Source organism: Panthera tigris, chromosome A1 (genome assembly GCF_018350195.1).
Source record: "Panthera tigris isolate Pti1 chromosome A1, P.tigris_Pti1_mat1.1, whole genome shotgun sequence".
Taxonomy (NCBI): domain Eukaryota; kingdom Metazoa; phylum Chordata; class Mammalia; order Carnivora; family Felidae; genus Panthera; species Panthera tigris.
Window position 1 is genome coordinate 20,245,813 of NC_056660.1, and position 144,179 is coordinate 20,389,991.

The window sequence follows — 144,179 nt, forward strand, 5'->3', positions numbered from 1 at the left end:
CCAGGAGCAGGAGGAAAACCTCCCTGAACCTCTGAAGCAAAGTGGAGGAGGAAGTGGATTCGTTCTGACAGGAGCTAATCTCTAGCTGCTCCGGGGGGCTTGCCAAGGAAAATCTCGAAACCCAGGGGTTTCTGGTTGCTAACACGTGCGGGAGGTCTCTTTGGGACACACGGGTTAACGTTACTATTTTTTAAAGTGGGGCTATCCTGACAAAGAGATGGGTATTTGAAGAGCTTGAAATACTGTTTTCATAGCACGTTCACCTCGCATTGGTCTCCCTGTGAGCTGGGACGGGTTGGGGCCACATTTGACTGATGCAGACACTGAGACAGAGAGATCTAAGTTAAAAACTAGGAATAACTTTGGCTGGTATAGACCAGAGGGCACCCTTAACAGAGTTTTTGGCCTGAATTTCTAGGCTCAAGGTGCCTCGCCCATGACATCACCTTCTCTTTCCCACCAGCATGCCCTCCCCACAGGGAGGATTGCCAGAAAGGGAGAAGGAAGGTTTTTCCCCCTTTTTTTTTTTGCTTTGTTGTCAGAACTAGACAAAGTAAATGGGGAGAGGCGTTGTGCCACCTGATTGTGCGAGAGGAGAGACAGAGCTGGAGGCTTTACACCAGGACCAAACACAATCCAGCCCAAATGCACCCAGCTGAAACTCGATACTGCCTTCTCCCTTGTTGCCCCTGCAGGGGTTCTCAGATGGGAAAGTTTGAGAAGCAGGATTCTAGAACATGGCGTGGGTCAGTAGACTCTAAACCACTTTCAGTTCTGAGCTGGAAAAACAATACTAACCAACAGTAGAATATGAGTAAGGTGCCTCAGTTAAAGATTTCACTGTGGAGCCTGAGAAAGAGAAAGGGTGTGAAAGAGAGGGAGGGCTAGCCCCTTCTGGACCCTAAACAGCATCTCTGTGCAATTTGGGGAAAAGCACACTTTGGGGGGGGGGTAGATATCTCCCCAGGTATGGTTGATGGCAAAGGAAAGTCACCTGTTCCTCTGGGCTGACGTCAGCCTCACTCCTGACCTCCTTGGCCAGGTATCTCCATGCAGAGAAATGGCAGAAAGATCTCAGCCTTTTTTCTTTCCATGCTTCTCTCCATTTCCTCCTCCCCATCAGCCTAGGATCTCCTGCCAGGAGCGGAGGTTCGAGCCCTGGGGAAGGGAGTGCCTGCCCCTCCCATCCCCACTGCAGCGCAGTGCTGGAGATGGCCCCCAAACATGATCCTATTAGCCTTCAGGGGCCAAGGGACTTTGCCCCACACAGCAAGACCCAGCCTCTCAAAGCCAGTGATGGAGGAGGGGGATACGGAAACACTAATATGCACGCTAATGTTCTTCCCGAATTGGCCTCTTTCCTCAGATTATCTCCCATAGGACACACACACTGGTGTTTTGGGTGATTTGGGGGAGGCGCGGGAAGAAGTCCAAGGAGATGAAAGTGAGCAGAGTGGCACTGAGGCCCACGCTAAGAACTATGGGTAACTGCAGTGGGGCAGGGTGAGGGGGCCTCAGCAGTGACCTTCCGGTGCCCTTATGGGTCCGAGCTCCTCCCCCACCTGGCAGGAGGGGACACCCGGGAGGTAACAGGAGCAAGAAAGGATGGCACCCCGGAGCGCTCTTGCTCAAACCATTCTCCTTTCTCCTTTTTGTTCTCTAAAGCAAGTGCGTTTACTGATTCATCTTCTAGCTGGTGAATGCGTTAAACGTATTAAATGTCACATAATCTCCCCAGCAGTGACATTTAACAGGTGGAACCACTGTCCAGCAAGTCCTTCACATGACGGGCACCTGAGGAAATACCCACGGGGCTGCTGATGTTCAGAGGCACCAAAGAAAGGCCCCCACTTCTGCAGCTCATGAGGTTGGCTTGCCACCCTCACTTTCCCTTCCCCACCTGCTTGTTTGCAGAAGCAAGTACTCAAGGACGTCAAGACAGAGCAGCTGTTGCCATCATGCAGTACAAGGACAGTAGGCAGCTGTCCCTGAAGAGTGACACAGCAGATGGTGAGTTCACTGACCACTACAGACACCCCCAGCACCGCGCGGCAGGAGAATCGGTGGGTTCAGAAGTGTGGCTCGTGGGGGGGCGGGGCAGCTCAGGTGGAGTCCCTGCCTTCATACAGCCTGCGTTTTAGTTGTGGAAGACACACAACATAGAGCAAATAAATAAGATCACTTTAGGTAGCGACCGATGTTAGGAAGAAAATGAAAAACTGGGCAATGGAGAAGAGGGCAATGGGGGCTTCTTTGGGGCAGCAGCATTTAAGCTGAAATGTGCAGGGTAAGAGCCAGCCATGCGGCTGTCATGGGGACTTTCAGACAGAGCCATGGTCTAAGCAAACATGAGCAGATCAATTCAAAGAAGAAGAAGAAGAAGGCCAGTGTAGACGTCTAAAGAGGAGTAGAAGAGGAAGGGGGCAGTAGGGAATGAGAGGTAAGCAGATGCCCTGGCCAGTGTGGTCTCGAGCTTTCCTATCCACACACAGAAAGTCTGAGTGTAAGTAAGGGGCAAGGCAGGGAGCGATGGGAGCTCCATGGAAATGTTCCATGGGCGAAGGTCTCTACCACTTGAGTTCCTAAGTGACTGCTCCATAAACAGCTCGGAATAGGAAGTCTAAGAACGCTTCGTGCTCTAGGAAGGGGAACAAATTCATTCTTCAAACTTGCGCTACATGGGGATCCCTCCACAGGAGAGATGAACAGGACTCGGCAGGGGCTGGGCTTCTTGCTTAACATGAGACAGAAGTTTCTCAGCTGGGCCCCTGATTCGGTATCTCCTCCAACTGCTGCTTTCCTGGACATACACCAATACCAACAACTAAAGAAAGAGAAACTGAGGTCACTTCAGTTTGGGGGTGAAAACTGGATGGGTAGAGAACTGGCATTTGTTGGGCAACAAGTTCGTCCTGGGCATTTTGCCCGCTTTATCTCATTTGACACAAGAGTCCTGTGACTGTTCCCGTAACAGAGGTAAGAAAGTTGAAGTTCATATAGGTGATGTAATTTCGATGAGGTCCCACAGCTAGTAATTGGAAGAAGTAGGACTTGATCTTTATGCTTGTTTGTCTCAGCAGCCTGTATTCACGTGAGCGATGGACCCAAACGATTTCGGTTTCCGCAGGTGGTAGGCCCGGGGGCCTCCAGGCTTCACGGTGCCCCGCCATGTTTCTCTCAGATCCTCTGGGCCCCGACCGAACAGCGTTTTGGTTGTTTCTGAGTGTGATTAGCAGGCGTATTAGTGAGGACCAGCTCACACAGTGTGGGTGAATGATAACACGTGTGGTATGAGCCAGAGGCTTGGAAATGAGGACAGAGGGCAGCTGAGCCGCCGGGCCTCACTCTGGCTGTCCAGACTCAGACCTACCAGATCAGAAATCGCTTTGCACAACTTCCCCAGGGAATCGGAGTTTGAGTTTAGCGCGACACACAGGCTTCTTCCTCATCTCTGATGGTGGGCAGCGGACGGAGAATTTCCCCTTGAAGGATTCACGTCACCTGCTCCCAGGGCCTGCCTTGTCATTGTGATTTAGGTCTCAGTTCTGGTGGGTTTGGGGCTACATGTGATAATGTCACGCTTAGCACTGAGGGTGCCAGAAGGTCACTGCAGGAGCCCCCACTCTCACCTCCAGCCTCGGGGCCATTCCGGTTGGCCCCTATGTGGGCGTCATTACAGGAAAGTGCTTCTATTAGCAACCAAAACCTGTCAGGACCCTGAAGATTAGGCTGTTGGCTCTTGTTACCTCAGGGTTCTGCCCGCCTCCCGACCTCTAGGCAGTTGGAAGGCCACTGAAGACTCAGCTCATCGATCACGTCCGCCATCAACCTCACCAGGTCGTCACCTGGTTGCCACACTTCCGATCACTTTCCAGGGGCATCCATTCCCATCTGACTTGGCTCCCAGATGTGGGAAGCAGGTGCTTCCCTGCCTCCCTCTCCCCCTCTGGGCACAGAGCTGCAGAGGCGGGGAGCAAACCACACAGACCCCTCTCTGAGGGCCGGCTGAGATGTGATGCTCACCCCTTCCCTTGGCCCTCTTTCAAAGGGGGGGGCCTCCCTGAATCTCTGTGAGGCCCAGCCCAAGTGTCTGCCTGCCCTGGCAATAGGAAACACTCCAGCAGGACCCAGGCCTGCAGGCTGCACCCAGGACCTGATTTGCACTTGAATAACACTCTTTTCTTCTACTCCACTATGGTTTTGGGTGTTAGATGTGTCGGTGGAGAGACTCCCCAGTGCAATTAAACGGGAGTATTGAGCCGGAGAGAAATCAGTGTGTGTTGACTCAGATATTTAAGCAACCACCTTTCAGTATTGACTAAAAAATTGGCCTTCCAGCTGTCCCTGCTGGCAGGCTCTTCTGGCATCTCGTCAGACTGCTGTTGCTGTGTTTTTCAAATTTCGACTTGCTTCGACTTGTCTCCTGATTCTCCCAGCAATTATAATAATGGGTTCCAGGCTGACCTGTATACAGCACTTAGGCATGCAGCCCAGGCTCCTCTCTGGAGGTGACCCCTTCTTATAAATCAGCCCAAGGTCTTATAAACCAGACCACTTGCTGGGTTCATGGCAGGTTAAGTCAGTTTGAAGGACTTACACAACTCCTACCTGCTCCGCTGGAGGGTGGTGGCGACAGGGGTCCCTCTCTGAGTTGAGCCGTCTACCTGCTGGGGGCTCCGCCGATTCCCCCCAAGTCTGACTCAGTCTTCCTGATAGGAGGAACTTCCCCACCCTGGGCCATCCTCCTCGTGGGTGATTCTTGGAGGCAGGAGTCTGTGGTCACTTAATTGGCAGGTCCTCGCCCCTCACTTTGCAGAGTCTTGACAATACAAGTCAAGTGCCTTTCCCAGACGTGTCCAGTGAGCTGGGTCCCCGCTGGTTGGGAGCCAGGCGAAGGAGCCTGGGCCTGTATTCCTGGCCCTCAGACCTTTCAGCGGCCCATCTGAGGCCTTTCTAAGCATGGCTGTCAGATCTTCCTGATCTCCTCTCTTTGGGGCTGATGAATGGCATAGCTGGGTGTTTTTTGTTGTTGTTGTTGTTGTTGTTGTTTGTTTTTGTTTTGCTTTGTTTTTTGCTAGAGGACTGGTCATCATATGTATTTATTTGTTAATATTGAAGTATTGTTGACACACGATGTCACATTAGTTTCAGGTGTGTGACACAGTGATTCAACGAGAATGTGTACATTACGCCGTGCTCACCGCGGTGTCACCACCGTCTGTCACCATGCAGTGCTGTTACAATACCATTGACTATATTCCCCGTGTTGTGTCTTTTATCCCTGAGGCATAGCTGTGTTTAACCTCAGGCTTTCTAGAAGTTGCGCTGTCAACCCAACAATGTTCTGTAGAAGGAAGATCCTGGGAAGTATAAATGAACTTTTTATAAGCGGGGAGTTTCCTAATGGAAGAACACTGTCAGTGTTAGGACTGGCCTCGAGAGTCATTTGTCAGCCTTGACATCATCGGCTGGGATGTGACATCAGGCGCTGATCGGCATGGGAAGGCATCAGACTCGGATGGCTGGGCCTCACCCCAAGAGCCTACCTCAGTGGGCTCAGAGGGGGCCTTTCAACTCTGGTTTGTTAACCATCTTCACAGGCCATTCTGACAAGCTGCCAGGCTAGGGAACCACCATCATGGTAGAATGAGCACTAGCTTGAAATCAGAACTCATGGGCCCGTGTCCACATCCTGGTGCCCAGTAACCAGCTGTATCAGTTTGGGCAAGTCTGCTTTGTTTCATCTTTCTCAGCCTGAAAGCAGAGTGCCTGCTTTATCTGGTCACTTTGAGGGACAGGTGAGAGGCTATGTATGATCTGGAAACTGTAAAGTGCTGAAGACATGTCACATATGCCAGCTGCTTAGTCAATTAGGGACCCTATTGTTGGGAATTCACTCACTTGACAAATATGTGATGGCAGGGATAGGCAGATCAAGGATGCGGCCTCTGCTCTGATCTCTGGAGAATGCAGGGGCTTCTGGAAGCTGGAGATCTCATTCCTTCAGGTCATGACCTCTTTTGCCTGTGGACAGAAATAGGAGACAAGGGGGAGAGGAATTCTAGAATGGAAACCACCCCCATGAAACCTGGTGACCCCACTGCACCATTTTTATCACTAGAGTAAAATTCTATCACTGGTGGAGTTTCCCCCCAAAGAATATCACTTCTAGAATTCATGGCTCCTTTTTCTGTTCACACTTATGAACGGCATGGTGTGGTCAGACTGACCGTCCCCCAGATCAGGTGGATTCATTGGAAAATGAACTCAGATGGAACCAAGTAGGAGGAGATAAATTGTTCTGCACACATGGAGACCATTCAGGGTAAAAGCCAGGATGGGTGCAGGGTGAGACGTACAGGTGGGAGGGGATGCCTAACTGCAGGCTCCATGTGGGGAGCACTCCAACGGGGTGAAGTCATGGGGACAACTGAGAAGATTCAACTGAGAGTCAGACTTCAGGCTCAGGCCAAAGCCCCCACCCCAGTCACGGAAACTCAGTACTGAAACCAAGATATGGTTTCCCACATCTTATTCTATCTAGGAGGTTAAATACAGATGCAGAATGCAGACAAGGAATTATTTCAATCGCAAATGTAAGAATTCCTTCTTATAACCCCATGTCATATCCTTTATGACTCATGGAGTCCTGTCTGTAATGATCAGCCACGGACCCAAATTCCACGTATATATCCCAAGGCAACAATATTTCCCAGAACTCACCTTTGCTGCCACTACTGAACTGCAGCATCCCCTACGTTCACATTTGACAATGATACACAGCGATGGTTGTTCCCCAAGCCAGGGAAGGTTCTTTCTACAACCATTCTTTTTTACTTAATTCATGTTTAATAGACATCGAAGTGGGTTTTGGTGTTGCTTTTAATTCTTTCCTGGGTTGTGTTGGTTTGTTCAACTGAAGATTATTTGCTTATTCATTTATATTATAGAAGTAATATTTAATTATTACCATTACGTTAAAACCAGAAAGTGCAGATAAACCAAAAGAAGAAAGCAAAAGCACCTGTAATTCCACCACCCAGAGAGGCTACTACTAATGTTTTGTGCCCGTCTTCCACACTTGTGCGTGTTAGGGTACTCGTGCGTGTGTGTGCATGGATGCTTCTCCGCACAGAATGGGGACTGTCACACATACATTGCTCTGTAACTTGGGAGGTGATGGATTTCTTTCCTTTGAATATTTAAACACAGTTCAAAACAAAAGAGGGATATTTGGAAAAGACATAACGAGCTTGACATGTTATGGTATAGTTGTTTCCCATGCGACTTGTGCTGTGGTACACCAAAAGCCAATTTACATCACATCAAGTGGAAACTCCAATTATTGTGTACTTCTGCACATTCGGAATACATCTGTGAGGTAGCTGATATTCTGTGAGTCCTCAAGTTGCCTTTGAAGTTTCCAAGAAAGTCTAACCTAGTTCAACTTAGTTTTGATGTCTAGAATATTTCAGGTACCTAGATATCAGTCATCCATGGGAGACGCACATTGTAATACTCAATCAGGACACAACCACAGCACTACCTTTCCCAATGATGCGCAATAATGAACTTAACTTGTAGCAAAATGACAGTACCAGTAGGCAGTCCTCAGGGATTGTGAGCAATAGTATTGTAAGAGCGAAAGATGATGAATGAGAATTCATCCCAAATAAACAAGGAAAGTCTTTCACCATCTGGAGTGTGGAATGGGATTGGGGTAAAATGTCAAATACATATGTGTAGAAATTCCAGGAAAGTCTTACAATTCCATGCCAATCAAGGCTTGTTTGAATCGTCAGGTGGCATTGACTCAAATGAAGCTGTGTTTGGCCCGGTAGCTTTCAATATGCTGTCTCAGTTCTCCCAACACAATGCTACTTGGTCATTTTTCTCCCCTTGTCCATCAGGGACTTTTTCTCCAGGGGCAGAAAAGGGAAAGAGGAAGATGAGTGAGTTTAATAAGAGCGCAAGGGAAACATGGGTAGGAATGGAGGAGAAAGAGGACCACAGTTGCACACAAGAGAGAAAGTAAAAAAAACAAAAACAAAAACAAAACAAACAAAAAAAACCGACCCAGTTAGAAGAGAGAAAAATGTGCCATGGGAGCAAGAGAAATGAAACTGTGAGGAAAGGTAGGCTGAAAACTTTCTAAGAAGAGAAATTAGAAGGAAGAAAAAACATGAGAAAGTGTCAAAGAATGGGGAGACTAAAGGGTCTGTGAAATATTATTTCCTGGTGTTGAGTTTACTTCCAAAATTCTTTGTGAGAGGTAAGCCAGAAAATAGATTATTCACCTTGGCTACCAAGAAATGATGGTGCTGCCAGGATGCAGGGGCACATCATAAATAGAGCCTCCCTGTGGATAGGTAAACAAAAAGGTTTCCTTTGCTGGATACTCCTATTTTAGCAACTCCAGCCCCGTATTGTTTGGTTTGTGTCTTCGTCAGGGTGACCCCCACGTTTGGTACCAATTCCGAAGGCACGAAACAAATTTCTGCACTCACAATGTTATCTTGTGGAGATTTTCTCTTGCAGGTCTCATAACATTTCCTATGAGTTGAGTGGGAGGCAGATGTGTTGTGTAGTGATCCTTTCACAGCTGGAGAAACTGAGGCACGGGGAGACATTAGCTGGGGAGTTCAGTTGCCCCTTTTAGTGCTGATGGTTAGAGACAGACCTGGCTGCCGTCATGTCCTCTCAATAGTAATCAACTACTTTCCTCTCTGTTTGCCATAATACCACAGCAAAACTGATCTCAAACTTTTCTTTTTCATTTTTTAAAGTTTTTAAATGGATATTTATTTTTGACAGAGAGAGAGAGAGAGAGAGAGAGAGAGAGAGAGAGAGAGAGAGAAAGAGCACAAATGGGGGAGGAGCAGAGAGAGAGGGAGACACAGAATCTGAAACAGGCTCCAGGCTCTGAGCAGTCAGCACAGAGCCCGACGCGGGGCTCGAACTCACGGACCGTGAGATCGTGACCTGAGCCGAAGTCGGCCGCTCAACCAACTGAGCCACCCTGGCGCCCCTAAATGTTTATTTATTTTTGAGAGAAAGAGACAGCGCGAGTGGGGGAGGGGCAGAGAGAGAGGGAGACACAGAATCTGAAACAGGCTCCAGGCTCTGAGCAGTCAGCACAGAGCCCGACGCGGGGCTCGAACTCACGGACCGTGAGATCATGACCTGAGCCGAAGTCGGCCGCTCAACCAACTGAGCCACCCTGGCGCCCCTAAATGTTTGTTTATTTTTGAGAGAAAGAGACAGCGCGAGTGGGGGAGGGGCAGAGAGAGAGGGAGACACAGAATCTGAAACAGGCTCCAGGCTCTGAGCAGTCAGCACAGAGCCCGACGCGGGGCTCGAACTCACGAACCGTGAGATCATGACCTGAGCTGAAGTCAGACGCTTAACCAACTGAGCCACCCAGGCGCCCCTCAAACTTTTCAAACACATTATGCTTATAATTAATCTTGCATATTCCGTTTTTGAGAAATTTGCTTTCTTTTAAAAATTATAATAGTGCTGGGGTATTTTTGACCCAGCGTCAGGCTCTGTGTTAACAGCTCAGAGCCTGGAGCCTGCTTCGGATTCTGTGTCTCCCTCTCTCTCTGCCCTTCCCCTGCTCACACTCCGTCTCTCCCTCTCTCTCAAAAATAAACATTATTTTTTTTAAAAAAAAATATAATAGTGCTTATATTTCAAAGAAAAGCTCTACTGCCATAAATTCTGTGATTCAAAGTGAAAGGGATAATAAAAACTTGTAGAGAATTAGCAAAACACAAAAACAAAACAAAACAAAAAACCCCATATCTGAATAATTAACAGTTTCCAAAGAGCATAAAATATTGCTGAGGGTGATTCAGTGTTTTGCAAGGCAGGGTGGAAGGGGGAGGGCGTACTATGGAGCTCAATGAACGTATAGCTAATGACATCTCCACTTAAGTAACTCCTGTTTGGCCATACCCTATAAAAATGTCACATCTGAGGGTGTTACAAACCTTGATTCCTTGTCAGATTAGCCCCACCTTAGGCATGAGCCGAATACTCCAATATGAGCCATCACCAGGAGTTGCCCCAGTGACATGGTTCTAGAATCATGGAACTCCCACCTTGTTTGCTCCAGGGTCCTTTCCCAAGTTCTCACCTCATCTGGGGCTAGAGACAGGGGAGAAACTGGGGACAGACCCAGTAAGTCCAAATTTTTTTTGGACTAATGTTCTTTAATGAACTAATGTTCTTTAATGACCAGTACATTAGCAAATTGTTTGTGCTGAAAACTACCCATCGCTTTTAAGATCTTAAAGCAAGGTTAATCACTGAACCGGGTTCAGGAAGAGGTCTGAAATGCTAACAGTCCCTAATGGGAAAAGAAGTCATTCATTAATTTGGGAGCAGAAGGCTGAAGATAGAAACCCGTCCTGCATTTCCTAATTTCTAGAACACTAGAGCCGCAAATCTAATATGTGAACCTCTCTGAACTCGGCTGTCTCTGGAGCAATGATTAGTGTAAAAAAAAAAAAAAAAAAAAGAAGAAGAAGAAGAAAGGGAAAGAAAGAGAGAAGCAGGAATGATATATGACTTTAAAATCTTAGATGCTAACTTTTCCAAATGAAACCACAGGGAAAGCAGGAAGAGATCGAGACAAGGCTTTCCATCTGCCTTCTTGCTTCCATTCCTTCTCTGAGTCCTGCTCCCCACCCTCCCTCCTTGCGTGCCTCATTCCCCGAGGTAGTTCTTTTCCAGTGCCTTCTCTCCCTGGGCTCTTTTCCATACTTAGAGTAAGAACTGGCATTTTGAGTTCACACTCTGCGTTATCATTGTGTTAATCACCTTATATCAATCATCTGATTTAGTTAATACCACAATCTTGGGAGATAAGTGTAATCATTATTTCCCCGCTCTTCGGATGAGGACAAACGAGGCCCAGGGAGGTTAACAATGAACTGTGGCCATACCGGGTGTGACCCTTGGCCCGTGTCCTGCTGATGCTCAGACCTCATAGACAGTCCCAAGGCCAGCAAGTCTGGAGGTGCGATTATGTGAGCTACGCACAAGTAAAGATTCGGTATGTGACCAACAAGATGACACAATGTGGGACGAAAGAAATACAACAGCAACAAGGCCGCGGTCTGCCTGGGCTTCCTCAGCCTCGGCTACAAAGGTGTTCTCCGGCTGGGGAGGTGGGAAAGGGAGCCCAGAGCCTGGCTCAGACAGAAGCCCCCTGACCACTGAGGCCAGTCTGAAGCTTGACTGATTTGCTCACCTCATTGTCTTGTTTCAGCTTCTGATGAAATGACACCTGAAGGGAGTTCAGAGGCAGGACAGGACTCCGTGGAGGCAGCTGACAGACAGCGGTCTTCAGATCAGACAGAGACACCTCACTTTCCTAATGACGTTCTGCCGTCTGGTTTCTGTGCTCTGTTGTAACAGAGGGGAAACGAACGCCTGGGCTTAATTTTTCCCCAACTTAGTTTTATGGAGACAAAGGAAAGTAACTTCTTTTCATTTCTCAGTTCAGAACATCTTAAGCTGCGTCTCTTCCTCATTGTCCCTTTGAGAATAGAAGTCTAGAAACGAAACCCAATCCTGACAGGTTTGGAAAGTGTCTTTTACATTCTCAGTTTGAAGCCAACCCCCCCCCCTCCCCCGGCAACTTTGAGGCTGCGTCTTGTTTGCTCCCACAGATGAGAAGTTCGGCTGAGGGGCCCCTTTCTGTTTTCTTCTAACAGGGGTGAATGGCTTCCATGCTCTCATTGCTAGGGTTCCACTGAATCTTCGCCTCTGAGCAAAAGCCCCAGTGGCCAGCTTCAGAGGACACCCTGACCTCTGAGCGTGTTGTGTGCAATGTCTTGCTTTAAATGATGGTGGGAGGGAAGGGGGAGGAAGAGGCGGAGGAAAGAGACCCAGACCCCGCAGTTTATAAATCACCCCATAACACAGCCGGGACGTGAAAGGCACTCGGCCAGGGGTTGTGAAAGGAAATAATTTTCATTCCCAGCCCTGGGAATTATGTGAAGCAATAGAACGAAAGCTGCATTCCCCAGAGACTTTCTGAAAGTAGGATGGAGGGGAAAATGTGAAAATCACAGGAAGGGCAGACTTAGGAAAGATAGGGAAGCAGAGCAGAATGAAGCCAGACACCCAGGCCCCTTGGCCAGCCACCTTCACGACACAGAAGGCCCCTCTACTACTGGTCGCTGTGGGCATGGAAACACCTTCTGCCGCAGAGAGCGCCGGAGATGTTCTCAGAGGCATGGGCCCGGGCAGGGGGGGAGGCAGAGATGTGGTCTTCGGACTATGCATCTGCGTTTGGGGATGGCCAGAAACTTAGCACGTATGTTTTACCTAGATAATAAAATCTGAGGGCATGCATGGTTCTGTGAGTCATCCTTGCCAGGACCTGACTTGTCCCAAGAGGCATTAACTGTCTCCGACAATTCCCAGGAGGGCACGGGCAGGACCCGACTCCGTCCCCCAGCCAATCCCAGGGGCAGAAGGGAAGGGGAAGGCAACAAGAGCTGAATTCCTTGCTCTATCCTTCCGGGAGGCAACCGTGTCTTGTGTCTAGAAACGGGCAGGTGCAGGGCTACAGCAAGCCAGGATTCGAATGAGCACAAAGTGCTCAGTCAAAAGATGTGTGTTCTTGGGGCGCCTGGGTGGCTCAGTCGGTTGGGCGTCCGACTTCGGCTCAGGTCACGATCTCACAGTCTGTGAGTTCGAGCTTCACATCGGGCTCTGGGCTGATGGCCCAGAGCCTGGAGCCTGCTTCAGATTCTGTGTCTCCCTCTCTCTCTGCCCCTCCCCCATTCATGCTCTGTCTCTCTCTGTCTCAAAAATAAATAAACGTTAAAAAAAAAATTAAAAAAAAAAAAAAAAAAGATGTGTGTTCTTGTCCTGACTCTACCGCTTGACCTCTTGGTACCTCAATCTCTCCAGCTATAAAATAGGGTTAGTGACAGCTGCCCCACCTACCTCACAGGGTTTTTGTTTTGTTTTCTGGTGAGTGTTTGGGGAAATACAAGAGCACAAATATGCCCGTGATGCTCCCAATAATAGTAGCTACTGACGTTTGTTGACCACCAAACACACGCTAGGCACTGGCCGCACATGTACGTTACACGTTACTTCCGTTCCCGGCAACAATCCTATAATAAGTCAGGTCTTGCCCTCCCCACTCAACCGATGAGGAACCAGCTCACACAGATTCAGCAGCCGGAGATCACACTGACGGTGCTGGCAAATAGCCCAGGCCAGACACACCCTGCTCAACATTCTTAGGTCAAATAAAGGCAGGACAGCCTGGAGGTATGGACCCTGGAGCTGGGGGGGGGGGGGCAGGTCTGAATCCTGCTTCAGGATTCAACGTTCCCGGCTGTGTGAGTTTGGGAAAGTTGCTTAACATCTCTGTGCCTCAGTGTTCCTTGTGTAAAATGGGGATAATTAGAGGACCTGCCTCATAGGAATGTCACGAACTACACGCAAAGCATTCAGAAGAGGTAGCCACGCTTTGCAAGCCCTCTTCAGAGGCGAGGAATTTTTATGTTCTTGAAACGCGCCTCTGAAACGAGCAAAAGTGATCCGGCTCACAATTCTTGTTACTTTCCGCACACACTTTCCTTTGAAGTCCTTTAGCTCAGCTTTGAGCCACAAGAACCCAGCCCAAGACTATGAACACGGTTAGGTGGCAGCATGGCTGGAGACAGGAGAGCAAACAGCTGTTTGGGAGAGTGGCGGCTTTTTGTTTTGGTTTTGGAGGGCGCAGAGCGGGAGCCTGCAGCCAGGGCTCCCCGCCCGCAGCTCGCTTTGCTTCCTTGGCCCCAGCAGAATGTGCCCCTTGAACGCTCAGTTATACCTAAGACCGCCAGAGACTGGGAAGCAGGTGCCCTCGCCTTGCGTGAAAATGGAGAGGATTTTGTTCAGTGTTTATTATGATTGAAATAATTATTTCCAGCTGTAAATGAATGACTACATCTTGCATTTGGTATCCCTCCGGAGCCTGCTGTTTACTCGGGAGTAAACACTGGTGGAGACGAACTTCGGCGCCCAGAGAAACCCGGCCGGGCTGCCGACATGCTCTGTGAGCCCCTGGCACTCTCAAGGGAGCGTTCTTTCTTGGATGCCCTCCTCGCCGCTGGAGCCCTCAGGGGCCCCCTTGCCAAGCTGGGCGTGTGCCCGTCCACTAAGAGGGCAGGTCGGCTTGGGGGACGCCTGTACCTCTGCACACCTCTGCAAGTGCTATGCTCTCCCGACAACATCTGGTGGTCCGCCTGATGCCCATCCGCTGAACATCTGGCTGTCACTCCAGAAACAGACTTTTGTTTATGAGCCGTGAATGCTTTGCTCAGCAGGGAAGGCACAACGAGTCCACACGGAGCCCCCTCCAGGCCTTAGGACCTTGGTGGGGAGAGGGACCCTCCCACACCTACCACCTGTTAGGTTCATTTCATCCTGTCACCCTGTCTGGCACCAGCCCCTCGGCTCCCTGCACCGCAGGCCACAGTCCTGGGCACGGCCGACTTAGATCCAAGCAGATGGCTTCTGACCCGGTCTAGCTAGCCAAGGGCTATTACGGACTCGCTGGCCTCCAGCCCATGGACAGAGGTGGACGTTTTCATTAGTAAGAACTTGAAAACACCATCTACCGTCCTTCCCCACGGGAGCCCAGAGCTTAATCCTGTGGCTTCTACAGCCAGCCCGACCTCCCAACCCTTACACACCAGCCTCTGGAGGTGGGGTTCATGGGCACGGGTGGAGGGGACGACAATATGCCGGGATGCCCCTCCTGCCACCCTTTTGCCCGTCCACCTGGCTTTCTCCAGGGCCATCTGAGCCTGGTTTTCGAACGCCGGGGCCTGGCAGGGGCTGGGGTCTCACCCCTCCTCTAGGTACCAGCGCTCATTCTTTACAACAGCCCGAACTCCCCCACCTTTTCTTTCTCACCCTGTCTTCTTTTCCAGCTTTCCCTCAGCCTGAGAAAGAAGGCGAATCACGCGCCTGGCTGAGGAATGAGATCATTTCTCTCCCCTCTTAGCAGGCTTGCTGTCTGCTAGTCGGGGTTACTGGAAGAAAGCGGGAAAGCTCGATTTCCACAGAGAGCCATCTGGCTGCACCAGACCCACGCTGATGCTAATCCGTTGGTTTCTTTTTCTTTAGTCTTTTTTTTTTTTTATTTTGTTATTATTATTTTTTCATTTTTTTGTTCCCGAGGAACACTTCGTCTGCAGCTGTAAACTGAGACCTGGTCCCTCCGAAGGCGAGCCCGCGTTTGGTGCGCACGTTTGTTACAGCATTATGCACTCCCCGCCCCCTTGTAGGTGTCAGGGCATCATTGTTATCACTGGTGGGTCTATGTACTTGTAACGTCAGGGCCGTACTTTCAAATGGAAATCAGGCAATTATGCTCCACATGGAGACATCTGACAGATGCAGAAGTTTTACACCACTGGCTGTGTCACGGGGACAAAGGCGACCAGCGCTCCCAGGAGATGGTGAAATAAATAGAATATGTTGCAGGGGGGGCAGAAAAATCGAGGAATAATGAGCCGTGTGATGCGAGTTCATAGCTCCTGTGGCTGTTTAACTTCAAAAGGTGATAATGATATGTCAACGAACTGCTTAACTCATCCCTGTGAAGGCAGCATTAGAAAACCGACCACAATGTGCATTCAAACACGGGCAGACGCCCTTCTCTGCATGTTTCTCAGTTTACCAGTGCACGGCTTCAGAGTGTTTCCCCTTGTTTTGCCTCCTTCTCGCGGGGGGCTCCAGTCGGCCTAAAGACAAGAGGGGCTGGTTGTAGCCTGAGGTATACGTGACCAGCAGCTTCCTGTCGACGTTCAGCGTTAGACATGGAGTGCTCATGCTGGCTGGGAACCGTGGTGGCAATACTCTCGCGGCCACCAGGGGTTGCGTCCGTGTTAGGCACCAAGCCCCAGCCGGGTGCCCCGGTCCTGTGAGTGTGAGGTGAGTACTGTTACCATCCGACGTTACAGCTGGGGAAAGAGGTATAGAGCTGAGTGCGAGAACGGGGCTTCGGCTCTGGCCCCCCGACTCCCACCCCAACTCTGGTCTTGGCTCAGGCCCCTCGCAGCCTCTCTGATGCTTCCACAGACGTAGGGGGAAAGGTGCATGCTCGCGCCTGCTCCCTCGACAAAGCCCCCGAGGTCAGACACATATAGTTGGAGTTAACTAAATAGGAGAGACCTACATGAAAGTTAAGACTGAATTGTCCCCCCATAGAATATCCAGCAGTTTAAACGAACGGTTAGTTGGAGCCTGAAGCATGCCGTAAGATTCATCGCTCGATGTGTCTAAAACTGAGTTCAAATTCATTTATATTACCAAGAAGTAAAGTGTCCCCCAATCCTGCTCATTGCTCTCTCCTGTCGGGGAAGAAACAACTCGGAGCAGGCTTTGGCCCATCGCTTTGGACTCGAGCAGTCCCTGAAGATCCCCCGTTACTCGGTTGCCTTGGATTAACAGGAAATTAACATGAAAGCGGATGCCAAATAACACTGAGAAAAAAGGGAAGACGTTTTATCTTCCAGAAACCGTATTTTTAAACTAAGCATATGATGAAAGAAATAAAACAGCTTTACATAGGAATCGCTGACGCGTTCTCAGATCAGCAAACGCCACTTTGAAAGTGCCCGAAGCACCGTGACAGGGAGAAAACATTAATCCAACAAAACCAGAGGCGGCGGGCGGGAGGCAAAAGGTTTACTAATGTGCTAGTGATCAGTAAACACCAGTCACACGCACGTCGCCCTCTGATCGTGACTTGTTCTACCCTGTCCGAGGGTGGAAGAACATTTAAGGAGACTGACAACTCTTTGCACTGTTAGCTTTGTCGTAGGCTAGGAAATAAATTACATTTCTGCTTATGGAAAATTAGTCTTACTTTTCTCATTTCTGCTGAACACATTTGTTTGAAGATATTAGATTAGAATGGTAAGCTTGCATTGCAGAAGTGAAAAAATACCATTAAAGTATTCTGTTACATAAAGACCTCAATTAAAAAGGATTGAAAACACCAGTGACAAGCACAAGAGACTGAAGTTACAAATCACTCGCAAATGGGCCACTCAGGAGCTCAGCAAAGCAGCAGGAACCTCATCCCTTGGGTGGGGCCCGCCGTCCTGAGGAACCCATGAGCCCAGCAAGGACTTGTGTCATAGAGACCAAGCACTAAGGACCGAAGGGAGGAAAAATAGGAGCAAAGAAAATGGGAATACTAATTAAAAATCAGGAACTAAAAAATCTAAAAAATCGGGGCACCTGGGTGGCTCAGTCAGTTAAGCGTCCGACTTTGGCTCAGGTCAGGATCTCACGGCTCGTGGGTTCCAGCCCCACGTCGGGCTCTGTGCGGACAGCTTGGAGCCTGGAGCCTGCTTCAGATGCTGTGTCTCTCTCTCTCAGACCCTCCTGGCCTCTCGCTCTGTCTCTCTGTCTCTGTCTCTCGAAAACAAATAAACATTAAAATTTTTTAAATTAAAAATCAAGAAAAGCTGGGGCACTGGGGTAGCTGTTGGTTAAGCATCTGACTCTTAATATTGGCTCAGGTCATGATCTCATGGTTCATGAGACCGAGCTCCATGTCAGGCTCTGCACTGGTAGCACAGAGCTTGCTTGGGATTCTCTCTCTCCCTCTCCCTCTGCCCACCCCCCCCAAAATAAATAAATAAACATTAATTTTCTTTTAAATCAAAAAGAGCTAAAACAGAGGTTAAGAGCCTCAAAATATATGCCATAGCTAACCAGCTGGACACTGGCTAGTGTCCATGATTAGTTCGCCTATAGTATCTTTCCGCAAAGAACTTTAACATCTTCATTATATGTTCTTTACTTATCAAAAGTATTTTTTAATGTTTATTTATTTTTGAGAGAGAGAGAGAGAGAGAGAGAAAGCTTGAACAGGGGAGGGGTAGAGAGAGAGGGAGACACAGAATCCAAAGCAGGCTCCAGGCTCTGAGCTGTTAGCACAGAGCCCAATGCGAGGCTCGAACTCACAAGCCATGAGATCATAATCTGAGGCAAAGTTGGACGCTGAATCGACTGAGCCACCCAGGCACCCCCATATCAAAAGTATTTTTAATTAAACATTTGACAAAAAATAAATCAGTTCACAGAGAAATCTCTAAAAATTTTTCAGGTTCAACCATTTACCATTTTGAAAGTTTTTTTTAAAAAACCACCTCTGACTAAAAAAGTTGTTTTATGTTTTGGTTTTGCTTTTTTCTTGTCTCTAACACATTTGTTTGTAAATATTATGGTCATCTTGTGATTGTGAGTTTTTTCAAAGTGAGTATGATTGGCAAAATCAAAATTGATTTTGACCCATCTCTTCCAAAAAATTGTGTGTGTGTGTGTGTGTGTGTGTGTGTGTGTGTGTGTGTGTGTGTGTTTGAATATGAACCTGGCTCTCAGGTCATCTAGGTATCGTAACTCTGTATGTGACTGTGTGCATATCACCACAGTACTTAGCATCTTAAGAAAAGTAAAGCAGATTGCTGTATAATGAGGGTACAGTGGGAATGCAACAGTGCAGGAAAGCTTTCCATTAATCATTCTAGTAAAAACATATCAACTTTCTTTATACGTGATTATGGACAATGTGAACTTTGAAAAACCGTGCCGTTTATTGGAAGAAGAAATAAAATGAGACAGCAAGCAGACCATATAAAAAAACACATGTGGGATTTTTCAGATTACACCCTTCACACCCTTGAGAAAATCTTTTCAAAGGGAGCCACAGTCACTCACAGAAGTGAGTCACAGTTCTCAGATGGATCGAATTGAAGGAACAGTTGAAAGCCACTGATTTAGATCAACATGTTAATAGCAGTCATCTTTAGAAGCTAGAATTATGGCTGACTTTCTTTTTCTTCATCATGAGTTTCTGAGTTTTCCAAGGAATAATGTAAAGGGCTTATAGCACGTTGCTTAAATGAATGGGCACTGGAGCCAAGCCTCCCAGGTTTGGAGTCTGGTTTTGTGGCTCATTGGCTTATGCAAATCACTTTCCACCTTTGGGCTCTCCATGTCATCTGTAGCATGGCAACCATCACAGTCCCTATGTCAGAAAGTTGTTAGGATGGCTAGTGGGATAATGCTTGCAAAGCACATAGCGTCTTGGGCACGGAACTGTGCAATAAATGTTAACCATTTAAGCAAAATCCTTTAACGGCCCATGTCTGTACGGTTTCTTACAGAAATAGAAAAAGCGGAAACCCCAAGTCTCACTGATGAAGCCAAATATAATTTCCATTTGCCACATTGCCTGATCCCTGGTGTAAGTGAGCATTCCTCCGGTTCCTGTTCTTCCACATCCCCTGTGTTTTTCATTCATACGCCCATTGCAGCCTGACCCTAGCTGATTTGTTTATATGTGCTGGAAGTAGTCACCGTGGTTGATTTTAAGCTACCAGTGGTTTCGCAAACGGCTTGGGAAACTCCTGAATGTTTAACAATTCGCTCTCATGAACCAGCATGCCACTGGCGAACTTCTCTTTTGACGATTCCTACATTTGAAAATTGCATGTTATGTATGCATGGATGGATTTATTTTCAAAGTCGATTGATTTATTTATTTATTTATTTATTTATTTATTTATTTAGAAAGAGCACAAGTGGGGAAGGGACAGAAAGAGAGGGAGAGAGAGAATCCCAAGCAGGCTCTGTGTTGTCAGCACGGAGGCCTACGCAGGGTTTGATCTCACCAACCGTGAGATCAGGATCTCAGCCCAAATCAAGAGTCAGACGCTTACCCAAATGAGCCACCTAGGCACCTCTAACATTGCATTTTAAATGGCAGGTTGGGATTGACAGGGAAGAAAAAATAACTCCCCTCTCCATACCCCCGGGCCAGCACAAATATGGCACTGAATTTGGGGACAATATTACCAGTAGGGGCCATTAGCCATAACTAAACATGTGGCCAAATGGACTGTTTTCTGGGTTGATCTTTATTATTGCAATGGTGAGATGAAGATTTCTTGGAAACCAATGGGATTGTCAAAGCAGAGTCCATTCCACGGGTCCCCAGATAGCTCTGGCACCCTGAGGAAAGGAGCAAGGTGGAGCATCTTCGGATTTCTTTAAGTATTTTTTTTCCAGTTTATTTCAAAAGTCAAGATAAGTAATACCATAAAATAATAATAATAATAATACCATAAAGTGGCATAATTTTTCCGATGTCTTTTTCCGATCTCTGAACCTATCCACCCACTGCTGTCATTATAGATCAGCATTTGAAATTAACTTCTCACTAATATTTTCTTTATGAAACTACAGGCACACGCACATAGGTGTTTTCATTCCCCACACCTACCTACCTTCCCCAAGAGATATTATCTACATGGTTCTACACTTACTTTTTTCACTTCACACTAGAACCTGACATTTTTTCACGTCAGTATCTAGAGAACATCCTCATTCTTCTTCTTGCAACTGTGTAGGTTTTCATGAGGTGACACACTGAAGACAGCGCCACATTCTTCGCTCCTCTTCCCACCGAGAGGTAGATTCTACTTCCTTCCCCTCGAAGACGTGCCGGTCGTAGTGATTTGCTCGGTTAACAGAACACAGTGCGAGTGAGGCCGTGCATGTAGGTCAGGAGCGAAGAGGTTGGCTGCTTCCCCCTCCTGCCTCTTGGGACACTCCCCTGGGGGGGAAAGACGCTTGGGGAGAAATCTGACTACCCTGCGGCCATCATGCTGTGTGGCAGCCAAGCCGGCCATGTGGAGAGACCGTGTGCAGAGAGATCTCAGCCAGTCCCAGCTATTTTAGCCATGTTGGCCTGTGCACCGGACATGGCAATGAAGACCGTGGAGGCTTCAGATGATTTCAGCCCAGCCAACATCTGACTGCAACCCCACGAGAATTCCGAAGCGAGACCCGCCCAGCTGAGTCCGGTCAACCCACAGAACACTGAGAGATGATAATGTGTTTTTGTTCTAACTATTGTATTTTGGGGTCATTTGGCTATAGCAACTGATAACCGGAACACATTGTGCAGATACGCATAATTTATTTAGTTAGCCCCTTATAAACACACATTAGGGTCGTTTCCAATCTTCTGTTGTGTCAACCTATGAGGTCATGAATAATCTTACCTATATATGTTTTGCACAGTCGCAGGTTTATAAATTCTCAGAACCGGATAGTGAGTCAAAGGACAGATGCATTTGCAATTTGGTGAATTTCCATTCATTTAACGTGCCAATTCCTTGTGCATTTTTCTATTGGCTTGTTCTTTTACTTCTCAGTTTCTAGAAACTTGGGTCTTTGTGAAATGAGATACAAATAGTTTTTCCCATTTATTTTGTATTTGGACTTTGCTTATATTGATTTTTGCCAGGAAGAATTCTATTTTTAAGTCTCCCATATTTCTTTCATTTCTTTGATCTTTTATCACTTAACCTTTGATCCATTTAGAATTCATCCTGATGCACACATCTAACTTTGTTTTTTCTAAATTGCTACTTGTCTTAAAATCATGTATGAAATAGATCCATATTTTTGCTACTGATTTGAAATTTTACCTTTAGCATATACTAAGTTTTAGTACGCATTTAGGTCTACCCGTAGTATGTTTATTCTGATTCTTTATCATCTATTCATTTCCTACTGCACTCTTAATTTTTGCAACATAGAACTATAGTTTAATACGTGAGACGGCTAGTGTGTGTCTTGGTCTTTTTTTATTAAAAAATTTTTTTTTAATGTTTATTATTTTTGAGAGAGACAGAGCGCAAACAGGAGAGGGGCAGAGAGAGAGGGAGACACAGAATCCGAAGCAGGCTCCAGGCTCTGAGCTGTCGGCACAGAGCCCGACACAGGGCTCGAACCCATGAGATCTCAGAAGATCGTGACCTGAGCCGAAGTCAGACAGACGTTCAACCGACTGAGCCACCCAGGCGCCCCGTGTCTTGTTATTCTTCTTTCAAAGGATTGTCCTGAATGTTCTTAACTTATTTTCTTACGTGAGCTTTAGAGTCAACTTGTTAAGTTACACACATAATCTGGCAGTCTATGGGTTGGAATTACAACACAGGGAGATTTCATTGAGGGAGATTTGCCATCTTGAAGATAGTCACTCCTTTTATCCAAGCATATGGTATGCCTGCATTTGTTTAAAACTGCTTTTGTGTCTTTCGGGATCAGTTTAAAGTTTTTGTTTCATAAAGATGTGGAACATTTCTTAGGCTTATTCTTGGTTATTTTAGCTTTTTTGTTGTTATGCTAAGTGTAAAAAGGCCTTCCATTACATCTCCTAATCGGCTGCATAAATGAAGGAAAGCTTTTGAAAGTTATATATTGATTTTATATTAAGCCACCTTACTCAAGTTTTATTTTCAGAATCTTTTTCACATAATCCTCTTGGGACATCCAAAAATACAAATATATGATTTGCAAATAATGATAATTTTATATCTTTTCAATTTTTCTGTGTCTAATTTCTCTTTCCTGTTTGTAACATTTTTAGCTTATTCTTGACATTAGTAGGGATGATATTGGTATTTCCACTTTATTTTTTAGAGAGAGAGAGAAAGCGTGAGTGTGAAGGGGGCAGAGGGGGAAAGAGAGAGAGAGAGAGAGAGAGAGAGAGAGAGAGAGAGAGAGAGAATTCCCAAGCAGGCTCTATGTTCAGCATGGACCCCAAAGTGGGGCTCAATCCTAAGACCCTGGGATCATAACCTGGGCTGAAATCAAGAAATGCTCAACTGACTGAGCCCCGGTATTTCTCCTTTAAACATATGTTGACTTTCAAGTTGGCTTATCCTAGCAGGTGCACATCTATTCTTATTTCACTGAATTTTTTAGATCAAGAATGGAAATTTAATTTTACTACATATCTTCAAAGCACCTAAAGAGATAAATACATAGTTCTTTTCTTTGATCATTTATATGGTGAATTCATATAAGTAGACTTCCTGAAATTGAACCATCTTTGCATGGAATAAATGCCACTTTTTCATGCTATACTATTCTCTTAAGGAGTTGCTTGAGTCTACTCGGTAGAACTTTGCTTTGTGTTTTTGCATCGGTATTTTAAAATTATTTCATTTAAAAAAATTACAGTTATTATCAGGTTTTTAAATTCAATATTATGCTCACTTTTGTGTCCTTCTTAATACGTCTTTTCTACACCCATATCCATTTCATTTTGTTTGCTTTTCTCATTTTGACCCTCTAAGCTCCTTGCTATGTTTTATTATTATCCATTTTCTCTCCCAATTCATCCTTCTTTCTTTGATGGTTCATTTTTTTCTTCCATTTCTACCCTGGATGTCGCCAGCTCACTCTCGGTCTCTTGTCTTGCCGTCACTGCTAACGGAGGGCTGTGCCTCTGCGTTGTGCCCCAACTTTGTAGAGGTGACTTCATCACTAAATATTTCACATCTGTAGTACAATACTTTATACTATTTTCATCTGCTCTTTGGCAACATTTTATCTGCCATTTGCTTTTCCTGATCTTGTTTTATGTCTTGAGTCTCTGGAATAATTTGGGTGGGTTCTTTTTGATGTCTCACTTTTGGAGCCAGTGAGTTTTTCTTGTACCAAATATCTGCAGGGTCCCATCCAAGCCTAGTAGGAATTTTTTTTATGAATCAAGAGTTTGTACATGAGTTTTAAATTTTTTTTTAATGTTTATTTATTCTTGAGACAGAGACAGAGCATGAAAAGGGGAGGGGCAGAGAGAGGGAGACACAGCATTGGAAACAGTTTCCAGGCTCTGAGCTGTCAGCACAGAGCCCGACACGGGGCTTGAACCTATGAACTGTGAGATCATGACCTGAGCCGAAGTCGGACACTTAACCGACGGAGCCACCCAAGTGCCCCTGTGCATGAGTTTTAGATCTAGTCTCCCCAGCCAATAAAGACAGGCAGCAGTAGGGTTTTCAAAAAGCTCCTCTCTTTCCTGCTGCTGGCAGATAGGGCTTTCCCTGCAAGTGTGTGTGTGTGTGTGTGTGTGTGTGTGTGTGTGTGTGTTAACCCCATCATTTCTACTTATCACAACCAAATTGGGTCCAGAAAGTTCTTGCCACCCTTATTTGTACATTGTTCCCTCTGTAGGAAAACACGAGCCCCAGATTCTGTTCCTCACCTCATTGTGCCCTTTTAACAAACGTATTTTACTGATTCATCCTGGTATTTGAAGCCACGTGCTCTTCTCTCCCCTTCCCTGCTCTCCAGGATTTGCAGGCCTTCCCTCTATTTTGCTGTTCTTAGTCTTAACTCCCTCCTCCTTTTGCTGAAAATGGGTATTTTATTTTCATTTCTTATTTTACTTTTGCGTTCCACAACTTCAGAGAAGGGAGAGAGACAGATAGACCTTTCATCTTTACACTCCTATAAGAAAAGTTCATGGACATTCATATTTCAGATTCAATGCCAACAGTCTGAAGGATTAAAGCAGCTAATTTCGAAAATCTTTTAAGGACAAACAATACGGGATTCACTTTCCAGAGCATGTGATGTTTTGAAGTCTCAAGATGGGTTTAAAGTATTCAGGACATTTCCTTAGCTTATCATTTGGGCAAGTTATCTCTCTGGACCTCATTTCTCCAATGAAGGGAAAGGATCTCTAAAGCCTTAAGACAGAGTGGACAACCCAAGGCTTCACTCCGAGAAATTAATGACTAGCGGTGAAACTTGGGCATGAGGAAACTTGGATGGGGGAGAAGTTTGGGGCCCTGAAGTAGAGGAGAATTAAGTTGTACAGGGAAGTTACCATCTGCCTGGCTCTGTGCGAGGAACTTAACATACGTTAATGTTCACGGGGGCAGGTATTATTATCGGCTCCATTTTAGAGTATGGAATATGAGGTTCTAAGAGGTTGGATAACTTATTCAAGATGACAGAACCAAGACAGAAATCCTGACCTTCTTGGTTTTGGAGCTCAGTGCTCTTTCTAGAGCAATTCTCTTTGGTGTGCAGGCCTGTCCTGCCTGAAATGCATGGGCCGTGGTAACATTCCCAGTCACTAAGGCCTTCTGCTTCCCTGCCTTCCGTCCCGTCTCCATGGTAATTATTTAAAAGACCAGATGTTTTAATACACATCATATTGATATAATCATGGATGCAACCAAGCTAATTGGACCCACTCTGCTATTAATCCCCCAATGGCCACATCTAGGCTGTGTTAAGGTAACTACATTATGCCTGTTCAGGCTAATGCTCTGGAAACTATATTCTAAACAACACGGTATTCATTTACTAAAACTTTAATTAATTCTAAGCCAAATCAGCCATTTTTAAACGAGACAAACTACATATATTAGAAGACCCAAGGCACCTTTCACGGAGCTCATCTCTTAAAACAAGACAAAGCAAACAAAAAACCCATCGGTACTTTGGTTCACATTTAAAAACTATTACATACCTCATTTTGACCGTTTTTGATTGTTCACTAATGAAATCAATGCAAATAACCTTCATGTTTATTACAAGAATAAAAAGGCGAAAAATTCATTTCCTCAAAATACATTTGCTTAGAAATTCTTTTTACCTTATGAACTTCCTTGGCCTTATAAACCTGTCAGCAGAGGAAACTGGGAGCCAGTTTCCTGCAGCCATAACCTCCACTACCCTTTTTACAAGTCTTTATTCTTTGGAAATATAAACACTTGTGTTGAAAAACATTGCCTGGGAAGATAAATGAGCAGTAAAATGATGAGTGCCCATTTAGTGATTACTTACCTCTGGGCTTAACAACGGAGAGCTGACTTGAGGGGCTTTGAAAGCAGACTCCTCCTCCGCACCTGGGTAGATGGGGTCTCCTGGGGCCCTGCCTGGGCCTGCCCGACTCCAGGGCCCCTGGACAGGTCTCCTCACAGACCTGTTAGCCTTTGTGGTGTCTCCTTGGAGCACGGGTTCGAACCACCACTCAACTTGGAATTATCGCTGCCACCTTTAGGCCATGGCACCAGGCAGAGAAAAGTGAAATCAGATCCCAAAGAGGTTCTCCAAACCCTGAGGTGCTGAGACTGTTTCCTCCTGAGTTCTCATCTGCTTCTCAATCTTAAGGAAGGGCTGGGGCGCACGCAGTCTCTGCGCACGCGCACGGACAGTTCACTCTCCCTGGGGCCTCGCCTCAGGCCGCACCTGCCTAGATCCCAATCATCCCAGCTCAGGTGCACCTTCGCCATGGAACCTTCCAGTCTGTATCCCACAGTTCGTATCTCTTTTTTGTGGCTCTTCTGTTCTGTTTGAGAACCTACGTTTCCATCCATTTCCAAGCCAAACTCCTCTGCCTGGCTTTCAAGAGCTGGATAACCTGACCTCACCCAATTTACTACACGTTGCTCCCAGATTCCCTGAGCAGCCATGCTGGGTCCTGCAAGGAGAGCTCACAGCTTTGCCAATCAACAGCTGCTGCGCCTCGTAGTCTGCGGTCTTCCCTAGAGAAAAGTTTAAAAATAGCAAATGCATGGGTTTACATTTACTGGAGGAGAGAGCTTCCCCAAGACAGTATGTAACATACGCATCCTTATTACTGATATTGAGCTCTTGCCAAATACTCACAACCAATATTAAAATTAATTGGCCTCAGCTTATACGTAAAGTGAGGTAGTATGATGGGCATGGCACTAAGTGGTGGTGTAGACCGCTCACTGTTGAACACAACGTTCTCACGAAGGATGTTCAGCCCCACAGGGATGTTCTTAGGAGTGACCCACTCTGAAATCGTCCTGATTTTTATGGTTTTGAGTTCTTCCAACTGCGTGTCCTAACTGTTGCCCTCTTCTTGCCCTGCTGAGATCACGAGGTGTTGTGTCTTCCTCTTATCAGTGTGCCTGCCTATTGGTTGTGAGCGAAGACGCCAGAAAACAGAAGTTTTAAGAAGTCTTTCAAAAATAAGGATAAATTGGCCTTGACTGGAAGCCTGGGCCTTGTGAAATATGATTGTCAAAAACACATGGCCTGGGGGGCGGGGGGAGAAGGGCAGTGCGGGTGTCGGGAGGGGCTGCACGTTGAAATCCTGGTGCCCAGACTACACTTCAGACCAATTCTATCAGAATTCCTAGAGCAGAGGCCCCAGCGTCATTGTGTTTTAAAACTTCCAGATGAGGGGCGCCTGGGTGGCGCAGTCGGTTAAGCGTCCGACTTCAGGTCACGATCTCGCGGTCCGTGAGTTCGAGCCCCGCGTCAGGCTCTGGGCTGATGGCTCGGAGCCTGGAGCCTGTTTCCGATTCTGTGTCTCCCTCTCTCTCTGCCCCTCCCCTGTTCATGCTCTGTCTCTCTGTGTCCCAAAAATAAATAAAAAACGTTGAAAAAAAAAAATTAAAAAAAAAAAAAAAAAACTTCCAGATGATTCCCAATGCACAGTCGAAGTTGGGACGCACTCACTGCTCCCCACGCTGAGTGTCACTCTATGTGATAGCCAATGGGTGGTGGGGCAGCAGGGAGACAGGAAAGCCAGGGAAGACGCATCTGGGCCAGAGTGAAGGTTCTAGCCCATTGCTCCCCGTGCCTCCCCCGACTTTAGACACAGAAAATTCATTGTCTTGAGAAAACATTCTGACTGGCTTTGACTGTATTAAATTTCCGGAATCATTTCTTATTCCGCTTTTTTGGGAGGTTTGTGCATTCTTTATTTGGGTCATGGGGATATAGTTAATAAATTACAATATTTCTCAGTTCTTTTGAGAATTTCCACAGGATAGATTAAGCCCCAGCCCTCTGAAGTCATGTTCACTTTCATTTAAAAAATAGATAATAAAGCACTTAATAAATGTCAAATACTGTGCAAGTTTCTGGGGACACAATGGTGCTGGGAGAGTCCTCAAGACCACTCCCGTGTTTGGAGGTCTGCTATAAGGACTCACGGGAGTTGGCAAATAGCCGTATTCCCAGCTAAGATTCATTACAGCGGCATATGAAGGGAATACAGCCAGATCATAAGGGACAAAGACACAGGTGGTCGGGAGAAATCCTGTGCAGGCTTCTCATGCTTCTCTCTCTCTCTCTCTCTCTCTCTCCAGTGAGGGGGTCACACAGTGTGGCTGAATCTTTGTACCCATTCGTGATTATTTCTTCTGTGGCTCACGGTGGGCACAGCTGAGGCAAAGGGAATGCAGCATTTGAAGGCCTTTGATATTATTTTCCCACTCGGCCTCCCGAAGTTGTCCTTTTTTATATTCTTCCCAGCAGTGTTCACTTCCAGCACCCTCTCTGGCTCTACGCGGGACTGTTTTTTAAAAGTCCTTGACAATTTGACGAAGAAGGAGGATCTCCTTGTATTTGTGCATCGGCGACTCCTGTACTGAGCGGGGAACACGTGAGACACGCTCAGCTCTGTGGGGACTAGAGACACGGGCCACATGGTCTCTACCCTCAAGACTGCCGACAATCCAGGTGGGCAACAGCCTTAAACCTGGGGGCAGCGGGCGTGTGGAGGAATGGGCTTTTTTTTTTTTTGAAAGTGCTGGGGTTTTAGTGCCATTGATCTACTTTAGTTTTAGTTTTCCTGTGAACTATTTCTGAAGAAGGAACCAATAAGACAACATAGTAACATACAATATATACGGCATTGATGAGTATATGACATGAAAACCACGTAGATGAAACAATGAAAGAGACTGCATGAAAAGTGAGTGTGGGGTTGCCAGCTGGAAAAGGCTAGAAACTCGATATTGGAAATTGAACAGCTAAGAAAAGGAGCTGGTTCAGGGCCAATGAAACAGTCACCTAGAGGAGCCTGAGCAGTGGTGAGGGTGGGGATTGTTTTCACCTTCTCTTGTCTTTTAAACTTTTGGGGAATGTCTCATGAATTGCTGCGTAAAGATTAAAAAGGTGACGAATGTTTAGAATTTTAGGTGTGTTGAATTTAAAGTGATGGTAGTTCTTCACAGTTCCGAGGTCAATGAAATATGAGGTCGGGACACAGGTAAGAGAGTGGGGCTTCCGGTGACAAGTTAGGTGTCACCCGTGTTCATGACTTTGGCCACCAAGGAGTGGGTTATATTTGAGGTAGTGTGTGTGTGTGTGTGTGTGTGTATTTGTATGTGTACATATGTGTGTGTATGTATTTGTATGTGTACGTGTGTGTGTGTGTGTGTGTGTGTGTGTAGCGAGAGACAGAGAGGGCGAGGGAGAGGAGAAGAGGAGAAAAGAAAGCAGAGGAGCAAGGACACAATTGATAAGTGGATCCAGTGGAAGACTCAGAACTGTTCCAACAAGACTTTCTCAAGCTGGGGAAGCCTCGTCCATGTGGGAGCCTGGTGCCCACCCAAGGTTTCCCAGCAGTGTCTTTCTGGAGGAGAAAGAGAGAAGGGGCAGCTGTCACATCCTCTGGCTCTCCTGCCCTGGTACGAGGTCCTGAGAGGCTAACCGAGTTGCTCCCGGATACATAGCACACTTTGCAATAAAACTCCAGGGCTGGCAGTTGCTCTGGGCCAAAATATACACTGGCCTCCAAGGACAGTGCTTGAGATTATGCAAGGAGAGGACGGCAAAGGCCAGGTTTTAATTCTACAACCGTATGTTGAACTACGTGTCAGGCTCTTGGTTCTTACCCAAATGGCCTGGATTCCAAACAGGTGATTTCTGCCAAGTGCTCCCTCTTGGAAGCCTGTAGTACACCCTCGTTCCACAGCTGACTCTCTAGAGTTGGGTTTCTGAAGAGGACGGTTCACGTACCAACTACAGAGCACGGGAATATTAAAAGTCCTTCAAGGCTAATGCAAATTTCTCTGTGTGGAAGGAGATGTGTAAAAAAATTACAAAGTACTTTCCAGAACCAGGTTCTACTTACCTGCTGGAGTTAGAGAATCAGAAACAAAGCTATTTCAAGAAGAAGAGGTTCGGGGTCCTGTCTGAATGCAGGAAGATCACCGAGTGGCTTCTACTCTGCTCCCCTTGTGTGTCCGGTGGACGAGCCCGCTCAAATCCCTGGATGTCTTTGCACAAATCCCTCCACTGCCCCCTACAACATACTCACTGTGCATCGATTTCCCCATGAAATTTTCTGGCAGGTACTTGCCACTTTCCCCCATGTCTTAGGTCCTTACTTTTAAAAATAGTAATAACACACATACTAGGCTTCTTTTAAAAATGTCAATGTTTATAACTCCAGCAGGTCGTAAGATACCCATGTTCAGCTACCACGTTGAATTAGAAGAAGCTGACAAATTAATAAAGAGTAAAGAAAAGTCAGGCTTTCCCTCCCCTCCCCTCCCCTTCTTTCTTTTTTAAGTAAGGGTAGAAACTTGGTTCAACAGAGCTTTTAGTGCGTGGAAATCAAGTACTTATGGTCGGCACACACATCCCTATAACACATTCACCTGGCCCCAGGGAGGCATTACTTCTAGGCCAGCATGGTCAGGTTTTCGAAAGGACCCCAATCTCACAAAGAGCCTTCTCCTCCCAGTGCTTTGAAATCAGAAGCACGAGGCTGTGGAAGAGAAGACAGGCTGCGGGCAGAGGGGCGGAGCTCCTCAGACCCCAGGCGGATTCACACCCAGAGGCTGCTCTCAAGTTCCAGGGACGGAATTGCCTCCAGGGTGGCATGCCCTTAACCAATGGACGGGCGGTAGCAGTCAAAGAAGAAATGAATCATCAGTGGGTAGTTCTTTAAAATGTACCTTTTGGCATTTGGAGAATTTCCAGGAGGCGCAGAAGAAACAGTCTTAGCCCTTTGAGAGTATCTGAAGTTCTAGAAGAAGCAGCCAAGCTTTGAGTGGAACGGCTGTCACTTGTCCCTTCTCTGTCTTTGTGCTGCCACCTAGAGAGAAAAGGAAAACATATGTTGTATTCCGCCGAGGAGAAGCAGTCACCTGACACCCCCAGCACTATCTGCACCTTCTAGAACAGAAAAGCGAGGCGGGCTGTTCTAGTTCTGAGAAACAGCAGCGGTTAAACTTCTGCTTCTGAGGGAAGACCTCAGGTAAGGGCCAGGGCTCCCGTCGTGGCCAGCTTCCATCCCCAAGCTCCTTCTGGAGCTAGTATTAGTCTCCTCCAGGAGCAGGGGTGGGGAGGAAGCATATTTTCTTTCCACTGTTCAAATGGAGTGAAAGACGAGATCTTCAGTTCACCCGAATTTATGGAATGGACACCATCATTTTAGCAAAAAAAAATATAAGAAACCTATGAAAACAAGGTTCTACGATGAATGATTCTTAAATCCTTTCTACTCTTTGCCTTTTCCTTTCTTTTTTGTTAAACGCAGATCCTTTTATGAGACAGTGGGAGGCCTTATGTGGACTCCAGTGTATAAAAAATAGGTACCTACAGACTTGTTGGCGGAAGTTGTCGTCCCTAAAGAAGACTTGACTCTGAACATGTGTAATTACGATCCGCTGTTTTCCGTGTCCAAGTTCAAACATCATTTATTCTGGAGCTGTGTTCTCAAAGATTTTTTTTAAGTTAATGGAAATCAGATTTCCGTGCCATAATGGGGGATGACCTTCCCTAAGCACCTGCCTCCCCAGGACTATCACCCTCCCTTCCCCTTCTGCCATAGCCCTGGCACCACATGACACGCCCACCTCTCTGCTCACAGACCAGAAACTTCTTGAAGGCAGGTGTTTTTTGTTGGCCACGTTGACAACAGCATTTCCAGCGCCCAGGACATTTGGCGTGTAGCAGGTGCTCGGTAGATGTTTTTAAAGGAATAAATGGATCTGCGCTTGTCCCTTGGCTTTTTTCTCTTTTCAAAGAGCAAATACCATGACTAACTTTAACTTTACACATCTTCTGATTCAAACACACGTGTAAGGTAACACCTCTTTTAACATGTGTGAAGAAGTCGATTCCTCTATAAATCACATATGGTGTTTTTCCTCCCTCTCACACGGGCTTGACTAACGTGAGGCCATCAAAATAACATTTATTAACCAAAGTACAGTAAAGGCTAAAATGCTGAGGCTGAATTGAAGATCTGACGTGCAAAGGCACCAGCTAAGTAGAGGCTTTCCTTAAATTCTGGCTCACCACTGCTGAGGATGCATGGACATGCAGAACCCGTTTTGAATACGGCAAGAAGATGAAGCCCAGGAAATCTGAGTGTCCCTTCCTTAAGATAAAACTCACGATTAAAACAGACTAGCGAAGGAGAAACGGCCATAAAGCTACACACACAACGGTATGAATAAGGTACCTTTGAGGTAGGCTGAAAGGAAAGAGGCCTGGGCCGGAGGGTAAAAGGGCAGCGGTGGGCTCAGCCACTTTCAGTCTGTGCCACCCACCGTGACCGACATGGAACAGGGACACCCTCCCTTTCTGGTCTACGTCAGAGGGTTGTTGTAAGGATCAGTGCAGCTACTGATAAGTGGTGGCTACGGAAACCATAAAGGGCTATTCAAACACAAGGCAGGAAACCGCTCTGTCAGTCTAATGAGCCTGAGCAGTGTGTATAAACACCAGTGTATGAAAGGTGTATAAGCCTGATCGCTTCTTCCCATCATTCAGATGAGTCAAAGCCTGTGGCCATCCTCTAAGGACACTAAGAAAATACCAGTACACCTCCCTTCCTGGACCAGGAGCTCTTTGTCTTCTACAGAGAGGTTTGACTCTTCAATGCAGCTGACTCTGGAGTTCTCCAAAGCTTGCATTAGTCCTGGAGAGAGGGCTTGTGGGAGGACGTATGTGATACACGGCGTCTAGCAAGTTCCATCACCTTTAATAACGGAGGAAGTCCGTCCTAACCATGTGAGGAGACTATCTTTCAAATCTAGTGATGGCATGACTTCCTAGAGTGTGACGGAAGTCCGTTCCTCCGGAGAGAGGGAGTTTGGTCTGGGAGTCAGGGTCCTGAGGTGAGCTTCTGGCTCAGCTCTTTATCAGCCGAGTGACCTCAGGCACATAAGGTGACCTTCGCTTTTCCAACTGTAAAACGGGGGAAATAATACCAATTGTGCCCTACGGTTTCTGGAAGGATCAATCACATAAATCCACGTGAAAAGTGCTTAACATCTGCTGAGCGCTTGGTGAGCCTTTGTTATTACTTCCCCCAAACGGTGTTCTTCACGGGTTTTTTTCGCTGCAAGGTAATGTAATCTAAGGAAAATGAAGAAAAGAGACAAGTCTATACCAGGCACACCGCACGAGCCAGAACGAGCATGTCGGCAGGTTTCCTTCAGACTTTCTTCCAGTCAAACAGGTAAGATAATCCACTTAAAGAACTCAGAGGAGTGCCTGATGCATGCTAAGTACTGGATGGATACTAACTCTGAAGCGTTTTTCTCCTGGGTATAAAGGAGCTGAGGCTCCCCACACAGCAGCAACTGCAGGGAAGGACATAAAAGGACTCACTGATCGAGACTCATTTCACAGGGAAGACACGGCTGTGGGCCAGCAAAGCTAGTGATTTGCTCCCGGGCCCACAGAGTTAAGGCAGGTTCCAGGGACAGTATAATCCAGCTACTGTAAATTAACCGGTCTTTTTAGACCAATTATTCTCACTTTTTAAAACTTTTTAGTTCAGTTGGAAACACGGTGGTTGTTGGTCACTTTTCACTTACTACATTTTTACAGATTCAGATATCTGTTTCCTGTTAGTGTCATAAGTTCGCATATGACAAAAGCAACACTGTACATTGGGTAAGTAAATGGATGCTTTTTAGTTTCTCACTTCCAAATTGCCTTCGTGTCTTGCTAAGTCTCCTCACGAGAGAAACATGATCCTGGGCATGGGCACAGCACACGAGCAACACACCCGAACTAACACAACACAATCCACTTGACATCCACATTAAAGCGGATGGAGGAGAATCTCCTCGGGAACGCAGGACCAGAGAAGTATAAGCCTCGAAAGACGAGAGAGCCTGAGAGCCGGGGTACAGGGAACATTTAAATGGAAGATAAACCAGACATAAAAAAGAAAAGAACGCTGGTAATCTGAGATCCGCTTCAGAATTATGTATGGTTTGGTGAAAACGGGGGCTCTTGTGTAAGTACCTAAGTGGTTTTATAGTGTGCAGAAGTTTTTGAAGCTTACCTGAACTCAGCACATGAATCAAAAAAGATAAATAACGTTAAGTAACAGAAGCAAAGGACCAAGAGATTTAAGTAAGCTCTTTCGGTTAGACGTCACTATCCTGGCTCCTATGTCACCCTGCCCTACGACTGTAGCTGTCGTGGGGATTCAAGGAGTTATTATATGTAAAGTGCTCAGAACAGCAGAAATACGTAAATGCTATACAGTGTGTGTGGTTATTAGAATCATCAGGTCTTAGTATTATGACATGATCACATGAAAAACAGGATATTAGCATAGTTTCAAAACCTGAGGGGCATTTTTACAAAATAACTGACCAGTATTCTCAGAATTGTCAAAGTCATTGAAAGACAAAGGAAGATCGAGAGACTCACATGTTAGAAAAATCAGAGGAGACAGGGCAACTAAATGCAACGTGTGATGGTGGATTAGATTCTGGAGTAGAGGGGCGCCTAGGGAGCCGTGGAGTGTCAGTCGGTTAAGCGTCTGACTCTTGGTTTTGGCTCAGGTCATGGTCTTGCAGCTCATGAGTTCAAGCCCTGCGTCAGGCTCTATGCTGAAAGCACAGAGCCTGCTGGGGATTCTCTTTGTCCCTCTCTCTCTGCCCCTCCCCTGCTCACTCTGTCTCTCTCTCAAAATAAATAAACTTAAAAATTTTTTTCAAAAGATTCTGGAATAGAAAAACGTTAATGTAAAAATAGGTGAAACTCAAATAAGGTGGTAAATCAGTTAATACTATTGCATTATTGTAAATTTCCTGGGGTTGATCATTATACTATGTTTACATAAGGTGTTGACATTAGAGGAAACTGGGTGACAAGTATATGTAAACTCTATTGTTTTTGCAACTTTTCTATATATTTAAAATCATTCCAAAATTAAAAAGTAAAGAAAAAAAGAAAGAGAAAGAGACCCTGAAGTGACAGAGATGATGCAACCCGTAGACAGGGACATTTAAGCAACTACTGTAACTATAATGAAGGATTTGAGAAGAGAAATGGAAAGACATAAAAAAGAACCAAATGGAGAATCCAGAACTGAAAATTACCATATTTGAAATAAAAATTTACTAGCTGAGGTTAATGGAAGATGGCACAGAATAAGATAAAGTAAACTTGAAAACACAGTGGGAGAACTGTCTAAAATGGAACATAAAACAAAATCCAGAAACTCAGTGAGAGGACTGGTGGGCTAACATACGTGTAGATAGAAGTCCTAGAAGCTGAGGGGGTGAGAAGAAAAAAAAAAAAAGCAGAAAAATATTTAAAGAAACACCGACCAGAAATTTTCCAAATTTGATAAAAAATTACAAATTCAAAGATTCAAGAAGCTCGATAGGCCCACAAACAAGTTATCACAAAGAAACCCACATCAACACATCATAATCAACTTGCTGAAAACTAACAATAAAGAAAAATCTTAAAAGAGGCCAGGGAGGAAAGGGAACACACTTTATATAAGCTAGAGGAAATACAAAAATTATCACAGATGTCTCGTCAGAAATCACACAAGCCACGAGACAATGATTCTTTGAAGGGATCAAAGAAGTTAAAAAGTTTTTAGTTGGATCAACCAAAAACAAAACAAAACAAAACAAAAACAGAAACAAAAAAAGACACGACCAATCAGGCATGAAAAGAGAAAATCACTACAGATCCACAGATATAAAAGAGATAATAAAAATATGAGAAACAACTTATGTCAATAAACTTGACAACACAGATGAAACACATATTTCTTTGAAAGACAGGAATTACTTAAACTGGTGCACACACACAGAAGAAAATTAGGATAGCTCTCTATCTATTACAGAAATTGAATTAGTAATTAAAAATTTCCCCAGAAAGAAAATTCCAGGCCCAAATGGCTTCATTTGGTGAATTCTGTCCAACATAAAAGGAAGCAACAATTACTAATCTCATATAAACTCTTTCAGAAAATAGGTGATGAGAGGATATTTCTCAATTTATTTTCTTAGGTCAGTTTTACTCTGACACTAAAACTAGACAGAATTATTACAAGTAAGGAAAACCACAGACCAACATCCTTCATGAACAGAGATACAAAAATCCTTGACAAAATACTAGGAAGTAAAACACAATACTGTATGTGAAAAGAATAATACACAATAAGCCAAGTAGGGTTTTTCCCAGGAATTTAACGATATTTTAATTTTCCAAAATCAATCATTATACTTCACATATAAGAGATACTCCTCTATTAAAGGAAAACTACATGATCATCTCAATAAATTAGGAAAAAAATATGTGGCAAAATTCAATACCCATTCCTGATCAAAACTCTTGGTGAACTGGGGGTAGGAGAGAAATCCACAAAAACCATGCATATCGACTGATAGAAGCAATGAGCACATTTTGTGCCTAGATTTTGGTTTCTAAATACCATTCTCCATGATAAGGAACCCTGGATTTTTAGGAAAAAGGCCGATTCACGGCTTGGGCAGAAGGAGTACCAGAGCCTGGAATACACTGTCACAGAAGAAGAAAGGAAGTATTAAAGAATAATAGAAACACACCAAGAAGATACAGAGGCCAGCTAGAAGGGGCTCCCACTGGCCCTTCTGGGACAATATGAACAACAAAATAATTTAATATAACAGTGGGCAAAGTAAAAAATCTACAAGTCCATACTGATATAAATTCATAGATGAAAAATAAGTAGAGAAGGGAAAGCTATTCCTTATTTTAAAAATGCCAGCTAAATAAAAAAAATAAATATAGAAGAAATGAAGGAGTTAGAAACATCACCAGTCAATTCTAAACCTTGTGGGCGAATGTTTGATGAGGAATAGTATAGTTAAAAATCCCAGAGTATTTATCTGTAAATTATCTATTAATTATAAAGAAAAAAACAGTAACTCTACAGTGGATAAACCTGTATCAAAGGTTACCACCACCTTAATCTAGGTGAACATCATTGGTATTGGGTCACACTGTGACTCCTGATATGGTGCAATGAGAACGACACATCATCACCTCCGTGGGTGCCCATTAGGTATCATTCAAATCTAATCAAGAGGAAACATTAGGCAAACATTCTATCTAAAGTACAGAACATTCTACCAAGTAATGGCCTGTATTCAATAATGTCAAGATCAAGTAAGACAAAGAAAAGGTGGGAAGTTCTTCCAGATTAAAGACTGTAACAACAATGAAAAAGAAGTCTCAGTGCTAGGTGGTTTTATCAAACGTTTTCTTTAATATGTTTCAATACTAGAATATTCCTATGCAAAATTATTCCTTCCAGAACATTGGTCAATATGGAAAGGTGGCATAATTCTAACGCTAAACATAACAGCAATATTACTTTTGAATACAGATGCAAAAATTCTAAGTAAAAGCCCAGAAAAACAAACTGACATGGCTAAACCACATAGAAAGCATACACTATGGTATTCTTTATCTAATGTCAGGTGGAATTTATGGTAGGAACTCAAGTACAGTTCAATAGTGATAAAAACTCTCTTGTCATCTCAAGAGATGCCAGAAAGATATGATAACAGCCAACACCAATTACTAATTAAAACTTTAAGGAAACTAAGTATGAAAGGAAATTTCAAAAATAGACATTCCTTATATTAACTACAGCTAGTGTCAGAATTAATGGAAACGTACATTAATCAAATCACAAATTAGAATGACTACCATTATTATACTTTAACTGTTCTAGGTATTAACCCATGTAAAAGGACATAAAAGATATAAGAGATATAATAATTAGAGTTACACACAATTTTTTGAAGATATGTATCTTATGCATCAAAACCCCAATATGAATATAATAAAAATATTTAAATTAATAGTTTAGTAAATTGGTCATTTAAAAGATAAATATGTAAAAATGTAAAACTTTGCCACAAAATAGCCAGTTAGAAGATCTAACTAAAGGAAAAAAAAAAAGATTTCATTAATAGCAACAAAAATACCTTAGAGATATGCCTTAAGAGAAATATCTAGAACCTATATGGAGATGGAGAACCAAATGTTAGTGAAAGGTATGATTAGGATTTTAGGAAATATGCAAAACTACTACATGCCTGAATAACAACAATGAATTTTATAAACACATCTGTTTGTCTCCAAATATTACTGATTTAACAACATCTCAATAGAAATCTCATTGGAGCTTATTCTTAGAACCTGACAAAATAATCCAACAGATCCAATGGAAAAATAAACAGGTGAGAAAACAATTAAATTAGAACTTTATCTCACAGCACATTTAAACACAAATTCTATAGATGATTTAAGTAATTAAATATAAAACAAAAAATTAATTATTGAAAAATTAGAGGAAAATAAGTGGTTAACCTTCCTGCAAAGGGAAACATCCTTCTAAGTATAACATCAATATAAAGGAAAAGTTTATACACACACACACACACACACACACACACACGTCTACTTAAAAACCAAAACCATCTGCATGACAAAAAAGTCACACACAAAATTAAAGACAATTTACAGGCCAAGAAAAAAATTAACAATGAATATAGTGGACAAACAAGAATGCCTTTAAGTTATAGAATATCTTTAGGGTCCATAAGAAAAATACTGACACTCCAACAATTTTTTTTAACTTTTTTTTTTTTAACGTTTATTTATTTTTGAGACAGGGAGAGACAGAGCATGAACAGGGGAGGGTCAGAGAGAGGGAGACACAGAATCCGAAACAGGCTCCAGGCTCTGAGCCGTCAGCACAGAGCCCGACGCGGGGCTCGAACTCACGGACCGCGAGATCATGACCTGAGCCGAAGTCGGCCGCTTAACCGACGGAGCCACCCAGGCGCCCCTAAAATGACCATCATTTAAAAAGCATATTTATGAAAAATACTTTGGCAGCCTGGGAAAATGCTCACGAAATGATGTTGTCAAGAAAAAAGATTATAAAATTACTACTATGATTCCTTAAAAAATTATTCTTATAGAAACACATGCCATATTATCTCCAGCCAGTGTTAAGGTGGGAGATTCGAATTTTAATTTTATACTTTTCTCTATTTTCTGCAAAGAACAGGTACTCATAAAACAGACAGTGTTAAACAAAAGATTTACCAAAAACTAAAGGCTTTTAGCAAACTAGTAGTTTCTGACAGCTGTTATCTGAATTCTCTTGCTACCCTGAAAACCAGATTGCTACAGCTACCATGTGGGAAAGTTGTGCAAAATTATAGGCATACACTCAAATATGGTCACATGTTCGTTTATTGAGGAAACTGTGAGGCTAGCTACAGATCAGCTCTGTTCACTTGATGACTTTTCATGATGTCAGACAAGACTCTGAAGGCCACAGGCCATGAAGTTACCCAATTACTTTCCCATATTTTGTTCAGAAACACAAAAATCAAATGCCAAGAAATGTTCGACTCTGAAAATTGCCCTCATTTTAAAAAAGCTTTTTTTTTTTTTTTTATTTTTTCAAAAGGTGGTAATTACGGGTCAGGAGGTAGAGTGGCATGGAGGAAGGACAAAAACGGAACGTGGAAAAGGCAAATATTTTTTGCCAGATTTCATTTTGAAAGTTTCAAGTCTTTTCAAGTTTTTTTTTTATTTTTTGCAGCGAAAAAGGAATCAATACTTTTCATTCCACTCTTGTCAACTTTAGCCAAAGCCTTCTGAGCTGCGGTCATTTTGTTATTTTTCTGTGAAGGAAAATAAGAGAACAATTGTTACAAATGTAACGTTTATGAATCATACATGCAAATCAAACAAGACCACGCATGTCTCAAGGTTCATTAAGAGAAGTATTTGCTGGTAACGTGCTTCATAAGGGAATGATTATTTTTTTTTTTTAAAGTTCTGATTTCTATTCAGAATTCAGACCTAAGACACAAAATACGTTAAAAGAAGCAGGATGCAAAACGGCTGCCTTCTAAGGAGGGGAATGTTGCAACCAATGGTTTACTTTAGGGGAATAATTCTGGAGGGTGTTTTAAGTGCAATAACACCAACAAAGGAACTGACATAGGCTGCGGTTGTCAGAGGAGGAATTACAGCCTGGTATTACAGCACGATGAATAATTCACAACAATTTACCGTTGGAGTTTATTCATAGGCTCTCCGGGAAACCAAGGCCAACACTGTAATATTCAAAAGATAACCTGTACTGCAGAGCATCCCGGACCAGCAGGACCACTGCCCTGGGATTCCTCCAACTAAGAACTTTTCAAAAAGCTGACTTCAAGTGACTCTGCCTTTTAAATTTCTATCTCTTTATGGTCACTGTTTGTTTTGTTTTGGTTTGTTGCCACATCCTGGAACGAGCACTAACAGGAGGTAAATAGTAGCCGAGTTTCCTTCAGTGCATCATAACTTCTCAGCAGAAGCATACGCGATGGGAAGCAGCGAAGGAAAAAAATTCCTGTGTCTCCCTGTGAACTGTGAGATAGTCATTGACAGAGAACCTTTTAAGGGCACGGTGTCTGATCCCTGAAACCTTGCTTTTCACATTCTGTACTTATATTTTAGAAGGCTTATTTCCTCACGGGATGGTGAAAAGTGGCAGTCTCTTCGAGACAAGTTATCCCCTGTCTTTAACAGATAGCAGGGTCCAGCCCCTCATTTCCCTGGGGCGGTGCCCAAACAGATACAACAGAAAGCAGCAGTTGCAAGGGTGGGGCAGAAGCAGTTCTCACAGAGAATGCCAAAGCCTGCCCTGCTTACAGAAGCCATTGAGGTGACCAGCTATCTTGCCAGATCTCAACCTGGATTTTCCCCTGACGTCACATGCCCAGATGAATTACGTATAGATCAAAGAAAAAAATTATAAAAAAAACATTAAGTGCTAAGGTGGGGGGGGGGTTAAATGTTAAAGTCCAATTGGAAGTTAATTTATCTTGGATTGGGCAAGGTCTTTTTAAGCATAAAAATAATGAGAAAATCACAAGAAGAAACAATTCCTATTATTTAATCCTCAGAAAAACTTAAAGCTGTTAAAAAAATCAAATGAAAAGGATAAACACAGATTAGAAAATTATTTGTACCCTATTTAATATTAGTAATTATGGTCCTCATCATAAGTTCCGGGAAGCTTCCAGGCAGTAGAGTTGACAAAAAATGACCTGTGGAGGCCCCCTCTCTTTGTGCCCCCCTACTCTTAATATAGAGCAAAGGGTAGGCACACTCTTGCTAAGCATATTGCCTTCGTGCCTCACAAGTCTTCTTGACTTGACATATCCATTGCCATTCACAATTTTGAATTACTGAGTCGCAGAAATGCAAGTTAACAATTCTTCATGGTTAAAACTGTAAAATCACAATCAAGCATGTAATTGTTCCTACGTGTCCTCATGCAGGATCACCTACGGGATCCAAGAATATGCCACTACAGCTGGACACACATACCTTTTCAGTCTTCCAATCTTTCCTGTTAAACTTAGTGTAATCTTCTTTTGCTTCTACAGGCTCATCAGATAACTTTACTTTCTGCAATGTTAGAGCAGTAAAGTGGTATAAAATGTCACCTCGACACATCACTCCATTTTTAAGAAAACAACAGGGCCAATCTGGACCCACATCAAGGCCAAATGGAACAACAGACCCGGCAAAGGGCTTTACTTTGCATTTTGCCAATTGTCTGGGGAATGAAGCCACACGTCCCTTCTGAAAAGCAGCCTTGGTGATGGGGGGGGATATGATCAGGTGAGCCCACGACCCAGCCCCTTGGGCAGTCTAGTGGTACTGATCACATATTTTGTATGTACCAGGACCAGGAGGCATCTAGGTGACTGCTGACTTCCAGGACAGTCTAACGGGGTGAAGGCAGGCACAGGGGTCAAAGACAAGAATTTCCTTTAAGGGGGCCAGGTGTCCAGCCAGAACCCCCACTGCATTCACCATCTGGGCTGGTGTAACGTCCACTGAGGAAGAAGGCACACCATGATTCTGTTGTTACCATTTTTGTATAGCTTCATGTTCTTACCTCCTTTCAACTGAACTATCTCAGTTTGTCCACACAAGGACAACCTTGCAAAGCATGAAGCCAGCAGAAGGAAGCACAGAGAGACTAAACAAATGATCAAGGCCACCTAGCAGAGGACAAGGGCTAGGATCTCCATTTCTTAACAAGTGCTCTTTCCATGAGGCCCGGTGCAACCAAGCCCACCTCTACCTCATATTTTCACCATCCACATGAGCCTCGTGCACCAAGGAATGGGAGAATCTTGTCAAGAGCTAGACTGTGGCCTTAATGGTCCCATTATAGAAGGAATCGTGACACATTTACTATGTAAAAGGCACACAACAGGGCAGGGAAGTCTTGATGATTAACACAGAGAACTAACTGCACAGTGACCACAACCTGGTCTTCTATAGATCTTTGGGTTCTTTGTGGAGACACTGGGTTGACAAGATCTAACGTGACTCTTCCCTGGGAAATGCAGATTTGTTCCCGGCTTCCCTCTTCATATCCCAGCTTTTGCTAAACAAAGAACTGCAGGGCTAGGGCTAAAAGATACCCTGGCACATGAATGAAACCCAAGGGGATAAAACAACAGGTCTTGAAATACTTCATTCTAAACAAGGGCGGGGAGGGGGGGGCGCGCTCCTGGGAATCTATAACATTATGTGACACTCAAAAAAAAAAACAAAACAGGGGCATCCTGGAAATCTATAAGGCAAAACCTTCTCTTGGGCACACCACAATCTAAGAAGGGAACCTTCAAAAGAAAAAGACTAGCTTATCACGAATGAACTACCTACCAGCAAAGTATGTATACAAGGAACTTAAGAATACATGTTTCTACTTAAATTAAGATCAGGGGTATTTAGGTGATGCATATTTTTACTAGAAAAGTCTCTTCAGCCAGGAGAGTGGAACTCGCAGGTAATAACGATGAAGGCTCTGATGCAAACTGCAAAAAGCTTAACGTTATAAGGTGGTTTGCTTTCCTTCTCTGTGGCAAAATGTTCTACAGATGTCATTATAAACCCTTGGGCGTATTTACTTTTCACGGAAAAGGAAGTCAAATGAAAAATGTTCAAGGTAAAGGTTAAGATGAAAAGTGCTTCTTTACAAATATAAAATGTTTCATAAGATGACTGACTTGTCCAGGTGTTTTAATGGCTCACTGCTAAGCAAGACACCAGTTATCAGTGCTTACAATAACAGAAATTGATTGTGGAAGGCTCTGCCTGGAATTTTCTTGAGTGTTATTCACAGCTCACGTTGAATATGCTTGAAAGAGTCATAGTTGTTACACTCACTTGAATTTTTGTTATTTAAAAAACCAAATCACTATAGGTTTGGAGGGATGTTTCAGAAGAAATAGAAAAGGGCTCAGAAAGACGGTAACAAAGGGTATGACTAAGCGGGTACAGTTCTGGAAAGAGAGGGGGGCAAACAGAAGAGTACCACAGGGATTCATGCTAGGATGGTCTGATTCTTACAAATGAGCTGCAAGAAGGAGCTCAGGAGCGTCTCCAACCTACTGACTGCATTCGGCTCTGCCAGCTGCCAGCGATAAATTCAAAGCATGGAAGGGGGCGACGGGTGGAAGCAGGGCTTCAATACAGGCAACCATGTGATAGTAAGAAAATAATGTGAAACATATTAAGGATGACAGGCTTCGTGCCATCATTACAAACAGATACAAAGATACCTAATAGCCACTGGAACGTATTTCCTGAAAACGGTCAACTCTATTACTGTAAAAATCAATCAAATCCTGGACGCAGACAAGAAAGCTAGCAGAAGACATTACCCTAAGCCTGTTTAAGCCGTGGTACATCATCCAGTGCAGTTCGCACTTTGCACGCCGGAGCCCCAGGAAGACACAATAGACCGGGAGACCTCAAAAAGCAACTAAACAATCCAGGAGATGAGGGTGAGATTTAGGGGAAACAGGACTGGGAGATCTAAATCAGGGCTTGGCAAACCGCCCACAGGCCAAGCCCTGCCGGCCGCCTGTTTTTATAAATGAAGTTTGGCTGGAACACGGCCGCCCGCCTTCGTTTATGAATCGTCTGTGGCTGTCTCTGTGCTACCACAGCAGGGCTGAGCAGTTGTGACAGAAACCAGCTGCTTCGCGAAGCCTCAAGTATTCACTCTCTGGCCTTTGCAGAGTAAGTCTGCTGACCTCCGATCTAAATCATAAATGATGAATGACATCACAAATGATTTACATTTTGGAAATTAAAATAGGAAAACAGAAAACCGGATTAAAAGCAAACGTATGAAATGCATTACCCCGGATGCTATCAGAGGCCAAAAGGCTTCGATCTGTTCACGAATGATCTCTAAGTTACTATGGAAGACGGATATTTGGGAGAAAGAAAGATGCTTAGGTTTTGGAAGGAGAAATATGAGAGAGAAACGGATATGCCCATCTCCTTACTTACAGCAAGGCAATCATGTCTCTGTCCCCTAGAGCTACTTACTGTCAGAGATTAACTACCAGACTGGAAGAAGTGTGGGTCTGACCTAGAATGACCTTAGCAACTGACCTCTGCCCAGTGCTATTCCTCCAGAGAAAAGGATGCCCCTCCTCGGACGATCTGCTGAAAATGGCCCATAGCTACTACTGATGCACTTTAACAGGACATGATACAAAACAAACAAACAAAAACAAACAAACAAAAACGACCCCGAGTATGTTGGCCATCGTGAAGGCCGGGAAGACAGAAAGTGCTTTAACATCCATGACGTGTCCACTGTACATTCTCAGGGCATCCATTATTCTGTTGGCAGGAGAATGGCCTCACTGACAAGCTGATGCATGTGTTTATTTCCCTGTCTCTGAGCAGCGCTCGCTTGTCTGAGATCAGGCCTGGACTGAGGGACGTCACAGTGTGCCATCAGGTGTGGTTCATGGCTGCCTTCTCTACTCTCTGTATCTGGGAGACAAAAACAAGCTGCGGCCCACGGAGCAGGGGAGCGGTGGGTGGCGGTCGGAGAACAGCTGGAAGAGGAAGGGTTTTGTGCAACACAAAAGTTGCGTTGATCATTTCAAGCGGAGGAAAAAAAAAAGTTTGGCTATCTTTGTTCAAAGGATTCTCTGTGTTATAAAAATCATGCTCTGCTCACCTTTGTGCCAGTAACAATTAGATCTGGCAAAGTGAGTTTAAGTTATACATGGAGTCTTCCTGATGATTAATAAAGTTAATTGCAGGATCTGGCTGACTCAAGAAGAGTTCGTCACGTATCTATAAGACTTTTACGTAGGTATCTGGCTAAAACCAACTCTTATCTGGTTTTCACAGCACTTTATCATTCAGGTAAACTCTACAAAAATAAAAAATACCGATGGACAGCTCACTACAATCTTTAATCCATACGACATCAGTCCGTGCAAGGTGGATTTAGAAAGCTTTAAAATGGGGGTGCCTGGGTGGCTTAGTCGGTTAAGCGTCCGACTCTTATCTCGGCTCAGGTCACCATCTCACAGTTTGTGAGTTTGAGCCCCATGTCGGGGTCTGCACTGATGGCTCAGAGCCTGCTTAGGATTCTCTCTCTCCCTCTCTCTCTCTCTGCCCCTCCCTGCTTGTGCTCTCTCCCTCTCAAAATAAATAAACTTAAAAAAAAAAAAAAAGCTTTCAAATGTACCAGAACAAACGAAACTTATGTGGTAAAAATGAAATATTTTTCCAAGTGCCCCAAAGATAGCTTAGTCACAGCTCCTTACCTTTGATGGAGGGTTTGGCAATGAAGCTGAAGGTTCTGGAAGCCTAATGAGTGAAAAATAAGAATCATAGTCATTGTTTTTCATAGACAAGCAAACAGAGAGTCTGGGCCAGCTTAGGACTTACAAGTCCCACTTTTGGGGAATAGCTTCACCTCCATGTATCTGACTGTACGACTGCCTCAGTGAAAGGAATGAAATTTCTCTAAATGAAGAAATCTTCATTTTCCTTGTAGTGAAACTGTCTGAACTAAAAAACAAAATTAGAACTCATTGTTGAAATGGAATTGCTTTACTTTAGCCTCCAGAAATTTGCATTCTGGCATTGTAGGATTTTTTTCCTTCAAAAACGACGAATGCAGCACATATATGAAATTGAAAATTATTTTAATTGTTGACAAAAAGTCACACAAACTTTACTTTTCTTCAATTAAAGAGAAGTTGAATTGACCTATCTTTCTCCCCAAATCTTTAAACACTTCAGAGTAAAGAAAAGAATCTAAAAAATAATGGGAGTACAGAGACATAGGTCTCTAATGAGACAAACAGGCACTGAGAAACACAGGGAAATATTAAACAGAAAGATAGGGTTATTGATTGAAAGCAGGCTTTGCAAGCACTTTAACTACACTAGAAACCAGTTCCCACTGTTGTTTTTTTTTTTTTTAAGTTTATTTTTGAGAGAGATGGCGACAGCGTGAGTTGGGGAGGGGCAGAGAGCGAGGGAGAGACAGAGAGAATCCCAAGCAGACTCTGTGCCACAGCACAGAGCCCCGATGCATGAGATCATGACCAGAGCTGAAACCAAGAGTTGGGTGGATGCCTAACCGACTGAGCCACCCAGGTGCCCCACTGATTGTTTTTTAAAGTAGGACCTAAGTCATTTGCTAAAAACAGCAACTATGCATCTGTTAAGAAGTCGCTTTATGTTTATGCATCAGAGGAGAAAGCTACTAGAAGAATCAGGGAGAGCTATTATCACACCCATAAAATCTTAACAATAGTTGCTAAAATCTAGAAAATAAACACATTCTTTTCAGCCTAAGGTGAAGTCTTTATAGTATATTAAATATCTTTATGAAGGACATAACACAAATCAGGTCCTTCTTAAACCCGTTTTCTGCCCTCTGACACAGATTGTGTTTCATTCTTTCCGCTTCAAGTGCTGGGCAAAATGAAGGTATTTGGTGAGTATCCAATGACGGTAAATATGGTACAAAGCCTTTACATGTAGCTTTCAAGAATATTCCACATGCCATCTTTTCTTTCCTTCTAACCTTTATTTCTCTTAAAATCATCACAAAGAACCAAATTAGTTAAGTGTAACTGGGGATCAATTTTAATACTGTTTACCCTCTAAAATCATACCAATCCAAAAATCCAGTCCTAACATTCACAAGTTTCCGCAATCAGTATCCACCAAATCAATTTGTTCCAATCCACCAGTGTCCACTAAAAATTACCTTCAAACCACACAGTCCAGGAGGTAAGTCGAGAATACTCTCTTATCAAAAATAGTGATGTGATGGGGCACCTGGGTGGCTTGGTCGGTTAAGCGTCCGACTTCGGCTCAGGTCATGATCTCACGGTCCGTGAGTTCGAGCCCCACGTCAGGCTCTGTGCTGACCGCTCAGAGCCTGGAGCCTGTTTCGGATTCTGTGTCTCCCTCTCTCTCTGCCCCTCCCCTGTTCATGCTCTGTCTCTCTCTGTCTCAAAAATAAAAACGTTAAAAAAAAAAAAAATAGTGATGTGATGTGATGAGCCATAAAGGACCTATTGCTGGGAGACCAGGAAGCACCGAGGTACTTCCTAATTACGACTGAAGAGGAATGATACTTACTTTAAATATTTACACAGGTCGTCACTGAGTTCTCTAGGGATGTAATCAGATACCAGACCATGGGCATAACAAATATAATCCTCTGAAAGAAACAGAATGGAGAGTGAAAGAAAAAAAAATTAGTAACAATTATGATAGTTTTACAACCAAATGGACCAGAGTTAAAATTCTGGCTCTAGCTGGCCTTAGAGACTCATTTAAGCTCACAGCCTCAGTTTCGTCATTTGTTCTTTTTTTATTTAAAAAACAAAAATTTTTTTTTTCTTAACGTTTATTTATTTTTGAGACAGAGACAGAGCACGAGCGGGGAAGGGTCAGAGAGAGAGACACGCAGAATCCGAAGCAGGCTCCAGGCTCCGAGCTGTCAGCACAGAGCCCGGCACAGGGCTCGAACTCACGGACTGCGAGATCATGACCTGAGCCGACGTCGGACACTCAACCGACTGAGCCACCCAGGCGCCCCTGTTTTTATATATTTTAATAGTCGCTATGGTATGTGGTATGTGAATGCTGTGACTTCAAGGTAGAAAAATTAGGCATAACAAAGAGGGGCCGATCTTTTTCATCATCTTTTTCTTTTTATTACTTTTTAAATGTTTATTTTACTTTTGAAAGAGAGACAGAGATAGAGCACAAGTGGGGAGGGACAGAGAGAGAGAGAGAGAGAGAGAGAGAGAGAGGGAGACACAGAATCCGAAACAGGCTCCAGGTTCCGAGCTGTCAGCACAGAGCCCGACGCGGGGCTCGAACTCACGGACCGCGAGATCGTGACCCAAGCCGAAGTCGGAGGCCCAACCGACTGAGCCACCCAGGTGCCCCGTCAGTTTCGTCATTTGTAAACTGGGGATGCTAACATCCAGCTGTTAGGGTAGTGAGGGACTTCATGGATGAGGTGTGACAGGATGATAGCAAAGATATGAGGAGATCAAGTAACACAGCAGTTGCCCAATGAGAGTTGAAACAAATTCAGGGTTGTTGTCTTAGTTGGGGCCTTTGAAAGCAAATAAAGCTCCAAGTCAGCTGTAATATGATGACATATTCACGTCTTTTAAAGAGTAATCTTTTCTAGGTCTGCTTCAATATCGGGTAAATCTAATTAATGAACAGTAACAAATATGTTCATGTAAGAGATGTAAGACATGACGTGTCTCTCTCTGTCAAGCACTTGCTTTGTAAGGGTCCTGAACATTATACGTACTCTCAAACTTAGAAAAACGCCTTCAAAAATGTAAAAAACTAACCTCGGTAGAATGTATAATCATGAATTCTAAAGCACCTGGACAGTCAGTACTAAAATGAAGCTATGGTATCAATGAAATACATAAGACAAAATCTTTTTTAAAACACTGTTTTTCAGTTCGGTATTTTAGGTAGAATACTAGAGGATAATGAAACACGATATATGGGATCAACGTATGGGGATATAAACTACCAAAAGCACTATCTCAGGTTTGTTGCTGTGATAGTCATTTGCTTCTTCTTTTCTTCCTCTTCTGCCTTAAAACTAAGATAATAATTTGCCTAAGTATTAAAGTGCTGCCTAGACCACAGGATCTCAAAGAGTCTTCAGTGAGGGACCCTCACCCCCAAGACAGAACTGAAAGTTATCATGGGACGCTTCTTTAAATGTGCTCTTGGTTCTAGGTTAGTAATTATCCAATAAGTCATGAAGAGACAAAGGGAACTAAGAGAGCCAACACATGATTGGTTTGCCTCTTCTGGTAGCATACTGAACTAAAGATATAAAAAAAGGAAATGGTGTGAAACACTGTAAAGCTTACTTTATGGCTAGGACCCCAAGTGGTGAGATAGCCACACCCAGACTCTTATCTTTAGAGATTGGTTCAAACACTGGATTCAGAGACAGAAGTCTACTAGCTATGACGGGTAACCCTGGATAAGTCATCCCCTTCTCTGATATCATGAGTCTTCACTTTTAAAATGAGGTCTATCTAAATAATGTCTAACATCCCTTCTCCTACTGAAAAAAAAATCTGGGGTCCATCCATCCATTTGACTCAATCCCTTCTCTTTTGTTAAAGCCAGTCAAAACCAGTGATAGCTGGTAAACTCAGTAAACTCAGCTCAGCAGAGCTGTCCACCGTTTCCTGAATGCCTGGAGCCTGCTAACATCTACATGTGTAAGGTGTTTTAAGGTAGATTTCTGCAAATCAAGGACCGCCTGAATCGCCTTCAATCACAAACAGATCCCTGGTCCTAGTTTTAATTTTTTTAATGATGAAATTCTGATGCTTTGGAGTCGTATGCCTGTCTAGAACAGGGGAACATTGAATTGGAGTTTAAACTCAGAATAAGTTTTTTTCTTTTTTAATGTTTATTTATTTATTTTGAGAGAGAGTGAGTGCAGGGGAGGGGCAAAACCAAGCAGGTTTTGCGTTGTCAGCACGGAGCCTGACACGGGGCTCCGTCTCATGAACCGTGAGATCATGACCTGAGCTGAAATCAAGAACGGGACGCTTAACCGACTGAGCCACCCGGGCGCCCCCAGAATAATTTCTGTCCCACGGTTGAGAATGTTAATTGTATTATACAGCTGTTTTTATTCAACTGTACATACAAAAATAAGGGGACACTACACTGGAAAAAGCAAAAGAATGTACCTTAAGAATCTAAAAGAAAAAAATTGCCAAGGGCATCAATTTCCATCGAAAATCAAAATATTAAGATCCATGGTAGGACATACACTTCTGGAGACCAAGATGCAAACAGAAGCAGCCCGTTGGAAGCCTAGGGACACACAGCAGTATGACAGAAAGGGGAAGCGTGTGGGCCCCAGAGTCAGGCAGGCTCGGCTTCACCACTTACTGGCTGTGTGGCTTTGGGTGCAGCCTCCAGACTCTCATTGTAAAGTGAGACTTAAGGGGAGTGTTAGCTGGGATACTGTGTGTATACTGGCAAATTAGCCAAGGGCTTGGCACACAACATGATCTCAACGAATGACGGCCAGAGTTGTTAGGGTGGCCATTACTGTTTTTGCAAAATAAGTACTTGTCGAAGGAATTATTTAAGCATCGATTAGTGACAGCAGCGATCTATGGTAGAAATACCACTTGGTTCTGAAACGAAATGCACACTGCCACAAGATCTATGAGAACACATGGACACGAATGCGAAGCTTCTGGGACATTAAGATTTTAAAATCATGAGGCAGGCATCTGTAAATCAGCAACTTACTCCAGGCAAAAGTAATTTCTGATAAAGTGATTTACTGGGGTGCCTGGGCGGCTCAGTTGGTTGAGCGTCAGACTCTTGATTTTGGTTCAGATCATGATCTCATAATTCTTGAGATCGAGCCTGCTTAAGATTCTCTCTCTCTCTCCTTCTGCCCCCTCTCCCACTCATGCTCATTTTCTCTCTCTCTCTCTCTCTCAAATTAAAAATAAATAAATAAATACATAATATTAAAAAAACTGATTTCCTTACCTTCCTTGTCACTGGAAGCCTGGTCACCAGAGAAAAATGCAGTTGCCTGTACCCGGGCACTGACATTTACATTATTGGTTTTTAAGGCTGCCACAGTCTGATTAACCTATAAAGTAACCAAAAGGGAAACATCAGGGTATTTCCAAGGAACTTTAGAGATCCACAGCCTTCCAGATGATCCTCAATCCATTTAAGATCCAGGAAGAAGTAATTGAGGACCTAGAAATGTCTTAACCAGATACCAGAAGATGAGAGAGAGATGCACATTTGGACAGGAGTTGAGCAACAGCGGCAGCATTTGGGGATGATGTCAAAACATGGACCTCTAAATGCCTACGCAGTATGAGAGCACTGCCTCCGGAGTCAGGCTACTTGGCTGTGCTCTGTGACCATGGACTACTTACTTAACCTCTCTGTGCCTCTATCTAATGGGGACAAAAATAGTACCTAATGCACAGTATTGTGGTGAGGCTTAAAAGAGTTCATATATGTAAAGCCTTTAGAAAAGAGCCTGGCACAAAGTTTACATGCAATAATTTTTTTTCTAAATGGAATAAATCATATTAATATCCCACTTCCTAGGAATTTAAGAAAAGAAACACAATTGATAAATATACATGTGAATTTGCGATTCACGTCATCATCACTTGCTAAGAACAAAACCTAAATGCCGAGACCCTGCTCAGCACTCACCCTTATTTTTCACCTACTACTAATGCAAATGAAAACTGAACCATGGGGGGGCACTTGTAAAATCTTTCCACTATTTTGTATAGTAGGAACCTGATTAATTCCGCAAGGTTCGCTTCCATGTTTCCGGGTTCCCCGTGTGCCCAGTAACATGGTACGTCAAGTGTGTTTTCCACATACAAGACAGAAGAGAATCTTCAGAATCCGTACTATACTGAACTTGAAAAACTCTGTCATCAGTAGACCTAGACTGGTGAGATTCTTAATCAGTATGAAAGTCCACAATATTCTTAGACCAGTGGCTTTCAAAGGAGTTTGTTTCTACTACACCTGCAGTAAGCAATACCCAGCAACCCAGTACTTCAACACATATATATGCTTCATAGAACCACACTTAATACTTGCCCTTACTCTGTGCTACATTTTAATACATCCTATCCTACCCTATCCCATCCCATCCCACCCCAATCCCATCCCATTCAAGAGAAATACTGGTTGTGACCCACAGAATCTATTTGAAAACCATTGCCCCAGACCTGAGATTAGTTCTGGGATGTTAGGACCACTAAGTTCGCTCCAGCATCCGGATGCTGAAGGTGAAACACACTTCCCCTAGGCCTGAATCCCGTCTGCCTCAGCCCCCTGCCTCGCTGTGTGAGCAAAAGCAACCTCTGAGACAGGGACCGAAAGCAGTTAGTGCGTGTCACGCCTGGTATTATCTGGCTTGTAAGACTCAAATATCCATCACCAGATGGTGGGAACTTCTTTCATTCAGGGGTGAGGATCATGGGAAATGGGGATGCAGGTCAAAGGAAAACATGGAGCTAAACCCAGAGATACATGAGTTAGGGAGGATGAAGAGTATTTGGGTATCTCTATACAGTTTCTGTATTTTAGCTGGATAAACAACATGGCCCTTTAGATTCACACTTACCTCCTTCTGTAAATATTTTTTTAAAAGGAGCATTAAAACTTTTTCTGCCGTAAGGTACTGGAGGCGTACTCTACCTTTTTTTCCAGCCACTTTATTGTCTTCTCCTTGCTGTACTTGTAATATTTCTTTTTGTCTATTTCTGGATTAAAGAGAAAAACAAAAGAAAACAGAAGCGTGGATTAAGCAAAAAAAAAAAATAGACTCATAAGGTTATATCGTATATAAGATATGTATGTAACATCCACAATCATTTAAAAATGTTTTGTAACAGTTTATATTCTTAAAAAAGTCAATCTCTAAGCCTGAGAACATACTTGAGAAGTTAAAAAATCATCCCAAGCCAGAACTTGGGTGACTCAGGTTTCATCCAACCGTTAAATGAATGGGAATTTAAGAAAATCATCAAATTATACTAATAGTTCTCATCCCAGAGAGAAATTTCTTTCTTGTCTTTTTATTGCACCTATAGGAGATGATAGATGTTAACTAAACGTATTGTGGGGATCATTTCATAATATATGTAAGTCAAGCCATTATGCTGTACATCTTAAACTTATAAGGTGATGTGTGTCAACTATTTCTCAGTAAAACTGGAAAAAAGGTTACCAACAAATCTGTAGAAAATCTGCAATTTTTAAAACTCAGCAAATGAACATGCCAAGCAACCTTCATTTGTCGACATAAGTTTAAGCTTACCTCAGTGTTTTCAATGAAAGACTTCTTTTCTTCCTTTTTTAAAAAATATTTTTTAATGTTTATTTATTTTTTTAATGTTCATTTATCTTTGAGAGACAGAGAGAGACAGAGACAGAGTGTCAGAGGGGTAGGAACAGAGACAGGGGTAGACACAGAATCTGAAGCAGGCTCCAGGCTCTGAGCTGTCAGCACAGAGCCCAACACAGGGCTTGAACTCACAAACCGTGAGATGACAATCTGAGCCAAAGTCAGATGCTTAATCAACTGAGCCACCCAGGCGCCCCGAAAGACTTCTTTTCTAAAATAAAAATGGAAATCCCAAGAAAGAAAACAAAAACTAAAAGGAGATGCATATGAAGTGTGTTGCAAACATTCAGGAAAAAAAAAAATCTCGTTAACTACTTAGTACTGTCCTGGTGGGATTAGTGAGAAGGAAGAAAAGATATGCCTATCTTTGAACACATCACCAGTCTAACCATAGCTATTCAGGGGAATTTAGATTTATGATAGGCTTGACTTGGCCCGTAATGGGGGATAAAAGGTTCCCCTCTTGTAAGTTATACTGTCCCCCCCTTACAATCCACCCAGCTTTGCATACTGTGACCTGAGCTGTTAGTTCCTTGGTAACATTTCATTCATGGAGTTTCTTGCTTTCTGTTCAGTCAGCAGAGGCGGGGCTTGCACTCCCAGCCTCCTGCCCAGTGCAGGAGTTATCTTGGGGACGCTTCAATATCCTAAAGCCAGATGCAGACTTGCGCCATGTATTGTTGCTAGCCATGCAGAATGACAATTTCTCTTTCTTCCATAATCATCGTGGGAAGGGGAAATGCTTAGGGAGGGATCGTTTCCTGCAGTCTGTTAAATTGCTTGCATTCCGTGGGACGGCTTAGGTGGGAGAGGGGCTGGCCTCAGCACCTGTAGTCTTCCTCCCCATTGCAGCCTTCGGTTGTTCACGTTGTGGGCAACAGGAGGCATGATGGAGCACGGGCGGGGCCTTTGCATCCATCCCCTCGGCGTGTGTCACTGGCGTAATGAAAAGGAGACCGCCGCAAGTGGCACTGACAGGAGTCCGAGAATTCCAAGGTGCAAAGTCTGTCATGCTGGAGCCAGGACCACCGGGGCCAACAGTCTGCTGTGGAACCAGGCGAGGCTGGACTCAACTTCCCTGGAGACAGTGTCCTACCCATGTGCAAGAGTAAGGGGCATTCTGAGAGCATACAGCAATCACTTAATAAATGTATGCTGCTGCATGGGTTAAAACTTCTAAAGAAGCTCTGGTCACTGCCCGAGACAAATCTCCAGAGAAGCTCAGCGTGCAGGTCTCGCCTAAGAAATCCCACCTTGACTCGGCTGCTCACTTCTCTCTGGCCTCCACCTCCGCATTTCCTGCAAGAACATTCCACAATCTGCCACAGTTTCCTTCCTCTCTCCCACTCCCTGAGCCCCTTGTAGGCCCTTCATTAATACTCTACCAGAAGAAGCAGAGACCACAGGCTCTGAGCCATACTGCCTGGGTTCTGACCCACCCAGTGCACAGTGTCACCTATTATGTGACACGATCCACACAAAGCCAATAGCACAGCACCTGGCATCTAACAAATACTTAATATTACTTAAAAAAAAGATTAAATGACAGCTTGTTAATGACAACAGCATCAGAAACAAATATACAGTCAAGCCTTTGTAAGTTCTTTATATACATTTCTCATTGAATGTTCAGAATGGATCTCAGGTCAAAACCATTGTTTGTCCCTACCTTCCTAGACTGGGTTAGAGTGCAGTTAACTAGATTGTCCAAAGTCACTGAGCTAGTAAGCAGAGGCACCAGATTCCTACTCCAGATGACTTCAGAGCTGTGGATCTGATACTCGTTTTATTGAGATCAATTAGGTCTTCACCCTTCTCAGTATTTCTGACCTTGTTCTTTGTGGGAAAAACTCCTCCATGGTTCTAGGTTCTACAAAAATTTTCCTCTTGATTCTTCTGTCTTTGATGACTTTTCCTCTGATTCTTTCCTGGCTCTGCTTCCCCCTGCTCCAAGGCTAACTATACCTTTCTCTGCAGGGGGGTCGGGGGGGAGGAGTTCATTTTGTTTCAGACTAAACGAACCCAATCAGGAAGTCCAAAGGCTTGAGCTGAGGCTCTGTATCTAAAGACAGACAGTTCAGCTTTCTCCCAAACCATCCTCCTGGTCAACCAGGCTTGAATCTCAAAGCCATTACTCACTCCTGCCTTGCTTCCCACATTCTATCACTGGATTCCAGCATTACCTTGTGGGAGCTGTGGGGTAGGATAAACAAAACAAAACAAAACAAAACAAAACAAAACACAAAACACACTGTATCAGAAATGAGGAGGCTTAGCTTCTTGTGCTGGATCAGTAACTACTTTAGTTTTTTAAAAATCACCTTTATTTAGGAATGATGTGCATATGGTTGATACACCCGTTTTAAGTGTACAAGTTGAGGAGTTTGGCCAAATGCATACATATGGTCACGTAACTGTCACCCCAAAATGTTCTCTTGAGCCCTTCCGTAGTCAATTCTTTCACACCTACCCAGACTTCAGGTAACCACTGATGTGCCGTCATTAGAGCTGAGTTTTTGCTTGATTCTAGAATTTCATGGAAATGGAATCATACAGTAAGTATATTTTTGTGATCATCTTCTTTTGCTCCACATAGTTTCTGTGAGATTCACCCATCGTGTTGCAGCTAGGAATAGTTCCTTCCTTTGTATTATGGAGTAGTATCCTGTGTATGGATATCCTACATTTTGTTTACGCACTCACCTACCGAAGGGCATTCGATTTTTTCCAGTTTGGGGCTATTTTGAAAAAGTTGCTATAAAAACAAAAAAGCTGCTCTGAACATCCTTGCACAAGTCTTTTTACATGGAGATATGTTTTTGTAAGGCTTGGGTAAATCTCTAGGATTAGAATTACTGAGTCATAAGAAATTGTTAAGTAGTTATATTATTTTATGCTTCCATCAGCCAGGTAGGTGAGTTCCAGTTGTTCCTCAATTTATAGTTTTTCTTTTTATTTCACACCACTCTGGTGAATGCTAATGACATTTCCTTGTGGTTTTAGTTTACATTTCCCTGGTGACTAATGATATTGAACATCTTTTCATGTGCCTATGGGCTATTTATAAATCTTCTTTTGCCAAGTGTCTGTTCAAACTTTTTGCTGAATTTTTACTAGGCTGTATATGTATATTATTACTGTGTTAAGAGTTTATATATTTGAGATTCAAAATATATATATATATTTTGAAATATATATATTTATATCTTTTATCAGATGTGCCATGTAAACATTTTCTTTCAACTATGACTTTTTTCTTTTTTCTTAATGGTATCTTTCAGAAAACAGGAGACATTAATTTTGATGAAATGTAATTTATGGTTACATTTACAATTTTTTTTTATGGTTAGTGGGTTTGTGTCCTAAGAAATCCTCGCCTATCCCCAAGGTCACAAAGTTTCCTCTTAGAAGTTCAATAATTTTGATTTTTGCATTTAAGTTAGTGATCCATATTGAGTTAATTTTTCTGTATGACTGTGAGGTGAGGGTTAACATTGTTTTTTGTATGAATATCCAGTTTTTCCAGATCATTTGTTGAAAAGACTGTCTTTTCTCCCATTATCTTGACACCACTGAAAAAATTCAATTGACTATATAAGTGTGGGTCCACTTCTACATTCTCTATTCTGTTCCATTATCTATATATTTACTCTTAAACCAATACCACACTTTGGTTATTTTTTTTTTAATTTTTATTTTTTAATTTTTTTTAACGTTTATTTATTTTTGAGACAGAGACAGAGCATGAACGGGGGAGGGTCAGAGAGAGAGGGAGACACAGAATCTGAAACAGGCTCCAGGCTCTGAGCATTCAGCACAGAGCCCGACATGGGGCTCGAACTCACAGACCGCGAGATCATGACCTGAGCCGAAGTCGGACGCTTAACCGACTGAGCCACCCAGGCGCCCCACACTCTTTGGTTATTATAACTTTAGAGTAAGTCTTGACATCAGATTGTGTAGGTTCTACAACTTTGTTCTTCTTTTTTCAAAATTGTTCTGGATATTGCAGGTTTTTGCAAATTCATATAAATTCTAGAATCAGCTCATCAATTTCTACTCCCCGTCAAAAAAAGCCTCATAGGCATTACATTAAATGTATAGATCAATTTGGAGAGAATGAACATCTTAACGATATTGAGTCTTCAAATTCATGAAGATGGTATATCTCTCTATTTAATTCTTTAATTTCTCAGCAATATTTTATAATATCTAGTGTACTGGTCTTACACATACTGCGCTATATTTATTTCTAAGACTGCATGATCTTTGATAATATTATGAATGGTATGTTTTTATTCCATTGTATTATTTCTTCTTAAAGTATGGCAGAACTCGCCAATGAAGCTAGTTGGGCCTGGAGGAGTTTTTCTAGGAAGGTTTTAATTATAAATTTGTTTCTAATTAAACATTCCCAGGACAAGATGGTCACTAAAAAACATCCAGCTCGGATATCCCAGAATGCTACAAAAGGATCAAGTGCTAAACTACTGCTTAATTTTGAAATTATCAAATTTTGATAAGCAAGGGAGTTCAAAATATCCACGAAGGCTCACAATTATGAATTACCCACACTTATGAAAAATACCATAACATGTCTGCTCATGTCTTAAATTTAATATTTGCAAGAGTTGGTGAGTTAGATAATACGTGCACATGCTGGAAAGGTTTCTTTCCCTAATGTGTCTGGTGCCGATAAAACTGGTCTCAAACATCTGGAAAGAGTGGGTTTACAAAATAAAGATGGAATAAAAGTGAGTCCACAATTAAATAACATGTTCAGCAATTGGGTAATCGGCTCACAATCTTGAATTTCCCTGATGCATTGTTGAACAAACTGCCTAGAGCACATTCTCACATCTACTTTCTCAATGTTTTCCATAACGGAGAAACTCATATGGTCTCTTTTTTTTTCCTGCCTCTTGGGGATAGAAACTTGGCAACTGTACTTGGGGTATTTTAATCAGGTAAGTTTTCCTGGCTCTTCCTGTTAATCACATCGGACAGCCCAGCGCAGCTCTGGCTTGCAATATGAAACAGTGTTACACTCAAGATGAAGTTCATAAGCCTTTATTAGGCCTTTCCTCTGTCATCCCTCCACTGAATGTGAGCTTCTTTGGCAAAAAATATACTGGGCCCCAGAGCTAGCAAACAGAGACACATCATTTCCTTCACTAACAAAGCAGGCGATGTTAACTAAGGTCACCACCATCATCATTTGGGATGCAAACGACCATGGCTGGGTTTACTCGGTAGGGACACAGGGACGGCAGGGACGACGCGAGCAGGGGGAGGTTCTCATAAACCTAGCAGGCTTAACCAGGTCTTTAATGCCATAGACTTTTGAGACAGCATCTGGAGTCTAATATCAAAACATCTGGCTGGGGAATGTGAGTGCTTCAGGTTTTGCTCTGTCTGCACAGTGCCTGGGGAAAGAAGGACATTAAAGATAATCAGCTCTCTTCTTTATCTTTGCTCCTTCTCATGGATATCACCTGACCACTCCCTAGCAGTCCTCTTTTGTTACTTATTTTGAAAATCCTAGCAGTAAAACACAGAACAGAACCAAACACTAACTTATAAATGGACAGTAAGCCAAATTCAAACAAGCAACCAGTAGCCGAGGCAATGACTAAAAAAGAGGGGAATGGGTACCTGAGAACGGAAGAAAGCTCATTGTTGGGATGAGAAACTTAGACGTCTTTTCCTTAAGTTATTGAAGTTCTCTGTCTTCTTTCCTATCTCTTTTTGCCTTTTAAGACGGGGTATACAAGATTTTTCGGATGTTTCTATTTTTATAGGAGACACCAACTGACAATTCTAATGGAGTGTTCTGGAAGTGTTTTGCAGTTGCAAGAAGGAAAGGAAAGAGTTGCTGTCAGACACGGGTTCAAGTCCCGATTCTACCACTTCTACCTCTGTGACTCTAGTCCAGTAACTTCAACTCTTTGAGCCTCTGTTCCTCATTTGTAAAAATGCAGGTTGTAATAATAGTGAAAGGAAATTACGGTAAGGATACCATAACATATGTAAAGCAGTAGGCACAGAAATGATACATAATAATTTCTCATTATAGGGTAGATAGATATTTTTTTATTGTTATCTGATTATCCCCATTCTACTTAAACCATTTGAATATAATTTAGCAATGGACCTTCAAAAACACATGGTATCAGTGTATATAGTACTTAAACATCAGCAAAGAATTTAAAATTTCTAATTTAGCAGCCTTAACAGTATGAACACTTATTGAGCACTTACTATATATCCAGTACTCTCTTGGCACTCAGTTACTTGTAGGACATGGCACATCTCTTTAAGGTAGATACCAGACACTATTAACTGCAATATTTAAATCATCACATTCTGGTCATTCCTGGTCATTCAGTAATCTCAATGCTATAAAGCTAAGAGCAAAAAGCTTTATTTTGTGATTTAGAACAACTTTGCAAAGTAGTAAATACAATGTATGAGGGATACTCTCAACCCTTCAAACTCTTCATCTTACAAACCAAAGATGATGAAAAATTTGAATGATTTCTTCAAAACTATATAGTAAATACACTTCTAATTTTTCTTGCAAGCCATCAGATCCTGAGATCAGATTACCAGACTGTTCTTAAAAAATTCTTTCCTCAAAAATATCTGAAGCAACTGTATCAAAATATTAACATTTGTTGATTATTGGGGTTGGGTACAAATAATATTTGCAGTTTTTTTTCTTGAGTTTTTCCTGTATCTTTGATTTTTTTAATTAAAATAATTATTTTACCTGCCCATGTACTTTCATTTTCAAAGCAGATATAGTATCAGCCTATACATAAACCAGGTTTCTAAACATTCCAGGCCTCAAATTTTTCTTTCTGTCTCAGTGATATTAAGGCAAAACATAAAGTAATTCAGATTACATTTCATATACTAAAAGATGTATGAAATTCTCTAAAAGCCTTGACAGTTTCTTCATAATCAAATTCTTCCCCTAAAGAACTGCATTCTGTAAATCTTAAAATAATGGAAGGCTTAAAAGCAACACCAAAAATTTTAAGAACAAATACAAAAAAAGGAAATAGTAGGATCTCTTATTTTTCACCCTCAAAAAGGCCTCTTCATCAAAATACACATAAGCAATCTCACATTACTTATTTCACCCCTAATCCAGAACACAAATACGTGAAATATTTTCTTTACATCAGTTCTGAATACAAGGACAGCATACTGAGTCAGACATCTTTTTCCAGGAAGATCCAAAGGGAAAGGCATCGTATTTTGAAGTTTATTTAGAGCTGGTCAAACAAGAGAAGTGTAGGGCATGTACTTTCTATTGCAGTAGAACTTCCAATGATCAGGTGATGTCGAGGAGAGAAAGAGATGACAACAGGAGTTCAGATAATGATTCAGTAAATGGTCACAAGTTCAGCACACAAGAAGGAAGGAATGAGAGAGAGAAGATCTTGCTTTGAAATGTAGGCTGTAAGCTAACAAATGCCAGTGTGTTAACGTTGCTTCTGAATTTGGGTTTCTGGGTTTGGGTTTAAGGTAATTGTTCTTTATTCAGCTAGTGTAAGGATCTGGGATAATGAATTAATTGCATTTTCAATTTCCGGTAACTTGGCAAAATTAAAATGACTTGTAATTATTCGCCACTACTTAAGCTTTCAGAAATGGCTATTTGTCATCCACAAAACGATGGACATCTTCTCCGAGCTCAGCATCAGGGAATGTCTTTAACGGGCCTGTTTTAATAAAACCTTGGTGCCACACACCATATCCAGAATGGAACCCTGGGCCTGGCCAAATGTGAATTTAGCAGAACCTAAAATGTGAAATGCAGTCAGTAAGGTTCTCCCCTCTCCCACAGTAAGCTTACACTTCTTGGAAGCACGGCTACTTTGGTCTCAGATCCGTCATAGTTGCCAAACCGACCGTGACCCTGAACAACCACAGCTCATCAGCCTGTTGTTTTGGTTCCCACGCTATATTCCCATGTTAACCCTGAAGCTACCTGGATGACTTTTTTGAGACACTGACACTAAGGTTGTAGTGTTTCTAACTTATCAACTTATCGACTCACTTCCCCCTCTCAGAATTCAAATGAAGAGTATCTGCTACTCATCTCTTCTTTACCCCCAGCCTGCTCCTCTCACCTGTGTCTCCAGGACGCCAACCTCACTGCGGGTCAGGCCACAACTCTACAGTCATCCTTGACTCCTCCTTCTCCTTGACTACCACCCAACACTAGATGAGGCCGGTTTTCCCTTTCGCGCTGCTTTCCGCAGGTGCTAAGCTCAGGCCACCACCATTCCTGCCGAGACTGCTGCGGCAGCCTCCATGGACCTGGGCTTGGCTTCTCTAGCACGTTTTCCACGTTACAGCTCTGCCCTGCTCCAACTCTGCCGACACTCCACTACCACGAGGTAGAGTCAGACACATACAAGACCCTTCACCATGTGAGCCCTTGCCCTACATCCTACCCCATTCCTTCCTTACCAACCTAAATGCATCCCAGGCATCCTATACGCTGGCTACCCTGAACCCCTTGGAGCTTCCTAAACATGACACTTTCCCATAAATTGATGCCCCTGTCATGCTGCTACTCTTTGAGCTCCACTTAGAGCTCTAAGAGCACTTCAGGGATCCATTTAGAGGTCATTTCCCCCAGGAGAGCAACACAATACCCAACTTTCTGCACTCCCTACCTGCCAGGGTATGAATCTGTCCTGTGCATCCCCAGAAAACCGAGAGTTCACTCCTGTGACTCCTTGCTGTCATTGCCCTACTTGCATTTGTCCCCAGCAGACTCAAAGCTTAGTGAGGGAAAGGACGATGTCTTATTTATAACTAGCTTAGAGTCTAACCCTAGTGCTCAACATATGCTTCTTAGTTGGCCCTCAATAAACACGTCTTGATTTGGTGAAGGTATAGATTTTATGTAATTTTACAAGTGAGAAATCCAAGGCAGAAAGTAGGCAAGAAACTTAACTCAAGTCACAGACTAGTTAAAAGAAGAACTGAGACCAAAGCCCAAGCTTCACGATTCCTGGCCCTGTAGGAGACAGGCCACGTATTCCACTGGTTGGAATTTCACAGGCTGAACAATCCAGTAGAATAGAGGACCAGTACTGACAAGGGGAAGCAAGTCTGAGTGTCGGCCTCTCCTATGATCAAACTAGAACAAGTATTACATTCGGTGGGATGGACGCCCAGCCTTTCCAGCAGCCAAAGCCTCATTTCAAAGGCCATGTACTATACCTTTCTCTTCTGTCACATGTTGAAGTAACTTCTCAAGTTCAGGAAGTTTCAGCAACAAGATGCAGTTTGGGAACATGTCATCCACCACGACTTGGTCCAGGGGCTGGAACTTGCCCTGAAAAAAGACTTTATTCGGTCAGAATGTAGGCACTCCAGTCAGCAAACTCACACATAAAAAAGAGGAAAAGATGCATCGTCTTGTAACTGAACCTTTAAACTAAGTTCAAAGCCACTGGTTCCACCTACGGAACCCCTACACTGGGACTGGTGCCAGAACTGACTCTCAGCTCCCCTCAGCAAGCTCTTGAAAGCACCGGGGTTCCAAGCAGCATACAAGCCACATCAAAGGCATAGCCACTGGATAAAAGAGGGGAACAAAATTCTGAAAAAAATGCGAGAAGCCACGGAAGCTTGCGAAGATGGCAGATATTACCTGGGGCCGTTCCGACCCATTCAACATGAAGAAGAACCAGCCGAGTGAACAGAGCAGGAGTCCTGACCACCACTCGGGAATAAGCCCAGATCGTGCCCGGAGCAAATTGCTTCGCTCCCTATCCTTACTCCAGGTTGAAGAAAGAAATCCCACAGCAAGAAGAAAATTATCAAAATGAACCCACTCCTGCCAGAGCTGTCTGAAGTACTTCCAAATGCAGACCGTAATAAAAGAAAAGATAGCCTGATGGATGAGTACAGTGAAGGTGCATGCATATTAAATCAGGCTCATCTATATACGTGTGTAAGGCCTGGTAGCCAATGGGCCAGAAGGCAGAACATAGGAATTCAGAACATTCTTCTTCTCAGTCAGGTTTATTTTTACTTAACTGTACAGGGGCATGGAGGGGTGAAGTCTGTCTAAATGATTAGTTCCCTGACTTAACGATACCAGACTTTATAAAAAATGTATTCTTTTGCCCATGTCCCACTTTTAGCTCACTATGCTTTTCTGTTTTAGTGACAACTCCATTTGAAGACAGAAAAACTGATCATTTTTCTTTCTGCAAATGCAGCTTTCTTTGGTTTTGAGATGAAATCTCATTCATTCAGCAGCACATGTGAAAGCTTGTCATACTTTCTCTTAGGTCAACAAGTGGCAAGAAGTGCCTCAATTTAAATGCTATCTTTTTCCTTCAGATAGTAAGAATAATCCAGGGATTTTCCAAGTCTTACTTTCACTTACTTACTTAATTTTACTTTCATTCTGTGCCTTCTGAACCAGCCACAGCACACTCAGGACTTCCCAACGGCCAGGGTGAGGGTTAATTCCGCACCCCCTGCCCGTGGTCTTAAGGGGACATAGGGAAACATCACCACTACATAGGAGGGAGACACTTTAAATGTGCATCATTATAGGTACTAAGGCTGGTTAGTGGCTTTCTCTTAGACTTCTACCTTAATCTATATCCCATGATCACCCAATACCTTAAATATTTAGCAATTTAAAAAAATATTCTAATTATATACAATGGACTGCCACACAGTTATGATACAATAATTTCATAATTAACTAACGTTTTATTCTCATTTTCTTTACCATACATGCCCCAAAGGGAAATGTAATAGCAACTTGCTTTGAATATAAAGTTAACAACAGTTGCGACAGCTAGAAAAAAGAATTTTCCTGATGTTAAATCTCAGGATTAAAAAAGACTAGGTCTGGGGTGCCTGGGTGGCTCAGTCGGTTAAGCGTCTGACTCTTGATTTTGGCTCAAGTCTTGATCTCATAGTCTATGTGCTGACAGCACAGAGCCTACTTAGAATTATCTTTCTGCCCCACTCCCCAAAAGAAAGAAATAAACTTAAAAAAAAAAGACTAGGTCAACATTTTAATTTTATTTCTTTTAAGTTTATTTATTTATTTTGAAAGAGAGAGAGAGAGTACAAGCAGGGGAGGTGCAGAGAGAGGGAGACAGAGAATCCCAAACAGCTCTGTACTGTCAGCACGGAGCCCCATGCAGGGCTTGAACTCATGAACTGCAATATCACGACCTGAGCTGAAATCAAGAGCTGGACGCTCAACCAACTGAGCCACCCAGGCGCCATGGTCAACATTTTAAAAGTGCATACCGATATTTTTTAACTAAACAGGAAAAGACCATGTCTAAAATGCAGGGAAGGAAATACCTAAATGTCTCATGAGTTATTTTATAGGGCATTTCAAGTATTTCAGAAGAGGAAGTAAGATGGCTTACAATGAAAGCCAACCACCACTTTGAGCAGGATTTCTGCTTCATTCTGTGCCATTCTGAACCAGCCACAGCACACTCAGGACTCACAGATGGCCAAGGTGAGAGTTAATTCACCCCAGTCATGGTCTTAGGGAAACATCACTACAACACGGTGGGGAGGCACTTTAAATGTGCATCATTACAGGTACTGGTTCACGGCCTTCTCTCTGTTAATGTATCTTAGAAAGCAAATGGGAGCCAATGGAAGTTTTCAGCTTCCTCCCTGAATACTACTAGGGCCTTCGTGGTGGTGACCAGAACCATTTCTGTTTGTTAGAGATATAAGACTTACTTGCCTCACTGCTTACATGCCTTAAATAGACTGGCTCCATGATAATGAGCACCATGAATAAAGTAAGGAATACAACTTAACTAATCCACACTGAAGGACAGAGGATGTAGGAAAGGAGGAGAACAAAAGAAGTTAAGCTGCATCAGGAGAAAGCAGGACTTGAAAAGTTTGAAATCAGTTTTATTACTTTCAGTTTTTACGGCAAATTAAACTGACACACCTACGATATGGAAGTTTTGGAAATTTGGTCTAAGGACTAAATAAGATGAGCTATAAACATTTAAACTGTAAGTAAACACCAGGGTACGAAAATCCAGATTCTTCTAAGCAGTTTAAATAACAACTTACTCCTTAAAGTTGTTAATTCACAGATTTTCAAACTGTGGTTGATAGATCCCTGGGAGTCTCCAGCATCCTTTCAGGGGGTCCGCAAACTCAAAACAATCTTCACAATAATGCTAAGAAGATGCTATCTGCATTTTCACTGTGTTGACACTTGCACTGAAGATTCAAGTGCAAAGGTGGGTAAAACTGCAGGCTCCTTAGCACCAGTCACGGCCATGCCAACAAACTGTCCTAGGAGTCCCTGTTCTCCTCATGGCCATGCAGGGCAGTTAAAAAATTTTTTTTAAAAAGTCAGTTTCACTTTAAGGATATCCTTGATCAAGGAGTAAAAGCAACTACTTTTAGTTAAACCTTGAACCTGAGTACAAATCTTTTAAATACTCTGTGTGTTAGGGGCACCTGGGTGGCTCAGCTGGTTGAGTGTCCCACTCTTGATCTGGGCTCAGGTCATGATCTCGCTGTTCGCGAGTTCAAGCCCCATGGCGGGCTTTGCACTGACAGTGCAGAGCCTGCTGGGGATTCCCTCTCCCTCTCCCTCTCTTTCTCTCTCTGCCCCCACTCAGAATAAATAAATAAACTTAAATACTCTGTGTGTTAAGACAGATGCTAAAGTCCTTCTGCCACTACCCAGGCACAGTGATCACCTCAAGGAAAAGTGCTTGCGTCACTGAGTCACGAGCAAAAATAATCATTTTTTGTAGGATACCATTTTTAACTGGAAAAAAAAGGAAACGTTACAGACAATGGCTATTTAGACTTAGGAATTTGATAGAACATAAAAGAAGTGAACCTGTCATTTCAAGGAAAAGACTGACAGTGCTTATAATCAATGATACAACTTTGACTTCTAAGCAAAAATTAGAACTGTAGAAAAGTTATATCTGCCACTATGACAGCTTCCTAATAAATAATAATAATAGTTTTCTGATGAGACCAGTGGTAATATTAACAAATGTGAGAGAGAGAGGGAGAATCTATGTGCGTGTAATGAGATGTGTCAACATTTGTAAGATCTGCATAATTCAGTGAAACAATATTTTCTAAGTGATCGATGCATGACATTACAAAGTCATACATGGGGAAAAAAAATCCATTCTCAGTGCAAGACAGGCCAATCGATTTTCATGTGAACAGAGCATGAGAAGTTCATTAACAGGGTTTCAGATTCCACATTGCAACTAACTTCTCAGAAACCTCTACTCCTTGTTGATTTTTGGAGTAGTATCAAAGGGTAGTTAATGATAAAATTTTCACTGTCAGGCGGAGTCAAACAAGTAAGGTAGCATGGAGGGCTAGGCGATTCTCAGAAGACACAGGAAAACTAGTCTGAGATTAGTGCTGCTTCTCAGATCTGAGTCAGTGATCGAGTCCATACCAGCACATGTGATACAGGTGTTCTATACCAACCTGAATTAAATTGAATCAAATGTGAATTGTGGGGAATCTACATTTGGATCATTAAAAGGAGAGAGAGAAGATCAAGCCAAAACAGTGCATTCTGTTCCCTCACTGTTAATATCCCAAACTGGGAACTCACCTCTTTATCAGCCTTTCTGAGGTAGTGGAGAAGCAGAAATAGAGGGTCTATAGGTGTGGCAAAGTGGAGAAGACCTCCTATAGATTAAAAAGAGAACAAAGGGAATTAAATGTCTTGGAAAGACAACTTAGTTATTTCATCTTAATCCCAGTGTGGAAACCATTTACTGAAAAATATACCTGGGTGGCTCAGTCAGTTAAGCTACCGACTTTGGCTCAGGTCATGATTTCATGGCTCACGAGTTCGAGCCCCACGTTGGGCTCTCTGCTGCCAGCACAGAACCTGCTTCAGATCCTCTGTCCCCTTCTCTCTCTGCCCCTCCCTTGCTTGTGCCTTCTCTCAAAACTAAATAAACATCTAAAAAAAAAAGAAGAGGGGCGTCTGGGTGGCTCAGTCGGTTGAGCGACCGACTTTGGCTCAGGTCAGGATCTCACAGTTTGTGAGTTCGAGCCCCGTGTCAGGCTCTGTGCTGACAGCTCAGATTCTGTGTCTTCTGCTTCAGATTCTGTGTCTCCCTCTCTCTCTGCCCTCCCCCACTCATGCTCTGTCTCTGTCTCAGAAAGAAATAAACATTAAAAAAATTTTTTTTAAAAAGAAGAAAAATATATGTGAAACTCCAAATTCAGAAGTTTTTCCTCCACAAGCCCAAGATTCTACACGACTCTTTCAAAAGGCAGGATGCGGTCCATGAGATTCTACTCCAAAAAGCTTCAAATCCGTACGTGGAGAGGACAGCCAAGACAATGAAACTGATCTTTAAATTCCTTTTGTCTTTAGACATCTTTTTGTTGTTGTTGTTTACTGAAGTATAATTCACATACAATGTTATCAGTTTCAGGTGTACAACATAATTCAACAATTCTATGCATTAGTGCTCATATGTTATACTCAGTGCTCACCATCTGTCACCAAATGACGTTACTGCACTCTTACTGATTATATTTCCTATGCTGTACTTTCCATCTCTGTGACTTCTTTATTTCACAACTGGAAGTGTGTGCCTCTTAGTCCCCTTTATCTATTTCACCCATCTTCCCAGCCCATCTTCCCTCTGGTGACCACCAGTTTTCATTCTGTATTTAAGAGTCTGTTATTTTGGTCTCTTTTATTTGTCGGTTGGTTCTGTTTCTTAAATTCCATTCATGACTGAAATCATATGATATTTATTTTTCTCTGACTTATTTCATTTAACATTGTGCCCTCTAGGTCCATCCATGTTGTTGCAAATGGCCAGATCCCATTCTTTTTTATGGCTGATTAATATCCATTGTATATAGGGGCATCTGGATGGCTCAGCTGGTTGAGCGTCTGACTCTAGATTTTGGCTCAGGTCATAATCTCATGTTCGTGAGCTCGAGCCCCACATTGGACTCTGTGCTGACAGCATGAAGCCTGGTTGGGATTCTCTCTCTCTCTCTCTCTCTCTGCCTCTCCCTTGCTTGTGCTCTCTCTCCCCAAACAAATCAAGTTAAAAAAATATTCCATTGTATTTAAATATTTCTCCTCAGGCAAGGGGAACAAAAGCAAAAATAAACCATTGGGGGGTTCCCGGGTGGCTCAATTGGTTAATCGTCCGACTTCAGCTCAGGTCATGATCTCAGAGTCCGTGAGTTCAAGACCCATGTCATCATCTGTGCTGACAGCTCAGAGCCTGGAGCCTGCTTCGGATTCTGTGCCTCCCTCTCTCTCTGCCCCTCCCCTGCTCATGCTCTGTCTCTCTCTGTCTCAAAAATAAATAAAAACATTAAAAAAAAACTACTGGGACTATACCAAAATAAAAAGATTTGTACAGTGAAGGAAACCATCAACCAAACAAAAAGGAAATCTCTGAATGGAAAAACATATTTGCAAATGATATATCCAATTGAGGGTTAATATCCAAAATACATAAAGAACTTACACAACTCAACACCAGAAAAACAATTTGATTTAAAAATGGGCAAAGACCTGAACAGACATTTTTCCAGAGAAGACATCCAGATGGTCAACAGACACATGAAAAGATGCTCAACATCACTCATCATCAGGGAAATGCAAATCAAAACCACAATGAGATATCACCTTACACCTGTCAGAACGGCTAGAATCAAAAATATGAGAAATAATAAGTGTTGACAAGGATGCAGAGAAAAAGGAGCCATTGTGCACTACTGACAGGAATGCAAATTGGTGCAGCCATTGTGGAAAACATTATGGAGATGCTTCAAAAAAGTAAAAATAGAAGTGCCATATAACCCAGTAATTCCACTACTAGGTGTTTACTCAAAGAAAATGAAAACACTAATTTGAAAAGATACGTGCACTCTGATGTTTACTGCAGCATCATTTACAACAGCCAAGGTATGGAAACAACCTAAGTGTCCACTGAAGGATGAATGAATAAAGAAGATAGGGTGTGTGTGTGTGTGTGTGTGTGTGTGTGGAATATTTAGAAATCATTTTTTAGCAGAGGTCCTCCCACCACCCCGAAAAAGGCAAGAATTGGGGGAAATATGGACAGAACGTGAACCAGCAAAACATTACGAAACCTGTAGAAGTCTATCTATAAAGCTGCAGTAAAATGTAATTTCCTACGCTTTTGAGGATGAGGTCATGGGCAAGCAATAGTATTCTCTCCATACATAGCTCCTTCTATGGTCTGTGGGTTCACAGCTCGGAACTTCCAATGATCGAAGGCTCAGAAGGTGGTTCCCCACCCCAGACCCTATCCTATCCACATCCTACCCTATCCTCCTACTCCTGAAGAAAAGGCAAGAGGAAAGGAATCTAACAAGACTGAGCATAAGAAACAGGAAACTCTGCAGTAAGAGTCTAACTCTACCATCCAGGCTGAAGGGAAAAAAGGCGAATCAAACAAACTAGCCTACCTATTCCCCACTTTTCTTTCCTCTGTCACAGCCCCCTCCAAGCATCCAAGACTCCTTCTCCCATGGGAGTAAGCCAGAAGAGGTATTTCATCAAATGGAACAATAAACAATTCCTTTATCTCCAATCCTTATTTTGGTTTCAGAAACACATGTGCTTACTTTTATTCCCTAGCAGAACAACCTATCTATACAGCCAAGAAATTCTAACCCTAAATTATATATGTGAATCCATTTCATAGCAAGTAAAAGAAAAATTAAGAAAGTAATTTCGTATTATATTAGTTGATTATTTTATTAAAAGTAGAAGAGAAACTTATGAAAACAAACTGTAAGCTCATTTTATAGGAGGCATCCATGATAGTCAGAAATTAGGAACAGGTTTCTAATATCCTGGTGGCTATTCTTAAAAACAGCTCTTTCTTCAAGGCTAAGTTTAAAAGAAGACAATGATGAAAAAAGCAGACATCTTTGCTGTGAACCTAAAACCACTCAAATAAATAAGATCTATTAAAAAAAAAAGCAGGTACCAGCTCAGAGGGAGAGATGATCAATCACTGCCTCCCAATGTATCCCAATTTCATCTGGATATTACTGTGTCTATCGAGCTAAACCCAACTGCAAGTGTATTACGTTAGAAGTTAGAACTCTCATATATTGCCAAATGAATAAGCATAGCAGTGACAATAAAAGGGAATATATACTTTCCACCTGCCAGACTATACACAGACTGCCATTGCATTTTGGCAACTGAAAGCCATTTCAGATATTCTCATGCACACAAGCATGTGAAATTTATCACCAGCAATAAACCCTTGTTCTGGAATGTCTGAGAAGAAGAAAGACAAAGTGGCTTTTCTACCTTGGCACTAAGTGGAGACATACACAGTCAACAGAAAGCAGAGGGCTTAGAAAGAAACAGAAAGCACTCTCTGGAAACAATGAGAAAATAGGCAGAGAGAATACAGAATGCCTCAACTATCTTTGACTCCCCCCCAACTGCCAGAACCATCAGAACAACATGCGGTTTACTTTTTCCTTCTGAGTCAATACTACCCCCAAATTAGAACATTAAAAGAAACAGAACTTTCTTCGGTGTTGAGTATATGTGTGTGTTGGGGGTATGTTGGGGTGGGGGCAGCAGTGATTTATGTGACAAAGCATTAAAAAATCTGTTACATTCTATCTTATTTTAGAAGCAATATCGGTATCCATTTGCAAAGAAATAAGATGTTAAAACTTGAAAATCTTCAAAAGTGTCTAACAGAAGAGCAAAGAGTTCCCAGTCTGTGCAATGTGCAGTGAAAATGAAAGATTTGTACTTTCCGTGGTAGGAAGATCCTCTAATTTCTGACTAAGGACATGTCAATGTTTTAGGAGACAAAGCAGAGGCATTCGTTTAAATTTTCCTACTATCTAAGACATGTAGGTATTGATTTAAGCTTGCTCAAATTATCTTTCCTTTCCCCTTGATTAAGCCCTGCTCTGGTGCCAAGGAAGGCTAAGGCATGGACCAGACTCCAAACTGGGCAGACAGGCCTGTACCAACCCCCACACCCCCACCATGCATGAAGGTTGGAAAAGTTAGAGTATGTGTTTAGTTAATGGAAACGTATACGCTAGTCACTTACCTGATTGAACTGACTGATTTATAAACCAAGAATGGTGTTTTTCCTTGAAAACTTTTATTTCAAACAGCTGCTGTAGACACATATTGAACAAGTAAATGGTTCCTTCCCCTGTTAAGACAAATCTGTTTTTTATTTGTAAGTTTTCACACACACACAAAAAATCAAAAGACTGTCCAATAGTTCTGAGGAATGTTCCTAATATGAACATAAACATACATAGATATATTCTACACAAACTGACTCCAAGGAAAGCTTATAGCTATTATATACAGATGCTTGTTTTCCAGCTCTATAATCCTCACTGAACTTAAACCAATAAATACAAAAGTACAAGCCATTCATCTTAACTGCTACAAAGCCTCTCACTGAATCCTCCGTTAGATCATGAGGGGAAGCCCATTATTAAACTACCCAAACCTAATGGTTCAGCCAGATGAACTGAGCTGGCATGTGGGTCCTTGTCAACAGTGCAGCGTGTGGCTCCGCACACAGAAGGCCCAAGAAAGCGACGGATCCTACACACCCCAGGGCCAGCTCGAAGTGAGAAAAGGCGAGGGCCCTTCAATGCATGAAGTCTTTTTCTAACCACAGCACTGTCAAGGACCCTGAGTTTGAATCCGTGGGTACCACATGCTTGGCGTGTGCCGTTGGGGAAGTTATGGAAACCTTTCTGTGCCTCTGTTTCCATTCCTGTAAAACGGAAGCAATACTGAAGCTACCTCACAGGTTTTTGTAAGGGGTAGAAAGACAGAATATATGTAAAGTTCCTAAAACAGTACTCGGCACATAGTAAACGCTCAGCAAATGTTAGCCTTTATTTTTCCACAGCCAACGTAGAAGATGCAAACATTTGTTCTTCTGTTGTTTACAGACAATTTAGACAAAATGGAAATTTTACAAGAAGCTTAGCTTTTTTTTTTATACCTTTATTTTCGTTTGATTCTGTACAACCTTTACCACTACCTAAGACTTCTCTTGAACAAAATTGCCCACCTCAGCTTAGTCTCACATCCAGGGAGGAGTGCCACATAACGTAGCTGACTGATTTCATTTTCAATTCAAATTCAATTTCATCTTGAGGAAAGAAAACTGGAGGAAGCCAGGAAATTCTGCCTCACTTGTGGCTTCTATTTGTATGTCTTTCCATCAACAATAATAACAAGGCACTACCCATTGGCTTTCCCTTGCTTTCACTATTCAATATTGTACCCGCCAGCACAATGCTCTAATTTGCTAAGTATTAGGTGTCTACTCAAAGCCTTATAAAATAACTTTATAACATAAACCTTGTAAAATAAATGAATGAAAAAACAATCCCACATAAAGACAAATATCAATATTACAGTATATTTACGGTACACTTTAACATTTTTGCCTAAAAATTAGAAAACAAAATGCACTGAATATAAAGTTAAACTGAAACGGGTTGCAATAAAATAGGTATCTCCGTATGCAATGCTTTTAATATAAAAAATTCGCCCCTTGACTGGGAACGAATATACTGCCTTTTGGTCAGAACAAAATAAGGAAAGTACCGCTAAAAATGAAACCACTCACAATCTTGGCATGTCAAGTAAAAACTTTTTTTTTTTCACTCTGGTTGTTTATTTTACTTTACAACATAAAATGAACATAAGTGGAGGCTAATGTTGGATAACTACTCTAAGAAGAGTTGGCTTAAGAAAGCTAAAGAAAATTAGTCCGTTTTCCGAGAGAAACCAAACATGCCACTTTTTTGTCCTGCGTGCATTTCTGACGAGTGAATGGTCTACAGATTTAAATTACAACAACAACAAAAATGTTTAGGTCAAGCTTGTTTTGATCATCCAGTAATGCCAGCTTACCTTTCAAAGCTATTAAGGAAGGACAAACATACACGGTAATAAGTATGTACACTTTGGGGCAGCAGTGTTTAAAAAACATTAAAGTTACAGTTCTCGGAGGCGGTGAGGAAGAGAGAGGAGGAAAGCTTACCTGAACACGGGTTCACCAGTTTGACAAACATAAGCCCACTTTTCATCTTCTTTGAAGCATCTTTGAAATATTCTGAAAAGAAACAATGAGTCTGTAAGATTAAAGGGCATTTGCTTTGTTGCTCACCTTATTTAGTTTACTTGGTTTTTCTTCCCTCTGTTTATATGGTTTTCTTTGTAAAACCTTTAACTTCATTAGAGTTGGACCTTCTGGGTCATACTTAGAGAGGCTTCTCTTCCTCAAGCTTATGTGAATCACCTGTATTTTCTCCAAACACCTTAACATTGTATCTTCAATCTATCTGAAATATATCTGGGTGTAAGATATGGAGAGGAGATCCAGTTTTTTCTTTTTTTTTTTCAGTGAATTGTCCAGTTGTCCCAACACTATCTTCTGAAGGACTCATTACTGAAACAAGTCCTTTATGCTGAATGTTTAAAATACATTTATAAGTCTGTCTATGGAAATTCTATTTTGGTCCACTAATCTGTGTCTGCTTTAGCATTATTACTTCAATATTTCAATTATTATGGCTTTAAAATGCACTTTATTACCTGTTGAAGTAAGTTCTCGCGGTATGTTTCCTCTACAATATTTTCCTGTCCAAGTTTTAATTGTGTAGATTGAAACACAAAAGATCATGACAATTTTATTTATAACATTTCTTCCAGACGTTTTAAATGCACGTTCATAGAAGCCATTTGGAGAATCTCTCTCCAAAAGGAACAAAGGGGCTCTACTAATCGAGCAGAGCAACAACCTACCAAAGAGCAAATGGGAGAGCTTTGGGGTAAGGACTGGCACTTCGGTGTGTTTTCTTTCTGTGGCCCACATTCCCTTCACCCCATTTCGGATCTTCGTAAACTTAAATACAGCAAGCATGATTAGAAATCGGCTTACTCGTACATGGTTAAAATACAACTTTCTTCTTAAAATAATAGTAACACCAAATATATAAAGGTTTAAAAACCCTAATTTTGAGATTTCTACTTGCAACTAAATGGAGTAACAGGAAGCTGATTTATCCTCCCACCTGAAACAACCAAAACAGTAACAACCATGACAACAACAATAAAATACATGAAACAACTGTTTTCAAGACGCTGGGCATTGAACCCTGCAGGACAGTGACCCCGGAGAGATGGGAGACAACCGAGGTGTGCCCTGTGAATGCCCCAGCTTATTGCTTTGAGAGAGTTTCCGGTCCACAGAGCAGAATGGAAGGCCCCCGGTGAAGCCTGGCAGACTCCCTTTTAGAGGTGGAGCGGAGAGTTCTAGAGACACCACGGCTACAGTTCACAGGGCAGTTTACGGGAAAGGAGAGTGCTACAAAGAAAGAAAACGCCATAGATGTGCAAAGGTACTGCTTGAGTACTCAACGGAGTACTGATCAGTGCATGCATATGATGACACTACCTGAGGGCCAGGAGACGAGCCACCCGCATTGGATTAGAGGGAGCAGGACCTCACGCTCACTCAGGGCTCCAAATTCCAGATGGACTGGAAAACCTCACAATTCAGAGCACTCAAAAGGGCCTTGCCTCAACAGTGGGGAGCAGATAGCCCTAGACTAAATGCTGCTGTGGTTCCAGCAAACTAATTTTAAAAGCAAGACCTAAAGGGATCAAACTGTTTCTAAGTACCTCCTCTGTGCTCCAGAATGAAGCTCAAGATTATTTATAAGAATACAAAAGTATTCATCAGCCACAAAGGTAAAATTCACAATGTCTGGCATCTAATCGAATGTTACTGGGCATTCAAAGAAGCGGGAAAATATGGCCTGTAATGAGAAAAATAAAGAAATCAATATTGAGGGAAGGGTACTGATATTAGACACAGATGTTAGAATGAACAGGCAAGGGCATAAGAACCGTATTCCTCATGCACAAAAAATTAAATACAGAGACATAGTTTTTTTTTTTTTTTAAAGACCCAAATTAAAATGAAAAATACACTATATGGGATTAACGGTGGGAGAAAAGATTAATGAACTGAAGACATAGCAATAGAAACTATGTAAAATGAAAACACAGAGAAAAAAGAATGAAAAATAAATAGAGTATCAGTGAACTGTGGGACAGCTTCAAGCATCCTAATAATATACATGTCACTGGAGTTCTGAAAGGGGATGTGGGGAACAGAAAAAATATTTGAAGAAATTATGGCTAAATATTTTCAAATCTGATGAAAACAATAAACCCACACATCCATGAGGTTCAATAAACCCAAAGGACAGAAAGAGGAATAAACTATACATCATAATCAATAGCTCAAAGCCAGCAATAAAGAGACAAATCTTAAAAACAGACAGAAGAAAAGAGGACACATTTATGTACAGAGGAACAAAACTAAAAATGGCAGCAAATTTCTTGTTGGAAATAATGCAAGCCAGAAGACAACAGAAACATCTTTAGAGCACTGAAAGAAAACATGATGATCCTCGAGAGAAATACCCTTGAAAAATGAGGGTGATTAAAATAGACTTTTTCGGACAGCAAGAGCTGAAAGCAATAACCACCAACAGACCCATACTACCAAGGAATGCTAAAAGAAGTCCCGGAAAAAGGGAATACGATACCAGATGAAAATATGAATCTAAACAAAGAAATGAAGAGTGCCGTTAATGGTGACTACAGGGGCAAATCACTAAGAATTTTTTTATTACTTGAATCTCTTTAGATCACTGACTAAACAAAAATAACAAGTTAGTGTGGGGCTTACCACCTACATATAAATGAAATACATGACGACAATAGCACGAAGGCCAGGATGGGGGAAATGAAAGCATACTGTTGTGAGTTTCTTATGCCGTCTCAGTCTTAAAAAAAGCAGAAAGAGAGTAAAAGCAGTTACAAAGGGCAGATGAGATACAGAGAAAACAAACAGAGGCTGACAGACGCAAACCTAACCCTATTAATCGTCACATGTGACATAAATCTCTGCGCACCCCAATTCAAAGGCAGAAGTTTTCAGATTGGTTAAAAACGTTAGGTAATACCATATGCTGCCTGTAAGAGACATACTTGAAAGCACTAGCAGATTACAATGAAGGAAGAAGATACATCACCCTTATCATGCTACTTATAAAAACAAAGATGAAATAGCTCTGCTAATAACAGACACAGAATATTACCAGGAACGAAGAAGGTCATCTCACTGACTGACTGGTTTCACTTAGCATTATACCCTTTAGCTCCATCCACGTTGCTGAAAATGGTGATTTCATTCTTTTGTTATGGCTGAGTAATATTCCGTCATATATTTATCATCTCTTCTTTATCCACTCATCAGTCGACGGACACTAGGGTTGCTGCCGTATCTTGGCTACTGTAAATAACGCTGCAATAACCATACAGGGGCACGTATCTTTTCAAATTAGTGTTTTCATTTCTTTGAGTAAATTTCCAGTAGTGAAATTACTGGATCATACGGTGATTCTATTTTTAATTTTTTTGAGGAAACTCCATACCGTTTTCCATATGATTTCACTCATATTTAGAATTTAAAAAAACGAAAAAAGATAAAAAGAGACAAACAAAAAAACGGACTCTGAACTACAGATAACTGACGGCTACCAGAGGGGAGGTGGGCTGGGGGATAGGTGAAATAGGTGATGGGGACAAAGAATACACGTACTATGATGAGCACTGCGTAATGTATAGAATTGTAGAATCACTGTATTGTACCCCGGAAACTAACGTATGTATGTGCCAATAAAACTCTACTGGAATTTAAAAAAATAATTTTTTTAAAGCCGGTCATGTCATTTCACAATGAGAAAAAGACCAAGAGGAAATCATCTTAAATGTTTACGCTCACAAATACAGAGCCGCGGGATGTGCCAACCCTCAGAGAACCCTCTGCCCCATCTTCAACCCTTGGCAAGCACTAAATCTGTTCTCCGTCTCTACAGTTTTGTGCTTTGGGAGAATGTGATACAAATGGAACCATACCGATTTAATTTTAAGAATCTTTTAAGACTTTCCTTTCTGCAACTTGTAAAAATGTAAAGGATAAAGTTTAGCACTGTTAAAAACGTTTCCACAAAACGAAAACAGGTTTTGGTTTCTCTCCTTGCCCCTGCCGTTTCTCACTTGTCCAGCCTTGCTTATCTCCATTGTGTCTCCAGGCACAGAAAAGGCGACCTCTCTCTTTCGGCAATACACCCTTTATTTTATATCAATACCACAGTAAATCTTTCACCGTTAACTCGGTGAATCATTATTGATTTTTTCTGTTTCCTTTTTTTTTTTTTTAATAGAAAGTGCCAGTTGTGGTGATTCTTGCCAGGTCTCCTTCAGCCTTCCCATTCCTGCAGAGCTTAAAATAATTAAAATTTACAAACACCAAAGGGCCAAAAAATATATTTTTAACAACTAGACAAGGGAAGCACTGTTTCCATTTTTCTCAGGAAGAGCGCTAAGTCCGAGGATTAGGTATGGCCTAAAATGTCAAACTGTAAGAACTTTGGATTTACTAAGCACAAATAAATACTGACAATGTGTTCTGCTGCAAATGCCAGGGTTCTCTGGAATATACTTTGAGAGGTATTAGTGTAGATAATGCTGAAATGTCTATTTGGTAGGGAAGAAAAGTCATCTTTTCTCAGTCGTGCCAATAAAATGAACTGCTGTTGGACTCAATCTTTCAACACAGAATTTCAAGTGAGATGCTATACTCAGGTTGTTTTTCCTCTTCAACGACACAATGGATTTTAAAACTAATCTCTCCTCCCTACTTCAGTCATTCATTTATTAACTATTGATTAGCAAAGCCGACCCAGCCTCTACCCATGAGACGCTTTTGGACTTTCCATGGAAGAACAAGATATTGGGTGAAATTATCACACAAATGTGGACTCCAAATATAACAGCTGCTAAGATGAAAAAAAACATGGAACTTGAGACCTTAAGACAGAGGATAACAACAGAGACGAGGAGGTCTAAGGCCTCCGGTGCCTAGCAATGGTTAAGTACTTTCCTTTGATGGCTAAGAAGTCAAAGGAATTATGCATTCACTTCACCAGCTAAATCTCCCCTTGTCTCCTGGGCCCAACCCAAGCCACAGAAGGGTTTTGTTTGATGTGTGCCTTTAAAAAAAATCTGAATTTAGGTGCCAATATTCGGAAATCAGGTGATTTTACATAAAGTGCAGACTGCAAATTAAGTATATTTTCCCTAAACGTGAAAAAAAAAATTACTAGGCAAAGATTTTGCCTTGTGCAATCAAAGAAACCTGGCAACAACAAGCTAACTTTGTGAAACCCCAACTACCACTCTCTAGTTCCCGTATTCCCCTAGGGCAGCTCGTACATCCATCCCATGGTCAGACCATTGACAGATGCCACATATGTCCTCACTGAACTGCATTCTTGTCTGCTAGATTCTGTGTACCCACAGCAGGACCTAACAAGTATCAAGTGCTGAATAAATAACCATTTAGTAATAGACACCACCCTCTTACCGAATCTTTTTTATTTTATTGCCAATCTTTATTTTATTTTATAACCAGTTTTCTGTTACCAGCCCAGGTATTAACCTAGGCACTGAGGATACAGCTGTGAATAAAACAAGGCCCCGGTTCTCAGAGCAAGACTGCATTCATTACACCCCTTTATCTCCGACTACTTCTTCTCCACCCATTTTCATCAATCCCTATGCTCTACCCTTAACCTCTCAATCATCCAGTGCTACAGGACAGGGGATAGGGCCCACATGTACCAGAACCTGGAGGCCCTGGGTCCAGAACAGAAATAACATGCATTCCACAAATGTGAGTCACTTAGAAAATTTTAAATCGGTAAAATAAAAATTAAAAATAGGTAAAATGAGTGTCAATGATATATTTTACTTAACCCAATATACCTAAAGTATTTTCATAACATCAGATTCTGTGTCTCCCTCTCTCTCTGACCCTTCCCCATTCATGCTCTCTCTCTGTCTCAAAAGTAAATAAACGTTAAAAAATTTTGAAAAAAAAAACATTAAAAAAAAAAACTTTCGTGTGAAATGTGTTAGCATGTTACCTGTTTTTTATAGATGTGCTCTATCAGACTAAGAAAGTTCCCTATTCCTAATTTTTTAACTTTTTTTTTTTAATCATGAAAAGTACTGTATTTTTTCGAATGCTGTTTCTGTGGCTATTGAGATGGTTATGTGGTTTGGGGCTTTTATTTTATTAAAATGGTATATTGATTGATTTCAGTATGTTGAACTAACCGTGCATTCCTAGGATAAATCCCACTTGGTCATGGTTTATAATCCTTTTCTACATACTCCTGGATTTAGTTTGCTAGTTGTTGAGCACTTTTGCATCTATGTTTGCTAGGGATATTGATCTATACTTTTCCTATGCCTTTGTCTGGTTTTGGTATGAAAGTAATACCGGCCTTACAGAATGAGTTGGGAAACGTTCTTTTTCCTTTTGAAAAGTTTAAAAAGGATTAATATTAATATGTTAAATGTTTTTTTAATTTTTTTTTAACGTTTATTTATTTTTGAGACAGAGAGAGACAGAGCATGAGCAGGGGAGGGTCAGAGAGAGAGGGAGACACAGAATCCGAAACAGGCTCCAGGCTCTGAGCTGTCAGCACAGAGCCCGACGCGGGGCTCGAACTCACAGACCGTGAGATCATGACCTGAGCCGAAGTCGGACGCTTAACCGACTGAGCCACCCAGGCGCCCCAATATGTTAAATGTTTCGTGGACTTTATCAGTTAAGCTATGTAGGATTGGGCTTTTTTTTTTTCCCTATGGGAAACTTAATTTACTAACTTCTTTACTTGCTATAGGTCCATTTAGATTGTCTATTTCTTCCTGAGTTGGCTTTGGTAATTTATGCCACTCTAGGAATTTGTGCATTTTATCTAAGTTATCTATTTTATGGGAATACAGTTGTTCACAGCGTTCCCCAGGGTCCTTTTTAATTTCTGTAAGATCATTAGTGATGTCCCCTCTTGCATTCCTGATTTTAGTAATTTGAATCTTCTCTCTCTTTCTCTCCCCTCCCCTCTCTTTTTGTGGTCATTCGAACTAAAGATTAGGCAATTTCATTGATCTCTTCAAAAGGACCAACTTTGGCTTCATTGATTTTTCTCTATGTTGTTTTTCTATTCTCTCCTTTGTTTATTTCTGCTCTGATCTTCATTTCTTTCCTTCTATTTGCTTTGGGTTTGGTTTGTTCTCCTTTTTCTAGTTTCTTGAACTGGAAGTTTAGATTATTTGAGATCTTTCTCCTTTTTAGATATAGCCATATACAACTACATATTTTGCTCTAAACACTCATATGTCTGCATCTCTTCTGTTTTTGATATATAATGTATCATTTTCATTCGATTCATTTGATCCATTGGTTATTTTAAGAGTGTGTTGTTTAATTTCCACGTATTTGTGAATTTCCAAAATTTCTTTCTGTTATTGCTTTCTATTTTCACTTCAGTGTTTTTGGAGAGCATATTCTGTATAATATCAATCCTTTTAAATTTACTGAGGTTTGTTTTATGGCCTGTGATATGGTCATTTCTGGAGAATGTTTCATGTTCACTTAAGGAGAATGTGTATTCCACAATTATTGAGTGTTCTATGGATGTCTCTTTAGTCGTTTTACAGTGTTGGTCAAGTCTTCTATTCCCTTGATGATCTTCCTCTTAGTTGTATTAGCCATATTGGAAATGGATTATTTAGATCTCCCACTAATATTATTCAATTGTGTATATATACCTTCAATTTGATCAGTTTTTGGTTTGTCTATTTTGGGGCTCTGTTGTTAGGTGTATATATGTTATATAATAGACTAACATTATTATCATTATAAAGTATCTACTCTTGTGTCTAGCAACAATTTCTGTCTTAAAGTCTATTTCATTTGATTAGTAGAGCCATTCAACTCTCCTTTGGTTACTGTTTGCATTATACCTTTTCCCATCTGTTTATTTTCAACCTATGTGTGTCTTTTAATTTAAAGTGTGCACCTGGTAGATAACATATAGTTGCATCATGCCTCCCCATTGTGCCAATCTCTGCCTTTTAATAGGAATGTTTAATGCATTTACCTTTAATGTAATTACAGATAAGGTAGGATTTATATCTGCCATTTAACTTTATTTTCTATATGTCATATGGTTTTGATCCTGTATTCCTCTATTATTGCCTTCTTTTGTGTTTAATAGATATCTTCTAGGGCATTATTTTAATTCCCTTGTCATTTCTTTTACCATACTTTTGGGGGAGCAATTTTCTCAGTTGTTGTCTTGAGAGTTATAATTAGCAACCTAACTTACAACAATGTAGCTCAAATTAATATTAACTTGAAAATTTCAATAGTATCTAGAAATTTTCCCACAATATATTCCTTTTCCCCTCCTTCCTTTGTGCTATTACTATGTGCCATATATCTATGTGTGTGTGTACATATATACATATACACACAAATTATCTTTATCTATGATAAGCCCATCAACCATTTTATATTTTTTGCTTATGAAGTTATATTTTAAATCAGATAGAAAAGAGTTACAAACAAAAGTACATTTTTACTGTCTTTTGTAGTTATCTATATTTATCTTTACCAGTGCTCTGCATTCTTTGTGTGGATTCAAGTTACCATCTAGTCTCTTTTCCTTTCAGTTGGAAGGACTAACTTCATGATTTTTGAGGGTCAAGTTTACTAGTGATGAATTCTCTCAGTTCTTCTGTATCTGAGAATCCTTCAGTTATGAAGGGTAGTTTTGCCAGATACAGAATTCTTGGTTGAGTATCTTTTTCTCTCAGCATCTTGAATATGCCATCCAACTAACTTCTGGGCTCTTTGATTTCTAATGAGAAGTCAGCTATTCATCTTACTGAGGATCTCTGTACTTGATAAATCACTTGCTCTTGATGCGTTCAAGATTCTTTCTTCGTCATTTGACAGTTTGACTATGCTGTGTGTAGGCATGGATCTCTTTCTGTTTATCCTACTTAGAGTTTGTTGAGATTCTTAGATATGTAATGTTTTTCATCAAATTTGGGTCTGGCCATTCTTCAAATATTCTTTTTACCTCTTTCTCTCTTCTCTTGCTGGGACTCCCACTATACATTTGTCAGCTATGCTTGGTGGTATGCTATAGGTCTCTGAGACTATGTTCAGTTTTCTTAATATTTTTATCTCTCTGTTCCTTAGGCTAGATAATCTTAATTGGCTTATCTTCAAGTTTTGCTAATTCTTTCCTCTGTCAGCTCAAATCTGCTATTGAACCTGCTCATGAATTTTTCATTTCAGTTATTATACTTTTCAACTCTGGAATTTATATATTCTTTTATAATTTCTATCTCTTTTTATTGATATACTTTATTTTGTGAGACTTCATTATCATACTTTAATTTTTTAGATATAATTGGTTGTAGTTCTTTGAATGTATTTATAAGAGCTGATTAAAATCTTCACAGAATAAGTCCAACAACTGGGCCCCCTCAGGGACAGTTTCTATTGACTACTTTTTTCTTCTCCTGTGTACAAACCTACTTTCCTATTTCTTCAGGTGTCCCACACCCTTAAAAAAAAAAAAAAAAAAAAGCTAGACATTTTAGATAATATAATGATTGATGTGACAATTCTGAAAATCAGAACCCCCTGCACCAAGTCCCTAGGATTTATTGTTGTTGCTGCTTTTTGTCATCATTGTAGTTGTTGCTGTTTTTTAGTGACCTTCCTGGACTAATCCTATAAAGTCTGTTACGCTTGTAACCACTGATGTCTCAGTTAGTTTAGTGGTTAGCTAATGAGTAGTCAGAGATTCCCTTAAATGTTTTGAACAAATAAGCCTTCCAACATTTGCTAAGGAGTTCTGCATGTGTTTTGGGACATGCCCTCAACACTCAACCAATTTAAACTTCTACCTTACCTTTTATTTACTGCTTACCTAAATGTGAGAGATTAGGGCCCTCTCAGGTCTCTCCTGGGCATGCATACCGTCCTGAATATGTGCTCGGCCTTTTAATTTCCTAGGAATATGTCAGAGCTTTTCAAAGTCCCTTATGGATATCTTCTCCTCGTACCTTCCTTTTAAGTTTTTGGCCAGGTTCTTATTTGCCCAACTGCGATTGCTCCCTCAGGAGCTGATATATTAACAATTGCCACTGATTATTTTTGACAAAGGCCCTGGGGACAGGGTATTTCCTGCAGAGCAAGTTCTGAGCTCCAATCTAGCTTTTCTAGGGAACTGCAAGACAGGTCAAATAGGGACAATGCTCTGGGAATGGAACATTTGGAGAAGCTCCAACAAGGCCTGTCCCGTCCAGGGGTTGCAATGCTGCTGGTTTTTACAAGCACCATGTTTGCAAGACTGTTGGTTTTCAAGGTTCCTGTAGACCTGGAGAGAGGGAGATGTGAGCAGTTCAAGTTACAATGCCACAAACCCTGCTTAATGAGATTCAGCAGTTTTTCTTGAATAAACACTTCTCAGATTGTTGGAAGACTTTGGCTAATTTCAAGAGTTTTGAAAAAGTTGATTTTGGCCATCTTTGCCAATGTTTTCATTGCTTTTATGGAGGGGTGGATTTACCCCCACCGAATCTTGAAGGCTTAGCATGAGTAAAGAACTCATATTGCTATAAGACTTCTGATAAATTCTTTAGTCTATACCTGGCCTTAGGCACACAAAGTTACTTGCGACTATAAATTAAAGGCTCTATAAAAGTCACAGTGTTTTTATTTTCATTTAAATCTGGAAAATTCTGGGTCATCCTATGGACTATTTCCTTACCCACAAGCTTAAAAGTTCTATCTTTTTTCTAACTTTTACCTGCATTTAGCACAGCTGAAGGATAGCAAAATTAATTAAGGAAGGAAAAAAAAATCTGCGTTTAGAAAGAATAAGAAGTGTATGAGAGTGGGAGTTGGAAAAGGGTTGTCCTCTATTAACCTAGTTGTAACTAAGGCCTATTTCTTTGATAATGTCAGCACAAAAAAAGAGTACAAGATCCAGAGACAAAGAGGTCCGCATAACCCACTCTCAGTTCCTTTTCTTGCTCAGCAGTATGAACTTCGGCACAGTATGAACTGTGTGCCTCAGTTGTTTCATTTATAAAATAATTTTATAGGTTTTTTTAAAGAAAAAAAATTTTTTAATGTTTTATTTATTTTTGAAACAGAGAGAGACAGAGCATGAGCAGGGGAGGGGCAGAGAGAGAGGGAGACACAGAATCCGAAGCAGGCTCCAGGCTCCAAGCTGTCAGCACAGAGCCTGACGCGGGGCTCGAACTCACAAACCGCGAGATCATGACCTGAGCCGAAGTCGGACGCTTAACTGACTGAGTCACCCAGGCGCCCCCAAATTTTATAACTTTTTCTTAAACTTAAGTATATGTCAAAGTGCCTAGAACATGTAATAAACAATTAAAAATCAGTTCCCTTTCTCTCAGTGACATGGAAACATTAAGAATATGCAGGGAAGGGGCGCCTGGGTGGCGCAGTCGGTTAAGCGTCCGACTTCAGCCAGGTCACGATCTCGCGGTCCGTGAGTTCGAGCCCCGCGTCAGGCTCTGGGCTGATGGCTCAGAGCCTGGAGCCTGTTTCCGATTCTGTGTCTCCCTCTCTCTCTGCCCCTCCCCCGTTCATGCTCTGTCTCTCTCTGTCCCAAAAATAAATAAAAAAAAAACGTTGAAAAAAAAAATAAATAAAAAAAAAAAAATAAAAAAAAAGAATATGCAGGGAATAATAAGATCAAAATATAAAGGTTAAAAATTCTAAACACAGAATTACCTAAGGGCTTAATGATTAGCTTTTTAAGAAGAGACTAAGTTAGGACCAGGATATCCTTTTCTAAAAGCCAAAACACAATATTCATTTTAGGGGCGAAAATGAAGATAATCCAACATACAGTAAAGTACCCAGCAGTTTTTGGCACATGGAATGTGCTCAATAAACGTTACATGAATGCGTTGTTTGACTTTAGAAAAAGCTCAGTAAGAAACAGTAAAACAAGTTTTGATAACCAACAAGTTGAACTTCATTTATCTAGAAAATTGACTCATATGAAACACCTAAAGCTACGCTGAATGAAATAAGATTCAAATTACATTTTTTAAAGAGTAAGCTTCCCACCCTTCTTTTTCTGACTGTTTTCTCTTATGTAAGAGATGACTTAAGCCATGCTGGCCAAAAGTGTTTTCAGAAAAATAAAAAAATTCAGACATAGGTACTTGGTATTTTGGGCCATTTTGGACTCAGTGATATCTCAAACTTGCTAATTGCCAATTGTCTCAAGCCCTGCTAGCTTTTGTCTAACCAATTCCACGGCAGTTTTCTTATGGCCTTTGTGTTTTCTACAAAGACCCAATTTTATGTCCCACTGGTCACCATTAACTCTAGCAGCAAATTCTCCATCTGTTTACCATCCCGATCTAAACACCTCAACAGAAAGGAAAGTCTCATTGCTACCTTCCTGACATTTGAACTTTAAAGAAAACATACCAGTGATCAAGAGACAACTGTGTGCGATGAATGTAAAACAGCAAATAATAGCTAATACGTACTGGGCATCTACCACACCAGGCAACGTCCTTGACACAAGTTACATGATGTCATCCTTCTACTATTTCTATGAGGTAGGTGCTATTTTGATTCCCACTCTTTTGGGTGGAAAACTTGCCCAAAGTTAAGAAACCTGTTCAAGGTCACAGAGCTATGTAGCTGGACAGAGAGCCAAGATTTAAGAGACACTTGAGAGAAACTCTTCATCTCAAATCCCATCCGCATTAACTCAGAAAACACAAACTGCAGCTCTGAGGCGCAGTGACTATCTTGCACGCCTGTTCTCTTACAACGAAGACGTCGCAGACCCATTTGTCTTCTCTTGTTGTGTCCTGTTCAGCTTTGAGGACCAGAGGGTCGTCTAATCAGCTGCCCCCACTCCAATCCAGCCGGCTTCCCACACTGCCAGGGGTGCGGCAGAAGGAAAAGAGGGGCGGGGGTGCCGGGGAAAGCGAGAGAGACAAAAAGGGCTGGATCAAAAAATATACGAACAAACGATGAGAGAAATCTGTCGTGGGAAACAAGAAACATCAGGCGATAAAAACAGATAAAGAAGTTTGACCAAAGGTAAGAAAAGGAAACTGCTCTTCCCATTAGAGAGTACAACATCCTCTACACAGTTACATACACCCCCAAGTTTTCACAGAAAACTTGCCTGTGCACAGCGTGTATCACTGCACAGACTTAACCATTATGTAATATTGCAAAGTTGGTCAGGAAGTCTTGTAGAAGCCAAAATGCAGCATTATTTTTCATCTTCAGACTACATGGTATGGGCCGTGCCGTTGATACGAAGTTACTTATCAACCAGTTTTTAAACTTGGCAGCTCTTTCTTATCCCTCTCTTGGTTAAGACAAGTTGCTTCGTATCATTTAAAGTTCAAAGACATGAGACAGGAGAAAGAGCCACCTTTTTGCCAAGTGTTCTTATGACTTGGAAGCAATGGACATTTGTCCGTGACCCTGTCTGATTTTTGGCACACAGCAGATAAGCTCTGAGAAACACAAACCCGCTGTTACATGGAGAAGAAAGGACAGACATCAAAGCACCATTTACTCTATTTTTAGATACTATATCAAGGCTATTCAGTTTTCTTAAGAAGATCTAATAGGAAAAAAAAAAAAAAAAGATGCGAGCATCACTCTCATGCTCATGCAATACCTTGTCCTAAATAGGTTCTGGTTCATTTTTTTGCAGTCATCAGCCATTAGAACATATTCACCTCCCCCCCCCCCTTGGTTCTTTTTGGTTTGATCGCCAGGGACAGCTCCTTGGGAACACTTGGCTAGGAAACTTGCAATGCACGCAAGACAAATCAGCATAATTTTTAAGTTACTTGCCACTTCCAGGAATGTTAATTTAAGCAATGACTGTATGTCTTCCCTTCCCAAGATGTTAACCACTGCCATCAAAGAGATCTGGGTCACTTTCCCGGCTTTGGGGCACTCTGTTTCCTTCAATGCCACAGGAGGCAAACCAAGAAAGCTAGACAGAGGCACACCCCAGAAAAATAATTCTCAAGTAATGGGTTCCTCTAAGAATGTCTTTTTAATTTTAAAGCTTTGAAGAAAAAAGAAAAAACCAAAAACCGGCCTTCACCAAGGCCATAGAAGATAAACTTTCCATTTTCTCAAGGCTGCCCCTATCAATAGCCATGTTTCTAGGATGGACCTGTGTGCTGAAGAAGAAACTGATGAAGAACTTCAGGATGGCGGGCAATTCAGAGTCACGAAGACCAACGACACGTACAGATGGAGCTAAGCTTTTGAAATATCTGCGAAGCAGAAATATTCTAGAGAGGCAGAAAGGACAGACCCGACTGGGATGTCTACTGATAACCAGGGCTGGCACCAGGACAGGCGGTGTGCCTGGTCCCTCGTCATCAAACTGACAACAGAGGGAACCCCAGCCCTTTCTGATCCTCCCGCCTCTCCCATCCTGGTGGGATGCCACCATTCGGCCAGCAGAGTGGCCTCTGGCCTACAGCAGGGGTCCTAGACACCCAGGGAGGGCCTGGAGTGTCTGCCATTTAATTCCTGTGGGGTGTTGGGACAGATTATCTGACTTCTCCAAGTCTTGTAAAATGGTGATGATAAAGCTTGCCTTGACTAATTCCCAAGGCCATCATGAGGGTCAAATACAACAGCAGACATCAAAGTGTACTGCAAAGGTATAAGAGCTAGAAGACACAGGACCTAGAAGATGGGCTTCCTAGAAATTACACACACCTTGGGTAAACGAAGAAGAGCGCAAGTTACAGCCCAAATCTACTTCTTCATACGATAAACCTCTGCCCCACCTATACGCCATCTAGCCAAAGAGACCCCCAAGAACTGGGAAACTGAGAATGCTCGGCTGAGACCACCCTGTCACACGCAGTGCAGGCTTCGGGCCAGAGCTCAGGCACACCGGGGGGTGAGGGCAGCAGCTAGCTCTTGCGCTGCCCAGCCTCGCCATTCCTTCTTCTGGAAAAGTGCTCCCTACCCTCCAGAACCCCTCTGTCCTCCCCGTCTCCCACCTGGTGCTGTAGTGGAGGCTGCCCCTCCAAGGCTACAGCTAACGGGGGGTGAGGCTGGGGTTGCATGTGATCACAGTGGGGCCAGTCAAAAGGCTGTAAGAGAAGAAGAGAAAAGGGGCAGCTTCTCCCAGTAGACACTGGGGGATTTGAGGCGTGGGTGCAGCGTGCAGCCTATTATCTACTAAGTGGAGGAAGTTGGTTTGAGCAGAGGAAGTAAACTCTCAGGGGGACAGAAGCCCTGGACCTCTAAGCGCTGCAACACCGGAGTCCCAATGCTTGTATACTCTCCACCCCGCCTCTACCCCCAACACACAGCCGGCCCTTCCCAGGGATCAATGAACTGGCTAGCCAGGTTTTGCAACACAGTTAGGATGAAGGTCTCAACATTAAATGCATAGTAATTTCCATACCAAGCCAGATTCATGGTCTACTCAAACTGGCATCCTATTTATGGTAAGCACACCAAGGGACGTTTGCAGGAGGCCATGGTTGTCCTAAAAACCTCAACCTCAAATGGCTTTCAAAGAATCCCAGCTTGCCATTGTGGCCATCATGGTTCTGTGAATTTACGTTCACCTCTCCTGCATCTATTTGTATTTTCAGTCTTTACCCACTCTTAAAGATAATCCATTCAAAATATGCAGTCTATGCTGTGAAGTAATACTTTTTTTTTTAATTGTTTTTTGAGAGAGAGAGAGAGAGAGAATGAGCAGGGGAGGGGCAGAGAGAGAGAGAGAGGGAGGGAGAGAATTTCAAGCAGGCTCCACGTTGACAGCACAGAGCCTGATGCAGGGACAAACTATGAGATCATGACCTGAGGCCAAATCAAGAGTCGGAGGCTTAACTGAGCCACCTCGGTGCCCTGAAGCAAAACCTATTTGGTATATTTGTTACAATAGAAATAAATTCAGGGGCACCTGGGTGGCTCAGTTGGTTAAGTGTCCGACCTCAGCTCCGGTCATGATCTTGCAGTTTGTGAGTTGGAGCCCCGCACCGGGCTCTGTGCTGACAGCTTGGAACCTAGAGCCTGCTTCTGATTCTGTGTCTCCCTCTCTCTCTCTCTGCTCCCCCACCACTCATGCTCTGTCTGTCTCTCTCTCTCTCAAAAATAAACATTAAAAATTTTTTCTTAAAAAAGAAATAAATTCATAGTATAAGTAGAAAGAATAAACAGTGAAATAAAGCTAAAAATAGAAAAATGAGAAAAAAAAAAAAGAAAAACACGGAGTTCACACTAGGATACATACAATATAAAAAGACTGGAAAGAAATATTTCCAAAATTGTTATTTCTCAGTGGCAAGATGATAGATAAATTATTTCCTTCTTTATATTTTTCTGCATCGCTAAAGTTTCCGTACTGGGAACTGGGTAAAGTTTCCATACAGCACTGGGTCTGTATTACTGTTCTAATAATATTCTACTATTAAAATATATAGTATAGTATAGCATAGTATAGCGCAGTATAGTCTAATCTATACTACTCTATACTGATAAAGCAGAGCCTCACCAAATGTCTTAGACTCTTGCAGAGAAACTAGCTCCGCCTGGAGACCTCGGCCAGCTTGGATCCTCGGCGTTTCAGAGGCAGATGATAAAACAGGCCTCAGAACATGCAGATCTGGCCACTCCAGCAGGCAGCCCATCCCACTTTAGCAACAGTCATACCTGGAAAGGCAAGGTATACCTAGAAAGGCAGATATTTAAAAGGCACGGATAAAGGACCTCTGAACAAAAAAGGCTGGGAGTCCTCAGTGGCACGCCTCTGCTTTCAGAGGCACTGGGCAGGGGAGGGCTCTGGAGCCTCAGGCCAAGGTGCCCAGCACTGAGGAGCTGGTGGCGGTGATGCAGGCGGAACGCACGTGGATTCTCCCCAGCTGCTGGCATGTACTGGGGGTTCGATACATCTTTACATAAAAAGGATAGTGGACAGAATAATCACAAGATGCGTAGGTGGCCGAGAAGGTACCGCGAGCTCGCACACTCACAGGGGAGAGGCTCGGAGGGAAGGTTGCCTGGAGGAGCCAGGGGCTGAGGTTAAGAGACAGGCAGGCATTTGGCAGGCAGAGAACGTGAAGACGAGCAGGCAGGAGAGTCCAGGCAGACCCAAAGTCACGGGCATTCAAACAGAGATATGTTGCATAACCCCAATAACCCTGAGTATTTTAGTGAGGAGTGTGAGTGCGGAGTGAAATAAAGGCAGAAATAGAAAAATGAGAAAAATTGAAGAATACTGGAATTCATTTGTGGTCTATACAAATGGCTTAGCTTTGTGGAAACTAACTTTGAACCAGGCCTTGAAGAAAGGGGTAGGATTTGGATAGAAGTGTAAAAGGAGGACAAAGGGCAGTGTAGCAAAGACTGCAGGAAAAAATGGCACGTGAGACATGCATCCTTCAGTGAATGTTTACCGAATGCCTACTCTGTCCCAGGTCTGGGACTAAGATCTTGGGGTGCAAAGGGGAGCTTAGGAGAAAGAGCTGTTCTCCCCACTGTAGAGATGAGGAAATTGAGGCTTTACAAAGAAGATGCAATTTGTCCAAGGACACAGAGCCAATAAATAGCATAAATCTAGTTTTAGGTATGTTTTATTACAACACTTTAGAAAATACTGATAAGTTGTTTGTGTCTTAACATCATGGTAAAAGCTTAGAGGATATGGGAAAAACCCATGTGCCCCCCTTTTCTGCTATTCAAATAAAAAATTATGTTTTCTTTAGGTAAATACACAGTAGTGGAAGTACTAGATCATATGGTATTTCTTTTTTATTTTTGTAATGTTTATTTATTTTTTGAGAGAGACAGAGTGCAGTGGGGGAGGGGAAGAGAGAAAGGGAGACCCAGAATCCAAAGCAGGCTCCAGGCTCTGAGCTGTCAGCACAGAGCTCAATGCAGGGCTCAAACACAGGCATCATGACCTGAGCCAAGGTTGGAGGCTTAGCCGACTGGGCCACCCACGTGCCCCTCATATGGCAATTCTACTTTTAATTTTTTGAGGGACCTCCATACTGTTCTCCACAGTGGCTGTACCAGTTTGCATTCCCACTAACAGTGCATGAGGGTTCCTTTTTCTGTACATCCTCACCAATACTTGTTATTTCTTGTCTTTTTGATTTTAGTCATTCTGACAGTTGTGAGGTGACATCTCATTGTGGTTTTGATTTGCATTTCCCTGATGATGAGTGATGGTGAGCATCTTTTCATGTGTCTATTGGCCATCTGGATGTCTTCTTTGGGAAAATGCCTATTCAGGTCTCCTGCCCATTTTTTAATCAAATTATTTGTTTTCCTGATGTTGTGTTGTATAAGTTCTCTCTATATTTTGGATATTAACCCCTTATTGAATATATTATTTGCAAATATATTTTTCCATTCAGTGAGTAGCCTTTTCATTCGGTTGACGGTTTCCTTCACTGTGCAGAAGCTCTTTATTTTGATGTAGTCAAAACTTTTTAAAAAAGCTTTTTATTTTGACATGCTTTTGTTTCCCTTGCCTTAGGTGACCTATCTAGAAAAAGGTTGCTAGGGCCATCCCTATATTTATTATAGCATTATTTGCGGCAGCCAAGATATGGAATCAACCCAAGTGTCCATCAATAGATGAATGGAGAAAGAAGATGTGATTATGTGTGTGTGTGTGTGTGTGTGTGTGTGTGTGTGTGTGTAAAATGTGTGTGTATACATACATACACAATGGAATATTACTTGGCCATAAAAACGATACAATCTTGCTATTTGCAACAACATGGATGGACCTAGAGGGTATTATACTAAGTGAAATAGACAAAGAAAGACAAATACCATATGATCTCACTTACATGTGGAATATAAACAAAGCAAAGCAAAGTAAACAGCAGAAAAGACCCATAAATACAGAGAACAAACTGACGGTTGCCAGAGGAGAAGAGGTGGGGTGAAGGGGGGTGTGAGATCCAGGTTTCAGTTACAGAATGAGCAAGTCAAGGGAATAAAAGGTAGGGTATGGGGAGGACAGCCAATGGTATCATAGTACTGCAGGGTGTGTGACACAGCAGCTACACTCGTGGTGGGCACAGCACACATAACACACAGAGTGGCTGAAAGACTATGTTGCACACCTAAAACTAACATAACATGAGGTGACAACCATACTCAAATAAAAATTGTGAACATTTCTCACTTTCCTTTTATGAAAACTCTTTTCTGCCCTGGAGGATAAATGTGTGAGAGTTAAAAGTTCTTATAAATATCCCAAATCTTTCGGAACAATTACTAGCGGGACAGTATCAGGCTCAGCTTGACTGCACAACTGACAACCGACTAAGTCCACCCGCTTCAGAGTGTGCTCAGATAGGGCAGATCCAGTGGCCGTCTGAGAAAAGGTCGGTGGAACCGCCACCAAAAAAAGCCTCGTAAAGACAAAACCAGCCTCAGGATTTGTGTGGAAAACGTTAAACATGCTCCATGCTGGGGAACTCAGAGACTCCCGTGCTGCTGACGGCCTGCAGAAGACTATTCAGTAAAAGACAAATCTCCCAAGAAGCGGAGCTTAATTATCCAGAGATTGTCTAAAACCAGTGCTGGAATTGTGCCCCATCTCCTACCAAGTACAGTACAGGTTCCTGCCCTGTGAATAAGCTCTTCTGAAAATAAGGAAGCTTTCAGCCCACAAGCTAGATTTCCAAACACAAACATGCATACATGTAAACAGTGTTGACAAAAAACCAAAAAATCTGGGGTGCCTGGGGTGGCTCAGTCGGTTAAGCGGCCGACTTCGGCTCAGGTCGTGATCTCACGGTCCGTGAGTTCGAGCCCCGCGTCGGGCTCTGTGCTGATGGCTCAGAGCCTGGAGCCTGCTTCAGATTCTGTGTCTCCCTCTCTCTCTGACCCACCCCCGTTCATGCTCTGTCTATCTCTGTCTCAAAAATAAATAAACGTTAAAAAAAAAAAATCTGCTTACAGTTTTCTTCTGACATTAACCATGTGCCTTTAGGTAAAGGAGGAAAAAAGTTTTATTTATTTATGCATTTTAGGGTCACTGAAAAAAAAGTCATTTGGGTCTATAGCAATTCTTCCTTTACCACATACTTCACACTATTATTATTTTTTTTTTTCAAATAAGAGGTGTTTCTTGTGGGCTTATTAAAAAGTTACAAGACTCGAATCAGAAATAACATTAATATAAATTGTCTCTACCATTAATTACAAAAACTACTTTTGCCTTTTAAAGTTGATTTTTTTTTAATCCTTTAATTAGAACATGGTTCTAAAGCCTGCATTCTCACAATGCTTTCAAATCTATTTCTGTATTCTATTTGGAGAGACAAAGAGGATCGTATTGTTTGTGATCATCATGCTGCCTCTCATAAAAGGCTCATTAATGTATTTGGAATGTCTAAGGTAGGCAGGCAGGCCGGCCTGTGATTCTTACCTCCCCTCCAAAAGCAACCCATCCTCTACCGTGCAAAAGCTAGCACTATTCATGCTGTGCGGAAAGAAGTAACAAATACAATTCTTCTTAAAATGCTTTTGAACGTGTGTTTTCTGGAGATAAAGGTGAATAATTTTATTGCAAAACTTGTCTACAGCTGAAAATGTGATGTGGCATCTACCTTGATCTGGGGGCTTCTTAATCAGGGGGCTGAATGAGGGATGCTTTCAGCCTAAGCTGACCCAAATCAATTTAGTGGTCCTGAGATCATTTCTGCCCTTCCTTTCTTCCCTCACACAACATTAGGGTTTTCCAATGTTTTGACATCTCCTTGGAGATGGTCCAGCCACAGGGTGCAGCCACACAAACAATCCACACAGACTTCTATACTTGGTGAATCGGTTCCCAGCCCACCTTTCACGTTAGGGTCTATCCCAACCTAGTAGAGTTGACAAGTGTACAAAACTTAGACTAGAGAAAAATATTAAGAATATGGCTTAAATATTTATTTTTAGGGCAGCAAAGAGAGATAGAAACTTATACCAAATTCTAAAAGATAGAGATGTTAATGGTCTCTTACAGTAACTAAAACTGTGAATAGGCTAGAACCCACAGGCCTTTTTGGAGAAACACTGAAGGCCATCCCAAACTACAAGAAATGCTTGTCTTGCTTGCATGGGAGGCAGTTCTGTCCCTGGCAGCCTATGAAAGTCAAGGAAGGCCCTAAGCCTTACTACCTCACAAGTATCCTTTCCAAGTTTCAGTTTTTGTTTCTCTGGGAATTTTGACTTCTCCAGAGGAATTAAAAAGCAAGAGGCCTAAACAGTCCTTTTTAATATATCCTTCAACGTATAACACAATGTTATTGTAGACAACTTGATAAACAACATGAACTAAATGGCAAGAAAAAAGTGTCATCCCAAGGACCAGTGGCTTTGCATTTGCCTCATGGGTAAATCTCTAAAGTTCTATTCATCTGTTGGTTAATGAGCTTGTGTTCCAGTAACAGAGTAAGTTCCTCCGATCCCAGAAATGTCCTAAAACTGAGTACAAACGGCTTCCACCAAATATTCTTGAAAAATCTTCTATAATCTTTGTTTTCTTAATTAAGGGCCCAATTTGACTGGCGCTATGGTGCTCACTCCAAGGAGGATATAGTCTCCTTGTCTCAAATGCATAGCTTACCGTAGCTGATTTCTCATCTGCTAGAAAAAACCCACAAATATGTGTCTGTGAAAATGGGCCTTATACCCTGGACTTACACGCACACCCCTGAGGATACAAATTCCGGCCCACGAAAAGAGAGCTAAACCTGGGGCTGGCCATTCCTACTCCTCTCTACCCACTCCCAAGGGCTATCTCAGTGCGGGGGTTCGAAGTGGTGTCCACAGACCAGCAGCATCAGCGTCACCTGGGAACTTGTTTGAAATGCACATTCTCAGGCCTCTCCGGAGAGCCACCGACTCAAAAACCCTGGGGGTGGGGCCCAGTTCCCCAGGTGACCTATGCCCTCAAGTTTGAGTGTCATTGTTGCACTGCAGGAACTGTGAAACCACCAATGTTTGTACGCTCAAAGCCTGCAGGTGGCACTAAAGGCCGGCCGGACAGGCAGGAACAGGAAGCTCAAGTAGTGGTAAAGAACAAGCCAGCCAGACAACGCAGCTCCTGAGCAGCTGGCTCAGCCCTCTCCAATGAGTTCATAGGCCACAGGACATCTCAGCTTTGAACGGGAAGCAGACTGAACTTCTCACAGTCCAGCAGTAAACACATTAAACCTAAAATTTTCAGGGATATGGGGTGCCTGGGTGGCTCAGTCGGTTGAGCATCCGACTTCGGTGCAGGTCATGATCTCACGGTCTGTGGGTTCGAGCCCCGCGTCGGACTCTGTGCTGCCAGCTCAGAGCCTGGAGTCTGCTTTGGATTCTGTGTTTACCTCTCTCTCTCTGTGCTCCTCCCTGCTCATACTTTGTCTCTGTCTCTCTCTCAAAAAGAAGTAAAACATTACATTTTTTTTTAATTTTCAGGGATGCAATAGTTAATGAAGGTTTTTGTGGGTTTTTTTTGAATGTTTATTTATTTTTGAGACAGAGAGAGACAGAGCATGAACGGGGGAGGGTCAGAGAGAGAGGGGACACAGAATCTGAAGCAGGCTCCAGGCTTTGAGCTGTCAGCACAGAGCCCGATGCGGGGCTCGAGCCCACAGACCGTGAGATCATGACCTGAGCCGAAGTCAGAAGCTCAACCGACTGAGCCACCCAGGTGCCCCAGGTTTTTGTGTTTAATACGATGAGGATATATGCATTTTCAAGAATGAAAATGTCAATACCAATTAAACAGAACAAAATAAGAAACTCAAATTATCAGCAGCCGTTGTGTGTATCCAAATAATAATAATGCACTTGATTGTGAAAGAATTGGAGTTCCTACCCTTAAAATCTCACTGAATTGATGCGACAAAAACAAGAAGAAGATTTTTTCTAATGTAAAACATGTATACGAGTAGGCCTTTGCTAGATTCTATCAAAACCCTGAAATTTGCTTTAATGGTTGTAGCATATATACATCTCCGGGCACCTGGGTGGCTCAGTTGTTTAAGTGTCGGACTCTTGATTTTGGCTCAGGTCCAGATCTCAGGGTCGCAAGATGGAGCCCCATGTCGAGCTTGGGATTCTCTCTCTCTCCCTCTCTCTCTGCCTTTCTCCCTCCCTCTCTCTCTTTCTCAAATACAAAACTTTTAAAAAACTGCCTATACAAATCTCTGGTGAAGATGTGAAGCAATGGGAACTCTCACACACGGCTGGTGGTAGTGTAAATCGGTATAACCACTTGGGAAAACCGTTAGCAGCATCTACTAAGGCTGAACATACAGATCCCCAAAACCAGTAATTCCACTCCTGGGTACACACGCCAGGGAAATGAGTGCCTCTTTCTACCAAAAGCCTCATAAAAGAATGTTCTTAGAAGTGTAATTCACGGGGTGCCTGGGTGGCTCAGTCAGTTAAGCATCTGGCTCTCAGGTTTCGGCTCAGGTCATGACCTCAAGGTTGGTGAGTTTGAGCCCCGTGTTGGGCTCTGTGCCGACAGTGCAGAGCCTGCTTGGAATTCTCTCTCTCTCCCTCTCTGTCTCCCCCTCCCCCTCTCTCTTGCTTGCTCCCAAAATAAATAAACTTAAAAAAAAAAAAAGTGCAATTCACAATAGTTACCAAGTGGAAACAATCCAAATGTCCACCCACAGCAGAGGAAATAAACAGTATGGATATTCATACAATAAAATACACACAACAACGAAAACACAAATCGACCAATAAACCAAACCACTGCTACACATAATATGGATGAATCTCAAGAAATACTGCTGAGTGAAAGAAGCCAGACCTACAGGAGTACACACTTACCCAAACAGGCAAAACAAATCTCTAGTGACAAAGGTCAGCACTGACCCGTGGCTATCTAGCAGCAAGCATGAGCTTGCTGAAAAAGTTCTACATCTTGACTTGGGGGATGATTACAGGGGTGTACACGTACGTGTACCTAATGAAAATACATGAGTGTATTTGCTGAATTGCACACTTAAATTTGTATACTGTATTGTGTGTAATAACTATAAAGGGAGAAAAAGTGAAACATACACACAAAAATATTCTTGACACACTGTCAGGTAAGAATTTTCAATATTCATCATGAAAGTCTAGATTGCTACATACCTATAACATCATCAGACCATGATTTGTTGTAAAAACACTGCATTTGCTGAGCTAAACCTAAAAATTAAACACAGTGAACCAAGGATTCTCCTTATTTCCAATGTTATGCCATCATATCAATGTATCAACCTACAAGAGGGCCAAACTTGACGGGTTTGCATTCCCTAGTCCCAAACGCCTTTGATTCTGACACTTCCTGGAGCCCATCGCGTGCGGTATCTCACTATCTATTTCTCCAATCCTCTGCAGACCCCGGATGGCCCCTCACCACCTAGGGGGAGGCTGAAAAAGGGCCTGGCTCCATCACTTATGTCATTAACTACCCACCTGACTTTCTTTGAAGGCTTGTCCTAACCTCTACCATCATCTGGGCCTTGTTAGAAAGGTGCACAGCGTCTGAGGCCTTTCCGGGCTCACTGGATCCTATCCAGCAGGAACCCAGAGCTGGGCCAGCTGCAGAGTGGGGAGAGAGAGGGGGACAGCAAACTGCCCCCCGAAACAGACACTTCCGGGCCCCACAGCGTGCCGCGAGTCCCTGAGCCCGCGTCATTCTCCACAGGCCTGGGCCGCTCCTTGCAGCCCACCGCAGCCGGAGAAATAACGCTCGGCCCGTTTCTGCGCTTTCGGCGTTGGGTTGCAAACCCCGCAGCCAGCTGTAAGGAGTGACCAAGAGCGGGTGCGACGCGTCGGGGAGAGAATCTGGTCCCACACCGGGGGCCCGGGGACGCGCCGCGCCCGTGCCCGCGGCGCCCGGGCTCCGCGCGGGAGTGGGACCCGCTGGGGTGCGCGCGCAGGGCCGCGAGCGCCGAGAGCCGACGTGGGGCGCGCCCCGCCGCCCCAGGTGGAAGTCCGGCCGCGCGCCGCCGCCGCCGCCGGACCGCGCGGGCGGAGGGCCGGGCGAGGCGCGCCGCCGTTCGGGGCGGGCGTATTTACCTGGAAGCAGGAACACGTGCTGCCGGGCGCGAGCCCGGTCCCCGCCGTCCATGCCGTCCCTGCCGCCCGCCTTCTTCGCGGGGCGCGAGCAGGCCTCACCCGCGGAGCGCGGGACCTGCCCGGAGCCGGCGGAAGATGGCGGGGGAGGGGTGTATCCCCGCTAGCGCGGCGCACGGAGGGGCCGGCGGAGCCCGGGAGGCGGCCCGCGGGACGAATTAACTTTCGTTTCCGCAGCCAGCCGGCCGCGCCTGTGAATGGTTTTAAATTTAGCGCCAGGCCGAGGCGACCCGAGTGGTGGCGCGTCGCCCGCCGGCAGGGGAAGGGTCGCGGCCTCTCCCCTCCGCTGCGCGGCCAGTGGTAGGTCCTCACCGAGCGCGCGGAGTGACGCGGCGCGCGGGGCGGCCACCCTGGGACGCGGCGGCGGGCGGGGGAGCCTCGGCCCGCGAAGTGGTGGCGCGGCCGGCGGCGGAAGGAGTCCCAGGTGGGAGAGCGAGCGAGGCCGGGCCCCCCCCCCCGGGAGCGGGGGGGCCCCGGGACGGATGAGGCCGCCGCACCCGGAGGGTTGGGGAACGCGAACACCAAGCGTGGAGGAAAAAGCCTGCAGCAGATCCGTGTTAAGGACGACTGCCATCAGATTCTAATCCTGATGTCATTCTTGTTAGTCTATCTTGTTTGTCGGTTGCATTCTGCGTTGGAATTAAGGTCACAGTATTTTGTGCTTTGTGGATTCATAATGCATTGTAAGTAGTCTTCGAATTGGGCTTAGCTCTCACCACTAAAAAGAGGTGCTCAAAATACGAATTTGTTATTTGGGGAGAATCTTTGTAATGAGTTAAAAATTTAAGACATTTTAAAAGGGATATTTAAGGGGCACCCGGGTGGCTCAGTCCTTAAGAGTGGGACTCAGTTTCCGCTCGGGTCATGATCTTAGGGTTGGTAAGTTCACCCTGCATGCACTGGCAGTGTGGAGGCTGCTTGGGATTCTCTTTCCCTCTCTCTGCACAACCCACCCCCCCCCATACTCTCTCTCTAAACAGATAAAGTAAAAAGTTTGTGTTTTTTTTTTTTTTTAATCAAAGGGATGTTTAAAAGTTAAGTTCATGAAATTTGGTGATTTAAACTTTGAAAAATAAAATTTTAATTGAAAAAGTGGTACCTGGTACAGGGTTTCTTAAAAGAAAATAATAAATACTTCTCTTATACTTTAAAGAAAAATAGGTCTCCCTCCTACCCCAGATCCCCAATCTCCATCCCCAGGGGGCAACTGCTGTTAACAGTTTCTTGTCTGTTCTTCCAAAAATTTTCCATGCACGTACAAGTCCGTGTCTTTTTGCACGAATGGAAGAATAATATTTTACATAGCTTAATGCACTTCCCTTTTCTTGAAGATAGTTAACTTTGGCAGAACTCCTTCTATCTCAGCCTTCTGAAAGGAGTTTCAATTTCAGTCCAATTTCCCATGGGGAGTGGTGGTGGCAAATGCGGCTGAAATTGACTGGAGGACACACCCTTCTGCCTCAGGAGGGACATCCAGATGCCAACGCTGGGACAGGCAGCAGATTAGTATTGCTCTGATCTCTTCCCTCCCCCAAGATTATACTAGGGGAAAAGCGTGTGTAGGCTAAATTCCCAGGCACACCATAATCGCTATTAACAGCTACAAGAGAAACGTTACCCACAGTTCCCTTGCTCTGACATACAGAATTGTTTTCATTCTCTGATCCTTTCCGGCCATTGGCTGTATGAATATGTATTTATTAGGAGGTAGTTTGCACAGAGTAAAGACAATTTTGTCTGCATTTCTCCCTTAACATTGTATAAACATGTTTCCCGTGGCATCCAGAGTATTGTTAATGGAGGCATTATTTCATACTGCTAATGTACCGAGGTTACTTAGCCATTCCCTAGTGTGCAATATTTAGGTTATTTCAAACTGTTATTATAAATGATGCTACAATGCATACTATACATGGACTTTGCGACAGTTCAAAGCAATGGACTAGATGTTCATATGATGAACTACATGTACACACAGCAACATGGATGCTTCATATCAAGAGGAAAACAAAAGATGCAGGGCTAATAGAATACCAAGTAGATAAGTCAAAAACCCACATAAGGGGCACCTGGGCGGCTCAGTGGGTTAAGCGTTCGACTTCGGCTCAGGTCATGATCTCGCCGTTGGTGAGTTTGAGCCCCGCGTGGGGCTCTGTGCTGACAGCTTGGAGCCTAGAGCCTGCTTCAGATTCTGTGTCTCCAGTCTCTCTCCCCGCCCCTCCCCCGCTCATGCTTTCTTGCTCTCTGGCTCTCTCAAAAATAAACATTAAAAAATAAAACCCACTTAAAACATTCTATCTTTTAAAAGGATACATGCAGTTTTAAGACCATGGATGGAACACATAAGGAATGGCATCTTCAAAACGGAGGGTAGTGGGATAAGGGACAGGTAAAGAATGAGGGGGCAAGAAAAGTCAAATCAGAGAGGAGCCAGGGCACACATGGGCGACTGTCACTATGTTTTATGAATGAGAGTATAATTTACTTTCTGGCGTTTCCGTCCAGGGATAAAAACATTTTTTAAAAATCTGTTCCAACAAACATTTCTAAACGATTTCCTTTATCCACTTAAAATGTTTAATTTGAGTACCTTCTTAGAAGGGGTACCAGTGGTGATACAGGAAACTGACTCCAGAGTCCTATTGTCCTCAGGATAAATAAAGTCCAAGATACTAAGCTTTGAACAGAGGGACCTTGAGATCTTGTCCTCACTTGCCCCTCCAACCACACTTCCCACTGCCTCCCTCCCTGTCCACAGTCTAGCCACAAGGAACTGCCCTTGTCACATCGAGCACTTGACATTGTGTTCCCACTGCAGGGACACCCTGCTCTCCACTAGCTGCATTCCTTCACTTTCTCTCTCTTCACCACCGCTTGGTCAACTTTTACTCACCCACCAGGTCTTATTTAGGCAATTCCTTCTCTACAGCACTCGTCTTGCTGCCTGCCCCCCAACACCCTCCCCAAGAATGAGTGAGATGCCTCCAGTCTTCCCAGTTACATCACTAGGTAGCGGAGCCCAAGCCTCCACCAGTTCCTTGACGAAGGATAGCATCTAGTTATTCACCACTTAATCCTCAAAAAATAGCAATGGCTTTCTTTTAGTACTAACTGTGACAACACCGTACTAAACATTTAACTCAGATGATCTCTTTCCATCCTCCTGCAGCCTTAAGGGGAAGTATTAGTGGGATCCCCACATTGTACAGAGGAAGAATGTAAATTTAGAGAGATAACTAATTGCTCAGCATGCCCAACCAGCAAGTGACCGAGCAGGAATACCAACCCATAGATGGCTCTTCACCCTTCCTCCCTCCTGCCCTGGTGTCCAATGTCTAGGACAAAGCTTATGGGCACACTGTGTGCTTAGTATATATCTTTTGAATAAATATGTATGTAGATAAATAGGCAGTTATGGTAATAGTGTGGCTTCTGGTATTTCTAAGTTTTACAAACAAGAACACATGGATTTTCCAATATACCATAAAATATTCCAGAAATTAATTTTTATACTAGTCATGCTAACATGCAAAAAGTCAAGCAGGTCATTCTCCAAAGAATACGAAAGAAACAGCAGGTAGAGAATTCAATAGAGAATCACAGAAGCTCTTCTAAATGCCAAAAGCAAGAGATGTTCATTTTCTAGTTAAAAAAAAAGGAACTGGGAGGAAGACGTTCAGAATCAAATGACCTCTAGCAATGCTTAGTGGTGACCAGAGCAGAAAATCCTTGAGCTAAGGCGTAGAGAACAATTTCTTTCTCCCCTTAGAGATTATTAAAAACTTATGAGAATGCTTCTTTCAAAACAAAATGCAAATGAAAATTCACATCTATCATCACTTTTACCATAAGAAAAGACTGTTGCCTTGTTTTTGTCTTGTTGCCAAGTGTTCATCTAGTGACAACAGAGAAAACAACATTGAGCCTAGGCTGGGGAGGAGAAAAGGATCAGCTCTCAAAAGAGCCAATTGTTTACAAAGGGGACCAATGAGTAGTAGTAGTGAACCATCCTTTCTGGGGAGAATGTTTCCTTTATGTTCACTCTCTTATCCAACCCAGCCTAAAATTGGATTATACTTGTTGCAGACGGGTAGTGTGGCACGTGTAAACTAGTGAGATCTGCCAGTTCTAGAAGAAAAATGACTGAAGCTATTAGGAAAGGAAGAAGAGCCACCCTTGACATTGAGAAGCTGGCCCGGGGCTCACAGCTGGACAGTGTGACTCTGCCAGGAGACAAAAACAATTTCCCAGAATACCAGCCTCACACAAGCCTGCCCTGAAACCAGAAGAAAATGAGACAAAGCCAGACCACTTCATGGTTTTGGCCAAGCACAGACAAAAACAGGTCACTGTGCCACCCACAAAATGCCACACACCTCCCCTCTCTTAGACCAAATGAGTGACTGCTACTTCTTTACCATGTACAGCTTTATCATCATTCCAGTTTTCCCTTCCTATAGATGAGATTCATTAAGACCCTCAATCACACAATTTCCCCACTTTCCAACAGCACCCAATCTGGAGGCCATGTCTGCTTCCTTAGGCTCTCCCCCGGGTCACACGACTGAAGCTTCCTTCTAACACTGTCTTACTAAGACCCATGATTTCCCATGGCGTGTATTCACCCTCCCTGCAACAAGTGACAAGTTGAACTTGTTCAACTACAGGTGTGCTTCTGGTAGTCTTTGGCTGAAGCTTATTGGCACTATGCTTACACATTCCAGTCCGGGTGTGCATATGGAGTTATAAACATCATATATTTTTACATAAAATCAAGGTAGCAAGAAATCTCAGGCAACTCAAACTCCAAAATATACTTTTGTGCCTGAACTATCTGTAAAGATAGGCTACCATGATCACATGAATCAGATAATTAGATAATTACATAGTTTGCTGCATGACAGATGAAGCAATTATCATACACTTCAGAAAATTTTAATAACTTGATGTCTTCATTACTCATTTAATTTACTCTCATATAATACTAATATTTCAACAGTACAATGCTTTTGAGATGTGTGTTTTTAAGCCATGAATTACCTAGCAAGTCAGTAAATTGAGAATGTTTCAAATATCGGCTACTTTTCATTTAAATATTTATGTTCAAAAGCAGGATACAAACTTGTACAGAAAGTATGGTCACAACTAAGAAGAATAACAGAAATAAAAGACTGGTGGCTAAAATCTAACCAGAGTTGTTCTTTCATTCTTTCTTTCTTTGGTGTATTTTCTAAATTGTGCAGTTAATATTTTAATTTGATAATATTTTTTTTAATTTTTATTTTGTTTTTAGAGAGAGGGGTGGGGAGACGGGCAGTGGGAGAGAGAGAGAATCCCGAGCAGGCTTTACACTAGTGTAGAGCCCGACACGGAGCTGGATCTCAGAGCCAAGAGATCATGACCTGAGCTGATAGCAAGAGTCGGGCGCTCAACCTACTGAGCCACACAGGGAGCAAATAACATAGATACAAACAATTATAAGAGAATACCATGAAAAATTATATGCCAACAAACTGGGCAATCTGGAAGAAATGGACAAATTCTTAGAAACTTACACACTACCAAAACTGAAACAGGAAGAGATAGGAAATTTGAACAGATCCATAACCAGCAAGGAAATTGAATCAGGTATCAAAAATCTACAAACAAACAGGACTCTTCGGCCAGATGGCTTCCCAGGGGAGTTCTTCCAGACATTTAAAGAAGAATTAATACCTGTTCTTCTCAAACTGTTACAAAAAGTAGAATGCAAAGAAAGTTTTCAAACTCATTCCATGAAGCCAGCATGACCGTGATTCCAAAACCAGACAAAGACCCCACTAAAAAGGAGAACTACAGGCCAACATCCCTGATGAAGCTGCAGGAAAAAATTCTCAACAAGATACTAGCAAATCCGATTCAACAGTACATTAAAAGAATTATTCACCATGATCAAGTTGGATTTATTCCTGGGCTGCAGGGCTGGTTCAATATTCCCGAATCGATCAATGTGATACACCACATTATAAAAGGAAGGATAAGAACCATCTGATCCTCTCAATAGATGCAGAAAAAGCACTTGACAAAATACAGCATCCTTTCTTGATAAAAACACTCAAGAAAGTAGGGATAGAAGGAACATATCTCAACATCACAAAGGCCATGTCCTCAACAGGGAAAAACTGAGAGCTTTCCCCCTCTGATCAGGAACACGACAAAGATGTCCACTCTTACCACTATTATTCAACATAGTACTGGAAGTCCTAGTCTCAGCAATCAAACAACCAAAAGAAATAGAAGGCATACAAATCAGCAAAGAAGAAGTCAAACGTTCACTCTTCACAGATGCCGTGATGCTGTCCATGGAAAACCGGAAGACTCCCATCAAAAAACTGCTAGAACTGATTGATATGTGAATTCAGCGAAGTTGCAGGATGTAAAATCAATGTACAGATATTGGTTGCATCTGCTTCTTCAATACACCAGCACTGAAGTAGCAGAAAGAGAAATCAAGGAATTGATCGCATTTACAATTGCACCAAAAGCCATAAGATACCTAGGAATAAACCTAACCAAAGAGGTAAAAGATCTGTATGCTGAAAACTATAGAAAGCTTATGAAAAAAACTGAAGAAGACACAAAGAAAATGGGGAAACATCCCATGTTTATGGAGTGGAGGAACAAATATTGTTAAAATGTCTATACTATCCAAAGCCATCTACACATTCAATGCAATCCCTATCAATATGACACCAGCATTCTTCACAAAGCTACGACAAACAATTCTAAAATTTGGAGGGAACCAGAAAAGACCCAAAGTAATGTTGAAAAAAAAAAAGCCAAAGCTGGAGGCATCACAATTCCAGACATCAATCTGTATTACAAAGCTGTAATCATGAAGACAGTACGATACTGGCACAAAAACAGTCACATAGATCAATGGAACAGAATAGAGAGCCCAGAAATGGACCCGCAAATGTGTGGCCAACTTAATCTTTGACAAAGCAAGAAAGTTTATCCAATGGGAAAAGTCTCTTCAGCAAATGGTGCTGAAGAAAGAAACTGGGCCACTGTCTTATACCATACATAAAAATAAATTCAAAATGGATGAAAGACCTAAATGTGAGATAGGAAACCATCAAAATCCTAGAGGAGAAAATAGGCAGCAACCTCTTTGGCCTCGGCTGCAGCAACTTATTACTAGAAATATCTCCAGAGGCAAGGGGAAAAAAAGCAAAAAAGAACTATTGGGACCTCATCAAGATAAAAAGCTTCTGTACAGCAAAGGAAACAATCAACATAACTAAAAGCAACCGATGGAATGGGAGAAGATATTTGCAAATGATGTATCACATAAAGGATTAGCATCCAAAATCTATAAAGAATTTATCAAACTCAACATCCCCCCAAAAGTAAATAATCCAGTGAAGAAATGGGCAGAAGACATGAATTGACACTTTTCCAAAGAAGACATCCAGATGGCTAACAGACGCATGAAAAGCTGCTCAACATCACTCATCATCAGGAAAATACAAATCAAAACCACAATGAGATACAACCACACACCTGTCAAAATGGCTAAAATTAATAACTCGGGAAACAACAGATGTTGGTGAGAATGAGGAGAAAGGGGAACACTTTTGAAATGTTGGTGGGAATGCAAACTGATGCAGCCACTCTGGAATGTGATTCCAGAACCTCCAGTATGGAGGCTCCCCCCCAAATTTAAAATAGATCTACACTATGACCCAGCAATTGCACTACTAGGTATTTATCCAAAGGATACAAAAATGCGGGTCTGAAGGTACACATGCACCCCAATGTTTGTAGCAGTGCTATCAACAATAGCCAAAATATGGAAAGAGCCAAATGTCCATTGACTGATGAATGGATAAAGAAGTGGTATACACACACACACACACACACACACACACACACACTGGGATAGTACTTGGCGATGAAAAAGAATGAAATCTTGCCATTTGCAACAACGTGGATGGAACTAGAGCGTATTATGCTAAACAAAGTAAGTCAGTCATAGAAAGACAAATATCATATGATTTTCACACATGTGGAGTTTAAGAAACAAAACAGCTGAACATAAGGGAAGGGAAGGAAAAATAAGATAAAAACAGAGATGGAGGCAAAGCTTAAGGAACTCTTAAATACATTGGGATGAGCACCGGGTGTTGTATGGAAACCAATTTGTCAATAAATCATATTTAATATATAAAAAAAAGAAACTCTTAAATACAGAGAGCAAACTGAGGGTTGCCAGAGGGGAGGTAGGTGGGGGACAGGCTAAATGGGTGATGGGCATTAAGGAGGGCACTTGTTGGCATGAGCTTTGGGTGTCATATGCAAGTGATGAATCACTGGGTTCTACTCGTGAAACCAATACTACACTGTATGTTAACTAACTTGAAATTAAATAAATAATGTACTCTAAAAATATATTATTAATTTCTAGTTTCATTTTACTCTGTGCTTCCTCCTATCTGTTTTTTTTTTTTGTAGTTGTTATTTTTAATGGTTATTTATTTTTGAGGAGGGAAAGACAGAGCATGAGCTGGGGAGGGGGGGGGCAGAGAGAGAGGGAGACACAGAATGTGAAGCAGGTTCCAGGCTCTGAGCTGTCAGCACAGAGCCCGCCGCGGGGCTCGAGCTCAGCAACCGCGGGATCACGACCTGAGCTGAAGTTGAACACTCAACCAACTGAGCCACCCAGGGCCACCCCCCTCCAATCTGTTTAAAGAATAACATTCTTACTCCCTTTTGGTCTCGATTACCTTTACCAATGGTCTCACAAGAGGGTTGAGGATACACGTTCACTGATTACATCAAAGCAGTACATTTCTGCTGCCCTCTGCCTACAAGTAAAATATTCTTCAAATAGTAATGAGATATTTTAGGAACTCATCCTGTCCGACCATCTGAAAACAGGAACTGCAACTGACAAATATGACTAATGCATCACCAAAGATGAACAATTTTCCTGGTAGTGTGACGTCCACCCGACATTTTGCTCAACAGCAAAAATTAGTAATATTGATTAAAGAGGAACTTCTGCATCTTCTACAGGATATTTAATTTCACATTAAGCTTTCTAATGTTTATTTACTTCCGAGAGAGAGAGAGAGCAGGGGAGGGGCAGAGAGAGAGAGGGAGACACAGAATCCGAAGGAGGCTCCAGGCTCTGAGCTGTCAGCACCCAGCCTGACGAGGGGCTCGAACTCACAAGACCATGAGATCATGACCTGAGCTGAAGTTGGGTGCTTAACCAACTGAGCCACCCAGGCATCCCTCACATTAAGCTTTGTAATTACATTGACCATGTAACTTTTCTTAGGTTTTAGAGTCTTCTTCAGAGTCCATGAAATATCCTTAATCCTTTAAGAACTTAATAAAAAGACTGTCTTTTAAAAGAGCTTATAACTTCTCTATTTTTAGCATAACCATGAAGAAAATTTACGAAAAAAATCATCTAGGTCTCAAGACAGAACAAATGAATGTTGTTAGTTCATAAATATCCCTAATTCTTTAAGAACTTAGTTAAATTAATAAAATGATTATCTTTTAAAAGTGCTTATATATTTTTTCTACGTTTTAGTGTAAATATGAAACACACTAAAAAAAAACCTATCAAGACCTCTAGACAAAACAAATGAATTCCATGTATTTCTTTTTTTATTAAAAAAATTTTTTTAATGTTTATTAATTTTTGAGAGAGAGAGAGAGAGAGAGAGAGACAGAGTGCAGAGTGTGAGTGGGGCAGGAGCCAAGGGAGAGGGAGACACAGAATCCCAAACAGCTCCAGGCTCTGAGCTGTCAGCACAGAGCCCGATGCCGGGCTCAAACTCATGAGCCGTGAGATCATGACCTGAGCTGAAGTTGATGCGTAACCAACTGAGCCACCCAGGGGCCCCTAATCCCATGTATTTCTTATCAAGATCATGCCAAGAGGTGAAGAATTTGTAACCAAGTAAGTACCCCTTGTTCTGGAGTTGGGAAAAAAAAAACAGAGACATTTTAAAAGTTTAATATTGATTTAAGATGTGAAAGAATTGCCCTACACTGAAAGGCTGCAATATTTATTCCACAGCTTTGGCAATATTGACTGAACCGTGACAAGCCTATAATGAAACAGATTCTGTCATCTTTCTTGTAGACAGGAACCAGGCAGACATGTTTCCATTTATTTAAAATGTAGCTTAAAATAAAAACAATATTAAGAAGTATGAATAAGATTTGGGGCAATTCTTCTGGCTTTGGAGATAAACACTGAGATAGAAGAAAGCTTTCAAGTTGAGTTTATGTTCAAATTCCTCAAATATCAGTACGGATTGGGAGGAAGGGGGGATAGATTTGGGGACAAAAGGAAAAATAATATAGCTTTAAGTTTCTCACAACAGTGTGGTAAATAAATAAGCACAAATTAAGATAATGATTAAAATAAGTGATGTGTAGGCATCCCTTTTGTGAAGTGTTTGGTTATATTTTGTTTTGGAAGGGTTTTTTTTTAATGCTTATTTATTTATTTTGAGAAAGAGAAAGAGAGAGAGAGAGAGAATCCCAAGCAGGCCCCGTGCTGTCAGCTCAGAGCCTGACATGGGGCTCGATCCTACAAACCATGAGATCATGCATGACCTGAGCCAAAACCAAGAGATGGTCACTTAACCTACTGAGCCACCCTGGCGCACTTGTTTTGGAGTTTTTCGCTATTTATATGATATCAATCTATTTGAAGTCTCCTTTTGTTATTTCTAACATCAAATATGTCTTCTGTGAGCCATTTTATAAATGGCATCCATACTGCAATCATGTACAAACCCAAAATGATATTTCTATCATTTCTTCCAGAAATTATTTATTTCACAATCTTCCAGCTTTTTATTTTTTATTTACTTATTTATTTAAAAAAAAATTTTAATCTTTATTTATTTTTGAGAGAGAGGCAGAGCGTGAGCAGGGAAGGAGCAGAGAAAGAAAGACACATGGAATCTGAAGCAGGCTCCAGGCCCTGAGCTGTCAGCACAGAGCCCGACACGGGGCTCAAACTCACGGATTGCGAGATCATTACCTGAGCTGAAGTCGGACGCTCAACCGACTGAGCTACCCAGGTGCCCCAACCACCTTCCAGCTTTTTAAAAATGGAAACTACTTCATATGTGATGCTCATAACACTAACCAGATCAAGGTAACTTGTTTTGGAATAAGTACAAAAAGGCATTGGTGATTCCCTTAGATGCCAGGAATAGTCCCTGCTTCTATGTTGGAAAGTTTGAGGTGAAAGATAAATTAAATATACCAAGAACATAACCCTCCTACCTGGGTAGCAGAGCCAACCAGAGTCCTTTATTCCCTGAACTGGGTGGCTTCGGAACCAAAATTTCAGGGCCCATCACCTTGATCCGGTTACTTTTCTCCTTAAGTTTTAAGTTGTAAACCATATGACACTGTAATTTATTTTCTGACCTCCTTTACTATTTCATTTTCCATGTTGGATAAATAAGCACGTTCAGCAGAGGCACATGTTTTGATGATTTTACCTAGATTAACTGTATTAAATCTATAAATTATCACCAGAGGCTCATTTCTTATGCTATACTCCTCTGGGATGGATTCTAAGAAGTTAGTGGAGGCTCTTGGTCTAATGGCTTATAGAACCAGATGTGGACTGAGCCTTATAAGGAGCAAATGTAAGTTAGAATGCCTGCTTTTTAAGAAGGGTTAGAAGTTTCTGATAAAATGCAGAAAATAACCTATGAATGCAAAATCCATCTAGTAATTTCGAATTTGATGCTTGGTCTCTCTTGATGTGGGCCCAATCTAAATTCTACAATATTTATTGACACCTGCTATGTGCCAGACCCTGTTCTGGTTGTCAATAAATACAAGGGACAAGGATACCTGCCTTCCTGAAATTTACATCTAGTAGAGGGAGAAAGGCAAACAATACACATAATAAATAAATTCTATAGTACGACTGAGGGTGGCTGGTACTATGGAGGAATGAAATCAGCAGGGAAAGGGGGGTTACGAGGAAAGAGTATGAGGAGGGTTGCAGTCTTGAATAAAGAAGTCACAGCAGGCCTCATTAAAAAAGGTAACATCTGGGGGCGCCTGGGTGGCTCAGTTGCTTAAGTGTCCAACTTCAGCTCAGGTAATGATCTCACGGACTGTGGGTTCGAGCTCCGCCTTGGGCTCTATGTTGACAGCTCAGAACCTGGAGCCTGTTTCAGATTCCGTGTTTCCCTCTCCCTCTCTCGCTCTCTGCCTCTCCCTGACTTGCGCTGTGTCTCTCTCTCTCTCTCAAAAATAAATAAACATAAAAAAACTATTTTCACTGTAACCCACAGTAAGAAATACATTCTACAGTATGACCCAGCAGTCACAGGACAGACACACAACTGAAACTTTTCCCAAACCAATACTTACTTGCATCATGTTCAATGGACTCTAATTCTAGTCTATTAGGTTTCTGTTCTTTATTCAACACTGATAGCACTGACTAAATTAATTTCACACCCTAGTAATAGGTTGTGATCTGCCGTTGAAAAAGCATGGCTATCAGTAATGTGCTCATTTTAGCTACATCCTAACACATGGATGACGTCATCGACATCATCAACTCTGAGCATGCCAGACACCACACACGACCTAATGACTTTGACCGGGAACTACCATTAGCTCATTAATCAAAATCCAATGTATATATACGATATTCTGCTTTCATGACAGCTGTCATTATATAAAAATACTGCGTGGGCTGGATCACCACTAGGAGATGTAAAACATATGAAATTTGGGCACATCATTTTTGACAGGCAGCCAGTATTCATGGTAGTTGGCTAAAGAGATTTGACTTCAAATAAACAAATGTTTAGTGTTTCCATAAAAGCATAGATGCAACCCTGATTAGTAAATTTGCTAATAGATTCCTGTTCATTATCTCCAGACCAGTCTTTAGATGTACTTGTTTTTAGATAATACAAATTTTAGAACTGTATCTCAAAATGTTTTGATGGATTCTCAACATGTTTGAGAGCAGCTTCTTTTTATGAGCACTGGTACTTTTCTGAACTGTTAGATTGCTCTTTCAAAACTCAAAATTTGTTTTAAATCGGCGCTATAGTTTTAAATATTTTTTTCCGCTGCAAAAAAAGTTCTTACATTTGCCGTTGGATAGGTTCCAGTTTATTTGTTTGTGACTTAGTTATTTTACAATTGGAAGTTTGTACCCCTTCACCCCCTTCACCTATTTCATACATCCTCTCACCCATTTGCCCTCTGGCAACCATCAGTTTGTTCTGTGTAGTTGAGTCTGTTTTTTGTTTGTTCATTTGCTTTATTAGATTCCACATATAAGTGAAATCATATGATATTTATCTTTCTCTGTGTGACTGATTTCACCAAGCATAATACTATCTAGGTCCATCCATGTTGTCACAAATGGCAAGATTTCATTCTTTTTGATGGCTGAGTAATATTCCATTACACACACATATACATATATATACACACATATATATGTGTGTATATATACGTGTGTATATATATATATATATACCACATCTTCTTTATCTATTCATCATCATATCTTGGCTATTGTAAATGATGCTGTAGAGGTGAATGTATCCTTTCAAATCAGAGTTTCTGTTTTCTTTGGGTAAGTATCCAGCAGTGAATTACTGGATCATATGGCATTTTTTTTTTTAATTTTTTGAGGAAACTCCATATTGTTTTCCATAGTAAACACCGATTTACGTTCCCACCAACAGGGCACAAGGGGTCCCTTTTCTCCACAACCTTGTCAATACTTGTTATTTCTTGTCTTCTTGATACTAACCATTCTGACTGGTGTGAGAGGATTTATCTCATTATGGTTTCGATTCACATTTTCCTGATGATGAGGGATATAGAGCATCTTTTCATGGGTCTGTGGCCACCTGTATGTCTTCTTTGGAGCAACGTCTATTCAGGTTCTCTAACCAGTTTTAAATGGATTATTTATTTTATTTATTTAATTGTTTGGCGTTGAGTTGTATAGGTTCTTTACATATTTTGGATGTTAACCCCTTATTGGATACATCATTTGCAAATATCTTCTCTTAATCAATAGGTTGCCTTTTTATTGGTTTCCCTTGCTATGCAAAAAAAAAAAAAAAAAAAAAATTAAAAGAAAAAACTTTATTTTGCTGTAGTCCCAACAGTTTGTTCGTACTTTTGTTTCTGTTGCCTGAGGAGACATACACATAAATATGTTGCTGAGGCCAATGTACAAGAGATTACTGCTTATGTTTTCTTTTGGAAGTTTTATGGTTTCACATCTCACATTTAGGCTTTTAGGTTCAAGTTTTACAGTAAACTGGAATCGTCCTCTGAACCACTGAGCACTCTGTGCTTTCTGTTAAGATAGCCACTAACCACCTGTGACTTTTGAGCACTTGAAATGTGGATTGTACGACTGAGAAACTGAAATTTTAATTTCGCTTATTCTTAATCTAAATCTAAGTAGCCATGCTGGGCTAATGGCTGCCATATTGGATAGAGCAGCTTTACAAAGAAAAGCTGAACAAGTCATTTCCCTACTTAAACCACACCAGTGGCTTCCAATGATGATTCAAATAAAATTTGAAGTCCTCAGTTTGATATTCAGGGCCAAGAGGAGCTGAGCTGCCCACTACTTTCCTCCTGTAATGCCAGGGTTCCTTGGTCTTCTTTCTGTTCCTGCCACATGCCATGCTCCTTTCACCCTCAAGGACCTGACACAGGTTGCTCCTTCTGACAGGAAAGTTCTCTCCACCCCCACCCAACACGCCTCTCACGTCCTCCATTTCTTTGGCTAGAGCCTATTCATTTCTTAGGTCTCTTTCTATTATTGGTTCACTTACCCATTTGTTCAGCAAATATTTTTTAGAGTTCCAACTGCGAGCCAAGCATCATGCTAGCAAGTGACAGCAAAGACAACAGAACACGATAAAACAGGCCCTTTGTCTTTGTGGAGCTTATAGTCTAGTTAGGATGATGGACTTTTTAGAATAAATAATCTAAATAATAGTAAATTGTGACAAGCTTCTTAAATCTGGGCTCTGAACCAAACCAGATAATCATGGCAGGTAGGGAGACGATTCTCAGAGGATATGACATTTTCAATGAAGTTCTGAAGGAAAAGAAGCCACATTACGTGAGGACTAAGAAGAAGGGCACTGGAGAGCACTTATTACAGTGGTAGTGAAAGCTTGGCCCTGTGATTACATATTTATTTAATGTCTGTAAGCTCCATAAGGCAGGGGCTCTGTCTATCTTGTCTTATTTTCCCATAGCAAGACCTGGCATATAATTAATGCTCAGTAAATGCTTGTTAATGGATGGGGAAGTAAATTTTTTAAAGTCTAAAAAAACCCAAAATAGTTGCTTGAGAATAATTACAAAAAGAAAAATCATTAGTGATTATTAATTGTGATTCACTTTGGATTAAACAGACAATTTTATCCAAAGATTTTGAGCCTTTAAAGCACAAAGTACAAAATGATTTCTCAAGAATGAAGAATTTGTTGATAGCACACACAAATTTTTAGAATGCCTTTTTTTCCCCAAGATTTTACTGTATTTTATTATTATTTTTTTAAAATATAATTTGCTGTTGGGGCGCCTGGGTGGCTCAGGTGGTTAAACGTCCGACTCCAGCTCCGGTCATGATCTCGCGGTTCGTGAGTTCGAGCCCCCCGTCGGGCTCTGTGCTGACAGCTCAGAGCCTGGAGCCTGCTTTGAATTCTGTGTCTCCTTCTCTCTCTGCTCCAACCTCGCTCATGCTCTCTCTCTCTCTCTCTCTCTCTCCTTCAAAAATAAATAACAAACATTTAAAAAAAATTAAAAAAAAAACAAAACTGAGACCAGATATAAAACACTATACCACATCCTTAATTTGTAAAGAAGACAGGCTGGTAAATACCATTTAAAGAAATCAGTTATATGATGTGGACATGCTTTTCAGCAAAGAAAGTCCTGGTCCCTGTTTCCACTTAGGGTTGGGATAAAGGCAACAGACTTGAGTTGCAGCCAAAGAGATTTAGATTAGACATTAGAAATAACTACATATCTCTGCAAGACATTCAAGATTGCGTGGGGATTTGGAGAACAAGAGCTTTGCTGAAATAGCCGAGATCCTAGCCTACTTGGAACTAGAAAGGATTATCAATGTCATAGGTGTCCTTTGAAATTTGAGATTTGGTCTGTAAACTCTCCAGGTATGAAGATCTCAACAGATCTCAGAATCTACAGCAAGGCAGGAAGAACACCGAGGAAGAGAACAAGAAACTTGGTCCTCAGCCCTTATAAGAGCCTGTACTAATTAATGACAAGCTGTCATACACCAACGGACTAGTGGTGACCAGGGCTCTGGGGGACCCGTGATGCAGGGTAAGGTGTGGCTTCATCTGTACTCCAGGTTATTTCTACTCACCCGTCAATAAGCATTCGTAGAGGAACGTTAGAAATCCATAATGTGCAAAGTGCTCTGCAGAATGAATATAGGAAGAATAATATTACTGCTTATCCTTAAAAGTGTACACTCAACTTAGAAAGGACTCATATGTTTGAAATAATTAGAAAAACAACACACTGACTGATAATCAATGGAAGTGCTTCTGAACGCAAGGAAAGATTATGGGCTGGGCTCACTGTCACTGAGGAGGGGTTTATGATGAGTCCCTTTTAAATGTTTACTTACTCAGAGAGAGAGAGAGAGAGCGCAGTTGAGAGATGGTCAGAGAGAGAGGGAGACACAGAATCTGAAGCAGGCTCCAGGCTCTGAGCTGTCAGCACAGAGCCCGACATGGGGCTGGAACCCACGAATTGAGAGATCATGACCGGAGCCAAAGTTGGAAGTTTAACCCAGGGACTGGGCCACCCAGGTGCCCCTCTGCTTCTTTTTTATGTTAAAACTTGGGATTTTTGTTATTATTAAATGACTACTCTTAATTACTTTAGAACACTGAAGGAAAGAAGCCTAGGTATGATTGAATAACCTTCTTATCATTCAGTTTAGGCTGAGCTTTAACCTGGAGCTTAAAACTCTTTTCCTGACAGTTAGTATTTCTTGAAATTTTCATTGCATCCGAGGACAATTTCTTGGAAAGTAGCAGTAACAGTTTTAACACGGCAGAGCCATGAAAAATTCAGACTTCCTAAAATATAGGATCTCAACAGTTTTACTTCAGATCCTCAAAAAATGCTTGTAGAATGCTCATCTGCTAGGGGCGCCTGGGTGGCTCAGTCGGTTAAGCGTCCGACTTCGGCTCAGGTCATGATCTCGCGGTCCGTGAGTTCGAGCCCCGCGTCGGGCTCTGTGCTGACAGCTCAGAGCCTGGAGCCTGTTTCAGATTCTGTGTCTGCCTCTCTCTCTGCCCCTCCCCCATTCATGCTCTGTCTCTCTCTGTCTCAAAAATAAATAAACGTTAAAAAAAATTTAAAAATTGAAAAGAATGCTCATCTGCTACTGGAAAAGGGCACGAGAGTTATGCTCAAAGGTTCAGGATTGCAGAGCAGCAGGCTGAGCACTGAGTGGAGAGCAGGAAATGTGGACTACCTCTGTGCCTCATCAGTGTTTCCGGACTCAAGTCAGGTCAAGTCACTTCTCCAATCTAGGTTTTATCTAAAACTAAGGGGAATTAAGTCTGATAAATGAAAACAAAACAAAACAACATTTTTCAGTTCAAACTTTGTATGAAAATACATTAAATATATTTATTTATGTACCTGGGGTTCTAGCTTGAGTTTAACCTGGCATATTCTAGGGTATCACTGGACATACCTGACAGGTGGGCAGAAGAGGTCTAGTTGCATGAGGAAGTCTCTTGGGAAAAGAACTCAGTCCTAGAGAGTCACGCACACACACGGTTCACAATCAGTTCTCCAACACTGGAGAATGGAGACGATATGAAGCGTGTTGTCTGCTATTTAGAGCCTCTTTGGCCCAGCCCTCATGGACTCGTGGTTGAATTCTAGGAAAACTTCTGAGATATTGGTGTACAAATTGCTCAGAAGACCACTTAAATCAGTGGAGTAGTTTTTTCTTTTCTTTTTTAAGTTTATTTATTTATTTTGAGAGAGTGCGCACAAGTAAGGGAGGGGCAGATAAAGAAGGAGAGAGAGAGGATCCAAGCAGGCTCTGCACTGTTGGTGCAGAGCCCAACACGGGGCTTGAACTCACAAACCATGAGATCATGACCTGAGCTGAAACTGAGTCAGATACTTAACCAACTGAGCCACCCCGGTGCCCCAAGTATTTTCGACTGTGAGGAATCAAAATACCTGACTCCACCTGGCATAAATAACCAGAATACTTATTTCTATACCCAGATCCTGAAGGTAGAGAAGCCTTAGTCTTCTCCTAAGACTGGTTCTGTTTGTAGTCCCAGTTTGGCTGCCAGTGGCAACGGAGCTACTTGCTTTCCTGGTCTATCTGAGGCATGAAATACCTCATGCCTATCTCATCTCAGATTATGTGCCCAACACAGTGCCTGGAAGACGGCCATTGATGTGAACTTGAACTAATCAGGTTCTATTGTTGATGATCCAGGTGGCGGTCAAAGCCCCCAGCAATGTGTGGAAGAGGGTAGGTTTCTGAAAAGCACTTTTGTACTGTAAGGTACCAATGAATATTCTGCAGGCAATGAACATCTCCCAAGACTCTTACCTAGCATCTGGAGAGGGGGGGAGAAGAGAGCATCTCCAAGTGGTTGAAAACACTTACCTTGAGGGCACCAGAACACAGTGGGTGTTGCCTGCCAAGGAGGTTGTCTGTGATAGTTTTCCAAGAGTTGAAAGGACACGGTTTCCTCAAACCAATAGGCTGTCCAAATGTAGCTTTGCTAATTCTGACAGTTCATGGTCTTTAATATGAAGTTTCTCATTTGCTGCTACTGATTTGGGCAGAAATCACGTTTCATGCAGCTGGAAGGAAGTTGCCTAAGAGAAGTTATCCAATGTGTGTGAGGAATGGAGGCTATTAAATATATAGATGGTGAACCTGCTGGCTGGGATTTGGAATAAGTGAAAATTCAAGAAATGAATTTGGACAGACCCCTGGGGATTTAGCTAAAGCAGAGAAGGGAAGATATCTTTTTTAATGGTTTTTCCTTGATTCATGGTCTAATTATGCTTTAAATCATGAATTCAGCCTATTTCTTGGTAGGTGGGGTTGACGAACCGCAGAAATTCTAGCTCAGCTTTACCTCTGCTCATGGCATCATTTTAACGTTAAGGCCAATTGATACATGCCTCTTTTCTTCAGCAATAAGACCTCATTCAATGCATCTACTTTGCATGTAAACAGGGAGCTTGGTTGCGGCCTAACTGAATTTCTATGCACATAAGTGTGGTTTCCTGATAAAGAAAATGAAATCCTGTCTCCACGTTATTATGAGTCTAACATGCATGCTGGCTTTTTTTTTTTTTTTTTTTAACTGTATATCTGACTCACACTGAAAAATCCTATTTCTTCTCCAAAGGAAAAAAAAAAAGTTAAATTTATGTTACATGCCTGTAAGGCATTTTAAAGTTAATCGGGCCCTTTGGGTCTAATTTAATTTGTGTAAGATTGCTGTTGATGATTAGAATAGCTCTTTAAGATTTTTGTTAACAGTCTGTTATGTGGACTTAATGGAAACACTCCAAAAGCAGTCTGTTCACTTTCCCCTGTCAAATTCAGGTTACAGAGCCTTCACAGATGTTGTAAGTAGACATCGATATGAAAAGGGAATAGAGCACAAATTAAAATCATAAGTGTACTCAAACAGCCAACGTTGAGCTTTGGTTAAAAACATCTGTCACATAAAAGCAAACATTCAGAGCTATTGCGTCTTGTAACAATTGTCTTTATTTTTCATATCTTTGGCATTTTCATCATTTCGTGTTACTGCTCCCTTCGGAATTTTTCTTACGAATGATTGCTTTTTTAACATCACTGAGTTCTCTACACAAACAGCATTTTATAAGGCTTTGGTACCAACATTATAAAGTGAAAGAATCCCAAGCATAGCTGAGATTATCATGGTCCCGTAGAATTGGAAAGCTGACTACTGCAGGGCACTAGGAGGGAGGGAATGTATTTAACTCATTCAGGCAGGCCCATATTAACTCACGCGAGTTCTTTGATTTCTTCTACACGGCTATCTTTCATCATTTAAAATTTTAGTGACCATCCTTACGACATAAAACGACCATGGGAAACGCTTCGGTCCAGTTCTGCCTTCTCTGTAATCAAGGAGACTTCAGGATGCTCTAGTCTCCATCTCCCGTTGTTATAATCAGATAATTCTTTTTCCAGATTTAAAATTTGGTTTCTCTGATTACTTTGTTCCAAAGCTTTTAAATTTGTGTTCCTCTATTCTGTTTTAATTTTCTGTTATCCAGGCTTTGCATTTCAAACCACACTCTGTAGTTCATCTTCCCTTTCTTGCTTTTCTCCTCCATCACCTCAATTTCTTTTCTGCTCTTTGACTCATGTTTCTTTTACAGAGGGAAAGGTTTCTCAGAAAAAATGAGATTTCCCAGAGAAAATGAGCTGCAGCCAAGTGCCCACACAGCAGAGCAGGAGCAAGGAGACAACGGGCACCATCCCAGAGCTATGTTGCACTGCCCAGGGACCCCCCCACCCTTGTTTCCTGTGTGGCAGTGAGGACGAGACTGTGCACGGCACCACAGATGCCCACAACTGTAGGCAAATATTTTGACAATAATGAGATCACTCATTGAGTGGGAAGTGGTTGGACCAAAAGGCTGGCCTTTATTTATTCTTGATTTTACCCTTAAGGGTGATAGGTTATGATACTGTAATTTCTACATTAAAATCAATCAGGTGACTGAAGATTTAAACTTATGTGGAAAGCATTATCTTGATAGGCATTTGGCTGGAGGTTTGCCAAAAAGTACTCTTCTCTTACAATGCCTTTAAAAAGTGTATTAATTCATAAAAGGGGAACATACGATTTAGATTAACCCTATTCCCTAATTTGAGGGAAAAATCTCTATTTTATCTTGCTTTAGGTAATGGATAACTGGCATTAAGAAAAGGGACTGAAAAACCTAGTAGAAAAGGTTGTGGATCATGCCCCAACCTACTCTCCTCCTGATCACCCCAGGCTGGTCGCCATGCCCTCCTTCTTTAGGCTGTCATTTGCACCCTCCAGGAGATTATATCCTCTCTCACTTCCTGTTCACTCTAAACAAAATCTCTTATATACTAACATATTCAATGCCATGAATAGTAAGGCTAAAATACGAAGACCCAGCAATCACATTTCCCCCCATAACTAATTGTGTAATTGTACAGTTTGGTCAAACCTTTATATTTTCCCCCCACCTATATTTTTAAAGATTTTTTTAAACTGCTCTTTTGTTTCTACACCCCTGACGGTAATGATAAAAATACCTTGCCTCCCCTATTCCTATATGTCTATCATAGTTGTAATACTCTTGATTAAAAGAGGGCATCAGTGGAATTCAAGGAGAAAGATCAGGCAGCCTTCCCACATGTACTTGTAATATGGAGATATATATATACACATATACATATACATATATATGAATGACAGTCGGGGAGAGGGGCAGAGGGAGAGAGAGAGGATCCTAAGCCCCAATGCAGGTCTTGATCCCATAACCCTGGGATCATGACCTGAGCTGAAATTAAGTCGAATGCTCAACCAACTGAGCCACCCAGGCACCCCAGTGCAGGCTACCTTTAAAGGCTCAGGCCACGCTTCTGCACCCTTTACCAGCTGTGACTCCATCTTAGGAACTGTGTTCTTTTCTCCGTTGCAGACCATCTTCATGCAGAACCTTCCTGGCCTGTGTGTTGATAAATGCCAACAGTTGGCTATGGTAGAGCATGGGGCTATAATTTGTAGCATTTGCCAATTCCTGTGGCAGAAACGCTCCCAGAACTGCCACTTCCAAGCTATCAACTTGACATCACTAAGTGAAAAATTGGGAAGTGATATGCATAATGGGCTCTTGGGAACGGATACGAGCCAACTCAGAGATTATTAAACTGTTAAAAACAACACATCCAAAATGGAGTTGCTTATGCTAAGCACCCCCCATCACCAAACTGAGACTTAGTTACAGAAATGGAATCTTCTCCCAGAAATGGAATCTTGAACCAATCAGGAATCACCTGGCCAGTACTAGTTAGGTAGACTGCCTGATGGAACAATGCTCTCCCCCAAAGGAAGATAATCTTGCAATCACCAACATCCTTTTTGCCTAGTGTCATTTCCTTGATCCTGCTACATTGGCTGTAAAAGTCTTTCATTTTGTATGGCTCCTCAGAGTTCCTTTCTACATTGCCTCACTGGCTACCTCCTGATTCGAATTAATTTTGGCTCATGCTCTTAAAAATTTTGATACGTCTCAGTTTACCTTTTAACGCTACTCAACAAACATTTACTTACTGTGAGTCCGCCGTTTTTGTCATGTACTGTGGGAGGAGAAGGTGTATAAAATAATGTCCCCGACAAGGGAGAAAGAGACTTAAAGCAATGGCCAGAGAAAGACAGTATGCAATAGTGATCCCACAAACTCCACTAAAGAGACTCAGAAAAGCTCAAAAGAAGGGCACCTTAGTGGGGAAAGTGTGCTTGAAGGACACTGAGGACTTCACTATGTGGAGGAAAGAGGAGAAGCCATTCCAGGCCAGGGAAGACCTGAAGGCTGCAATAGTCATGATACATTCTCAGAAAAGATAAAACAGATTTCAAGTCACCAATACTGCCCTGCTGACTACAAATGGAAAACTTTTTGTACTATTACAGAATATTTGTTTCCCATTTACCAGATATTTTTACACACAATGCTTCTTTGTATCCTCATTATAACCTTGGGAGACATGTAGAATAGAATAGGTATTATTATTATTATCCTCATTTTATTTTTTATTTATTAAAGTTGTTTAAAATATATTTATTTTTGAGGCGGGGGAATGGGAGAGAGAGAGGGAGACATAGAACTCAAGCAGGCTCTAGGCTCTGCTCTGTCAGCACAGAGCCCAACGCAGGGCTTGAACTCACGAACTGTGAGATCATGACCTGAGCTGAAGTCAGATGCAAGGTACTTTTCCTCTACTTGGTAGTGTTGACCATGGTTGATTCCCTCCCTGAAAATTTCCATTGGCCAAAGGGAGATACCTGGCCCAAAGTCACACCTCCTGCCGGGGAGCATCTGAATGGGGGAGGAGAGCCAATGGAAAGACCTGGTCTCTTGCCTCAATGCACGGGAACTCTGAAGGGAGAGGCAGCTCCAGACCACCTCATGGAATTAAGACAGACTCTTTTGCAGCTGAGCTGCGATTCAACTTGCCCCTCTGCCGGTTCAGCGCCTCTCGTTCCCTTACAGGTGTCGATCCTGCGGTCACTCGCCAGTAAATTTCCTGTGGTAGTGCTAAGTTGTTTCCTGAGTGTAGCAATTTACTCTAGAACCAGTGATTTTCAGGAGCTCTTCTTCCACATCTCCACCAACATTCTGTGTTGTCAGGTTAAAATGTATTCTCTGTCAAGCCAATGATTGTCTTGGGCATTGCAATGTTGTTTTAGTTTTAATTGCTCTGAGTACTGGTGAGACTAGCCATCTTTTCACCTGGTTACTGATTACTCATGTTTCTTCTTCTATAAATTGCCTATTCACATCCTCTGTCCAGGTTTTCTATTGGGCTATTGGGCTTTTTTTTTTTTTTTATTGATTGGTTGGAACTCTTTACATACTAATAATTTCTGTGTACTATGCAAATATCCTAGTGTGCATCTTGCTTTTGTACTTCTGTTTTGTTTGTCTTGTTTTTGTTTTTGTTTTTGTTTTATTTGCTTTTTTACTTTTGTATGGTACTGGGTGGAGGATTTTTTTAAAGTTTAAGATATTCAAGTATATTCTATTTTTCATGGTTTATGCTCTTGAATTTTACATAATAATTACGTCTCTATTCTAATGCCATAAAGATATTATTTTTCTATTCTCGTCCAAACTTTTACAAGATTGCTTTTCTGACGTTTAGGTTTTTCGTGTGTCTGAATAGACAATTTCCTCAAGACTACTAACTTGTAATGCTGTTTCAAATGTCTATATCGAAGTTTCTAGACTTCTTTGTCTTTGGCGTTCTGAAGTTTCACTGTAACAGGTCTAGCTGTGGTCTTATTATTTTCATTCAAGAGCGAGGGCAAAATAGACTTTCAGAGAAACAAAGCCTGGTACATTTACTAGATCCTTGCTAAAAGAACTACTGTGAAAGATACACCCCTGGCAGAAGAAAATTGAAACCAGATGAGAGAATTAAGATACAAGAAAAGCTGTGCATCTTTGCTTTGTTTGGCAAAGATGTAACTAAAACAAAACAAGCACCGACCATCAAGCAATGATCATAATACACGTCGGCTCTTCCAACCATTACTTAACAGCCAATCTCTTCTTAACGATATCATAGAAGGTAAGAAAGGGCAAAGCAGAGAGAAGAACAGAAAGACTCAATAGAAGGTGAAGATCCTGAGAAATCTGTGCTGGTTGAGATCAAACTTGGTGCTTTCCTCTTTTTTCCATGATGTGAGTTAGTAAGAAAAAAAAATAACAGATTTATGCTTTTTCTAAAGAATGGGTACTTTGCAGATATTTTCAGTGTGGAATAGTATAAGCATCTTTCAAATGTTATTTTCAGCCTTAAGAAGCAAGGAGATAACCAAAAGGCGGACGCAACGCAAGTATCCATCGATGATTAAACAGGTAAACAAAATCCGTTAAATAGGTACAATGGAATATTGTTCAGCTTTCGCGGGAAATTTGAACACGTGCCACAGCACGGATGAACCAGGAGGCTTCACTGTGCTGGGTGAAATCAGTCAGTCATCAGAAGACAAACACTGTATGACCTCCCATCTATATGTGGTGCCTAGAACAGTCAAATCCATGGAGATAGAATATAAGCGGTGGTTGCTAGGGGAGTTATTGCTTGATGAATACAGGGTTTCAGTTTTGTAAAAGACGAGAAAAGTTCTGGAAATGGATGGTGATGATGGTGGCACAACAATGTGAATGTAACTGTTGCCACTGAACCGCACGCTTAAAAATAGGGAAGGTGATAAATTTTGTTATGTGTGTTTTAAGACAGTTTTAAAAATAATTAAAGAAATGAGTAACATTATTTTCTGGATCTGTTTTATAACGTGTCCAGGGATGACAGCCCGTCTGAGAGAGAAGTTAAGTGCTTTGTCAAGGTTCTAAGACATTAAGTCCAATCTGGTGGGGTCATACCTTACCCACCTCCCACAGTGTACTTCCAATCTGCCCTTCCTCCCTAGGGTCTGTTTGTCGAATCACTCTAGAACCTGTTCCCCCTCTGTATTAGCACTCCAAGTCTCGGGTCAGGCCCTATCATTTCTCACTTTGATTAACACAATAAAATCCTAACCAATACTCCCTGCAGTCATTTTCATACTTCAGGTTAAGTGATCTTCCAAAAGGAGGAATCTGTTTAAAGAAGCGTGGGGAAGATAGTGGTTAATAAAGTGAAATGAGACAGAACGGTCAAGGAGAGAATGCAGCCCGAGAAACTGTTAATGGCTTGGTGTCCTTCAGGACAGAATAGTTTAAGGTACGGAGACAAAAGCCAAATGGCGGGGAGTTAAGGAAAAGTGAAGAAAGAGACATGAACTTGCCCGCCTGTCTGAAATTATCTAATGCCTTTGTCTGCCTGGCAAATACTGACTCTTGTAAGACCAAATAAATGACATCTTTGTCACAAAGTCTTCCTTAACATCTTCAGGAAAAGTCGAGAGATTCCATTTCTCCATATCAGAGTACCTTGTTCATGCTTTTACTACGGAACTTACCAGATCCCTCTAAGTCTTAGTTTTTCAACACTTTCTGTCACTAGACTGTGTGCCCTTGGGAGCAGATACTGTTTTCTATTTATCTTTGAATCCCCAGATCCTAGCATGATGTGAACAACACCAGTGCTGGCCGGACGAAGGAATGGTGTTGAAAACATCTCTAACTTTGAAGGGACCTTAATCTAATTAATTCTTCCCCACCCAGAGGAAAGCTACTACATCAGAGTCTATTGAAAATCTATTTCCCTGACTACCTTCAGGCACAGCGTCATTATGTACTGATATGATTCTCACTCATAAATTCCATCATGTACGTCTGCATATATATCTGCATGATAGAGTCATATTTTATGCATAACACACAGCCACGGATTTCTGCCTGTAGCCAGCTATGGATCAATACAAATTACGCATGACCCCGATTCAGTTGGTAAGCTAAAACTGTGTGAGTAAACATGGTTTCATGTCTTGTGATACGTTCGGTGAATAGTACCATCTTCTGGCTTAAGCTCTTAGTATTATACCCGAATCATGAAATATATTTTTCCACTTTTCGTCGTCTAAGAAGTTTAAGTAAAAGAACTGAATGTAATAACATAATTCGGGATGTCACTATTTTTAGGTGAGTTCTTCATTCACCGCTCTGTCATAGACATGAAGCTCTTCAAATTGCAGATGAAGATTCACTTTAACGTATACTCATAACTCCTGTTAAATTATACTGCATTGCTTATTAAGTGAGCATTACTGTCCACATTAAGTCTGTCACCAATGAAATAATGGCACACAAAGAAGAGTGTAATCCCCTCATTAGCCTGAGACCCCAGGGCATGCCTGCATATGCACAGAGGCCCTGAATACTCGGCTTTCCTTGTGGAGCTCTGACTTTGCTGAAAGATGCCTAGAAACTGATGGAGTCAGGCGGCTCCCTGCTGGCTACACATTTGTACAGAACTCAGAAGCATTGTTTATTTCAGCAGAGATCTGGAATAAATTATCCTTAATAATTTGGCTCCTGAAATGGCTGTTTCCAATGTTAGAGCATGGTGAACTTGTACATTGTGGGAGTTCTCCCATCTAAATCATGATCCTTTTATTTTTCTACAAGTACACTAAAATGTAAGCTCCATGGGACTTTTATCCTGTACCTTCAGGCCCTGAGATGGCCCCCAGCACACAGTAGGCACACAACAAGCATTTGTTGGATAAAGAATTATGTGAATAAAGTCCATCACTAATATGGGAGATTCTAGAGGGCATTTTTGAAGACAAAGGGAAGTTTAAGCTCCTTTACATTAGTATGGATGTTGAACTTTGAGGCTTTAAAGTATTGTTTAGCCACTTTTGAAAGGAATGTGTGTGTGTGTGTGTGTGTGTGTGTGTGTGTGTGTGTATTTCAGGTAACCTTGTGACAGGTATACAACCTACCCCCTCAGGACAATGCACATCTAATGAGGGGACAAGACTTAATTTCTGTATAAGATGCAGAAAGTTACAAGTCTGTCACTCATCTCTTTTTTTACAATTTATCTTATTTTTATAGAGAGTGAGTGAGTGGGGGAGAGGGGAAGAGGGAGAGAAAGAGAGACAGAGAATCTTAAGCAGGCTCCACGCTCATCCCAGAGCCACACATGGGACTCGATCCCATGACCCCGGGATCATGACCTGAGCTGAAATCAAGAGTCGGACACTCAACTGATGGAACCACTCAGGAACCCCTCAAGTCTGTCACTCTTACCCTAACAAGAACAGGCCAGAAATGCTAAAAAATCATAGTTGGATTTGTTGCTGTTTTTGTTTACTTGTTTTATACCCATCAGAGAATTTGTGAGGCAAAAATAACTAAATTAACTAAATGTTAGAAAGAATCAGGTACTTTCTAGAAGAGGAGTCCCACACTGCTTTCACCCCTAGGGCAGTCTGGACGGGATATAGCAAAGGAAGGGAGAGACCAGCCTATCTGTAAACACACTTTCAATGATCGTATGTGGGGAGGCATGATACCTGTGCTGAGTACATGGGCTGAGTACACTGAAAGTTCATGCCAGGGCAGGGGTGCCAAAAAATATCCCCCAGAGGTACATCAAGGCTTCCCCAGTACAGGAAAGCAGCCTGCTGGAGGTGGAAGCCTACCGGGAGCGGGAAGAGAGATTCTCTTAGGTACATGAATTTCATTGATTGTTAGGCATTGGCTTGCAAAGCTTGGGTGTAGCCAGCAAAGCTGAGAGGAGTTCTCTCCTCAGAGCACGGGCTCTCACCCGGGGCCAGGAAGCAGCCTGTAGAAACTGAGGCAAAGCAGGAGAACTGACAGGAATGCCCCCTACTGGAGGCACAGCAGGCCCTTACTCAACACATTGCAGCTGCCTACTGAAAGCTGGGGGAGGGCAAAAGACTGGAAATAGATATCCCAAACTTCTATGATGAAGAGGCAGAGTGGGGGTGGGGGGGGCAAAGAAAATGCTACAACAACCCCCAAAATTTGGTGGCTGTGTTATAAAGCACAGACAGGTTTCCATAGTTTGGCCTGTGAAGAGCTTGAGCTGGCCTGTGAAGCTTGAGGAAATTTCCAGAGTCTTGCAGGCTCTAGGGTTTCAAGACATACCAAAAGGAAAGTCCTGATCCCACTCTTAAAGCTCATGAAACCAGTCATAAACTGAATCCAAAAACTTGCAACAAAGCTTGGAACCCGCCCAACTAAAGATCAGGTTGACCAGCCCCTCAAACACAGAGAGCAGGATCCATGCTGCACAGTAGGAGTAAATATTATTTACCTCCATCCTTGTTGCTCTATTAGACCCCATGGCCAGTATAAAACAACAGTATCATGAGCTACTGACAGTAATAGGACAATGTGACCCAAAGTCAAGATACAAATAATGTTATTAGAAGCAGATCCACAGATGGCCCAAATGTTAACAACAGAGGAAATCGGATATGGGGTATATGGGAACTATGTTATCTTTGCACTTTTTTTGTCATCTAAAACTATTCCTTTAAGAAAGTTTGTTTTAAAACACCTGTGGGAAAATAGCAAATCATCCAATATACATGTAATTAACAATTACAAAGCAGCAGAAAGAGGAATCAAGGCACCGATCCCATCTACAGTTGCACCAAAACCCATCAGATACCCAGGAATAAACCTAACCAAGGGGATAGAAGATCTGTACTCTGGAAAGTATAAAACACCTACGAAATAAATCGAAGATGAGACAAAGAAATGGAAAAACATCCCACACTCCTGGATTGGAAGAATGAGTATTGTTAAAATGTCCATACTACCCAAAGCAAAACACCAAAGACTCTACCCAAAAGCTGCTAAAACTGATGAATGAGTTCAGTAAGGTCACAAGACACAAAGTCAATGTGCAGGAATCCGTTGTATTTTTATACACTAATATTGAAGCAGCAAAGGAGAAATTGAGAAAGCAATCCCATTTACAGTTGCATCAAATGTAATAAGATGCCTAGGAATAAACCTAATCAAAGAGGAGAAAGATCTGTCCTCTGAAAACTATAAAACACTGATGAAAGAAATGGAACATGACACCACGAAATGGAAAGACATTCTATGCCCATGGACTGGGAGAAAAATATTGTTAGAATGTCCATACCACCCAAAGCAATCTACACATTTAATGTAATTCCCATCAATACACAACCAGTGTTTTTCACAGACCTAGAACAAACAATCCAAAAATCTGTATGGAACCACAAAAGACCCCGAATAGCCAAAGCAATCTTGAAAAAGGAAAGCAAAGCTGGAAGCATCACAATTACGGACTTCTAGGTATATTACAAAGCTGTAGTCATCAAGAAAGCATGGTACTGGCATAAAAACAGACACATGAATCAATGGAACAGAATATGAAACCCAGAAATGGACCTACAACCATATAGTCAACTAATATTCGACAAAGCAGGAACGGATACCCAGTGGAAAAAAGACAGCCTCTCCCACAAATAGTGTTGGGAAAACTGAACAGCAACATGCAAAGAATGAAACTAGACTATTTTTTTTATATCATACACATAAATAAATTTCAAATGGGTTAAAGACCTAAATGTGAGGCAGGAAACCATCAAAATCCTAGAGGAGAACACAGGCAGTAACTCCTTTGATATTGGTTATGGCAACATATTACTAGATAGGTCTCCTGAGACAAGGAAAAGAAAAGCAAAAATAAACTCTTGGGACTTCATCAAGATAAAAAACTTCTGCACTAAATGATAAAGCAGAGCTCTCATATTAGTCAAAAACTAGAAACAACCCCAGTATTTTGGCAGGTGAATACATAAACAGAATGTAGTATATCGATGCATTGAGATACTACTCAACAATAGAAAACAACTACTTCTATTTACAACCACATAGATGACTCTCAAAACCATAATGATGAGTAAAATAAGCTAAATGCAAAGGGCTAAATACTGTACAATTTCGTTTCTATAAAGCTCTAGAAAAAAATTGATCCATGGTAACAAAAAATTGATTAGTGGAGGGAACATTGGATTGCCAAGGGGCGTGAAAAAATTTGTGGGGGGGGGTGATAGGAATGTTTTATGTTTTAATTATGGTGCCAGTTGAACAGGGATGCACATCTGTCAAATTTATGAAACTGTACAATTTAAATAGATGTAGTTTAGAGTGCTCCTGGGTGACTCAGTTGGTTAAACGTCCGACTCTTGGTTTTGGTTCAAGTTGCGATCTCATGGTTCCTGGGATCGAGCCTGGCTTCAGGCTGTGTGCTCACAGCACAGAGCAGAGCCTGTTTGGGATTCTCTCCTCACCGTCTCTCTGCTCTCCCCCTTCATGCTGTCTCTCTCTGTTAATAAATTAACTAAAAAAAGTTGCAGTTTATTATATGTAACTTATACCTCAATGAAGCCATTTTTTAATATGGATATACAACTTCAGACATATGCAAGAGCACAGAAAATGGTTTGGACCATCACCTCTGTACAGGGAGGTAGGCTGGAAATTTGAACTTTTTACTGTGTATAGGTCCAGATTTTTAAAACGTACTATAAAAGGTACGGTTTCATAACAAAGATTCAGGGAGTACAGAAACTTATAAGAAAAATTACAGATTACCCATAATCTCATCACTCAGAAAGAGCTTTCTTAACATTTTGGTTCAATTTAAAATAGTATCATGTGTGTATATTCCTTGGGAGCACGATTGCACGGATGCACATAAAATTGAGATCATTCTGTATGTGATTTTTTGCATCCTGCTTTCTTATTGAATACTGTATCATAAGCATTTCCAAATGTCTTTAGCTGTTGTTTGAAAACATGATTTTTATGGAAGTGTGCTGTTCCACTGTATGGAAGCATCAGAACTTATTTAACCAGTTCCTTATTGTTGGACATGTGGATTACTTCCCATTTTTTATTATAAACAATGCCTCAATAACTATAGTTAATCTTTTCAGGCATCCCTATTTAATACCTCGACACAGGTTCTTGGGGGTGGAGGTTTTTGTGTCTAAAGCCGTGAAGACACTCCTCACTTTGTATGGTTCTTATATGATTGAGTTTCAGTGTCACACAACAGTGTGCAAAAGAGAGGGCCACCTGCCTTCAGATGGCTACAGACACAAATGCCAGATTGCTTTTCCAAAGTGGTACCATAGGATGCAACCTATGGTCCATCCCAGCCAAACCTGAATAATGTCACTTTTAAAAATCGTTGATAATTTGAGAGGCAAAAAAAATAGTATCTAATTGGTAATTTAGTTTTCTTTTATTGTTAGAAGACCTTAACATCTGTCCTAGGTTTATTAATCGTTTGTATTTCTCCTTTCCTGAACTGCTTTAAATTTTGAAGCAAAATGCTCTGCAAAGGCGGAGTGGACTTTTTAAGTAAACTTTCTATCTCTGTAATAATCCCTCTACCGTGCAGCAAATTTTCAAATCTTTATAATCACTGCAATATAATATTAAAAACATCTTGGATGGTATCAGCCAAGTTGGAAGCAGTAAATAAATAATCCTAGTAGACACCTGCCAGCATAAAAATAGGTGAAAAAGGAATATAAATCTCACTGTCTTCCTTCACGTAAATCTCAAAACTTTCAAACCCATAACGTTTGCTTGGACCCAGAATTCTAAATCAAATCATTTTGCAGATACACAATTTCCATTTCCTAGGAAAATAAGCTACGTCCTGTTTCATACCATAGTTGTTGCAAAATACAAATGTTACATGTTAGTAGTGTATTTATAATGTGTAGCTTTCCACTATGGATGTGATAGAGATCTGTTTGAAATTATGAAATTGCCATTAAGGAAGGGAATATGTCTGGTGTGAGGCACATCTGTCTGGAAAACAGGACAGAGAATGTCAAAACAAAATGGTCTTCCGATGCAAAGCTCACACAGGGCTGGGCAGATAGGAGGGACTCAATTAACTATGTAAGAGAGTAAATCCTGACTAAATAAATACTATCCCTGCCTCCTTAGGATTTTTTTTTTCATTTTTAATGAAATACAGTTGACATATAATACACAGAACTCAGGTACTCAGTCCAATAATTTTGTTGTTAATGTGAGTATAGTTAACACACAATGTTACATTAGTTTCAGGTGTACAATTTAGTGATTTGACAAGTTTCTACATTATGCTATCAGTCTAACAATTGTTAATAATTACTTACTCCTGTGTCATCATCACCCAAAACAAAATATAGAATACTCCCATCACCCCAGAAGTTTCTTACTGGCCCTTTCCAATTCATGACCCATCCCCCTAACCCAGAGGCAACCATTTTCTGATTTTTATCACCATAGTTAGTTTTTCCTGTTCACGGACTGTCACATAAATTGAATCAACAGTATGCATTCTTTTGTGCCAAAATTATTTTACTTACTATGCCACTTTATTATTAAATTTTTTAAAGTTGATTTATTTATTTTTGAGACAGAGAGAAAGAGCGTGGAAGGGGCAGAAAGAGAAGGAGAGAGAATCCCAAGGAGGCTTCCACCCACGGCACAGAGCCGACGCAGGGCTCGAACTCACAAACCGCGAGATCGTGACTTGAGCAGAAGGAAGTCAGATGCTTAACTAAGCCACCCAGGCACCCCTCAATATGCCATTTTGAAGACTCATCCATGTGGCCGTATCATTCTTTGCCACTTAGTATACAGTGTATTCATGGTATGGATATACCACAATTTGTCTTCCCATTCTCCCACTGGTGAATGTTAGGTTATTTTTCAATTTGTGGCTATTACGAATAAGACTGCTTTGAATATTGATGCACAAATATATTTTTTAAACATTTTTTTAGTGTTTATTTTTGAGAGAGACAGTGTGAGCAGGGGAGGGTCAGAGACAGAGGGGGACACAGGATCTGAAGCAGGCTCCAGGCTCCGAGCTGTCACCACAGAGCCTGACCTGGGACTGGAACCCATGAACCACGAGATCGTGACCTGCGCTGAAGTCGGATGCTTAACCGACTGAGTCACCCAGGCATTCCTGCACAAGTCTTTTTGTGGACAGAGTTTTAATTTTTTTAGGTAAATTCCTATGAGTGGAATTGCTGGGTTATGGGGAAAATGTGTATTTAACTTTTGAAGAAACCTCCAAACATTCTCCAGATTGGTTGTACCATTTTATACTCTGGCCAGCAATGCCGGAGAGTTCTAATTGTTCCACATTCTTGCCGACGCTTATTGTCAGTATTTGGTTTGGTTGGTTTCGGTTTCGTTTTGTTTTGTTTTCAGGCACTCTGGTGGGCATTCATTGTGTTTCTTTGTTTCTGATGGACATATAAAGTTTATTGAATTTTGAAGGTTTTCTAAACCATGCAGTCACTGTGTAAAATAAGATATAGAACACTTATTTCTATTACCCCAGAAATTTGCCTCGTGCCCCTTTTAGTTAGCTCTCTCCTTTAACAGGCAACCATTTTCTGATTTTTATTATCATAGATCCATTTTGCTGTTCTAGTAATTAAAATAGATGAAATCACATAGCGTGCTAGTTACCTATTTCTGCATAAAACTTGGCCACAAACTGAGCAGCTTAAAACGGCAGACATCACCTCACAGTTTCTGTAGGTAAGAAATCTGTCACCGCATGGCTCAATTCTCTGCTCAGGGGCTCACAAGGCCAAAATCCAGGTGTTGGCTGAGGGGAGTTCTCGTCTGGGGCTCAGGGTCATCTTCCCAGCGCTGGTTGTTGGCAGAATCCAATTCCTTCGCACAGTTTCCTCGCGGATTCGTCCACCTTGAAACCAGTCGGAGTTCCTCTCAAGCTTTGAACCTCTCCGACTTTCCCTTCAGCCTCTGCTTGTAAGGGCTCATATGCTTAATTAGGCCTCCCAGGATAATCCTGAATCGTCTCCCTATTTCAAAGTCAACTGATGAGTTTCCTCAATTGCATCTGTAAAGTCCCTTTGCCAAGTTATGTAACATATTCACAAGCTTATAACCATATGACCGAGGTCATGGGGACAAAATTCCGTCACCTGTGGTGAGTCCTCTTTTTTGGTTCATTTGCTGCAATCAGATTACTACCTGTAAGATTTAGGCATATTTTGCGATCGTAAATAGTTTTAAACTGTTTTTTTTTTCTTGAGAAGTATTTTGTTCCACGAATATACCATAGTTTGTTTATCTACTCTCCTGTGATTGACATGTGTGTTTTTTCAATTTTTGGCTATGGTGAATAAGAATGCCGTGAATATAATTTTATAAGTCCTCTAGTTAACATATGTTTGCATTTCTCCGGGTAAGTACCTAGGAATGTAACTGCTGAGTCACAGGGGACATGTATGTTTAATTTTATAAGAAGCTGCCAAACAGTTCTCCAAGTTGCTCGTACAATTTTTTTACACTCCCACTAGCAATGTATGAGAGTTTCAACTGTGCCATATGCTCTCTACATTTGTTATTGCCAGTCTTTCTTTCTTTTTTTTTTTTGAAGCCATTCTAGTGAGTGTGAAATTGTAGCACGTTGTGGTTTTAATTTGTCTTTTCCAGATGACTAACGATGTTCAGCTACTTTTCTTGTGCCTGTTGGCTATTAATGGCTTCTTTTGTGAAATGTCTGTTCAAATTTTGTGCCTATTTTAAAAATAGGATTTTCTCAATTATTAACATGTATGTATCAGAATACAAGTCCTTTGTCATATATTAATTTTAAATATTTTCTCCAGTCTGCGATTCGCCTATTTATTTTCTCAACAATAGCTCTTAAATAGCAGAAAAGTTAATTTTCATGAAGTCCGTTTTTGCATAGTTTTGCAACTATGTTTAGTGTTTTTGGAGCCCTCTCTAAGAACATTTCTTTTTCTAGAAGCTGTATAAGTACATATTGTTTACATTTAAGGCCGTGGTGCATCTTAAATTAATTTTCTTCTTTATAATGACATGGGGGTTGAAGTTTGTTTTTAAAATATAGATATCCAATTTTTTTCCAGCACTTTATTTTAGTAAAAAGACTTTCCTTTTCCCCCATGGATAGATGTTTTGTCAAAAAAATTATCTGAAATGTCTGTATAGAAGTTCTATAGTTTCATTCTTCTTTTTTCAGAATTAATTCTCACTATTATAAATCCTTTGCAAGTATTCCAACACCATTTGTTAAAATGATTTTTCCCCACATAATTACATTAGCAATTTTGTCAAAAAATCAATTGATGATATGTGTGGGTCCATTTCTGGACTCTATTCTGTTTCATTGATCTCTTTGCCTAGCTTATTCTAATACCACATTGTCTTGATTACTGTAGCTTACAAAAAGTTGTGAAATCAACCTTATTCTTCTTCAAAGATATTATGGCTATTTTAGGCCTTTGCATTTCCATATAAATTTTAGTGTCAGTTTGTAAATTTATACAAATAAATACTAAAATTTTGAATGAGATTGTGTTGAATCTGTATATCCATTTACAATGAGTTGACATCTTAATAATATTTAATGTTTCCGATCAGTGAGCATGGCATATCTCTCCATTTATTTGGATCTTCTTTAATTTCCCTGATCAATGTTTTATCATTTTCAGCACACAAGTGTTGTACATGTTTTGTTAAATGTATCCCTAGTTATTTCTTCCTTGTTGATGTATTATAAATGACACTTCTTTTAAAGCTTCAATTTCTAATGATTTGTTGTTAATGTATAGAAATACAATTGAGTTTTGAATATTGACCTCTGTCCTGTAAATAAGCTATATTCATGTTAGTTCTAGTGATTTTTTAATAGGTTCCCATTGGATTTTCTACATAGATGATCATGTTGAATGCAAACAGAAAAATAGTTTTACTTTTTCTTTTCCAAACCAGATGCATAATTAATTTTTCTTGCCTTATTACACTGGCTAGAATCTCTTAGAACAATATTGAATAGAAGTGGTAACAGTGAATAATATCCTTTCCTCATCTCAAATCTTAGTGAGAAAACTTTCAGTCTTTTACCATTCTTACGGTGTAGCAGTAAGTTTTTCAAGGATGTACTTTTTCAGATTAAGGAAATTCCTTTCCACTCTTAGTTTGCTGCAAGTTTTATCAGGAATGGATGTGAGATTCTGTCAAATACCTTTACTGTATCTGTTGATACATATAGTATCATCATATAGTTTTCCTTTTTTAGAATGGTAACATGGTGTGTCCATAAGAAATATTCCACAGAGGGGAATTGCTGGATCAAAATGCATGTGCATTTAAAATTTTGGTTGACAACTTAATAATACCTCCAAACCATCCTCTAAAATGGCTGACTTAATTTACATTGTACCTACAGGCTCAGAGACTGCTCATTCTGTTTTCTACATCCTCACTAATCCAGGATATTATCAATTGAGGGTTCATTTTAGAATCAGAAAAATCAAGAAATGTAAGTCACAATCAACTAAGGCATCAAAAAATTTGCATTCTGACCACTTATAATTTGTATTGCATTAATGGTAAAGAAGCAGATTTATAGAGCATAAATTCCAAGAGGTATGGATTTTGTCTGGTTTTGTTCACTGCTATATCCAGAACAATGCCTTATACATAACAGACATTCAGTAATAGTTGTTGAGTGAATGAATAAAAGAATGAAAAAATGAACAAAATATAAATCAGAACCAGCAGGGATATTTGGAAATCACACAGGTAAAGGCTGCAAATCGGAAAGACGAAGACCAAAGAGTTAACTCGCTGCTCAAGATCTCACATATGATGAGTTACAGAGACATAGCTAGACCTCGGGCCTTGTGAGAACCCAGTGTACTAGCAAGTTAGAGGTGATATTGATGAGGATAAAGAAAACATCCTGCCCCACTCTGCCACATACACTTGTCTTTCCTTTGTGAGGGCTATTACTTTTATCTGACTGATACTTCTTTAAGCCATATAATGCTCAACATCTTCTCTTACGCAAAATATTTAGCCATGAAACCACAACACAGACTAAAGTTTTAGGTTGGAGCTAAAATTTCATAACTGAAAGTCCTCAGACCCCTGTAGGACCAAAATGCAATGATGGCATCCCTGAGATGGAAATCCGTGCTATATTCTTGTGAAGCTTTCAAAGTTACTGAGGGTGCTAAAAATCTCCACAGCTCTCATCTTCACTGGCACCTAAAATGCAGAGTGAGTGCCCTTCTTTCTTGTCCCCATTAACCAGGAGCATCTTCACTGGATAGTCAATGAAGGAAGAAGCAAACTGCTATTGTGTTAAACTACTGAATTTTTGAAATTTACTTGTTTTAGCTTTTAATTAATATAATGGTAAGATAGGGGTTTTTGAGAGTATATAGAAGAGACAATTAGCCATCCTTAGAAGGTGAGAGAGGGTGTCCTGGAAGCAGTGATACTTAAGTTAAGCATCGATGAAATAGAAGTTAGACTAGGAAGAGAATGGCTCCCTGCTCCTGACAAAAAGAACGGCATACGAAAAAGCTCCAATGGCCAGAGAAAGTATACTGAATCCGAAGAGCTGAGTGTGAATGTGACACTAAGTGGGCAAAGTGTAATGTGAGAAAGAGGAAGAAAGAGACATGATGCTGGAAACTGACACATGCTGGAACATGGTCAAGTTCATGAAGACCATATAAGCTGTCTTACTGTGTTCATACTTTATCTTCAGGGTAACGAGAAGCTAGTGAACATTTGTTTTTCTAAATGTTGGATTGTATTTTAGAGAAACTATTCTGAGTGCCATATGGAAGATGAGTTAGCTGGTAGTAACAACAGAAGCTGAGAAAACAGGACAAAGTAGTAGCCACCCAGATGTCAGATGATGATGATGGGTAAGAGTAGGGTGTAGGTGGTGGGTGGAGAGAAGTGGGTTGGTTGCAGAGATATTTCAGAGGCAGATGGACAAATCACAAGGCTTGAGTTTATGGAGGTGAAGGACAGGGAAGAGTAAAGAATGACATCTAGTTTTTTGTCTGGGACACTGGAAGAAGAGCTGGAAACACAGCAGGAAGAGTAGCTACAAAGAGTGAAGAAAATTAGGTCAGTCCTGAATAAGTTGAGTTTGAAGTGATCATGATATATCCAGGGAGAGATGTCTCATGGCAAGTTGATATTCATCCACAGAACTCTAGAGAGAGCTAAGTGAGTCTTATTTGGGGATGTCATTATCATAAAGGTAGTCGGTAATGCCTGAAGTAAAGAAATGGCTCAAAAAGAAGGTGTAGAGTTCATTCATTCATCAAACTGGTCACTCACTGTCAGCATTTAGGAAAAAGCACTGAAGAAGTGAGATCTGTTTCTCACTGAAGTTACAATCCAGAGGGGGAACCTCTGGGGACAGAAAATAAACATGTAAACACATCAATAAATAAGATTTTCAATTAGTCCTAGTGCTAAAAATATGACAGTGAATGACTCTGTGTTTCAGGTCAGGTGTTTAGGGAAGGAATTCTCTGAGGAGGTGTTGTATTATTGGAGCCATGAGATAAGAGGGCCAAGGACTGAAGCCAGAGGAAGACTGGCTTTTAAAGGCCAAAGAGACAGAATCCCACAAGGACGACTGGGAAGGCCCAACCTGAGATCTGGGAGAGCATCCATACACAAAGGTAGCAGAAGCCACGAGAAGAGAGCTTTCCAAGAATGGAAAGGTTAAGAGACTGACAAGTGACCACTGAACTGACAACAGGAGGCTGACGGGACCTGGGGAAGGGCCTGTTTCTGGAGCGGAGGAAGTTTGGCAGGCAAATCCCTGCAGCATGGGAACAGAGTTAGAAGTGAGGACGTGAGCACACAGAGAATAGGCAGGTCTTTCAAGAGGTGAAGGAAGAAAAGAAACTGGACTGAGGGAAGATGGAATTTTTAAGATGTGAAAAATAACAAGCATATCTGATGGAAAGAAGCCACTATAAAGAGTGCAATTGGAAATTTATGAGGGGAAAAAACAATAAAAAAGAATTCAGAGATTGCTTTGTGTACTAAGTGTTTTACCTATTTTTTTCTTATTTAATTCATACAAAACTAATATTACTCTTAGTTTACAGATGAGGAACTTGAATCACAGAGAGTAAATAAATTCCTCAATTTATGCAGCTAGTGATAGATGTTTTGGGCCTAACTCCATATCGGCCTGATTCCAGACTTTGTTCATGTTTTGGAAGAATTATTTTCATAGTATGGAGTTTCCTCAAAAAATTAAAAATAGAAGTACCAAGGTATCCATATCGGTAAGAAAGGAGTAAAAGTTTCACAATTTGCAGATGATACGATGCTATATAGGGAGAACCCTAAAGACTCTGCCAAAAAACTACTAGAATTGATGAATGAATTCAGTAAAGTCAAAGGATACAAAAGCAATATGAAGAAGTCTGTTACATTATATATACTAACAATGAATCAGCAGAAGGAGAAATTAAGAAAACAGTCCCAGGCACCTGGCTGGCTCAGCAGGTTAAGCATCTGAATCTTGATTTCGGCTCAGGTCTTGATCTCACGATTTGTGAGTTCGAGCCCTGTGTCAGGCTCTGTGCTGACAGTGTGGAGCCTGCTTGGGATTCTCTTCTCTCTCCTCTCTCTCTCTCTCTCTCTCTCTCTCTCTCTGCCCCTCCCCCACCTTGCACTTTCTAAACAAACAAATAAATAAACAAATGAGAAACATTAAAAAAAAAAGAAAAGAAAATCCCATTTACAATACACCGAAAATAATAAGATGCTTAGGAATAAACCTAACCAAAGAGGAGAAAGGCCTGTACTCTGAAAACTATAAAACACTGATGAAAGAAATTGAAGATGACACCAAGAAATGACACATAAAGGACATTCCTTGCTCAGAGACTGAAAGAACACATATTGTTAAAAAGTCCATACTATCCAGAGCGTCTACACATTTAATGCAATCCCTGTCAAAATACCAACAGCATTTTTCAACAGAACTAGAACAAATGATCCTAGAATTTATATGGAGTCACAAAAGGCCCGAATAGCCAAAGCAATTGTGAAAAAGAAAAGCAAAGATGGAGGTATCAGGATTACAGATTTCAAGTTATATTACAAAGTCTTAGTAATCAAAACAGTATGATACTGACACAAAAATAGAAACATAGATCAATAGAAGAGAATAGAAAACCCATAAATAAACCCACAATTATATGGTCAGTTAATCTTCAACAAAGTAGGAAAGAATATTCAATGGGAAAAAACAGTCTCTTCAACAAATGGTGTTTGGAAAACTGAACAGCTACGTGCAAAATAATGAAACTGGAACACTTTCTTACACCAACACAAAAGAAAAACAAAAAAGAAACTCAAAATGGATTAAGAACCCAAATATGAGACCTGAAACTATAAAAATCCCAGAAGAGAGCACAGGCAGTAACTTATCTGGCATTGGCCATAGCAACATTTTTCTAGATCAATCACCTAAGGCAAAATAAACTGTTGGGACTATATCAAAATAAAAAGCTTCTGCACAGGAAAGGAAATGATCAACAAGACTAAACAGTAACCTACAGAATGGGGGAAGATATTTGCAAATGACATATCCAATAAAGGGTTAGCATCCAAAATATATAAAGGACTTATACAACCCAACACCAAAAGACCTCAAATAATCCAATTTAAAAATGCACAGAAGAAATTTATAGACATTTCTCTAAAGAAGACATCCAGATGGCTAACAGGCACATGAAAAGGTGCTCAACATCACTCATCATCAGGGAAATGAGAGGAAAAAAAAAAACTACCTTGAGATATCACCTCACACCAGTCAGAATGGCTAAAATCAAAAACACAAGAAAGAGCAAGTATTGTCAAGGATGTGGAGAAAAATGAACCCTCTTGTACTGTTGGTGGGAATGCAAACTGATGCAATCATTATGGAAAACAGTATGGAGGTTTCTCAAAAAGTTAAAAGTAGAACTACCTTATTATCTAGTAATCACATTACTGGGATGTACTCCCCCAAAATGTAAAAACACCAATTCAAAGGGATACATGCACCTCTGCGTTTATTATACCTCATTATTTACAATAGCCAAGTTATGGAAGCAGCCAGTGTCCATTGATTGATAGATGAATGGATAAAGAAAATGAATGGATTACACACACACACACACACACACACACACACACACACACACACACGGAATATTATTCAGCCATAAAAAATGAAATCTTGCCATTTGCCATGATACGGATGGAGCTAGAGAGTATAATGCTAAGCAAAATAACTCAGAGAAATACCATATGATTTCACTCGGGTACAGTAATTAGAGAAAAAAAGACCAAAGAAAGAAAAAGGAGAGGGACACAAACCAAGAAACAGACTCTTAACTAGAGAACAAACTGATAGTTACCAGAGGGGAGGTGGGTGGAGGGATAGGTTAAATAGGTGATGGGGATTAAGGAGGGCACTTGTGATGAACACAAGGTGATGTATGGAAGTGTTGAATTACTACATGGTACACCTGAAACTAACATAATACTGTATGTTAACTATACTGGAATTTAAATTTTAAATTAATTTCATTAAAAAAAAAGCAATACCATACGATCCAGCAATTCCACTACTGGGTATTTACCCAAAGAAAATGCAAACACTAACTTGAAAAGATATGTGCACCTGAGTGTTTCCTGTAACATAATTTACAACAGCTAAGATATGGAAGCAACCCAAGTGTCCATCTATAGATGAATGGATACAGAAGACATGGTATATATACAATGGAATATGACTCAACCATAAAAAGATGAGATTTTGCCATTTATAACAACGTGGATGTACCTAGAGAGCATTACGCTAAGTGAAATAAGTCAGGTACAGAAAGACAAATGCCACATGATTTCGCTTACATGTGAAATATTAAAAACAAAACAAACAGAGAAACAAACAAACAAAAAAAGCAGACCCAGACCCATAAATACAAAGAAGGCATCGATGGTTGCCAGAGGGGAAGTGAGTAAGGGGATAGGCAAAGTGGGTGAAGGGGAGTGGGAGATAGAGGCTTCAGGTCAGGGGATGACTAATTCATGGGGATAAAAAGTACAGGGTAGGGAATATAGTCGGTGGTATTTTAGTAGCATTCTATGGTGCAGGTGGGAGCGACACTTTCAGCACAGCATAATGTATAGACTTGTCAAGTCTGTTGTATCCCCGAAACGACTGAAACATTGTGTGTCAACTACACTTCAATGAAAAAAAATATACATTTTTTAAAAAAATTACCCAGGTAGTTCAAGGACATGTTATTCTTCTCAAATACCTAAATAATGTAGAAGTCTACAGTTAATCACTTGCTTAACAATGTTCCCAGCCTTTAGCACTGAGCACTTACATACAGATGTAATTTTTTTTTCCTTTTTTTTTTTTAATTTTTTTTAACGTTTATTTATTTTTGAGACCGAGAGAGACAGAGCATGAACAGGGGAGGGGCAGAGAGAGAGGGAGACACAGAATCTGAAACAGGCTCCAGGCTCTGAGCTGTCAGCACAGAGCCCGATGCGGGGCTCGAAATCACGGACCGTGAGATCATGACCTGAGCCGAAGTCAGACGCTTACCCGACCAAGCCACCCAGGCGCCCCCAGATGTAATTTTTTAAAATACTGGAATCACACTATTACCCTCTAGTGGCTTCCCACAATATAAAGTCTAAAGTCCTTGGAGCCATTGGGTCAAAGTTTATTGGTGGTGGTGGTGAGGGAGGGGGGAACTGGATATTTACAGAGTCTCAAATATCTCCCCACAAATGATTTATTACTTACCAAGAGGAAAAGGTGTCTATGCAGAGGAGACCGTCTTCAATGAGCGATCGGAAGCATAAACCACCAGCAACGGGACAAACTGGCATTGTGTGCCTCCTGATACGACACACCGAGGAGGACATGTGGCTTGTGCAGCATCACTGTCTAAAGCACAGGCCTTGAATCTAATCATGAGAGAACGTTTATACACCCAAATTGAGGGAAAACCTCCCCAAAAATTGCCTGTACTCTTAAAAAAGATTGGTGTCATGAAAGACAAAGCGGTTGAGGAATGGTTCCAGTTTACACACTAAACACACATGACGATTACAGGTAATGTGTGATCCAGGATTGAATCCTGATTCAGAAAGAAAAGGACATTACTGGGGCAATTGGTGAAATTTGTATGTATTAGACAGTGGTCTAATATTTGTATGTATTAGACAGTGGTGTTTAATCAATGTTCAATTTCCTGAATTTGACAATCACACCATGATTATATAAGAACACGTCCTTGTTTTGATGGACTCATGAAAAGTGCATAGGGATTAAGAGTCCTGATGTCTGCAACTCACTCTTGAATGGGTTATACAAAATACGTTTAGTGAAAGAGAGATTTGAGTGAGAGGTAAATCAAATGGGGCAAAAATGCCAACCACTGATCCAGATTCTAGATGAGGAGTACGTGAGTCCTTTTCATTATTCTTAGAACTTTTCTGTTGAATATTTTCCAAAATAAAAACTTTAGAAAAAAACCTCCAAGGTCCATGCAGAACACCCTGTGTGTTCTGACCCCAGCCCTCACTCTGCTCCGGCCACAAAACCTGCTGCTCTCAAACACATGGGCCTGCTCCTGCCATGGGCCTCACCGCTAGCCTTTCCCTCAGGCCCAACATCTCAAGGCTCACTCCCTCCACCTCACCTAGGTCTCTACTCAGATGTCACCGCCTTGACTGTCCTATCTAACACAGGCCCCATGAGGGGTACCTGGCTGGCTCAGTGGGTAGAGCACGTGACTCTTGATCTCAGGGTCGTGAGTTCAAGTCCCATGCTGGGTGTAGAGCTTACTGAAAAAAGAATAGTCCCCGCCTGGAATGCTGACGAATCACACAGCCAGTATGCTTCTTGTAGGCAAGAGGACAAAAGCCACAAGTGAGGATGGTAGAGCAGAAAGCTGGAAGGAACGTCGTTCTTTGGTAAGCTACCCTCAGCTTCCCTCTCCCTAGCCTGAATTTCTGTTACATGTTGATAAATAAATAATCCTTATTTATTCAAGCCTTGGCTGCTTGCGTTTCTCTGCTACAGCTGAATGCAGTAAAATGACACACAATGCTTGCTTTTTCTTCACAGCACTTATTGAACACGATTGGTGACATTTATTTGTTGATTTGTTTATTTTCAAACTTGCATTAGAGTGTAAGCTGCTCCGGGAAGGAACTTGACCTGTTTTGCTTATTTCTGTGTCCCAGAGTCTACGGCAGTGCCTGACCAGTTGAGAAGCTCAATCAGTATTAATATTTGTCAGGTGAGGGCATTGCCTTGTGACTTCCTTCTTTCCATGTTAAGGGCTATAGTTCTACTTATGTTTTGTTTTTAATTTTTTTTTTTAACGTTTATTTATTTTTCAGACAGAGAGAGACACAGTATGAACGGGGGAGGGGCAGAGAGAGAGGGAAACACAGAATCGGAAGCAGGCTCCAGGCTCTAAGCCATCAGCCCAGAGCCCGACGCGGGGCTCGAACCCGCAGACCGCGAGATCGTGACCTGAGCCGAAGTCGGACGCTTAACCGACTGAGCCACCCAGGCGCCCCTCTACTTATGTTTTGTATCAGCATTCTTTGTAACAGAGATATATACTCTCAGTGTCCCATGATTTTCTTTACCCATTCCCCTACAGAGAAGCATTTCATTTATTTGCATTTTCCTCCTTTATTGCACACAGTGTATGTACAACTGTCCTCACATGTGACTCTTTCTGGAGGATAAAAGTTAGGCTCCAAAATAGTTGACTTAGTATACACCTACTAATGGTATATGAAAGTAGGCATTACCCTACATTGTTGGCCACATGTATTTTAATCAGCTTTTATTTCTGCCAGTTTGAGGGGCTGAGGAGTAGAAGGCCATATCTCAATGTTGATGTCACCTGCATTTTCCTAAGAACGAGTGAGGCTATCTTTTCATATATTTATTAGGCCATTGATTCTATCTCTTTTGCCTATGTATATATATATTTTTTAAAGTTTATTTATTTACTTTGAGAGACAGAGAGGGAGACAGGGAGAGAGAGAGAATCCCAAGCAGCCTCTGCACTGTTAGTCAGAGCCCGACATAGGGCTCAAACTTATAAACCGTGAGATCATGACCTGAGCTGAAATCAAGAAGTCAGGCACATAACCAACTGAGCCACCCAGGTGCCCCTCTTGTGCCTATATTTTATTAAAATCTGTCTCATTAAAATATTGTACAGTTTCTTTTTGTGTGTCCATATATTAATCCTTTGCCTGTTTTTTATGCTGCAAATATATTTTCTCAGACTTCACTAGTTTTCAAATGTTATTTATGGTCTTCATCAAATAAAAGTTTTACAATTTTATGTAATAAAATCTATCCAGTTTTTCCTTTGTGGTGTATATATACTGTACCTTGTATACAT

The 144,179-nt window shown here is 41.7% G+C and overlaps 1 protein-coding gene across 8 annotated transcripts; it reads right to left on the reverse strand.

Annotated features, from left to right (window-relative positions):
* Positions 1–39,147: 39,147 nt before the first annotated feature.
* Positions 39,148–99,067, reverse strand: RNASEH2B (ribonuclease H2 subunit B). Of its 8 annotated transcripts, none has more exons than XM_042964532.1 (11): positions 98,461–99,067; positions 73,387–73,458; positions 71,413–71,520; positions 66,918–66,994; positions 62,519–62,633; positions 52,561–52,625; positions 50,863–50,968; positions 47,419–47,500; positions 45,582–45,624; positions 41,305–41,385; positions 39,148–39,602 (listed from the first exon to the last, which is right to left on the reverse strand). In XM_042964532.1, the coding sequence occupies exons 1-11, from the start codon at positions 98,510–98,512 to the stop codon at positions 39,495–39,497; spliced, it is 909 nt and encodes a 302-aa protein (XP_042820466.1). In that variant the 5' UTR covers positions 98,513–99,067; the 3' UTR covers positions 39,148–39,494. The 8 variants fall into 8 exon arrangements, with proteins under 8 accessions (XP_042820466.1, XP_042820088.1, XP_042820219.1 ...); XM_042964154.1 differs by lacking the exon at positions 98,461–99,067 and adding an exon at positions 97,855–98,269; XM_042964285.1 differs by lacking the exon at positions 98,461–99,067 and adding an exon at positions 89,924–90,074.
* Between the last annotated feature and the right edge of the window lie 45,112 nt (positions 99,068–144,179).

Bases quoted from the DNA above. Each gene is read 5' to 3' on its own strand.
- RNASEH2B (XM_042964154.1), bottom strand. From the start codon at position 98,077: ATGACGCGGGCTCAGGGACTCGCGGCACGCTGTGGGGCCCGGAAGTGT. The intron at 52,626-62,518 runs GTATAGTACATG...TCTTTAATCCAG, and splicing joins ACATGTGACAGAAGAGAAAG to AAATAGACAAAAAGAAATAT. The intron at 45,625-47,418 runs GTAAGTATCATT...TTCACTCATTAG, and splicing joins GACCTGTGTAAATATTTAAA to GCTTCCAGAACCTTCAGCTT.